The 124582-nt window shown below is 44.0% G+C and overlaps 3 protein-coding genes and 1 pseudogene across 3 annotated transcripts; 3 read left to right on the top strand and 1 right to left on the bottom strand.

Annotated features, from left to right (window-relative positions):
* The first annotated feature begins 15648 nt into the window (after positions 1-15648).
* On the top strand, positions 15649-30999 carry LOC133090336 (zinc finger protein 14-like). Its single transcript, XM_061188711.1, is given in 7 exon segments — positions 15649-15701; positions 26381-26507; positions 26704-26764; positions 27172-28817; positions 28820-29133; positions 30110-30177; positions 30843-30999. Coding segments are annotated over 4 exon segments (1932 nt in total). The 5' UTR covers positions 15649-15701; positions 26381-26473; the 3' UTR covers positions 29011-29133; positions 30110-30177; positions 30843-30999.
* A 33018-nt stretch (positions 31000-64017) lies between these two features.
* Positions 64018-65612, top strand: LOC133090677 (protein LRATD2-like; annotated as a pseudogene).
* A 2237-nt stretch (positions 65613-67849) lies between these two features.
* MBD3L1 (methyl-CpG binding domain protein 3 like 1) lies at positions 67850-68422 on the top strand. The gene is given in 4 exon segments (XM_061189046.1): positions 67850-67884; positions 67886-67936; positions 67938-68312; positions 68314-68422. Coding segments are annotated over 4 exon segments (570 nt in total).
* Positions 68423-70148: 1726 nt separating this feature from the next.
* Positions 70149-117313, bottom strand: LOC133090675 (mucin-16-like). Its single transcript, XM_061189045.1, has 23 exons — positions 117242-117313; positions 116863-116924; positions 100936-101110; positions 100775-100842; positions 97441-97613; positions 95285-95320; positions 94998-95063; positions 92963-93093; positions 92800-92867; positions 90061-90233; positions 87328-87363; positions 85112-85233; positions 84943-85010; positions 84609-84781; positions 82650-82780; positions 82224-82291; positions 81250-81398; positions 79555-79715; positions 78577-78644; positions 74124-74290; positions 71893-71934; positions 71611-71690; positions 70149-70247 (listed from the first exon to the last, which is right to left on the bottom strand). The coding sequence occupies exons 1-23, from the start codon at positions 117311-117313 to the stop codon at positions 70149-70151; spliced, it is 2388 nt and encodes a 795-aa protein (XP_061045028.1).
* Between the last annotated feature and the right edge of the window lie 7269 nt (positions 117314-124582).

Here is a 124582-nt window from a genome sequence, read left to right as displayed (position 1 = left end):
CTTCTCCTTAGGGAGGACCTCACACCCTTTCTCTCTGGGTGTGCATCTCTGCCTTGCTTCTATCTTAACAAACTGTTTCTCTGTGTGCTCTCCCACTTGTTGTTGCACTGTGTCTCTAATAATAAACTTTGCACCTGTTTTTACAGTTTTTGCCTCTGTGAGAAATGCATTTTTCACTGGGGGCAAGAGCCAGGGGCTGTGGTGGCTAGGATTCCTGGTTTTCATCCAGGCTACCCAGGTTCCATTCCTGGGTAGGGAATTAAGATCTTGCTTCACGCCACCACTCACTGCTGCCTCTCACGAGAAGATGGCAGACTAGTGTCTCAAAATAACCATCTTATTGGGGTCTGGATGCCAGTTTCTTTTATAGAATCAAAGAGGGAAGTAAAATGAAAAGGCAGAATAGAGAGGGAGAGGCAGAGAGGAAGTAAAGTAAAAAGGGCAAACATCTCCTGGGATGGCCAGCCTTGGGGCAGGGGATGTGTTAATTTCTTCTTTCTTGAAGCCATTCACAGGTGGGTAGGGTTCCCTGAGGCAGGCCATTATGTATGATTATAATAACAAAAGCAACAAAAAGTAAAGGCTAAAGTCAAAGAAACAGATCCAACGCATAGTCAAAATTGGCTCTTCCCTGATACAGTTTCAGTATCAGGGTAAAGCTGGCCTTGTAAAATGAGTTTGGAAAAGTTCCCTCCTCTTCTATTTTTTGGAAGAGTTGGAGAAGAATTGGCATTCATTCTTCTTTAAATGTTTGGTAGAATTCACCAGTGAAGCCATCTGGTCCTGGACTTTTGTTCGTTGGGAGGTTTTGGTTACAGATTCAATCTTTTTACTAGTAATCAGTCTATTCAGATTTTCTATTTCTTCATGATTCAGTCATATTAGGTTGTATGTTTCTAGGAATTTATCCATTTCTTCTGGATTGTCCAGTTAGTTTGTGTATAACTGTTTATAGTATGCTCTTATGATGCTTTGTATTTTTGTGGTATCAGTTATAACATCTCCTCTTTCATTTCCCATTTTAGTTTTTTGAGTCCTCTTTTTTTCTCGGTGAGTCTAGCTAAAATTTGTCAATTTTGTTTATCGTTTCAAAGAACCAGCTCTTAGTTTCACTGATGTTTTCTGTTGTCTTTTTAGTCTCTATTTCATTTATTTCTGCTCTAATATTTGTTATTTTTTTCTACTAACTGTGTTTTATTTGATTTCTAGTTCCTTGAAGTGTAGAAATGTATAAACCCACATTACAAACAACTATCATTAAGAATAAGTAAAAAAAAAAAAAAATAAGAATAAGTATACTAAATATTTTATACACACTTTTTCCAAAGTAAGAAAACAACTGTTGTTAAGATTTTTAATTGACGAGTTAAAACATTTTATTTGTTTTCTCTGAGCCCAGATGATCACAAGTTATCTGCTTTAGAATCTGTAGCATAAAGTTTAATTCATCTATTATAGAATTCTTGAATTGAAAGGAGACTTAGCTAGTTAGTAACCAACTCTCTTTTGATTATATTTAAACAAGATGGTTTAAAAAATAACTAAATGAAAGTCTAGAACACTCATTGACTAGCTGTGAGATCACTTAAATGATTTAAATCAGAAATTGCCTTTATTGAGGTCTTTAGTGACCACAATTAAATAACGTGTGTTGAGTCCACTTTTGTACATCTATTCCTGGATTTTGGAGTTCTGATATTCCAGAAGAGGATTAACCAGTCCCTGTAACTATACTTAATGCTTTTTTTTTTTTTTTTTTTTGGCTGCTTGGCATATGGGATCTTAGTTCCCTGACCAGGGATCAAACCCACATCCCCTGCATTGGAAGTGTGGAGTCTTAACCACTGGACTGCCAGGAAGTCCCTGTATACTTAATGCTTAATGGCAACAAAATATTTTTCACAAGAAGAAAAAATAAATACAGAGTTCCCATGTGATCAAGCAATACTAATTCTGGGTATATAACCAAAAAAATTGAATTCAGGAACTCAAAGAGATATTCCTACATCCGTGTTCATCAGTGCATTATTCATTAGAGCCAAAAGACGGAAGCAATCTACTTGATCATCAATGAATGAATGAATCAACAAAATTTAGTAAATACATGCAATGGAATATTATTGAGATTTAGAAAAAAAGGAAATTCTGACATATGCTGTAACATGGATGAACCCTGAGGACATTTGCTAAATGAAATAAGTCTGTCAAAAAAAAGGACAACTACTAAATGAATCCACTTGTATGGGGTACCTAGAATAGTGAAATTCACAGGGACAGAAATAAAATGGTAGGACTTCCCTGGTTGTTAACTGGTTAAGAATCTGCCTTCCAATGAAGGGGACACGGGTTCGATGCCTGGTCGGGGAACTAAGATCCCACATGCTGCAGGGCAACTAAGCCTGCCTGCCACCACTAGAGAGAAGCCCGCGTGCCACAAGGAAAGATCCCGTGTGCCGCAACTAAGACCTGATGCAGCCAAAAATAAATAAATAATTTTTTTTTTAAAGAAAGACAAGAAAATGGTGGTTGGCAGGGCCTGGGGGGAGGGGGAACTGGGGGATGTTGTTTAATGTGTACAGATTTTCAGTTCTGAAAGATGAAAGCAGTTCTGAGATTCCCAGTGTCAGTGTACTTCTCACTACTGAATGGTACACTTAAAATGCAAATTTTATAGTATGTGTGTATTACCACAATTAAAAGTAAAAATTTTAAAGCAAGAGAGTGAAAACACAACCCACAGAATGGAAGAAAAATTTTCAAATCATGTATCTGATAAGGGATTTGTATCAAAAATATGTAAATAATAGTTACAACTCAATAATAAAAGTCAAATAACCCAGTTTTAAAATGTCAAAGGGTGTAAATGGACATTTTTCTGGGAAGATGTATCAGTGGGCAAGAGAACATGAAAAGATGCTGGACACCAGTAGTCCTCAAGGAAACTCAAAACCCCAATGAAATACTTTACAACCACTAGGATGGTTAGAATCAAAAAGTAAGATAATAACGAGTTTTGTGGAGGATATGCAGAAATTGGAACCTTTATCCACTGCTGGTGGGAATATAAAATGGTGCAGCCACTTTGGAAGACAGTCTGGCAGTTCCTCAAAAATGAAACTTAGAATTAACATAGGACCCATCAATTCACTTCTAGGTATATGCCCAAGAGAAATGAAAATATATGTCCACTCAAAAACTTATACATGAAAGTTTATTGCAACATTATTCATAATAGCCAAAAGGTGGAAATAAACCAAATATACATTAACAGGTGAATAAATAAAATGTGTTTTATCCATGCAATGAAATATTATTCAGCCATAAAAGCAAATGAAGTATTCATACATGCTACAACATGAGTGATGTTCCTTGAAAAAATTATGCTAAATGGCTGAAGTCAGTTACAAAGACAACATGTATGATTCCATTCATATGTAAATCTAGAGTAGGAAAATCTATAGAGACAGAAAATAGATTAGAGGTTGCTTAGGACTGTGGCTTGGAGGAGGAAGATGGAAAGATAGCTAAAGGGTACAGAGGTTTCTTTTCAAGGCAACAAAAATGTTCAAAAATTGTAGTAATGACTGCATGTATCTGTGAATATACTGAAGACCCTTGAATTGTACACATTAAAAGGATGCATTGTGTAGTATATGTATTATATCTCAACAAAACTTCAAATAAATAAATGCATTAGAAGTTTTGAAATGTGTTAAGTATATTAAGAGTTCAGGTACATCTCACATTTACATAACCTTTTATTTATTTTTCTTATATTGGTGAAATTTGCAATTTAGTTGCCTTAGTGATATCATAGCTTTTACCTTTCATAATCTCTAAGGACACACTCAAAAACTATCGAAAATAAATTTTCCTCTAGTATAAAATGTACACCTGAGAGTTTTATTGAACACATATCATAGCCTGTGGTTGGAGGGAGAAGAGTCCCTGCACCCAGGGAAGTGCTGAGGGTATTTACTCCCTACTGGAGCCAAGTGCTTGGGAGACCATGGGATTCTTTAGCTAAAGCACCACATGTATGGAGGTGGAGAAGGGATGGGCTCTACATGTTAACAAAGATCAAAACGGAGCCAGTTTCTTTATTCCACATGGTGAGGTCATTTTAAGGTGTTTGTAAACAAGGGTCACAGTACTGATCTCAGAGAGGCAGCAGTGAGTGGTGGCGTGAAGCAAGATCTTAATTCCCTGCCCAGGAATGGAACCTGGGTAGCCTGGATGAAAACCAGGAATCCTAGCCACCACACCCCCCTGGCTCTTGCCCCCAGAGAAAAATGCGTTTCTCACACAGGCAAAAACTGTAAAAACAGGTGCAAAGTTTATTATTAGAGACACAGCGCAACAACAAGTGGGAGAGCACACAGAGAAACAGTTTGTTTAGTTAAGACAGAAGCGAGGCAGAGATGCACACCGGAGAGAAAGGGTGTGGGCATCCTTACTAGTGAGGAGGGGTGCAGTAAAGAGGCGATTAAGTCATTCATGTAGGGCAGTTCTTCCGGGTCTTTGTTTACCTTTGGCCAATTACCTGGTTTCTTTTTCCATACCTGACCTGCCCTAGGACCCTCCCTAACATGTGTGCGCAACTTTTTCCCAAGATGGGTTTCAGCCCAGAGGCCTATGGGACCGTCTTAGCATCACATATTATGGGGTGGTGCCCCCTCCTTTTGGACCCCCAAGGAGCCTTTCTGCGCATGTGCAATGTCTCCCTTGCCCCAGCGATGGGAAATGTATGACCTCTTGATCTTTTAACAGGTTTTAGCCCCTCTCTGTCCCTGCCATATAAGTGTCCAATGTCCGGTTATCTACCCTATTCCTGTTGTTGTTTCTTACATCGAAGTGCAGATCTCAAAATATAGACAGGAGTCCGGTCATAAATATGTAGTCCAGGGCCCGTTTGTCTTTTACCTCAGGAAATGTAATCAGGGGGCTGGTAATGAATGAATGGCCTGGAGCCCATCTTCTTCTCACCCCAGGAAGTGTGAACAGGAGGCCAGTTATAAATGTCTAGCCTGGAGCCCATCTATCTCCTGCCTCAGTACCATGAGTGGCCTTGCAGCCTATGCCAACCCCTGACCTGGGGAGGACCTCAGGCTCTCTTGGTCCAGTTGGCCTGACTTAGGGGCCCCTCTTGCTTTGGTCAATGGTGTCTCTCTATCTGGAAAATGACACTGGAATTCCCTGCGCACACCTGGGTCTCTAAGCTCAGGGCCAGGAGGGAGTTTTGTTTTAAACCAAAAGTCCCTGGAGGGGAATGGTTCCCGCCCACCAGGGTTCTGCTCAGCCACCCGAGCTTCCTGCCTCATTGTCACTCAGGGAAAAGGAGGGCGGTTCCTTGCGAACTGTCCAATCAGGGGCGCAGCAGGGGCAGATGCGTGGGGCGAAGCTCCGCAAACCTCAAGGAAGCTCCACTCAGGATCGTGTGTCACCTGCGCTTACCCGGCCCAGGTGTCTCTGCTGCAGCCTCAGTAACGCTGTGACCCGCACCTGCCTCGGGAGTCGAAGGGACGACTCCTGGGATTCCGGAAACTGGGAGTGTGCGGGTCTGGATGTCCAGAGATGCGGAAAAGTGTTGGTCGGAACCGGCCGTGGAGGGACCCCGGCTTCACTGCGCGGTCACCTCCGAAGTCTGCAGACCGAGTCCGCGGGGGACGGTGCTCAGACCTCATTCCCCCCGGTTCGCAGCGTGGGGGCGGGGCCGGCAGCCGGGACTCCGGGCATCCTGACCCGTCACTGCTCGTTGGGACTTTGGCCCTGGCTCCTCCCTGGACAGCCCTACGCCCGCAGCCCCGCGTCTCCCCCGATTGTGTGGTGAAGGTCGTATGAGGACAATCGTGACTCGATCTCCGGGGTGCGGGCGCTGGAGGAGCTGTGTGGGGTCCCCAGTCCCTCCTTTCTCCCCAGGGGGCACCCGTTTTCTCCTGAGTTTTCCAAATGTTTGTTGAACAGTGTCTCAAATCCACACCCCTGGCCTCCCAGCCCTAGCTCTTCCTAGGGCTGGGAATAAATGCCTAAAATTTCAGATCCTTTCCGCATTCCTAAACGCCAGCATCCCCTCTCAGATTCACAGGATCATAATGAACAATTCGTCCTCCATGGTGCTTTTCAAACAGACCCAATATATTGTTTATCCTTTTTCCACAGCGTCATGGATGTCTCTTTTTACAAGATTTATTGTTTTGTCTATGGAAAGAGGAAAAGCAGAGAGTAACCGGCTGGAACCAGGTTGCATGAAATCCTTGTGCCTCTCCCCCCAGGGTCTTTCCTGGGCACAGACATCCTATGGGAAGTCCTTTGGGTGGAGGTTCCTCATAGGAAAATTTTCTGGGTGATCTGTCCTGTCAGCACTGCCCCTCCCTGGGTTTGTCACTTTGAAAAGATTTAATCACTTATTTGAATCTCAGTTTTTCAAAAATTTATAATTTAAGTGATCAATAGAGTTTGAAAGTATAAAATATTTCCAAAGAGGCAGGAAATAGGTGAATAGCAGAAAAAAAGAAAATAGGACTTACCTGGTGGCGCAGTGGTTAAGAATCCGCCTGCCAATGCAGGGGACACAGATTCCAGCCCTGGTCCGGGAAGATTCCCACATGCCGCAGAACAACTAAGCCCGTGCGCCACAACTACTGAGCCCGCACTCTAGAGCCTGTGAGCCACAACTACTGAAGCCCACGCGCCTAGAGCCCGTGCTCCGCGACAAGAGAAGCCACCGCGATGAGAAGCCCACGCACCACAACGAAGACCCAATGCAGCCAAAAATAAGTAAATAAAATAAATTTATTAAAAAGAAAAAAAGAAAAAGAAAATAATCTAGGGACTTCCCTGGTGGTCCAGTGGTTAAGACTCCATGCTCACAATGCAGGGGGCCCAGATTCGATCTCTGGTCAGGGAACTAGATCCCGCATGTCTCAACTAAAGATCCCGCATGCCACAACGAAGACCCGGTGCAGCCAAATAAATAAATAAATATTAAAAGAAAACAGTCTAGAATTACTTAAATTCTTGTTTCCCTTTTTTCCTCTCCTGAGTGTGTAGTAATAGGATGTTTTTCTTTCTTGGGGAGGAGGGTGGTATTTTCAAATGGAATTCCAGAGCCTACACTTGAACAGCAGAAGTGTTCCTGCATGATTAATTCTTTATAAAACAATTTCTTGCCTTGGAAATAATAATATTTTCCAAAAGTAATGAATACTGTGAATTTTCTTGTTGAACTAAGAAAATGCCTTATAGTTTTCTACTCTCCTTTTCACATAAACATTGGGTTTGTGTGATTTTGCTGGATCCTTCAAATACTGAGTTTGTGTCATTTCAAATGTCAATGGTGGTCCAAAGCAATGTGACTGGGAGCAGAGACCTGAGGTCAGTGTCTCCAAGCAAAGCCCCCCCCACGACTCGCCTCCGCACCCCAAACCCCACCCCACAGCCCCGCCAAGAGCCTGCAAAGGAAGTATTTGTAGGCCCGGTTGTTTTTCCTGGGGAGTCTCCCTGAACAGGTGTCCTTGCTCACACCCACCGCAGAAGGAGTCTTTATTTTGAGAAAAGCTACAGAGCCCTCGAAAGCTGGGGATATACATGCTCATGGTGGGGGGTGGGGTTGATGCCCTTTTTGAGCTTTCAGTTGTGGTTCTCCTGGGACATAGGTTGGAGTTCTGCATCCACAGTGTAGCTGCCTTCAGAGTGTATTTGTTTACGTTGAGAAAGTCTGTGAAATTCAAGAGTTCTGTGTCCTGGGTTAGGGCTCATGAATTTGGAAGCTCATTTTAGTCACAGCCTGAAACTGAGTCCTGCTGAGAGTTTTCTCACTGTGGGAATGGAAGCCTGAGAAAGTGGTTCCATTATTCCCCAGGGAGAGGAGGGCGTGTGGCACTCCCAGAGTCCATCCCTGTGGCTGCTCAGGTGCCCCCACCCTCCTTCACCAGGGACTGACCTGGTCCAGCGGTTCTGTCTCAACCAGGAGAGCCTAGTGTGTGTTAAACTTTCATACAGGCTCCTTCTGTCCTGTGGGACGCTGGCTGCTTATCTGTGCTGATTCCAATATTTGTGTTTCTTTCCTTCGGATTCTTTTATCGTTGAATAGTGCAGCCCTTTGGCTCTTGTTTCCTTTAGCACTTTGTAATTAATTCCCTATGTGAGAAATAACATTGTTTGTTTTTTGAGCTTAAAAATGTAAGTTGATTGAGAGAAATGATGTCATCAAGGCAAGAAAATTATGGATCTGCTGACTTTAAAAAAAACGCACAACGTGAAAGTTACAAGTTATGTTTTATTTGGGGCAAAATGAAGAGTATACCACAGGAGACAGTGTCTCAGATAGCTCTGAGAAACTGCTCCAAAGAGGTAGGGGGGAAGGTCAGTATATATGTGATTTTGGTGAAGCAGGAATATATACGATCAAGCACATATTTTTTACAGAAGGTTTCTGCTAGTCTCGTGAAGGTTACTGCTAGTCACGAGGAGCAGACGTCACCATGAAGGATTTTAGTACTTTTCTAGATATGAGGAGATACAGAATTGGGCTCATAAAATCATCTCCTGAAAATATCTAACTATCTGAAGACTTGTTCTGCCAGTTTTTGCCGGAGCACAGAGTTCCTCATGTCTGCTCTCCACCCTGGACTCCTTTCAGGGGGTGTTGAAAGTCAGCAGCTGCAGAGGAGCATGATTTAATCCCCGTAGAGGCAGATGGCAAGTGCCAATGGCAAGTGCCAATTTGTAGTTGACAGAACTAAGGAGAATTTCTGTTCCTTTTAGGCAAGATAACTTCAACTTGTGAGATGAATATATTTAAGTTCTCAGATGCATTTTTCATTTTTAGATCAGTGTTTGTATATGCATGTCCCTAGAGAACATTTAAATTTCAAAGACTAAAGTAATTGAATTTCTATTTTAATTGATGTGAGGAAAACTACTCAAAGCTTATGTAAATCTTTGAAAATACTACTACACATAAGGGGCTAAACTAAAACCACTACTGCATTATAATATTCTACTTATTCCTGAAAATACCCCCGTGTGAGAAATAGGGAAAGGACAAACTAGGATGCCGCACATCCTTTAAGTTGGAAAGAGTTTGAAAATTTTCTTTTCTTTTTGTATGGTTTATAATTTTGTAACCATTAGTGTTAAAAGGAATTAAATCTTAGAATGATTTCCTATGTAAAAAAAAGTTAAAAACAGGCTGTCAGATAATAAATCTAGCATACATAAATTTCTCTGTTAATTTTAAATAAATCTGTAAAAAAGGAAAGTCTAACTTAAGAAAATTCACTGCCCACATATCCTGGTCCCGTCTAGCACTGTTACTCGTCAGCCACCCCAGTATACAGTTTTGCTCTTTTTTTTCTATGGCCGCGTGGCTTGCGGGATCTGAATTCTCTGACCAGGGATCTAACCCAGGCTTCCTGCACTAGAAACGCAGCGTCCTAATCACTGGACCACCAGGGAATTTCCAGTTTAGCCCATTTTTTGAGCTTCCTGGGGGTGTTTGTTTAAATAAGGTTCCTGGGTCGGTGGTTTGCTTCACTTATTTCTTCTGTTTCTTTGTATCTTTCTTCTCTTTCATATATTCTTGCTAAGTGTTTGTTATACCTTTTGTGATTTTCCCAAAGTTCTTGGACTTCTGTTCTGCCTTTGTTGTCCTTCTCACCTCTTTGGAAAAATGCAGTGTAATTACTGACAGTTGGGTTTTCTCTTTTTGTAATGCAAGTGCTTGACTTAAGCTTTGATTGCCAAGGCATCCACTTCAAAGAGGCATCCACTTCAAAGACAGCTCTTGCCAGCCACAAAGAGCCAGGCCACCTCCCCCCACTTAGACTCCTTTGTTTTAGAGATCTTGGTTGATTTCAATAACTGACCATTTGAGCCACTTGTTTTCCTCTTACTGCACTTTAAATTCCTGCTCTTATATTTTAAATTCACCAATAAAGAGTGAGCTTCTGAACCCTAGGCCCGTACCCTCTACCCCAATAAAAATAGAACCCCAGGCCCCCCACCTCTGTCATTCCCCACCATACCCCACAATCTCGCTGCGTGGCCCCCGGTGTGCTGTGTGATTTGCAGGTCCTATAAATAATAAACCTTTATTTTTTCAAAGTTTCCTGATGGTTATTGCTGAAGGGCAACCGGCAATCATAATAAGAACCACAAAGGCTGGTCCGACCACAACACTGGTTATTCATAGGCTGAGACCTGAACAAAATAAAAGGTTCTATTGACATTTTCTCAAGCTTACTGGTTCTTTCCTTACACATTTCCACTGTGATGAGCATCCCCCCTTTACCCAGGAATACTTCATTTCTGTTCTGTTTTTTTTTGTTTTACATTTCTTGCATTTCTCTTTTTTTTCTTAGTGTTTCCATCTCTGCAAACATTACCTATCTATTCTTGCATGCATCCACTATTTCTATTAGAGCCTTCAGCATAATCATGGTTGCTTGATTCAAATATCTGGTAATTGCAAGATATCTGCTACATCTGAATCAGGTTCTTTTTTTTTTTTTTTTTTAAGTTGAAATGCAGATGCACATCTGCATGCTTTTTATTTGTATAAAAGCTGGGAAAAGGCAGTAAACAATGCTTTAAATGAGGGGCAGTATAATGCAGTGGTTGAGAACAGACTTTAGCTCCGGTTTCAAATCCCAGGTCTGCTGCCGACTAGTTGTATGAACTTCAGTTTTTCAACTGATCTGTGCCTCAGTTTCCCCATCAGCAAAATAGATATAGTGATTGTTGTGAGAGTTAAAGGAGTTCATATACATAAATTTCCAGGCATATGCAAAATGCTGTTTAAACATTGGCTATAATTTAAATAAACATAAGTTTTAAAGTAGTTCTATGAGTGTGAGATGGAGAGAGGAAGCAAGCTCTCTAAGTTTATGAGAGACTTAAAAGACATAAAATGAGTCTCCGTGAGCCGCCACCTTCAAACTGCTCTGGACCAGTGGTCACCTTGTCTCCGCGTTCTGAAGCAGGGAGCCTTCTAAGTTCCAAAGCCTGTCCTGACCCTGAGCAAACATTCCTAGTTCTCATGAATCAGGTTCTTTTGTTTGTCCTATTTCCTGAAAAAAATTTTCTTAATTCTTTTTTTAAAATTTATTTTTAATTGAAGTATAGTTGAATTACAATATTGTGTTAATTACTGCTGTACAGCAAAGTGACTCAGTTATACACACACACACATATATATATATATATATATATATATATATATATATATATATATATATATACATTCTTTTTTATATTCTTTTCCATTATGGTTTATCACAGGATATTGAATATAGTTCCCTGTGTCATAGAGTAGGACCTTGTTGTTTATCCATTCTATATACATCGGTTTGCATCTGCTAATCCCAAACTCCCAATCCAACCCTCTCCCACCCCCCTCCTCCTTGCCAACCACCAGTTTCATAGATAGGTTGATTTGTGTCATATTTTAGATTCCACATATAAGTGATATCATATGGTATTTGTCTTTCTCTTTCTGACTTACTTCACTTAGTATAATAATCTCTAATTTCATCCATGCTGCTGCAAATGGCATTATTTTGTTCTTTTTTATGGCTGAGTAGTATTCCACTGTTTATATGTACCACATTGTCTTTATCCACTGGAAAAAAAATTTTAAGCTTTCTCTTGTGCCTTTTAATTTTTTCTTGAACACTGGACATGATGTACTGTAAAAAGGAACTGAGGTAACTAGGTCTTTAGTGTAAGGTTTTATGTTTATCCAAGGATTTAGGCTATGTTTACTATTTCTTGTAACTGTCAGTGGCTAAAGTATCCTCAGGTTCCTTGCTTTTGTTTCCCATGACATCTTTGAGGATACTATAGAGACTTCTTAAATAAGTTTGGAAACATACAGTTCTTTCAGTATTTCCAACTGTTATTAAACAGGACTTTTCGTGATGTAGTGGCATGTTGTGGGTGGAGAGGAAATGTTCTATCGTCCTATGATTTGGTCTCAGTATTTTAATGAGCCTGTATCCCTGGGCTGTGTGACCTTCTGTGGTATGATAAGAAAAATGTTTGGTCTTTGCCCATGGTTCTTAGCAAAGACCTCCTAAAGCCCTTGGACTTTCTGAGTGATAAGTGTGATAAGAGCATCTTATGTCCTAATGAGGCAATTGTTTCCAGGCCCCTAGATGGCTTCAGGATGGGGCTTGGTTGCTAGGAAGACCAAGCTTTGATTAGAGGCTTAGAACATTCAGCCCAGTTCCCAGCCTCTGGGGAGGAGAGAAGGGCTGGAGATAGAGTTATTCACCAATGGTCGACATAAGGAAACTCCATGGAAACGTCTAAACCTCGGGATTCAGAGAGATCTGAGTTGGTGAACGCATCACCATGCTGGGAAGCTGTCATGCCAGGAGAGGGCATGGAAGCTCCCTACCCCCGACCACCACTTTGCCCTGTGCACCCTTTCCATTTGGCTGTTCCTGACTTGTATCTTTTACAATAAACTGGTAATAATAAGTAAAGTGCTCTTCTTCACTCTGATGGTCGTTCTAGACAATCAACAAGTGTGAGGTGTTCAAGGAGCCTCTGAATTTGTAGTGGGCTATGCAGAAATGTGTGTAGGCTGCCCTCCCCCCCCCATTTGCGGCTAGCATGTAACATGGGGGCAGTCTCATGGGACTGAGGAGTCCTTATACTGTGGAGTCTGAGCTTAACTCTGATTAGTTATTAGTAGAATTGAATTGAATTGTAGGCCATCCAGTTGGTTTTGGAGAGTTGGATAAATGCTTTCAGAAAACACACTGCATGTTTGAAGTCAGGAGGGAAAAATAACCTATCAACCTCACAAGTTTTTGTTTGTTTTGTTTTGTTTTGATTTTGGCCGCGCCACATGGCTCATGGAATATCTTAGTTTCCAGACCAGGGATTGAACCCAAGCCCTCGGCAGTGAAAGTGCAGATTCCTAACCACTGGACCGCCAGGGAATTCTCCAACCTCCCAAGTGTTTCTGAGTCCCCACTGCTACCCTCAACTTAGGTGAGGCAGAGAGGGTAGAGGAAGCTCAAACTGACAATTTCCCTCCCACCGTGTCAGTTTGGCTAGTAAAATCCCAGGAGTTAGACTCTGGTGAAATAGAATCTTTTGAGTACAGGCCTTGTTAAGCAAAATAGAATATTTTGGGCATATTTCAGAATAGCTATTTTTCTCTCTTTCAAATTTTGGAGGCAGCGGTTTGCCCTGCAACCTCAATTCTTTGATAGATCTAAGAAGAGCAGTTGCTTTTAAGTTCGTTTGCTTTTTTTAATAGTGAAGATGGGAATGTCACCTTCTAAGCTTCTTATCTGGAAAAACAAAACCCCAAGGTCTCTGACTCCATTTTTTTAATATTTGACTGCTGGTGTGTTAGAAAAACCAAGTAGTCTTCCTCAGTGGGCAAAATCCCAGTTCTTTCCTCCTGTGTGTCTCCTTTATACTCATCCAGAACAATCACTTCTGACATTTCTGATACCAAATGTGTGAGGGTTTTTCTCCACAATAAACAATTCTCTGTGACACCCGCCAGGTATCCTGCAACTTAATCCTAGCAGTATCAAGGCAGAGATAGCATCCTGTCCCACTGGTTAAGGGCTCAGTCCCACAAGACTGCTTCCTCCCCACTTCTGATGCCAGTTGCAAGTGTAGGTTCTTAGGTTACTCACAACTTCTGTCTGACTTGCCTATAAATCCGAGGTTCCCACAACCCCTCCTTGGGTCTGATTAATTTGCTAGAGCAGCTCACAGTACTCACAGAAACATTCACTTAATTTACCAGTTTATTAAAGGACATGATGAAGGATACAGAAGAACAGCCAGATGTAGTGATACATAGGGTGATGTCTGAGAGTGTCTCTGTGGAGTTAGGGTGCATCACCCTCCCTGTATGTAGATGTGCTCACCAACCTAGAAGCTCTCTAAACCCCATACCACTGGGATTTTACGGAGGCTTCTTCACATAGGCATGATCAATTATTAACTCCATTTCCAGCCCCTCTCCCCTCTCCGGAGGATGGGGTGTTGGGCTGAAAATGCCAAGCTCCTAATCATGGCTTGCTCTTTCTGGTGACCAGCCCCCAACTGGGAGCCCAAGCAGAGTTGCTTCAATAGAACAAAAGATGGTCCTAGCGCTCTTATCAATTATGAATTTACAAGCGTTTCAGGAGCCCTGTGTCAGGGACAGGGTCAAACACCAAATATTAGAACTAGAGGTGTTCCTAGTGTTCTTATCGCTTAGGAATTTACAAAGGTTTTAGGAGCTCTGTGCCAGGAACTGGGGGGAAGAAACCAATACATGTATTTTTATTATCTGACAGCTGACAACATTATGGTCTATCCGTCCTTCTTCCCCTTGTGCCCCACATCTGTACAAAGTGATAAAAAAAAGTGACAACTTGCTGTGTTGGTGCTGGCAAGAGATTCACCAGAAAGCCCCCACTGTGTGTGTGAATTCCCATCCTAGCTCACCTCTTAACCTCAATAAAAAACCCAGGCCAGGCTCCTTTCCTTGCTCTCTGAAGGCATTTCCCACCTGCTTGAGAGGCCTGCCCCGCTCTCCCCAGAGCCCTCAGTTATCAAGTCATTAACCCTTTCATATATTTCTGGTAGGTCTCCACTACTCAACCAAACCTTGGGTGGTGGTCAGAGGTCTACCTGTCTCAGCAGTTATAGAAAAGGTAACATGGTATATATATTGTAATATACTTTGCTTATTTGTTCTATTGATAAATCCTCCAGATCTTTTCATATCAATACCCTTTGTCTTTTGAAAGTACATATGATAATGAATTTATGTAAAACATCCTTTCTAAATACACACTGGCCTGTTACCAGTTTTTGCTGCCCAAACCATGAATTGCTACATTATAGGACAAACAAATATACACAAGGTATGTTCTTTTCCAACCAATTAAAATTTTTATCATCAGATATATTTGAGGAAAAACGTACAAGACGTTTTGTGGTAAGATTTAGTAATAATATAAACATCCTTGGAATCATCATGAAGATTCATAAATGGCCTGTGGGCAGTGGTGAAAGTCTATTGATATTCTTTATCCTTCATACCTTCACCATCTGTTAGTTTTTACCCAGCAGTGTTCTTTCAGTTTTGCCTCCTTTGATCTTTCAAAACATGAGTATTAAAGGAATTTCATTGAAAAGGTTTTCCGGTGGTTTCTCTTTTTCAGTGTTTCACACATGCTAGTGTCTGAGGCTTCAGGGCTGGTCTAGGACTGCGGGGTTCATCCTCCCACCAGAGCCAAGTGCCCCTGAGGCCGGCGGGCTTTATAAAGCACCGAACGAGTCCGGGTGGGGAGGGATGGACGGAAGTCGCCCACAGGAAATGGTCAAAGATCAAAGTGGAGTCACACTCATTATTACGTATGGTGAGGCCACTTTTAAGTGACCGTGTTTATTAAGCAGTGTCACAGTTCCGTGAGGATTCACGGCCTTTTGTGTCAGTGCGGCGGCGTGTCTAGAAGGGAACGCTCCCGCCTACTGTCAATACGAGCTCTGCTCAAAGACCCGACCGCCGGCCTGCTGTCACTCAGGCACGGGTGGGCGGGGCCTTGAGAACTGTCCAATCAGAGGAGTCGCCGGGTACGTACGTGTGGGCGGTGCTCCGCTGACGGCGTGGGTGGCGTGGACCGCGAGCTGGAGCCAAGGTGTTCCCGCGGTCAGATTGCGTCTCGGTACCCGTAAGTACCGCTGGATCTGCTGCATCTTCTGTTGCTGTGACCTGCACTTGCCGCTCGGGAATCTTGGGGTGGACGACCCGGAACCCGAGAAACCGAAACATGATGAGTTGCGGGGCTCGGGGACCTGAGTACGCAGGTGGCGCGGCGCAGCGTGGGGCCTCGGCAGGCGGCCGTTTCTCCTCTAGATTGTGCGCTGATCACGGCGAAGGTCATTGGGACAGTCGTGACTCGGTCTCCGGGGTTCGTGCGTGGGAGGAACTGTGGTCTGTGGGGTCTCTCCTATCTCCCCAGGAGACCGTTTCCCCCTCACTTTTCTAAGTTTGAAGAGCATGACCCTGTCCCCCCAGATTGGTTTTCCTAGGGCTGGCAATAAATGCCTAAATATCCAGATCTTGTCCCTCCAGTTCGTAGCATCATTATTACATCTTATCCTCCGTGGTGCGTTTTAAACTACGCAGTATTTTAATTGTTTATCATTTCTCCACTGAGCCATGGATGGCTCTTTTTAAAGATTTGGTTTTTTTTGCCTGTGGATATTTTCCATGAGAGGAAATCAGAGATTAACCAGCTGGAACTACGTTTTATAAAAGCCTTATGCCTTTCTTCCCCAGGACCTATCCTGGGCACAGACATCCTGTTTGAGTCCTTTGGATAGAGAGTCCTCTTTGGAGACTCCTGGGTGATCTGTCCTTTCATCACAGTTCCACTTCAGCAGTGCACCTCCCTGAGTTTGTGACTTTATTCACTTTTTTTTAAAGTTTCCATTTTCCAAATAAATATAAAATGTACTTAATCAATAGATTGGAAGAGTGTATAAAATATTTCCAAAGAGGCAAGAAAGAGGTAGATTTCAGAAAAAATAAAGTATTCCATTATTCCACTTTCGTTTGTTAAAATTTTGGTTTCATTTTTTTCTTCCCATGACAGAGTGTAGTAACATTCGAGATCTGGTTTTTTCTTTTTTTAAAAAATATTTATTTATTTGGTTGCACCGGGTCTTAGTTGTGGCAGGCGGGCTCCTTAGTTGTGGCAGGCGGGCTCCTTAGTTGTGGCCTGTGAACTCTTAGTTGTGGCATGCATGTGGGATCTAGTTCCCCGACCAGGGATCCAACCTGGGCCCCCTGCATTGGGAGCTCAGAGTCTTATCCACTTCGCCACCAGGGAAGTCCCTGAGATCTGGTTTTTTCTTTTGGGTGATTTCAAATGCAATATCAGGGCTTACGCTTCCAACATCTAGTAGTGTGTTCAATTATGATTGTTTTCCACGCAATTTCTTCCCATGGAAATAATAATCAACTGACATTTATTTTCTGAAATGAATGGATGTTTGTGGGGGGTTTTTGTTGTTGAATTAGAAAAATGCCTTACAATTTTCTTTCATCCTTTATACATAAACACTGGGTTTAAGTGATTTTACCGGATTGTTCAAATACTGTGTTTCTGTGTTTAAAGTATCGATGCTGGCCCAGAGCAACTAGCTGGGAAGCAGAGACCTGAAATCAGTGTCTCTTAGCTAAGCTAGCCCCCTCCCCACCCCATGCAAAGGGAAGTACTTGAAGGCCTAGTTGATTCTTCTAGGGAGCCTCGCCTGTGGGTGTCCTATCTGCTCACACTTACTGTGGAAGAAGCCTTTATGCTGAGAGAAGCTACAGAGACCTGAAAAGCTGGGGATGTACATGCACATGGCAGGAGGCATTTGTCGGGGTCTAGGGAGTGATGCTGTTTCTGAGATTGTAATTGTCTTCTCCTAGGGCCTGTTTCTAGACGTAGGCTTGAGCTTTGCATCCACAGTGTAAATGCACTGGGAGTAATTTGTGTACATAGAGGAAGTCTGTGAAGTCAGGAGATCTGTCTTCTGGACAGAGTGTTTATGAATTGGAGAGTTCATTTGGGTCACAATCTGAAATACTTTCTGGCCAAGAGTTCCTCACTTGTGAGAACAGAAGCTTGAGAGAGGGAGTATTTCCATTATGTCTTGAGAAGAGAGTGTGCAGAGCTCCCAGAGTTTGTTCCTGACACTGCTCAGGTGTCCCTACCCTCCATCACCAGGGACTGACCCACTCTAGGGGTTGTGTCCCAACAAGGGGAGTCTGGACCTCAAACTTGGGAAGCAAGGCTGCTTCTGAAATATGGGGCAGCAGGCTGCTTCTCTCACCTGATTCGAATATTTGCGTTTCTTTCCTTGTATGTGTTTACATCTTGGATATTGCAACTCTTAATTCTGTTTCCCTTGGTAGTTTGTGATATTATTTCCTGTGTGAGTGTGTAAGATTTCTCATTCTTGGTCTTTGAAGATGTAAATTGATAGAAAGAAACAATGGGAGGAAGGCAAGGAATTCTGGAACCAAGCAGAATATTTGTTCCTTTTAGGCAAGAGACCCTCAAGATAAGAGATGAGTGTATTTGAGTTTTCAGGTGGATTTTACATTTTGTAGGTCATTTGAGTATGTGTGACCCTAGAGAGCTTTGAAAATTTAAATACTGTGATATTAGTAAGGCAATGAGTTCCTATTTTAATTGATACGAGAAAAACTACTCAAAACTTACTTAACCCCCCCCCCCACCCTTTTTTGTGGCCTTGCTGTGCGGCATGTGGGATCTTAGTTGCCTGACCAGGGATCGAACCTGTGTCTCCTGCATTGGAAGTGTGGGGTCTTAACCACTGGACCACCAGGGAAGTCCCATAAAACCATTGAAAATCCTAAAACATTTAATGGATTAGGACCAAATCCTGAGTGTATGATAAAATGTTGCTTATTCTTGAGATAACCCCCTAGAGTGAGATACAAGGAGGAAGTATGATGCCTCTTCTTATTTTAGTTAGAAAGAGATTTGAAACTTTTCATTTTTTACGGTTTAAATTTTATAAACATTAGTGTTCAAAGGAGTAAATCTTAGAATGGTTTCCTCTGTAGGAAAGTGAAAGTTAAATAAATTTTAAAATAAAAATTTTAAAGCAAAAGTAAGTTAATTAAAAATAAAGGCTATTAAATAGAAAAATATGGTTTATATAAATTACTCAGTTTATTTTAAATAATAATTCATGTGAAGGTTAGCAAAAATCTGTAAGAGGAGAAGGTCTAAAGTAGACTCACTCCGGAACATCCTGATCCCCTCCAGGATTTCTTTGTCGGGATTTATCTGTATTATAGTGAAGCTGTGACAGAGGCTGTGTTGGACACAACGTATGGGGCACGGGTTGAAGAGGGGGATTATATCCTGTGCAAGAGGTAGGTCCAGTGGGTGGTCAGTCCCGAAAGAGCAGTTATATAAAAATAGAAAGAGAAGAGGGGGGAAAGGCTGTATTAGATGGCAGGCTTGAGTCCACACTCTTAATTCAAGAGAGCTCCTTAGGACACTTAAGTGCCTCTACTGCTGCTGCTGCTGCCTCTGTTGAAACAAATGTCCTGTCCTTCCAGGTTATAGAGGACAGCACCATGGCAACCCTGTGGAACAGCCAAGGGATTAGTTCAAACCTGACTTGAGCCCAGGTTCCTTATACTTTGTAAAACAACCACTTGTCTTGGAGGCAGCCTCTCACTCTGATGGCACTGATTTGAGGCTCTATGGAGGAAAAAATTTATAAATACCAGGGTACAGAGGACACCCCTCTCCTGAAGCATATCCAGGGACTAAAAAAACAAAACAGAAGGACAAGAGGGAGAGGACAAAAGAAAAAAATTCTGAAACAAAGGTCCACAATTTGACTCAATTGGAAATCCAAAATATACTGAAAGAATTTACACAACAAAAAAGATGAAAGGGCACTACTTGGCTTTGGGGTCAACATAGTTGGTGAAGTAATTTTGCCATCTGCTATACTATAGTAATTCTCAGACCTTCATGCAAATAATCAATACCATGGCTCAAATTATAGTTATACGTGGGATGCCTTAAATTTAAGTCAGATACCTATGATAATCTTAGGGGAGTTAATAACTATCATGTAGAATACAAATAGCTATGTTTCACCTTAACTATGAGAACTGTGGTTTTACCTGAATTCCCCATGATTGTTTTAAAATATCCCACACCCAGCGGGGAAGGTCTGAACCAATGAGTTATAAATTAAATTTTAATTTAGTCTTTGACACTTTCAAATTACATTATGAAAATGGGACCCTAAGACCGTACCCCAGTTAAATTACTTACTGTGGCCCAAGGTAAATTAAACAGGGTCTTGAAGGATTGCAAACCAATGTACAACACCTGTTTACTGAAGAAGTCATTATCCCCTCTCTTCTCCTTTTAACAGCTTTATTTGGCATGTTCTTTAAGCTGAAAAAAACAAATGGCACCTCAGGGTGGATTATGGCAACCTTGAGGCCATGATCACACCAAAAAACCCCTACTCCCAGTCCCCAACATTGTGGAAATTTTTGACTCCATTGATTCAGTATCTGGTAAACATTCTGCTCTCACAGATTTGGCTAAGTCTGTTCTGTTCAGTATCTATTTTAACAGTCTCTCTACTGCAGTTGCCTTCACTTCTAAAAGGACATGATATTCTTTTACCTGGTTACCCTCAGGGAACCTCAACACCATTGCCACCACACACAGCCCCTGAAGGCAGGGTCTGAACTGTAGCCACCTTCCTCCAGAAGCACAGGTATGACATTACATCAATGGCATCCTCTTCTGAGGATATTCAGGATATTAAAATATTGAGAATAGAGCTCATAAAAAGCGCATAGTCTATTGCCATGTATAGCACGTGAGACACTGGCACCTTGTTCAAATTCCTAAAAATTATTTGGTAATTTGGGGCCTGCTCCCTCCCTGACATGGTAGAAATAAGTCGTTCATAGGCTTCTAATGCAAGAGCCTGCCCTAGGCCCCAGAGTGTATGGCATTCGAGCTGCAATTATCCCTTCTTTTTTTTAAAAAAAAAATTAATTTATTTATTTATTGGCTGCATTCGGTCTTCGTTGCTGCGCGGGCTTTTCTCTATTTGCGGTGAGCGGGAGCTACTCTTTGTTGCAGTGTACGGGCTTCTCATTGTGGTGGCTTCTCTTGTTGCGGAGCACGGGCTCTAGGTACGTGGGCTTCGGTAGTTGTGGCACACGGGCTTAGTTTATCTTCCCGGACCAGGGCTCGAACCGGTGTCCCTTGCATTGGCAGGCAGATTCTTAACCACTGTGCCACCAGGGAAGTCCCTGCAATTATCCCTTCTGACAGAGCTGTGCTAAAAATAGATAACCCTGAGCATGTGACCCCTCATCCAGATTCCCATTATGATTTGGGACCTGTAAACAGCACCCCAAGAGCTCAGCTACAGAGACACCCTTGAGACAAGATATAGCTAAACCTGGGCCCCCTGCCATAACCTACCTGCAAGAGGGGTGGCCTCCCTTCTCCTCAGTTCCTTGCCAGGTGCTCAAGGAGGTCACCCCTTTCCCAGACCCCTAGGCTCCCTGTGAGCTCCTTAGGAGTCCCCGAGTGAAAAGCAATGAGAGTTTTAGACATTGGAGACAACATCACCGCAATCATACATGATCCATCTCAGGCAGTTGTTGCTTTTCATCCCCCATTTAGGACAGCCTGATGAAGGATGGGACTCAAGGGTCCACAACTGACCAAACATCAGGCTGTCGTCTTAGCCCTGACCAGCAGTTGCCTTCGTCAGCATGTGTTTACAGACCCCTGAATGATTGTCTAAGAGTTGCCCCTTTGTGGTCAAAGAATTCTGGAAATCTCTTGCCTAACAGATACCCACAATAGAAATCAAGATAACACTTGTCTGTATGTATACTGAGGCCACAACACAGGGCCTCGCCAGAACACTCCTATCCGTGTCAGAGTCCCAGGCACTACTGATAGTAACCAAGGCACTCATTTCACTTTTCAGAATATACAGTGCTGGGCCGTGGAACACGGCATTCAGTGTAGTTTTACCCTCTCTTTTCCAGGTCTCAGGCTCCGGGCCTCATTAAGAGCGCCAAAATGGCTCATTGAAATAACTTCAAATCAATTGACTGAAGATGGCCTTTTTCAGTCATCAGTCATCAGGGATGAGTATTAATGCAGCTGTCTTTATCTTTTTTTTTTTTTCCTAAAAGACTTTACTTTTTTTTACAGCAAGCAATTTTAGGTTTACAGAAAACTTGATCAGAAAGTACAGAGAGTTCCCACATAACCCTTCTACCTCCACATAGTTTGCCTTATTTTTTATATTTTGTTATACTGTCTTCAGGCTTTGGCAGTGTATCCACGGACGGTTACATGTGTCCATGATTTCTGTGTCCTGTAGAATACTTTCACTGCCCTAAAAATCCCTCATGTTCCACCTACTCATTCATTCCTTCTTCTCACTCCCAAATCTCTGGCAACCAAAAATCTTTCACTGTCTCTGTTTTGTCTTTTCCAGAACTGTGCCTGGAATCATACAGTGGGTGGACTCATCATATTGGTTGCTTTCACTTAGCAATATGATTTTTAACATTTATCCACATCTTTTTGGCTTGATACCTCATTTCCTTTTATTACTTGTTGATATATTTTATCATATGGATGTTCCCATGATTAATTTTCCATTTGCAATTGGGGGATATCTTTTTACCTGTAAGTCCTGACAATCATGAATAAAGCTCTTATAAAAATTCACGTGCAAGTGTTTTTTTGTTTCTGTGGTATTTTTTTTTTTTGAGAGAGTTCTTTTGGGTTTTTTGTTTGTTTTGTTTTGTTTTTCGGCTTCCCATCTGGCATGCAGGATCTTAGTTCCCCCACCCGGGATTGAACCCCACGCCCCGTGCAATGGAAGCGCTGAGTCTTAACCACTGGACCGCCAGGGAAGTCCCCCAAGTTTTTTTTATGAGCATAATTTTTCAACTCTTTTTGGGGAAATATGAAGGAGCCCGATTGCTAGCTTGTCTGGCAAGAATAGGATTAGTTTTTTAAGAAACCTCCCATCTTCCAAAGTAGGCATATCGTTTTCCATTCCCACCGGCAATGAATGAGGGTTCCTGTTGCCCCACATCTTCTTCGTCATTTGGTCATGGTTCTCAATGTTTTGAATTTCAACCATTGCAGTGTCTAGTAATATCTCCTCCTTTTATTTGCAATTCCTAATGACATATGATGTTGAGCATCTTTTCTTATGCTTATTTACAATCCGTATACCTTCTTTGGTGAGGTGTGTGTTCAGATCTTTTGCCTGTCTTCTAATTGTTGAGTTTTTTTTTTTTAATTAATTAATTAATTTATTTTTTGGCTGTGTTGGGTCTTCGTTTCTGTGCGAGGGCTTTCTCTAGTTGCGGCGAGCGGGGGCCACTCTTCATCGCGGTGCGCGGGCCTCTCACTGTCGCGGCCTCTCTTGCTGCGGAGCACAGGCTCCAGACGCGCAGGCTCAGTAGCTGTGGCTCACGGGCCCAGTTGCTCCGCGGCATGTGGGATCTTCCCAGACCAGGGCTCGAACCCGTGTCCCCTGCATTGGCAGGCGGACCCTCAACCACTGCGCCACCAGGGAAGCCCCTAATTGTTAAGTTTTAAGAGTTCTTTGGACATTTTGGATACTAGTCCTTTATCAGATAAATGTTTTTTTTTTTCCATGCTAACTCTCTTTTTCTTTTTTTTGGCTGTGCTGGATCTTAGTTGCTGCACATGGGCTTGCTGTAGTTGCGGCGAGGGGGGGCTGTTCTTCCCTGTGCTGCACGGCCTTCTCATTGCAGTGGCTTCTCTTGTGGAGCACTGGCTCTAGGCGCGCGGGCTTCAGTAGTTGCAGCACGCGGGCGCCAGAGCACGCAGGCTCAGTAGTTGTGGCCCACGGGCTTAGTTGCCCCGCGGCATGTGGGATCTTCCGGGACCAGGGATCAAGTCCCCTGCATTGGCAGGCGTTTTCTTAACCACTATATCACCAGGGAAGTCCCCAGATAAATGTTTTGCAAAGGTTTTTCTCCCAGACTGTGGCTTGTGTATTCAGTCTCTTAATGCTGTCTTTCACAGAGCAGGTTTTCATTTAATGAGGTCAGACTTACTATTTTTTTTTTCTCTCATTGATCTTGCTTTTGGTGTTTTATCTAAAAATTCATCACCAAATCTAAGGTTGCCTACATTTTCTCCTATGTTTTCTTCTAGTAATTTTGCGTTTTACGTTAGATCTGTGATCCATTTTGAGTTAATTTTTGTGAAAAGTATAAGATCCATATGTAGAGTTGTGGGGTTGTTTTGTATATGCATGTTGAGTTTTCCTGGCACTATTTGTTGAATATACTATGTTTTCTCCATTGATTGCATTTGATCATTTGTCAAAGATCAGTTGAGTATACTTGTTTGGATCTATAAGAAAATATTGACTTTAGTGTATTAACCATTTATCCTTAAACCTTAATCTACTCATGTGTTAGTTCATGGGGTTTCTTTATTATTGTTGATTTTTTGAGATTTTCTCCTTAGATGATCATGTCGTATGCAACAAAGACAGTTTTATTTTTTACTTCCCATTCTGCATACCTTTCTCTTTCTTTGTTCTGATCAATACAGTTTCAGTACAGTTTTGATCAATACTGGTGAGAATGAACATCATTGCCTTCTTCCTGATCTTACCAGGAAAGCATCTTATTTCTCACCAGGAGGTATCATGTTAACTGCAGGTTTCTTGTAGATGATCTTTCTCAGGATGAGGAAATTTCCCGCTATTTCTAGTTTGCTGTCATAAATGGATTTTGAATTTTGTCAGATTTCCTCTCCTTTCATTCTTGATATTAGTATTTTTTTTTCTCAGCTTGTATAGATGTATGTCAATTTTATTAATCTTTTAAAAGAAGCAGCTTTTGGTTTTACTGATTTTTCTCAATTGATTTCTCATATTGTTGATTTCTTTTCTAATTTTTATTACTTCTCTTTTTGTACTTTATTTTTTAAAAATAGGTTATTTATTTATTATTATTTTAAAAAATTATTTTTATTTATTTATTTTTGGCTGCATTGGGTCTTTGTTGCTGCGTGTGGGCTTTCTCTAGTTGTGGTGAGCAGGGGCCACTCTTCGCTGCGGTGCGTGGGCTTCTCATTGCGGTGGCTTCTCTTGTTGTGGAGCACGGGCTCTAGGTGTGCAGGCTTCAGTAGGTGTAGCACGCGGGCTCTAGAGCTCAGGCTGAGTAGTTGTGGCGCACGGGCTTAGTTGCTCTGCGGCATGTGGGATCTTCCTGGATCAGGGCTCAAACCCGTGTCCCCTGCATTGGCAGGCGGATTCTTAACCACTGCGCCACCAGGGAAGGCCCTCTTGCATATTCTTTTTTTTTTTTTTTTTAAACATCTTTATTGAAGTATAATTGCTTTATAATGGTGTGTTAGCTTCTGCTTTATAACAAAGTGAATCAGTTATACATATACATATGTTCCCATATCTCTTCCCTCTTGCATCTCCCTCCCTCCCACCCTCCCTATCCCACCCCTCTAGGTGGTCACAAAGCACCGAGCTGATCTCCCTGTGCTATGCGGCTGCTTCCCACTAGCTATCTATTTTACATTTGGTAGTGTATATATGTCCATGACACTCTCTCACTTTTTTTTTTTAAATATATTTATTTATTTGTTATTTATTTATTTTTGGCTGTATTGGGTCTTCGTTGCTGCGCATAGGCTTTCTCTAGTTGCGGTGAGCAGGAGCTACTCTTCATTGCGGGGTGCGGGCTTCTCATTGTGGTGGCTTCTTTTGTTGCAGAGCAGGGTCTCTAGGCGCGCAGGCTTCAGTAGTTGTGGCACGTGGGCTCAGTAGTTGTGGCTTGTGGGCTGTAGAGCGCAGGCTCAGTAGTTGTGGCGCACGGGCTTAGTTGCTCCGTGGCATGTGGGATCTTCCCGGACCAGGGCTCGAACCTGTGTCCCCTGCATTGGTAGGCGGATTCTTAATCACTGCGCCACCAGGGAAGTGCCCCTCTTGCATATTCTTGATTGAGTGTCTGTGTCTATGTTTGCCAAGAGTTGGGTAGAAGCTGCCCTGAGGCACATGAGTATACGGATTTTGTAATCTAAGTTGTCATGTCTTCTTCCTCATGTCTGAGCTCTAAGATCCAAATTACTTTCTAGCCCATCAAATAGAATAGAGAGAGAGGAAGAATTGCATCTGTGGTGAATATTATACAAGTTAAAAGTAATATTCTCCACAGAATGTTTGCATTCAACCAGCTGCATCTGATTACTTCTAATGGCCTGGAGTATCTAGAACTATATGGCCAGCTAGGCTTTGTTAAAAGTTTGCTTTCCACAGGCCTCCTGGAATCTCATGTTTGGTGATGAAAATAGAAGAGAAACCCTCTAGTTCTTTACCATGTTTTTATTCATTGAAACCTCATGTAGATCTGACCTTCTGCTTCATGGAGTGCTGTGAACAGTAGGTAATAAAGAAGGAGATGAAAGGTTTTCTCACAAGGAATGAATGGTCTTAAAATGATAACATTTGTTTCATTTATATAGCATTGTGTCATTTCCCAGCGTACTCTGGACCCTGCCATTAGAGAGCAATAAGGTGTAATATGATCACTATAAAAGTGTGTAATATCCATGTGTTCATGATGCTGTTAAACTTATGAGGAAGTAAGTGTGGACAGAGAGTTTCTGATGATCAAGTCATAGAATAAAGGTTTGGAAATAGCAGAATCATACATAACCTGCCTATAAATGGAGTATAGGTGTCCAATGCTGTCAGTCTTACTCATCCTACCATACACATATTTGGTATGTTTTAGGACTCGGTGATTTTTGAGGATGTGGCTGTGAACTTCACCCTCGAGGAATGGGCTTTACTGAATTTTTCACAGAAGAAACTCTATAGAGATGTGATGCGGGAAACCTTGAGGAACCTGGCCTCAATAGGTAAGGATGACAACTTTCCTTTACTTTGTCAGAGAACAAGTTTTCTTGCCCATGAACATTGTTCATGTAGAATGTGGAAAGGGAGCACATTGGTAAATAAGCTAGGCATGGTCACAGCTCATTATACAACTAGAATCTAATAATTTTTATATAATTCCTAATATTTTGGAGTCATTTTTCTGGGTTTGCATTTTAGGGAAGAAGTGGGAAGATCATGACATTGAAGATCAGTACAAAAATCAGAGGAGAAAACCAAGGTGAGTCTCTCTCACAATAGAAAGTACTCTCTCATGTCAGAGTCCTGGTATATTATGAAATTTTAAAAACAAGCAAACAAAAGAAATAAGCCTGACTTCAAATGTATTTATTCTTAGAAGATTTTCACCAAAATATCCTCTTATATATGACATAGATTTTCAGTGTTTGCAAAATAGTTCACTTGGAAACAGTATTAATAAACCCTATGTATGAATATCACTGTTTTGATGATAGCAAGGGTGAAGTCCCCTTGCAGGGTATTCAGTATATTCAATTCCAGATAATTTAGGCAAGGCAGGAAATGTACACTTCGGAGATAAATCATAAAAATGTAGTTCAAGTATTCTAATAAATATAAAATCATTAATAAAGAAATCATTGATAACGTGCTTCTCCTGTTTTACAGAAATCATGTGGTAGGAAGACTCTGTGAAAATAAAGAGGGTAGTCAATGTGGAGAAAACTTCAGCTTTATTTCAAATCTCAGTCTGAACAAGAAAACTGCTGGAGTGAAACCACATGAATGCAGTGCATGTGGAAAAGTCTTCATGCGTCATTCATCCCTTAATAGACACATGAGATGTCACACTGGACATAAACCATATGAATATCAGAAATACGGAGAGAAGCCATATAAATGTAAGGAACATGGGGAAGTCTTCCATTATCCCCAGTATTTTGAAAAACATGAAGGAAATCACAATGGAAAGAAAACCTATAAATGTGTGGAATGTGGGAAAACCTTCATGTGGCTCAGAAGTTTTCAGAGACACAAGGTAACGCACACTGGAAATTCTCCTCATAAATGTAAGGAATGTGGCAAAACCTTTATTTCTTCAAATTCTCTTCAAATACATGAAAGAACCCACACTGGAGAAAAATCCTATCAATGTATACAATGTGGAAAAGCCTATAGATATCATCAGAATTTTCAAACACATTTAAGGACTCACACAGAAGAGAAACCGTTTGAATGTAAAAAATGTAGTAACGTTTTCATTTGTCCTGGTTCTCTTCGGAAACATGAAAGAACTCATACTGAGGTGAAACCCTGTGAATGTAAGCAATGTGGTAAAGCTTTCCGTTCTCACGTAGACTTCCAGTTACATGAAAGAAATCATACTGGAGAAAAACCCTATGAATGTAAAAAATGTAGTAAAGCGTTCAGCTTTCTCAGTTACTTTTGACAACATGAAAGAACTCACACTGACGAGAAACACTATGATTGTAAACATTGTGGTAAAGCTTACAGAGATTACAGATTCTTACAAATACATGAAAGAACTCATACTGGAGAGAAACCCTATGAATGTAAACAATGTGGTAAAGCCTTCAGTTATTATAGTTCCTTGAAAATACACAGAAGGACTCATACTGGAGAGAGACCCTATGAATGTAAGGAATGTGGGAAAACTTACAGATATTACAATTCCTTTCAAACACATGAAAGGACTCACACAGGAGAAAAACCCTATGAATGTAAACAATGTGGTAAAGCTTTCAGTTCTCAAAGAGGTTTCCAAGTACATGTAAGAAATCACACTGGAGAAAAACCGTATGAATGTAAAAAATGTAGTAAAGCATTCAGTTGTCTCAGTTCTCTTCGAAAACATGAAAGAACTCACAGTGGAGAGAAACCTTATGAATGTAAGGAATGTGGGAAAGCCTTCATTTGTCACACAAACTATCGAAGGCACATGAAAATGCACACTGGAGAGAAACCCTATGAATGTAAGCAATGTAATAAAGCATTCGTGTGTCCCAGTTATCTTCGCAAACATGAAAAAACTCATACTGGAGAGAAACCCTATGAATGTCAACAATGTGGTAAAGCCTTCAGTTATTACTATTCTTTACAAACACATGAAAAAACTCATACTGGAGAGAAACCCTATGAATGTAAACATTGTGGTAAAGCCTTTAGTTATTACCATTCCTTTCACACACATGAAAAAACTCACACTGGAGAGAAACCCTATAAATGTAGTGAATGTGGAAAAGCCTTCATTTGTCACTCAAACTGTCTAAGACATGTGAGACTGCACAGTGGAGAGAACCATATAAATGTGAAGAATGTGGGAAAGCCTACAGTCATCTTAATTCCTTCAGAAGGCACAAAAAGACTCACTGGATAATCTTCCTGAATGTAAACAGCATGGTAAGGGACTTCCCTGGCAGTCCATTGGTTAAGACTCCGTGCTTCCAATGCAGGGGCTGCAGGTTCGATCCCTGGTTGGGGAACTAAGATCCCACATGCTGCATGGCGTGGCCAAAAAAACCACAAAACAAAAGAAGTTAAACAACATAGTAAGTCTTCATGGGCCCACATTCTTACATATGAAGTCTCCTACAGAAAAGAAGAAAAAATGTAAGTAACATGACAAAGTTTGATGGAAATTGATTTATGTATAATGTTCCAGAAAACTTTCAGCATAAAAGACTTGTTATTAATGTTGTAAATATATTATGTTTATCAAACCTCTTCCTTGAAGTGGATCACTGGACTGTGGATTTTTACTGGTTAATTTTTAGAAATGAATATTGAAGTGAGATAATTCTGCAAGTTGTTTTCAATAGTAGTACATATGAGTAATAGGTAGTCATTTTTTCTTAAATTAGTTAATATTTTCTCTCAGTTTTGAGCCTGTTGGATCCATGCATGAATTAAAGTGTGTTTCTAATAAGCAATTAGGTTAATTTTTAAATAATGTTTTATTTGTTCTGTGTTAAAGGACCACTGAAAAATGATAGTTTGGATTTTCCTACTGGCTTTGTGGTGGTTTCTAGATATCCCTAGTCCAGTATATATATTCCACCTTTGTTACTGACAAAGCTCCTCTTTAGGGGTGATGGGTATCTGAGCCTTTTTCCACTTTCCATATGAATAAACAGTTGGAATAAATTTTTTGTGTGTGTCAAGTTTATGAAAGAATATAGTTTCATGTGAATTATTATTTTCATATTTGGGCCTTTGCTTTTTGTCCTTTATTCTGACTGGTATTTGGTGAATAGAGTTTGATTTAAGCAGAGAGATACGATAAGACCAAAAAAATATAAAATTGGAGATATCCTCCCTGTGGATAATGTTAGGAACTAGAGTTTACAGAATCCATCCCCCTTATGGCTCCATGTTAGAATTCACCAATAGCCTCACTTGCATAGGATTTGCAAGGCAGAAACGAACATGGCATTAGTCAGAGTTTGGAGCCACCATACAGGGAGAGAGACTGATACATATAGGAACTTCAAGGATACCATCTTCCAGCCTATTTTCTGGACTGTTGACCTTCTAATCAAGAGTATCCTCAAAACCACCACCAACTGTTTGATTTCCATTTTTGTAGAGCTGTGGGTTTCCACTGATGTCTTTCCAAGATCCGCATCAAAGATCCATTAAAGTTTGGATTTTTTGGTAAGTTCTTTTGTGTCTATCAGGAAACTAATTCAGACTTTCACGCTTGGAAGTATTATCTGATTCCCCTCTTCTCTACTTATATCCGTATAAGGTCTAATTTGCACAGGAAACGCATTATGCTTTTAGCAGTGCTAGTGAGAATGTTTGCATTTACTAAGGTGCAGTCAGTAAAGAACAACATGGGAGTTTGTTTCTCTGCTGCATTGCACACTGGCTGCCTTCACCTGGTCCTTCCATGTGAGAATAAGCACCTTCCTCATGTCAGCAAGACCGTGGGTGTCTCCTATTCCTTGTAGCTGAATGTATGTCTCAATGTTTTCAAATATGTGTGTGCATTTTTTTGTCAAAGGGAACCTTCTGTATTTCTTTCTTTGAAATATATTATTAACTCTTTTCTAAGCTGTCACATGATAAGAAATACTGTGTTTTTTATTTCCTGAGAGAATATATTAAAAAGTCCCATTATAATTGTAGATTTTCAAATAAACTTTGTGGTTTTCTTCATTTCGTCTTTATAAATTATGAGTCAGTGTTATCATTTCCATAAAAGTTCAGGTAATTTTTCCTCAGGCGTATTTTATTTTTTAATATCTACAGTTTTTGACATGAAACTAATTTCTCACTCATAATTAATACCCCAAACTTAAATTATGTTTTTTCAGTGCCCACTTGCCAGTGACCTGCATGATTACACCTGTAGTCAAAGAGAGGAGGGTAATGAATTCTGATAATAAGAATGACCGCAAGGTACATGTGACCATGAAGTGTATCATAAAAGGTACTTTGGACTATTACAGGATTTTGAGGAAGTCAGGATGGCAGAGCAGTCTAAGACGTTGTGTTCAGGATTTTGGCTTATGTTATACAATTTGATTTCTATTGAAGGCATCAAGAATTTTTTGTGTATTGAATGCTGTGAGGGCTAATCTTTCTCCTATCATTGGTAATTGTAAACTTTGTTTTCTCCAAGGCCAAAACAATTTGATGGAATTAAATTTAATTCACGAGAAGCCCCAGTCAGTCATATTAGTAAGAAGAGGGAAATATTGGTCACTGTTACAATTTGAAATTTTATCTTTTATCATTGTTAGATATATGTTTATAAAATCCCCTTATAAATGTCTTGGCCCATCGTAGTCACTGATTACCTTTAATGAAGGAGGTATGTGACATTTTCTCTTTAAAGGATAAGAGTAGGCCTTGCCCTGAATGTAGGCCAGCTCCTGGTCCTTTGGAACAGCTTTTGCCTTTCCTACGTATTACTAAAAACTGTTGTATTAGACACTTTTTACCATAAAGTGTGTCAGTTAAAATATATAAATTAACTCCTTAGTATGCTATGTAATATTTTCAGTAACTCCCTTATGATTCCACTGAGTTGAATAAGTTTCGATAAACACAAATGTAGCAAGGGAGAAAGACAAGACCGCTGTTCCAGTCAAGCCTTCCTTGCTCAGACACTATATTCTTGAAGCTAATGATTCAACATCCCTCATTGCCATGCACTTAAGAGTCAGTGTACCCCATTTAGCACAAATAAACAAGGCACTGTAGGATTTGGTTATAGCAGAGTGAGACAAACAAGTTCTTGCAGTCATGGTGCTTATAATTTTGTGGGAACAAGAGAGATGGTTAACAAATGGTAAAGCTTTGGTTTATAGGATGGAAATAAGGGCTTTGATGAAATGTAAAAAATGACATGCGATATAGGAAGGTAGGGTGAATGTGCGGGGCCTTGTGTCCAGGATGGGGAGGAGCGACTGCCTGTGGCCTCCCCATGGTCAACTCTGGAGTCTGCAGACCTGAGTCCATTGCGGGGACCGCTTGGACCTCAGTTGCCTCCGCGCACAGTGCGGGGGCTGGGCTGGCAGCTGGGACCCTGGATCTTCTGTCCAGTTACTGCGCCTGGCGACTTTGGCCCAGGGCTTCTCTCAGCAGCTCTGTACCTACAGTCTCTCATCTGCCCTTACTTGTATGATGAGACGGGGTGTGTCAGCAGTGGATAATCCTGACTCTGTCTTTTGGGTTCATATGTGGGAGGAGCTGTGGTCTGTGGAGTCCTCAGTCCCTCCTTTCTTTCTAGAGGGGATCAGTTTTCTCCTGAGTTTTCCAAATGTTTGGGAGTTTTCCAAATGTTTGGGGAGCAGGAGCTCAAATCCACGACCCTAACCCCCCAGCCTACTCTTCCTAGGGCTGGCAATAATGTCCCTAAATTTCCAGATCCCTCCTGAATTCCCAAAGCCAACTTTCCCTCTCTGGTCACAGCATCATTATCAACTCTTTGTCCTCCATGGTGCATTTCAGACTCAATATTTTAACTGTATTAATTTTTCCCAGGGCCCTGGATAGGATATTTTTTAAAATTCATATTTGTCTGTGTATTTTTACATGAGAAGAAAGTGAAGAATAATTACCTGGAACTAGGTTGCATGAAATCCTGTGCCTCTTCTCCCAGAATATTTCCTGGGCAACAGACATCTCGTTTGAGTCGTTTGGGTGAAGGGTCTACTTTGGAGACATTCCTAGGTGATCTGTCCTTTTCATGGCATTGCTCCTCCCTGAGTTTGCAAGTTCATTCGCTATTTTAATTATCTGTTTTTCAATAAGTGTAAATATGTTTAATCAGTAGATCTTGAAAGAGACTATATAGTATTTCCAAAGAGTCAAGAAACAGGTGAATTTCAGAAAAAAATAAAAGATTCTATTATTACATTCCATTTGTTAAAATTTTTGTTTCCTTTTTTCTTTCCACGAATGGATGTAGCATTCTGAGATCTGTTCTTTTGGGTGATTTCAAATGCAGTATCAGGGCTTATGCTTCCAACATAAAGAAGTGCATTCAATTATGATTGTTTTCCAAGCCATTTCTTGCCATGGAAATAATAATTAACTGACATTTGTTTTCTGAAAATAGTGGATATTTGTGCACTTTCTTCTTGAACTAGAGAAATGCCTTACGATTTTCTTCTATTCTTTACACGTAAACACTGGGTTTGAGTGCTTTTGCTGGATTGTTCCAACACTGGGTTTGTATATTTAGAGTATAAATGGTGGTCCAGCACCTCCAGGGGGAAGCAGAGCCTGTCAGCGTCTCCAGTCTTTGAGGATGCAAAGGGAAGTTCTTGAAGGGCCAGCTGGTTCTCTTTGGGAGTCTCCTCCTGCAGGTGTCCTACCTGCTCACATCCACCGTGGAAGGAGCCTTTATACTGAGAGAAGCTACGGAGCCCTGGAAAGGGGGATGCACATGTGATAGTTGGTGGGGGGATGGGGGTAATCCCCTTTCTGAGGTTGTAACTGGTTTACTTGGGCCTGTTTCTAGATATAGGCTTGAGCTTTGCATCCGCAGCGTAGGTGCACTCAGAGTAATTTGAGTACGTTGAGAAAGTCTGTGAAGGTCAGGAGTTCTGTCTTCTAAACAAAGGGCTTATGAATTTGGGAGCTCGTTTGGGTCACAACCTTAAATTCAGTCTGTCCAGGAGTTTCCCCACTTGTGAGAATGGAAGCCTGGGGGAGGAAGGCTTATATGCTCATGGGTTAGGATGGTATGTGAAGCCACCAGGTATCATTCCTGTGGCTGCTCAGGTGTCCCTATCCTCCATCACCAACCAGAAACTGACCAACTCCAGGGGTTGTATCCCCACAGGGGAGTCTGGCCCTCAAGCTTGAGAATGTGGGTTTTCTTCTGAACTGTGGGGAAGCAGGCTGTCTGTCTCACCTGATTCATGTATTTGCATTTCTTTCTTTGTATACAGTTATATATTGAACGTTGCAGCTCTTAATTCTAGTTTATCTTAGCAGTTGTGATATTATTTCCTGTGTGAGTATATAAAATCTTTCATTCTGGGTTTTGAAAATGTAAATTGATTGAGAGATACAAGGGGAGGAAGGCAAGAAATTCTGGAACCAAATAGAATATTTGTTCATTTTAGGCAAAAGGTCCTCAATCATTTGGGTATGTGCATATCCCAAGAGGACTTTGAAAATTTAAGTTCTATAATATTGGTGAGGCAAATGAATCCCTATTTTAATTGATAAGAGGTAAACTACTATATAAATCATTGAAAATCCTAATACATTTAATGAATTAGGACCAGATCCCTTATGCATTATAAAATGTTACTTATTCCTGAGATAACCTCCTAGAGTGAGATATAAAGAGACACTCTGCCTCTTGTTATTTTACTTAGTTTTGAAACTTTTCATTTTTTATGGTTTAAACTTTTATAAGTTAGTGTTTAAAGGAGTAAATCTTAGAATGCTTTCCTCTGTAGAAAAGTAAAAATTAAATAAATTTTAAATTAAAAATTTTATTGAAGTATAGTTGATTTACAATGTTGTGTTTATTTCTGCTGTACAGCAAAGTGACTCAGTTTATATATATATATATATATATATATATATATATATATATATATATATATATATATATATATATACGTTCTTTTTCATAATCTTTTCTGTTATGGTTTATCTCAGGATACTGAATATAGTCCCCTGTGCTATAGAGTACGACCTTGTTATTTATCCATTCTCTATATTGATATAGTAGTTTGCATCTGCTAATCCCAAACTTCCAATCCATCCCTTCCCCCCACAACCACAAGTCTGTTCTCTATGTCTGTGAGTCTGTTTCTGTTTTGTAGATAGGTTCATTTGTGTCATATATTAGATTACATATATAAGTGATATCGTGTGGTATTTGTCTTTCTCTTTCTGACTTAACTTCACTTAGTATGATAATCTCTAGGTCCACCCATGTTGCTGCAAATGGCCTTAGTTCATTTTTTATGGCTGAGTAGTATTCCATTGTATATATATACACCACATCTTCTTGATCCATCCATCTTGGCTATTGTGAATAGTGCTGCTGTGAACATAGGCTATTGTGAATAGTGCTGCTGCTTGATCCATTCATCTGTGGATGGACATTTAGGTTGTTTCCGTGTCTTGGCTATTGTGAATAGTGCTGCTGTGAACATTTTTCTGGATATATGCTCAGGAGTGGGATTGCTGGATCATATGGCAACTCTATTTTTAGTTTTTTTGAGGAACCTCCATACTGTTTTCCATAGTGGCTGCACCAGTTTACATTCCCACCAACAGTGTAGGAGGGTTCCCTTTTCTCCACACCCTCCAGCATTTGTTATTTGTAGACTTTTTAATGATGGCCATTCTGACTGGTGTGAGGGGTACCTCACTGTAGTTTTGATTTGCATTTCTCTAATAAATAGGGATGTTGAACATCGTTTCATGTGCCTCTTGGCCATCTGTATGTCTTCTTTGGAGAAATGTCTATTTAGATCTTCTGCCCATTTTTCAATTGGGTTGTTTGTTTTTTGATATTGAGTTGTATATTTTGGAAATGAAGCCCTTATGGGTCGCATCATTTGCAGATATTTTTTTCCCAGTCTGTAGGTTGTCTTTTCACTTTGTTTATGGTTTCCTTTGCTGTACAAAAGCTTGTAAGTTTGATTAGGTCCCATTTGTTTATTTTTGCTTTTATTTCTATTGCTTTGGGAGACTGACCTAAGAAAATGTTGGTACGATTTATGTCAGAGAATGTTTTGCCTGTGTTCTCTCCTAGGAGTTTTATGGTGTCATGTCTTATATTTAAATCTTTAAGTCATTTTGAGTTTATTTTTGTGTATGGTATGAGGGTGTGTTCTAACTCATTGATTTACATGTGGCCGTCCAACTTTCCCAACACCATTTGCTGAAGAGACTGTCTTTTTTCCATTGTATATTATTGCCTCCTTTGTCGAAGATTAATTGTCCATGGGTGTGTGAGTTTATTTCTGGGCTCTCTATTCTGTTCCATTGATCCATATATCTGTTTTTGTTCCAGTACCATGCTGTTTTGATCACTGTAGCTTTGTAGTATTGACTGAAGTCTGGGAGGGTTATGCCTCCTGCTTTGTTCTTTTTCCTCAGGATTGCTTTGGTAATTCTGGGTCTTTTATGGTTCCATATAAATTTTAGGATTATTTGTTCTAGTTCTGTGAAAAATGTCATGGGAAATTTGATAGAGATCACATTAAATCTGTAGATTGCTTTGGGTAGTATGGTCATTTTAATAATATTAATTCTTCCAGTCCAAGAGCATGGGATATCTTTCCATTTCTTTGAATCATTGGAAGTACTTTAAAAACTTTAATTCACTTCATTCTCTTGTTGCCTGAATAATTTTGAGAAGTCACATTTAATTATAATCTTTTTTCTCTGTAAGGAAAGCTTTTCCCCCCTGGTTTCTTTCAGTATATTCTCTTTGTCTTTGGTTTTGCTCTAGTTTGAATATGAGATACTTGGGTGTGCATTTTTGTTGTTTATCATGTTTAGTGTTCTCTGAGCTTCCTGGATGTATAGTTCTTAAAAATTAATTTATGAATATCTCAGTAATTGTTTTTTTTAAAAATTTATTTATTTTATTTATTTTTATTTTTGGCTGCGTTGGGTCTTCGTTGCTGCACACAGGCTTCCTCTGGTTGCAGTGAGCGGGGTCTACTCTTCATTGAGGTGCGCGGTCTTCTCATTGCAGTGGCTTCTCTTATTGCAGAGCATGGGCTCTAGGCGCGCAGGCTTCAGTAGTTGTGGCACGTGGGCGCAGTAGCTGTGGCATGCGGGCTCTAGAGCGCAGGCTCAGTAGTTGCGGTGCATGGGCTTAGTTGCTCCACGGCATGTGAGATCTTCCTGGGCCAGGGCTCAAACCCGTGTCCCCTGCATTGGCAGGCAGATTCTTAACCACTGCGCCACCAGGGAAGCCCAGTAATTGTTATTTCTCTGGTTTCTTTTGTTCCTTTCTGTCTTTCTGTTCCTTCAGGTATTCCCATGATGTGTATTTAAACCTTCTATTTAAAGAAGGTGGTCCTAGAGTTCTGCCAAAACAGATTTTCTCAAGTACAGGCCATGTTAAGAACAGAATGTTTGGGGCATATTTCAAAATGCTATGTTTATTTTCTCTTTCCCAGTTTTGGAGACACTGGGTCGCCCTGACCCAAATGCTCTGATGGGTCAATGACGAGCAGTTAATTTCAAGGTTTTTTGCTTTTTTCTTGTGAATTCGAGGATGATGGCTTCTAAGCTATTAAATGCCAGACCAGGAAGTGGAAGTCTCTGACTCAGATTTTTCACAATTGACTTTGGACAGCTTTAGAGCCCCATCCCTCCTTCCCCTTCTGACCCACATGTGTCCAAGGCAGGAAGAAAGTCTTAGTGCTCCTTCCTTTGGGGGCAGCAAGAGATTGAATCCACTCATGCTCAGGTCCTTGTATGTGAACTCCCCCTAACCTCAGTATAAAACCAAGTCCATGCACCTTTCCTTGCTCTCGTAAGCTATTTCAAGCTGGCTCGAGAGGCCTGACTTACTCTCCTCAGAGACCTCAATTATGAAGGAATAAACCTTTTCATAGGCTATTTGGAGTGTGTGGTATCATCAGCTGAGGGGTTCATTCTTATGCTCAGAGGTTGAGCTGTCATGCCCTTTACTTCACAGGGGAGCTTGGAAATTACAGAAATGGTCTGGGCAGCTTCTAGAGTACATGGTCAGAAAACATTTCTACCTGATTGGAGAATGGAGATTTTATGTTCTTTTGGAAGAAAGTGCTGCTGACACCGTTATGTATTTCATAATCATGGGGAAAATTCACCATCAACCCATTGTGGATTTCACTGAACGCTCTGCAATCTACAGCTCTTTTAAAAAAAATTTTTATTTTATATTGGAGTATAGTTGATTAACAATGTTGTGTTAGTTTTGGGTGTACAGCAAAGTGATTCAGTTATACATATACATCTATCTATTCCTTTTCAAATTCTTTTCCCATTTAGGTTATTACAGGATATTGAGCAGAGTTCCCTGTGCTATACAGTAGGTCCTTGTTATCTATTTTAAATATAGCAATGTGTACTTGTCAATCCCAAACTCCCAATCTATCCCTCCCTCTACCCTTCCCCCCCAGTAATGATGTTTGTTTTCTAAGTCTGTGAGTCTGTTTCTGTTTTGTAAATAAGTTCATTTGTATCTTTTTTTTTTTTAGATTCTGCATATAAGCGACATCATATGATATTTGTCTTTCTCTGTCTGACTTAATTCACTTAGTATGATAATCTCCAGGTCCATCCATGTTGCTGCAGATGGCATTATTTCATTCTTTTTAGCGGCTGAGTAATATTCCATTGTATATATATATCGCATCTTCTTTATCCATTCATCTGTTGCTGGACATTTAGGTTGCTTCCATGTCTTGGCTATTGTAAACAGTGCTACAATGAACACTGTGGTGCATGTATCCTTTCGAACCATGTTTTTCTCCAGATATATGCCCAGGAGTGGGATTGCTGTGTCATAGGGTAGCTCTATTTTTAGTTTTTTAAGGAACCTCCATACTGTTCTCCACAGTGGCTGTACCAATTTACATTCCCACCAACAGTGTAGGAGGGTTTCCTTTTCTCCACACCCTCTCCAGCATTTGTTGTTTGTAGTTTTCTTGAAAATGGCCATTCTGACCGGCGTGAGGTGATACCTCATTGTAGTTTTGATTTGCATTTCTCTAATAATTAGTGATGTTGAGCATCTTTTCATGTGCCTCTTGGCCATCTGTATGTCTTCCTCGGAGAAATGTCTCTTTAGGTCTTCTGCCCATTTTTTTGATTGAGTTGTTTGTTTTTATGATATTGAGCTGCATGAGCTGTTTGTAAATTTTGGAGACTAATCCTTTGTCAGTCACATTGTTTGCAAATATTTTCTCCCATTCTGTGGGTTGTCTTTTCGTTTGGTTTATGGTTTCCTTTGTTGTGCAAAAGATTTTGAGTTTAATTAGGTCCCATTTGTTTGTTTTTGTTTTTATGTCCATTACTCTGGGAGACGGATCGAAAAAGATATGGCTGTGATTTATGTCTGAGAGTATTCTGCCTATGTTCTGCCTAAGAGTTTTATAGTATCTGGTATTATGTTTAGGTCTTTAATCCATTTAGAGTTTATTTTCGTGTGTGGTGTTAAAGAGTGTTCTAATTTCATTATTTTATATGTAGCTGTTCAGTTTTCCCAGCACCATTTACTGAGGAGACTGTCTTTCCTCCATTTTATAGTTTTGCCTCTTTTGTTGTAGATTAATTGACCATAGGTGTGTGGGTTTACTTCTGGGCTTTCTATCCTGTTCCACTAATCTATATTTCTGTTATGTACCAGTACCATACTGTTTTGATGACTATAGCTTTGTAGTATAGTCTGAAGCCAGGCAGCCTGATTCCTCCAGCTCCATTTTTCTTTCTCAAGATTGCTTTGGCTATTTGGGGTCTTTTGTGTCTCCATACAAATTTTAAGATTTTTTGTTCTAGTTCTGTGAAAAGTGCTATTGGTAATTTGATGGGGATTGCACTGAATCCGTAGATTGCCTTGGGTAGTATAGTCATTTTGACAGTATTGATTCTTCCAATCCAAGAACACGGTGTACCTTTCCATCTGTTTGTGTTGTCTTCAATTTCTTTCATCAGCATCTTACAGTTTTCAGAGTACAGGTCTTTTGTCTCCTTAGGTAGGTTTATTCCTAGGTATTTTATTCTTTTTGATGCAATGATAAATGGGATTGTTTCTTTAATTTTTCTTTCTGATCTTTCGTTATTAATGTGTAGAAATGCAACAGATTTCTGTGTGTTAATTTTGTATCCTGCAACTTTATTGAATTCATTGATAAGCTCTAGTAGTTTTCCAGTAGCATCTGTAGCATCTATAGTATCATGTCATCTGCAAACAGTGACAGTTTTACTTCTTTTCCAAGTTGGATTCCTTTTATTTCTCTTTCTTCTCTGATTGCCATGGCTAGGACTTCCAAAACTATGTTGAATAAAAGTGACAAGAGTGGACATTCTTGTCATGTTCCTGATCTTAGAGGAAATGCTTTCAAGTTTTTGCAATCTACAGCTCTTAACCTGTTCCTCAAGGACAGCAAGGCCCAGGATAGACTGTAATGGTTCTGCCAGAAAGAGCTCTTCTGGCATATTATTGATTTGGTGTGTGTGCCAAGATTGGCTGTAAACAGCCCTGAGGCCCGTGGGTATAGGGATTTTGAGGTCTAAGTTGTCATGTCTTCTTTGTTTCTGTGCTCTAAGTTCCAAATAACTCCTAACGCATCTGTATGGCTGTTAGCATAACTGACACCATCTTGGACCTGTACAGTTCCTCCTGCCCTTCCACTGACCCTACCCAGGACTGTACTGTATGGAAAATCACTTCTCTGTCATCAGGGGCTGTGTAGTTAATAGATGCAGTTTAATGATCATTAGGTCTATGCTCTGTTAGCCTCCAAACAATGATGAAGACCTTCGCTGATGTTTTCCTGGTACCCACGAGACTGGATGCCCATTCATAAATCTTGACTTGGGAGTGCAGTTCCTCTCTTCAACCATGTACTCCCATACCCTAGGTGAATGATAAGTTTGTCCCAGTTGCCCCATGGCAGAGTGGAGTGCAGCTTCAAATGCTTCTGGATCATTGTCTGCCCACCTACCCTGTGAGTAAATTACTCTCTAGTAAACAGATCCGTTGATTTATGTGGAGCTGCCTGCCTCGTTTTTTAGTCTCAAGATACCTTCTCGTCTCTGGGCACTTTTTGTTTCCTCTGTCCTTCAATACCATCAAATTGGTCAGAGAGAGAAAGGAAGAACTGCTCTGTGATGAATATTACACAAATTAAAAGCAATGGTTCTTTTTAAGAATATTTACATTTGGGCAGCTGCATGTCCTTCTAATGGGCTGGAATACAATTGACCCTTGTATAATGCAGGGGTTAGGTATTCCGACTCTCTGCCCAGTGGAACATGCATATAACTTAAATAGGCCCTCTGCATCTGCAGTTTCTCATCCTGGGTTCAACCAACCCTGGATCCTGTGGCACTGTAGTATTTACTATTGAAAAACCTCCATGTATACGTGGATCCAGGCAGTTCAAACCCATGTTGTTTCAAAGATCAACTATACTTTAGGACAATACAGCCAGCTGGGCTTTGTTAAAAGTTTGCTTAGGACTTCCGTAGTGGCGCAGTGGTTAAGAATCCACCTGCCAATGCAGGGGACACGGATTCGAGCCCTGCTCTGGGAAGATCCCACATGCTGTGGAGCAACTAAGCACGTGCGACACAACTACTGAGTCCGTGCTGTAGAGCCCACGTGCCACACCTACTGAAGCCTGAGCGCCCAGAGCCTGTGCTCTGCAACGAGAGAAGCCACCGCAATGAGAATCCCGCGCACCGCAACGAAGAGTAGCCCCCGCTCACCACAACTAGAGAAAGCCCGCGTGCAGCAACAAAGACCCAATGCAGCCAAAAATAAATAAATAAATAAATTTATTAAAAAAAAAAAGTTTGCTTAATACAGGCCTCCTGGACTGTCATGTTTGGTGATGGAAATAGAAGAGAAGCTTTCTCCTTCTTCACTGTTTTTATTAATGGAAACTTCATGCAGGTTGGACCCTCTGCCTCATGGAGTGCTGTAAATGGTGGGTAACAAGGAAGGAGTTTTTCTCACAAGGAATTAATTGTCTTAAAATGATAATATTTATTTCATTTGTATGGCATTTCTGTCATTTCCCAACAGGCTCTGCACTCTGCTGTTGGAGAGAAATAAGATACATCATGATCATAGTAAAATGTATAAATATTTTTCATGTGTTCATGATACTGTTAAATTTATGAGGAAGTATGAGAGTAAGTTTCTGATGATTGAGCCATAGAATAAATGTTCGGAGATGACAGAATCATACGTAACCTTCCTGTAAATGGAGTATAGATGTCCAATCCTGTCAGTCTCATACATCCCACTATACACATAATTGGGATGTTTTTAGAACTCAGTGGTTTTTGAGGATGTGGCTGTGAACTTCACCCTGGAGGAGTGGGCTTTACTGGATCCTTCACAGAAGAAACTACAGAGATGTGATTTGGGAAACCTTCAGGAACCTTCCATTAATAGGTAAGGATGATGACTTTTCTTCACTTTGTCAATCAGAGGACAAGTGTTTTTTGCCCATCAACATTGTTTCAAGATGTAGAATGTGGGAGGGGAGGATGTTGGTAAACAAAAAAGGCATGCATACAGCTCATCCTGGGCCTAGACATATCATAATTAAACCTCTTTGCTGGGACTAGGAACATGTGAGATTTTGTGTTTGCCCTTTAAGAGTGGACTCTGTTTCCTACAGCCCTCTAGCTGTTTGTTTTTTTTTTTAATAGATTTATTTTATTTATTTATTTATTTACTGGCTGCGTTGGGCACGCGGGCTTTCTCTAGTTGCAGCGAGTTGGGGCTACTCTTCATTGTGGTGTGCGGGCTTCTCATTGCAGTGGCTTCTCTTGTTGTGGAGCACGGGCTCTAGGCGCACGGGCTTCAGTAGTTGTGGCTCGTGGGCTCTAGAACACAGACTCAGTAGTGTGGCGCATGGGCTTAGTTGCTCCGCGGCATGTGGGATCTTCCCGGACCAGGGCTCCAACCCGTGTCCCCTGCATTGGCAGGCAGATTCGTAGCCACTGCGCCACCAGGGAAGTCCCAAAATTTACATCTTAAGTGTCAATTCAGTAGTGAGAACTTAAGTACAGTGGAGAGAAGTACATTGACATTTGGAAACCAACCACAGAACTGTTGTCATCTTTGTCCATCAACAGAGGGATGGATAAAGAAGATGTAGTACATATATACAATGGAATATTACTCAGCCAGAAAAAGGAACAAAATTGTGCCATTTGCAGAGATGTGGATAGACCTAGAGACTGTCATACAGAGTGAAGTCAGAAAGAGAAAAACAAATATCATATAATATCACTTATATGGGGAATCTAGAAAAACAGTATAGATGAACTTATTTGCAAAACAAAAATAGAGACACAGATGTAGAGAACAAACCTATGGATACCAAGATGAGATGAACTGGGAGATTAGGATTGACATATATACACTACTATGCATAAAATAGATAACTAATGAGAACCTACTGTATAGCACAGGGAACTCTACTCAATGATCTGTAGTGACCTAAATGGGAAGGAAATCCAAAAAAGAGGCGATATATGTATATGTATAGCTGATTCACTTTACTGTACAGCAGAAACTAGCACAACATTGTAAAGCAACTATACTCCAATAAGATATATTTATATATATATATATATATATATATATATATGGACTTCCCTGGTGCCACAGTAGTTAAGCATCCGCCTGCCAATGCAGGGGACACGGGTTCGAGCCCTGGTCCGGGAAGATCCCACATGCCACGGAGCAACTAAGCCCATGCACCACAACTACTGAGCCTGCACTCTAGAGCCCATGTGCTACAACTACTGAAGCCCGTGCGCCTAGAACCCATGCTCTGCAACAAGAGAAGCCACCGCAATGGGAAGCCCATGCACCGCAACGAAGAGGTAGCCCCAGCTCGCCACAACTAGAGAAAGCCCGCGTGCAGCAACGAAGACCCAACGCAGCCAAAAATAAAAAAAATAAGTTAATTAATTTAAAAAAAGATGTAAAATTTATAGTATGTGTATATTGCCACAATGAAAAGTAAAAATTTTAAAGCAAGAGAGTGAAAATGCCACCCACAGAATGGATGAAAATTTAGCAAATCACTTACCTGATAATGGATTTTTATTGAAAATATTTAAAGAACACTTACAGTTCAATAATAAGTCAAATAACCCAATTTTAAAATGGTAGAGAATGTAACTAGACATTTTTCCAAGGAAGATGTCCAAATGGCCAAGAGCACATGACAAGATGATGGACATCATTAGTCATCAAGGAAATGCAAATCAAACCCCATGAGATACCACTTCACAACCACTAGGATGGTTAGAATAAAAAAGTGAAGCAATAATAAATTTTGTCAAGTATATGTAAAAATTGAAACCCTCATCCACTGCTGGTGGGAATATAAAATCATGCAGCCAATTTGGAAAATGATCTGGCAGTTCCTTAAAAATTAAACCTAGAATAACCTTAGGACCCATCAATTCATTTCTAGGTGTATGTACAAGAGAAATTTAAATATATCCAGAAAGAGCTCCTCCTTATCATCCAGAAAACTCAACTGATTTTTCTCTTTCTCTGAAATCTGTGAGTTCAGAAACAAAAACATAATAGCATATAGTAGTCTAGAATTATGATCTGGTCACATAATCATTTATCTCTCTAAATATACCTGAGAGTTTTATATACACATCTCATAGGTTATGGTTAGTCGGAGAAGGGTCCCTTCACCGAGGCAAGGGCTGAGGGAATTCATTTTGCCACCAGAGCCAAGTGCTTGGAAGGCCATGGGCTTCTTTAGCTCAAGTCCAAATAAATGGAGGTGCAGAAGGGGTGGGTGGAAGCCTCATTCTGTCAACAAAGATCAGAATGGAGAGAGACTCTAATACACGTGCTGAGGTCATTTTCAAGTGTGTTTGTAAACAAGGGTCACAGTAGAATGACCTCAGTGGTCATGATACACCTTTACCTGGTTACCTTCAGGGAACCTGAACACCATTGCCACTGCACAGTGTCTGCAAGGCAAGGTGTGAACTACATTTCCAGTTCCAGGAGCACAGGTATGATGTTACCTTAATGACATTCTCCTTTATGGACATTCGTTTGACATTCAGGACATACATTATTTTTAAAAAGTGGCTGCTAAAAAGTGTGTGGGTGATTGCCCCACACATATGAGACCCTGACCTTTCGGTTACATTAAAAAAAATTATTTAAAAACACAAGGCTACCGCCTTCCTGACACCATGAAGAAATAGCTATCATCCCTCTTAGCACTCACAACGGTGTGAGATTCTTGTGGTGTTGGGAGGCAGTGTGTGCCTTGTTTACAAACTTACTTGAGTCCTTTTATGCTGTTAACTTGCAAATTGGCCTACCTTGAATGGGCACCCCTATCATAGAAGGCTCTCAGACTGTTTAAATTGCTGTAAAACAGGCATACCTGGTAGTGTCCTCAGATAGTCTTTCACTATAGAGGCTTCGGCAACCAAGTGTCATACCTCCTGGAGTTACCCATGATGGCTTTACATTGTAATTTCTGCCTCTCTCTTTCCTTAGATTTGTTCACTAGATGTTTATCAATTTTATTAATCTTGTCAAATAATCAGCTTTTTTTGGTTTTAATATTCTCCATTGGTTTCCCACAATTACATTGATTTTCCTCCTAATTTTTATTATTTTTTTGTTCTGCCTCCTTTACGTTTTATTTGCTCTTCTTTTTATAGTTTCCTAAGGTAGATGCTTACGTTATTGACTATCGATTTTTCTTTGATGGAATTTGTTTGATAGAGTAAATTTTCCTCTAGACATTGCTTTTCCTGCATCCCACAACCTTATATAAGTTGCATAATCATTTCATTTAATTCAAAATAATTTTTCATTTCCCTTGAGACTTCTTCTTTGATCCCATGTATTATTTAGAAGTGAGTTGTTGGGACTTCCCTGGTGGCGCAGTGGTTAAGAATCCACCTGCCAATGCAGGGAACACGGGTTCAAGCCCTGGTCTGGGAAGATCCCACATGCCGCAGAGCAACTAGGCCCGGGCGCCACAACTGCTGAGCCTGTGCTCTAGAGCCCGCGAGCCGCAGCTACTGAGCCCGCGTGCCACAACTACTGAAGCCCGCGCACCTAGAGCCCGTGCTCCACAATGAGAAGCCCACGCACCACGACGAAGACTAGCCCCCACTCGCCGCAACTAGAGGAAGCCTGCGCATAGCAATGAAGACCCAACGCAGCCATAAATAAATAAATAAATAAATAAATAATTAAAAACCTCAGAGTGAAATAATTTTTTAAAAAAGTGAGTTGTTGAATGTCCATATATTTGGGGTTTTTTTAACCATCTGTTATTGATTCCAAGAACAATGCTTGTGTGCTGTGAGAGCATATTTTTTATGATTTCTGTTCTTCCAAATTTGTTAAGGTCTTTTACTGTCACAGAATGTGTTTTGTCGTAGTGAAATTTCGATGGGAATTTGAGAATGCGTATTCTGCTGTGGTTGCATGAAGTATTCCATAGATTACATTAACTCCAGTTGTTACATGGCATTGTTGAGTTTAATTTTGTCTTTCGTGATTTTCTGCCTGCTGGACTTTATAATTCATTATAAGGGAGTGTTGACATCTACAGCTGTATTAGTGAATTGATTTATTTTCATGCATTCTATCAGTTTTGGCCTCATGTATTTTGTCCCTGTTATGGGTGGGTACTCAGGGTGAGCTCAGAGCAGTGTCTTTTTACCACCCAGATTGACTGCATTTCAGCATTTTACTCATTTTTATTTTATTTATTTTTGGCTGCGTTGGGTCTTCATTGCTGCACGCGGGCTTTCTCTAGTTGTGGTGAGCGGGGGCTACTCTTCGTTGCGATGCACAAACTTCTCATTGTGGTGCCTTCTCTTGTTGCGGAGCACGGGCTGTAGGCGCTCAGGCTTCAGTAGTTGCAGCACATGGGCTCAGTAGTTGTGGCTCGTGGGCTCTAGAGCGCAGGCTCAGTAGTTGTGGCACACCGGCTTAGTTGCTCCGTGGCATGTGGGATCTTCCCGGACCAGGGCTCGAACCCGTGTCCCCTGCATTGGCAGGCAGATTCTTAACCACTGCGCCACCAGCGAAGTCCTCAGCATTTTAATTGGTAAGGCTGTATCCATGCATGTCCACACATCATCATTTTGATGGCATTCCCCTGCTGGAACCCCAGCTCCCACCCTTTTATGCCTCATCTTTCAAATCTTCCAACAGAAAAATTCCACGCCCCTTAAAATCATCACAGCACAACAGTGGAAAAGAATATAGCTGTCCCAGAGGCAACAAGGTCTACGGGTTTAGGCCCTGCTGAACCTTTACTACAAGTTGGTAAGGACACAACTGAGTGTGTAAACTGGAGATTGTCTGAGACCGTGGACCTCAGAACCACACAGGCCCAGAAGTTACCCTGGACAGCAAAGGGGAGTGTGGATCATTCACAAGTTGACTAGATAATAACAAGTTCTAGTATTTGGTGAAAAGAAACTTGAACAAGAGAGACAGAAATGTTCCCTCCGCCTCAAGAGCTGTAGAAAAACATCCATGGTCCTTGGGAAGGATATGGTCCTACCACAGACTATTTGTAAGATACCCTTATTTCAGGGGTTATTGCTCTGCCTATGAAAGAACCTCCAACCTGTAAATCCCAGGAGTTCTGAGAGCCTGTCCCTGCTCCTGGCCCTGGTGAACAACACTGAGATAAATGATTCTGTCATCTGAGGAAGGGGGCATGGGGTGTCCTTCAGTAGCCAGGGACGGGGATGGGGGCTGGCCCTTCTCCGTTCTCCCACATACAAGAAGCTGATGACCCAGCCGAATTACTTATTTCAAGGAGAAATGTGAAATTCTGTATGTCATTTCTATGAGCACAGGAAGTGAAAGAACCACAACATGACTCCCAGGCTCTAGTGAAAACAGAATAGAATGTTATATTAAAATCCTAACTATTTACAAGAATTAAATATTGCACTTTGCCTAGGTAAATAGGCCCTGGTGTACAGATGTCAGGTAGATGGGAGGGGGGTCACTCCCTATTTTTGGGCTTCATGCGACCCCAGGAAAAGGCTTACAAAATTCTCTTTCCCTTAAGAGCTGGCCCTGTGCACCATGAATGTCCCAGTTGTGTCCCCACCATAGAGGTAGTGGCTGTACTTGAGCTGGCTTCAGGAGTCAGATCGGCCACTGGTTCTGGTCGATGTGTCAGGGACTTCGTGACTGAATAGAAGAGACAGATCATCTGTGAGGCCTCCCCCAGAATCACAACCCACCTCCCTGCCCCCACTACAGTCTGCTCCAAGTCCTGAGCTGAATGCTTAAGTCAGTCAACAGCACCCCATCTGTCATTGTCATGGGACTTTAGCATCACCCATTTTATAGAGGATGAATATGAGTCCCATAAAAGTAGCCAAAGTCTCTCCATGACAGGAATGGTCAGTGGTGGAATCGGGATCCAGTATCAACTGTTCTTCTCCCCAGGCCCATGCTTAACCCAAAGCTTCACTGAACCCAAGGATTCAGCCTCTGCCTGCCCAGACACTCACTCAGACCTGAACTTGTTGACAGACAGACCTTGTTGGCCTTCAAGAATAATTCGTTCTTTCCTGGACATACACAGCGGTAGCAGAAGATGCCGTTGGCCAGACCTTATTGGAGTTGAAGGCCACTCTCATCATGTTGGCCTTTTGGTGCTGGGGCTCTAGGTGGCAGGACAGGCTGTAGCTACCGGACAGAGGAGCACCTGTGAGGCTACCAAGAGGGCCACCTCCCAGCAGCTGGAGTCCGGCTGTCCCAGGGGTCACCAAGCAACAAGGTCTGGGGCTGACCAGGGAGCCATGGCTGCAGACTCTCTGGAGCAGCCATCAGAGAGAGTTTACCCTATCCTCAACCATTTTCTGTCCCGCCTCACCTCACTTCCTTGACAAAGGGCTCCATAGCCTGGAACCAGGCCCCAAATTGTTCCTGGGCTCCAGCTTGTAATGGTTTGCAGCCACCTGGAGCAGCCGGATCTCCCTAATTGCTTGAGTTCCTGGGACAGAGGGAAGGACAGGATGCAGACAGGGCCCTTCAGGGGCCTTGTGGGGGTGAGGAGTGGGGCATGGGGCAGGTAATAAGTCCTAGCTCACATGGGGACCTTCCTTCCCTCCACTTCCATCCGGGCCCTGCCTCTTCTCACAGTTGGTGTTAAATAGCTCCTCCTCCAGGAAGTTGTCCATGATGCCATCCTCCTATGCCCACCCACCAGTGGGATGGCTCTCCTCAACTCTGTGTATCAGTTGCCCAATAAATGTAAGAAAGATGGGGCCAGAGAGGGTCCTGCCTGGAGGGTCTCTGGTTTCCACACCCACACCGTCCCCCAGTGAGGCCACAGCTGCTCACCTCTATACTTTTCACAAATTAGATTGCATTGCTCTGGAAGGCAGATGGCCAAAGTCCATTAGAAACAGCCCCCTTAGCCTGTAACTAGCCCCCTTCCACACCCCATCTCACGTTGTTTTACTGTCAGGGCCCACCAGAGGGCAGGCATGCTCAGAGGAGGACTTGGACCTGAGCCAGGCTCTGGGGTCCTGAGAAGCGGGGACAGGGGAGCTCAGGCCAGAGACCTTCTAGCCCAACACGCTCTGATAACTGATGGGGAGACTGAGCCTCTGGTAGGATGTGTTTTTTGACTTGGAAGGATAGACTTCACTCCCCATCACGGGCAGGGTCTGAGGGAGTGGATGAGTCCAGCTCAGACTCAACCTCCTGTAGCGTTGCAGTCAGGCGGCTCTGAGCTTCATCTGCCCAGGGAACTGGGAGGGCGGCTTATTCGGAGGCTCCTTTCATTCATAACTAGGACGGGCCTAAGTCCCTGCTCCCAAGGGCGGCTGTTAGGCTCCCATGAGAGGAGGTTTGCCACGTGCTGAGAGCTAAGGGCTCAGGGTGGGGCTGCCTCCTTCCCAACCTCGGGATCCTGCCCAGCCCCCCACTCCAGGCGCCCTTTCTCGTGATCGTCCGTTATGTAGTCCAGCAGCAGCAGGTGACTGAGGACGGGGACGCCACTCTGTGCCATCGGGATAGGAATGGTGATGAGCCCCCTCTCTCAGGGGCCATCTGAAGGTCCCCTGAAGCCCCTCACTCTCAGCTTCCTCTCCCGCCCCCAGACCCCACACGGAGTAACCCAGGACTCTCAGCAGCCTCCTCCGAACCCCCTCCCTTCCCCTTACTTCCTCCAGTCACCTCCCGAGGCTTGTATTTGGCAGATCGCAGGTTATGCGGTCCCTGGCCCATCTCTCCCCACATCCCTCCTCCTGGTCACTTCCAATGCAGTCAGCTCAGGTCCCGTGGTACCAGGGGCAGGTCTGCAGAGGGAAGGCGCCCCTCTCCTGGGGGATGCCTCCAGCTGGGAGGGAGGAGCACCCTCTGCTCTGACCCCTGGGCCTCTCCCCTGCTGGCACTCTCAGCTGCTGTTGCTGTGTCTCCTGAGCTCCCTGGAGCTCCACCTCCACGGTGGCCAACAAGGAGGTTGCCTCCTGCAGGGTCGAGGACAGTGTCATCGTGGCCATACTACCCTCCCACATTTCCCCCCAAGGCACCTGATCTCAACCCCTGGACATGTAGCCTGAATGACCTGGTACTTCTGCTGCCCCAACCTCCAGTGAGCTCTGATTCTAGAACAACCCCAGCTCCAGCACTCACTTGTGTGTGACCTTGGCTCTGTGACCTGGCCTCCCTGAGCCTCTATCCTCATCTGGACCGTGTGAGAAGAACTCCGTCTGCGTCCCTGGGTCTCCTGAGCGCTCAGTGTCCTGTGACTGTCATCACTGCCCTCACCCCTCCAGGTGGAGCCATCACAAAGCTCCACACATTCTTTTCCTCCCTTGAACCTACTCATTGAACCTCCTTGTACAACCTGAGTACAGAATCATCTCTCTCCAGATCTTCCCGGTTTAGGGGACTGAGGCCCTCAGAGGTGAGTGACTTACAGAGGGGTCCACAGAGGAGAGGCCACTACCCCTCCCAGCCGTAGGCCCTGTCCTGGGTGCCTTCACCCCACCCCCAGCTCCGCCACTGACCACAGTCCTAACCTCTGGACTAATGAGTGTCCAAGCTCCCAGCAAGGAGCTGAGCCATGGAGGGAAATTAACAGGGTATGTTGGGGGGCCTGGTTGAGAGGCTCCTGACTGCCCTAGCCTCCTGTCCTCTGACCCTAGGCTGACCCGAGGCCATGCTAAAGCCTCACTTCCCTAAGAACCCCTCATGACATTCCCTTGCACAGAAATCCTTTTCCATGTAATCAGAAAGGGGACCCCTGAGGTGCTCTGACTGACAGGGCAGCGGGCGATCAGAGCACTAACTTCCACTTTTTTTGTGGCAACTTTTGAAGTCCAGTCAGGAAGGATCCATTAGCAATCCATCAGTTCCTCAGATACTTCTCATCACCATCTGGGGCAACTATCATTGCTAAAAAGGCATCAGGTGAGAATCCCTCCGGGATCGATGAGCAGTGACTCTGTAGGACAGAGTGGGGAGTTTCAGAAAGCACACATAATCTGTCTCAGGCTGGGCAGTGCCCCACCATCCCCCTGGTCCATGGGATTGTCGCTGTGTCCATCCCTGTTGCAGCCAGGGTCCCCTTCTCCTGCGAGGTACAGTGAAGACAGGAGGAGCAGCAGGGGCCTGGCTGAGTGAGGACAGTCTGGGCTGGTTTAGGAAGAAAGGACCCCCACCTGCACCGTCCGCCCAACAGCCTGCAGGAAGATGAGTGGCAGCTGATGGGCCAGCAAGGAAGCCAGAGAACTACTAATTCTACCAGCTTCTCACCCTCCTGAAACAGTCCAGCCAACACTGCTACATCCCATGACCAAGGCCTCCTGCCCCAGACTGCCCCCACCTGCCTGCAGAGCTCACACATCCCTCTTCCTGTCAACCTGGACAAGACAGACTGAATTTCTCAGAGAACTTTTTGTGATAAGCTACCCACACCACATCCTGCCTGGTCCCCCCTCCTTCCAGATCTACAGCCTCCACGTCACCTCAGTGATCGTCCTCCTGCTCAGCAGTTCGTTTTTCCGGCATAACTTTTCAAATTGTCGGGAGCTCTTCCTGAGGGGAGGGGAAAGAAGGAAGAAAACAGGGGAATAATGTGCAGGGATTTGAGAGCAAATCCTTTTTATTTGAGTACCTGGAAAATTAACGGGCCTCATGAGGGTATCCCCTGCGTCGTCTGGGCCCAGAGGTCTCTGTGGGACGGGGGAGGAGGCTCTCATGTTGTCTCCTGGGGCCTTTGTTCCCTTCGCTCCTGAGCAGATCTGTTTTGACCGGTGTTGGTTTCAGTTGGATAGAGTGTTCTGTCGCTGGAAAGTAAACACTTGAAAATCTCCCATTTCGTTCAATGCAGGATCTGACATTTAAAGATCCTGATTTTTTAAGCAGAACCACAGGCCTCAAGTCCTAGAGAGACTCAAGAGACCCGCCAACCAGGTGGCTTCCCATCCCCAGGGTCCACTGTCTCCCAGGACCTCCCAGCTGACGGAGGGGACACAGCCAGCAACATGGCGGGTGGTGTCTTGTCTACTCTGGTGCTCAGATGGAAAGCAGCCTACTCACCTGGAAACTTGTCCCCATGTCTTTCTGAGGCGCTTTAACGGAGGGCTCTGTAGAGCCAAAATGATGGCTTGTAGAGAGGAGTAATTCCTTAGGCCTCTGCACACTTGGGGAAGGTAGGGAATGGTCAGTGAGGAGAGAGCTGGAACCCCGCTCCTCTGGCTTCTGTCCCCTCATTAACGTCTCTCCTGGATGAGAAAGATGCCCAGCGGCCCTGGGGAGGGTGCACCTGGGACCCCATGACTAATACTCCTGGGCAGGAGGGTTTTAGCTCAACCCAAGGAGGAAGTGAGCAGCCCATCACTGGCATCTGAATGTCAAGGTCAGTGTGCCCCTGGCAGGAGGGGCCTAGGGACTGTGTAGGAACTCAGACCCCAGACTTCAATCCTGAGAGCTGAGAAAGGAGAAGGGGCAGTGCCCATGGCTCCGGAGAGCGCTCCCTGGGCCCTCCCACAGCATACCTTGGCCACCTGGATCCAGAATTCCACCACCTCGGCCCTGTTCTGGGCTGTCATGACTGGGTTCCCGAGGTAGGTGGTGGTGATAAAGTTGACCACCTTTTGGAAGTGGGCGACGGTGTTGTGGACAGTGGGCACCAGGTGCTCATGGCCCCTTTTGGTCCCCTGGGACCAGATGGAGCCCAGGCAGTGATGGGGCACCACCTTCTTGAACAGCTCCTGGGGAGGATGCAGAGTGTCACTCAGCCTCCACACCACAGCTAGCGTCTGCAGTTCCCCACGGTTCTACACCGGGGTCTCTGGTCAGAGCTGGAGCTCAGGAAGCTGAGGATGTGGCCTGAAGCTTCTTGGAGTTCCTGGGTTTGTTTATGTCCAATGAAGATGCCCGGCACAGGATGACACAGGACACAGTACTGGGGAGGGGGGGGGAGTGGCATTTGCATCCAGCCCAGCTTCACTTCTTCCAAGCACCAGAAACGTGACTCACACCTGCCCATCTCAAGGGGCACCTTCCATTCATTCTGATCACCCCTCGGGTCTGACTCCCCATTCAGATGCACATTCTCCCATGGCTGCTACAACCAGGGTCTTTGTCTCCCATTAGACAAGTACACACCAGGTGCCTAATAAATGCGGAGGCTGTTGAGGCCTCCTGGGCAAATGGATGATTGATCCCAGGACCTGGAAGCACTTCAGTGAGCTCACTTCCCACCCTCAAAGGACCAGCCCCACCCAACGTACTATCTGTTCTTCCTCATTAATCTGCAAAGTCACCGTGTGCAGCAGGCCCTCTCAGGGTCCACCTCTACTGTCCATATTGGACAACGAAGATCTGGGGATTAAGAAAGTTGCTCAGGTCACGCAGTGGGAAGTGGGGGGAATAGGGCTTCGCACCCAGATCATCAGGTTCTTGATCAGGGAATGGCAGGTGTGGGGCAGCTGATGAGAAAGCTGGGTCCACCCAGCCTTCCCTGACAGCCAGCTGCTCACCGCACCCATCAAAGTCAACTGTTCAGCCACCAGCTGGGGAGGGAATATTCTAGAATATTAGGCCTCTAACATTGACTACATTGTGCTGTCTTATTAAGCCCTGAAAAGGGGATGCGAAAAGGAAGGAAATCAGAAAACAAAAATTCCCATCTCCCACTTTGAAGGAAACAGTGAAGTGGGTAGAAAGAGACAAAATAATTATGGACAGTTGTGGGGAAGTCGGGGTGCAGGGGAAAGGACAGGACAGGTGATGCAGAGAGCCTTGGTTCATCCATCCACAGGTCCCCTAGGCATCATTCATCATAATAATCAAGCAGAAGATGAATAAATAGAAAGGCACTTCCTGCTGGAAAATGACATCCTTGCTAGGCTCACTGATCCCACTCTATGGGAGAAATATAAAAAAGGGGAAGAAAACACCAATAACCAACCTCCATCTTTGTATACACTGGGTTTATTCTCAGAAAGCTGCTGGGATCAGCCAAAGTGCAGACAAAGACAGGAAAATGCAGGAACAGGAAGATGAAAATCAAAGGGAATATCTTAGAAGTATCTGCAAAGCCCTAAGTCTGTGTGAGGTGTGGATGGAGCAGAGGTGGGACCTGCAGCCTCAAGCAGGCATATATATACATGTATCTGTACATATACATACATACATATTCATATACATGTAATTGTATGTGTATATATAAACACACGGACACACACATTTATATGTTTATATATATCTATTGGTGTGTGTGTGTTATTCTATGCATGGGACAAGCAACTGTAATGTCTCCAGACCCCTTTCAGCAAAGTCTCTTCCTCTCCCCCGGAGTATCCGTACCTCTTTCTGCCCCCGCTACATAACCTTAGCACAAGCATCCAAATCAGAACATAGATATGTAAAACTTTGAGTTCACACCAATTTCTCCAGTCCAACCTCACAGAGTTCTTTTTAAGCTTCTCACTTTCCATATTTGTAACTCCCTCCTATGACAGAGAGAAACCTACTCTCACCATCCTCCGTGTATTTCCTTATTTTTCCCAATACCCCTGTGGATAACAGATCTCCCCGCCATGCTGGCTGTCCCCTCTGCCCCACCCCTGTGGCTGGCTGCTGCTTGGTCCAGCTCTGCCAATCCCACTCCCCGTTAGCCTCCGCGGTGCTGGCTGTTGCCTCTTCAGGCCTTGGCCCTGACCATGCCAGTTGCTGGGAAGGGAAAGTTAATTAATTTATTTTTGAATGGTGTGATGTAGATATAGCTGTTTGTTTTTTTTTTTTTAATGGATAACCAATTGTCCCAACACCTATTCTCAATTATTTGAAATGCTATCCACAATTTTGTGTCAGTAGCTGATGATCTTTTCTCTTCTGTTAATCTTTTTTTTTCTGTTTGTGACCCAATATCATCCTTTAATGACTGTGATTGTATATTTTGATACCTGGTAGTTAGAGGCCCCTCAGTATGCTTAAAAAATGTCTAGCTCTTCTTAAGTATGTATTCTTCCAGATGAGTTTTAGCATTAGCATATCAATTCAGTTAAAAATCCTATTGTAATTTTGATTGGAATTACATTGAATTTGTAAATTATTTGGGTAAAATGGCACCTTTACCAGATCAAGTCTTCCCGTTAGGGAAGGTGGTACGCCTTTTCGTTTATGCAGTTTTTAAAATTTCCTTCAGTGAATATTTATAGTTTTTTTGTGTGTGTATTGCACATAGGGTCTGTTCCGAGGTTTAAAAAATTTTTTCTGTGGCTGTTATTCATGAGATCAAAAGATCTTCTTTCTACGTATTTTATACATTATTAAGATTATGCTGCATATACAATTCTGTATCCTGTTTTTTTAACTTAATGTGTCATACAAATTTCTTCACTAATAGTTTTTATGATTTCATAATTGCCCATCAAATTTTCATGTCATAATTTATTTCACCATTAACATACACTTGACTTCTTTGTATTTCTCAGTGTCATATAAAAATCATCTTCAAAATTTCAAAAATTTATTGTGTGCCTTATAGAGCTATTTCCATAAAGTTGAGTGCTGCATAATTCAGAGGATGTCTGTATACTGAATATAATTTAATTTTCTTGATTACTCAAGGTTAATATAGAATCAGATTTTAATATTTCTTCCACAAGGCTTATAGAGGTGTAGGACTCTTTCCCCCTAGGCTAAAGACACTAAATTGCAGTGCTTTTTGATCATTAAGTCAATTTTTATGCCTTTTTTAAATCTCTGTCCCGCTTATAGACTTCCAGTCTTCTTACTGCTATCTGCATGCCCACAATGGGATAGTTTCTCCTCCCACTTCTAGTTTACAGATTTTAATTTTTTATGAGTTTGGAAACCGGACTGCCAGGTCCTTTAAAATCGAATCCAAGTAAACATTAATAACCTATGAGAAAGGGCTTTGATGAATCTCTAGGAGTAATGGGCTTGATCTTTAGGGCATGGACTTTGGTGATCTCTGTCTTATTTCTGAAGAGGTCTTTTTCCATCTCTTTTATTTCCTTGGTTCTTTGCTGTACTTTAGATAGATGAGATTCTCAGATAGCCAAGTTACACCTGAATGAAGTTTCATTACAATTATTAGGTTGGCGACATAACATGAAAATGCCCCGCTCCCTTTCTTGCGCTGAATTCTGACTCTCGACTTCCTTTTTTGTTCCTTTCACACTGTGCATCAGGCTTGGTTCACTCAACCTAGAGAAACTGTGACATGGGCTTCAGATATGTGGGATAAAGTCCAATTGAAACCTTTATTTCCCCTCACTTTTCTTCCTCTCACCTCTTTTTTTTTTTTATAATTGAAAACTCTTTACATTTCACATCAACAAAGCTATAATTCCATTATATTTTTAAAAAATTCATCTCTTGTCTGAAGCCATTTTGGATTCAAAGAAATTAGGGGTATTCCATTATATGAAAGAAAATAAAGACAGTTTACACAACTCTACTGTATTCTTCCCTTTACTCATTGCTACTTGATAAGGGCTATGGTACCAAACCATGACTGTGTGGTCATTCTCTGTAAAGGCCAATCATGCTCCCTTTGCTGCCAATGGCTCCTCCTAATATTTAACTCCCTTGTTAGTACTTAGGTGCTTTGAGTAAGGGGATCTGCAGGTTCAATAAAACCCATACAATACTGGAGAATCGACTCAAACTTCTTGTCTTATTAGTGGTGGGTCAGTGGTGTCATGTTTGTATTTGGGTACAATAAATACCTTTGATGATGACAGAATTGTAATTTCTTTAGTATACTGTCTTTGAAAAAAATGTGTCAACAATGAGTGCAAAATAGGTGGTCATAAATGTTTGTGGTTTCAACTTTAGATCAACTTAGAGTTTCTTTTACAATGCCATTCCTTAGTCATCTTTTAATACATGGAATTGTGACATACTTGCATTTGCCGGTGAATGAACGTTTTAAGCTCTTACACAATGGCACAGCCTACCAGTCAAGAGTTTATTTTTGGCAGCACCTTCATTTACGGGTATTTGTTTATATGACTGTTTGAACATTTCATTACATTTTTATCACCATTTATAAATATGAATAGAAAATGGAAATGCTGATACTAGTAATAAGAAACAGTTTTCTTAAACTTAATACAACTGAGCAAAGATGGAGTCATTAACTATATACAAAGCAGTGACTCTAATTAGGACAAAATCAGAAAATATAATACAAGCTGGAAGTACTTTTTCAAAGATCAGATCTTAAAGGTGAGTTGCAATTAGGAATTGAATAGTGATTTTCAGCTCTCTTGGGGAAAAATGCTCTTGTAATATAGTGTGCATTTAATTTTTTTCATAATCAACTTTTGTATGTGTGTTCAGGAGTATATGAATAAACTAGGAGGGAATGGGTTGGAAATAAACTAGGGTTCCACCTGTAGAAAGTTCCAAATGGAACTTAATTTTCCCCCCTTTCCCAGTCGAAATGTCTTTTACAGAATTTACATTGTCAATACCAAGTACCTTCAAACTCTGTAGAGAACTAAGAGGTCTGTGCCTAAAAGTGTCTGTGCCAGACAAACAGATGTGCTTTTTGCCTGTTGCTTTTGCCCACTAAAGAGCTCTGCTGCTAAAACTGAACAATTACAGTGGTTTCTTAACTTTCAGGAAGAATGGATTTAAAGGTTTGCATTTTGTGAATTGTTCTTAAATGTTTGATACTTTCTATCTTGTGAAGAGTTGCCAACAAATTTTAAAGGAAAAAAGCAAAATCAACTATACTTCAATAAAGTTTAAAAAAAAGGGAAAAGGCAGACATATTATTTCTTAAAATACATTTTTTAATATGTGGGAGATCTGCATAAACAAAATATAGCCAAATTTAGTGTTAGTAAATTGGTGTCAAGTCCATGTGGAAGAATTAAATCCATCAACATTTCATAGGGTTCCACAATGACTACCCTAATTTCTAAGTCCTGCCACCTGAACTAGTTTGAAAACCAACACTTGACACCTCTGACTGCCTTTTGTTATTTTGGGGGAAAGGAATGTTATTAGTTCAGTGGTACAAAGTAATGTTTAAAAAGACCAGAGGAGTAGAGTACATGTGAGTGTAAGAAAAATAATGTAACAATGGCTACTGTTTCCCAAGCACTTATTATTTAACAGGCTTAGTGCTAAGTATTTTGCAAACATAATTTGATTTGATCCTTACAACCATCCTGTGAGGTAACATCACCCATATTAGATAGATGAAAAAAAGAAGGCTCAGAGACTTGCTCAAGTTCACATAGCTGGTAATTGGTGAGTGACACTGAGATTCAAACCCAAGTTTCCAGATTCCAATCATGATCATGTTGTAATGCCTCTTTGTGTGTATAAAATTAAAAAAAAAAAAGTTTTAGAATTGATATGCAGTAAAGCACACAAATCTTTTTACACATATGTTAACCTTTGTAATCATTAACCAAATCAAGATATTGACCATTTCCAGTAACCCAGAAGGCTCCCTCCTGCCCCCTCTCAAGTCAATTCCCCCAAGGTAATCACTACTCTCCATCACCATAGACAGATCCGTCTTAGAGTAATCTAACTTTTTGGAGTTATCACCAAAAAATTCCATCTACCAATCCTTCACCCTGCCATTTTAGCCGTAGTATTCAAAGCTGCTCTAGTTCTAACTTTTCAAGCACTCACTGTAGAGACTAGCTTTTGGAAATGGTTTCATATTCAATCTCCTGTATTATTCTGAAATTCATACTAACTTCGGGGGAAAAAAAAAAAAAAAGAAAGTCCTGAAGTAGATTCAAAGGACTTACCAAACCAACCTCTCTTAGAAACACCAGGGACACAGGTTGCTTGACTGAAGTAATTTGGCTTATCTATTTCCAATCACGGCTTCTCATTAGGGACCGGATGACCCCAAAAGGTCGTCTCAGTTGATGGAAGGAAAGACTAACCAGGAAGAGTATGTGACAGTGATTGCTTTGCGTCATCTTACAGCCCATGAGGAAAACGTATGTCCAGGTATCTTCCACAGTTGGCTTGCTCTTCTATGATGCAAGGGAAAGAACAGTCAAAGGGAAGAGGATCTAGGTGGAGGCAAATGGGGGAAATAGGACCTTCAAGGAGGCTTTAATATGGGGGCTTGCTGTGCCTTGCCCACTATCTCTCAAAACAGCATTACTTCTTGTCCAACCTGGCAGTGACAGGAGGGTCACAGCTGCACCTCAGGCTCTCAGGCTGGCGTTGGTGAATTTCAGCGGTGATTCTAGACAACACAGTCGGCCTTCTCTCTCTTCCCTCCCCACCCCCACCCCCAGGGCTGCTTTTTGCACCTCATCCCCGATTCCCACCTCAGCCAACTGTGGCGTTTCAAGCAGTCTACAGATTACAGCTCAGCATCAAGGAAAGAATAACTGACATTTATAAGGACCAATGACTCACCTGTGCGTGTGAGGTGACTGAAGTGGGGGAGGGGGGCATCTAAAGGAACGTTCCGGCCCTCAAAGCAGGAGGACTGGCCCAGAAATGGGCGCACGTGACAACAGCATCACCCAGCGCGCCCTCACCCCTGGGGGCAGAGCTGAACTATCTAGGGCCTGGAGATCTATTGAATTCCCCTTCCTCTTCCTCACAAAATACCAAGGACCCCGCCAGTCAGAGGCCCCTGAGGAGAAGAGGAATGCCCAAACTTCACAGGGCGGCAGAGCCACGGTTCCCCTTCTCCGCGCAGAGAAGGGTTTGGTCTCCGTTCTCTCTCGAAGCTGCTCATCACCCACAAACTGTGGAGAGGCCAGGGTTGCCCGTTCTTTGGAGGGTGCGACGGCCCCGTCGCGAAGGCGGCGCCACCGGGAGGCCGGGAGCTGCGAGTTCCCGGGTGCCGCTCAATTGGGCGCTGGCAACGCGGGCAGTGATACCCAACCGCCCCCCAGGGGAAGCTGGGAGCTCTCTGAGCGCAGGGCAGGGGTCGCCCTTACGGCCTCCGGCCTCGCCCTCCGCGCATGCTCCGCGCGGCCCCGCCCCCAGCCGCGTTCGCATCCCAGCTGAGCGCTCACTTCAGGGCTGAGAGCTGACGAAGAGCTGAGGCGGAGAACCGGCGTCTGTGAGGCGGCCGCTGACAGGAGAGGGCCGCCGCGCTTTGCCGGGCGCAGTTTCACCGCAGGCAGCGAAGCGCGGCTAGATGCTCGGGGAATCGCGGGCGGCGCCGGCCTCACAGGAGACCCCGAGGCCTGGGACTTGACCCCCACGTGCCAAGAGCACCTCGGAGCGGCAGGTAAGAGACTGGCGAGCCGGGCGGGAAAGGTGGCTTCGGGAAGGGCGGGCGTTCGTCTCCAGCGCCTGAGCTCCAGAGAGAGGGACGGGCCGAGCGGGAGACGGCGAAGTGGGCAGCCGACGGAGCCCATGGCGATTCGGCTACTGATTTATTTTGTGTCCTGAAGTTTTCTTTTATGAAGGATTTGATAAGAGCTGAGAGAAAGAGTACTTGAATAACCGTAAACGTAGTCAAAAACTTTTCGGAGAAAAATTCTGTTGGGCAGACTCCTAGTACGCATTTCTTTCTGTACTATTCTCCTTTAACCACCACAGAGTTGACAAAAATTAAATTTTAATCTCCTCGGTGAAATAGCAAACCACAGCTTTTCTAGAGACAATGAGCCCTTTGGCAAATTTTAAAAATTCGATTATGTAAATATTTTCAAGTTTTACAAACACTTCTCACTTTTGTGAGTAACTGCAACTTTCTGAGTGTGAGAACTTTATCGCTCCCCCCCCCACCCGGCCCCATGCTCCATGTTGATAGCTTTTTGTAAGTTTTCATTTGAAATTTTTTCATATGTGGCGATCGGTCAAGGTGGTTGGTTTTCCTTTGCGATCTATTTAGTAAAAAGGACTTGTCTATTTACGGTGTAAAATATAAAATAACACACTAGGAAAAAATTTGCCCCTCTTTCTTTAGTGTAGATGACAAGCTGACTATTCAGAATGTCATTTTTCCCCCCAAGCTTCAATGATTTCTGTAATATTTTGCCTTTTTCAGCTAATCTGTGATGATGGGTACAATTATTCCTTAAATATTTTCCTTTAAATGGACTTGACTCATTTTCTCTTTGTTTTATCCTTGGTTGTCCTCATATCCATGAACTGATAATTTTGTGCTAGTTGTAAATGAAAAACTAGTTCTTCCTGAAGATGTCTTGCTTAATGCACTTGGGAAAGACCACGTCTGTGTAACTTTGGTTCCAGATTGATTGCTTTGTATTTTCAGGTAAATGAACTTCATAATGATTCTTCTTTTTGCTTTTGATAATTTTATTCTATTTTTGTTTTTGGATGTATTAATTGTAGCTATTTATTAGTTCTCAACAGATGTTAATTGACATCACTTTTAATAGATAACTGGGGTTTCCTACCCCCACCACCATCCTACCTTTGTTAAAAAAAAAATTACAAAAGAAATACTCTGCTTGCAATCACTAAACAAACCAGGGGTGAATAAAGAAAAAGTTAATATATTCCTCCCCTCTCAGGTCTCTCCCTTCTCCACTGTACTCCTTGGGGTAGCCAACATTAACCAACACTTGGAGTATTTTTCGACATCTTTCTCTTTGCTCAAAAATATATAAGCATATATACACACATATATAGACTTTTTGTAACTTGCTATATTCATTTAAGAGTATATCATGGCTGTCTCTTTGGGTTAGTCAATGGACCTCTCAAAATTAAGAAAAAGCTGAGTAACATTCCATAGTATACTACACCATAATTTATTCTGTTGTTCTCCATCTGATGGATGTTGTTTGTTTTCTTTGTTTTTTGCTATTGTAAACATTAGCCCACTGTAACACATTTCAGAAGCAAACATTCTGAATAAAATATTAGCAAAATAAATCTAGCTGTGTATTTAAAAGACATACATCATAATCCAGTAGAGTTTATTCCATAATGGCAAGGACAGTTAAATATTAACATAATTTATTGTATTAACATATTTCAGGGTAAAAACTATATGATTATCTCTCTTTTGTGGTAAGTGGCAGGTGGGGGATGGAATTTATATTGTATTTCTATAAATTGCATAGGGAGGTAACTGCCCAGGCGGGCAGTAGTCCAAGTTTTGTACCATTTTTGATCCTCAAAGTTGATAGACAAAAGCTTTTTTCCTGGAGTCTGGGGGGGAACTTTTTGGGACCTTGGCCTTGGCTTTGACCTCACTCATGGTCTGTGATTGCCAAAGTGTAGTACTCTTGACTATATGGGAAAAGAAAAACAACATACTTCCAGAGACTGGGGTGGATGATATGGGTGAGACTGTCTAATTTAGGGCTGGCACTTTTTAACATCTTGTATTTGACTACTTTGGGCTTAATGAGCACCTTATTGGCCTCTGTACAGATTAATTTTCATTGTCTTGGAAACATTGGCCTGAATCTTTTGAGGCCTTTCTTGTTGTGCTTGTTGACCAAATATGCATTCCCACCTCAGTCCTCCATGCATCTGGGAGTCAGGACTGAGGATTGAGGCAGACCCGTGAGCACATTTCTCCCACGTCTCCCGTACTGGGCCTGATGGTGGGTGTCAGGAGTGGTGGATGTGGAGGGGCCAGGTAGATGAAGATGGGACTGTGGTGGGGATGGTTATTTCAGGGGATGCTCAACCCATCCTCCCCTTTGATTTTCAAGGGACCTGGGACCCCAGATACAGTTGTCTTTCCTCCTGTTCCGAAGCAGAAGCTTCCAGACCTCAGCCCTCCCAGGGAAATCAAAAGATTGTGTGAGATCCAAGATTCTGCCAGTCACTCCCTACACACAGCCCCTATACTCTCCCCATCTGTTTTGTGGGGACAGGAGGCCCTTCTTCTGGGCCCAAACACCACTCAGGTTTTTAGTTGGTCCTGTGGTTCATCATCCCAGTTAGAATACGGGAGGGTGCTTGCAGATCTAGATGAGGGCATCACATGTGATGTACAGTGGGCAGGACCTGCAAATGATGTCTAGTATGACTGTGACTCTTCTGCTATATTGAGGCCCAGGTATTGTGTCTGCTTCATTCACTGAGTTATGTTAAGTGTCTCAGAAAGTGCCTGCATGTAGTAGATGCTTAATATATACTGTGGAATGAAGGAACTTCAACCAGAACCATCCCAGGTATCTGAGTGGGCCTGGGGCCTCTCATCCTGCCCACAGAGATCCCTACTCTGGCCACACCAAGGACAAGGACCAGGATCAGCAAGATGGAATCTCAAACCTCCTTTGCATTGGAATAGCTGGTTGCTTTCCATGTGCTTTTCTAAACTCAGGAAGGCCACAGACCAGTGCGGTGTGGCAGATGGCCTTTCATGGGGGAGGGGAAAATAATAACCAGGAACAACCCCGGCACATCCAGCAGCCCTTTCTGCAGGGCCAGGCACCAGACAGGCACCTGCCGTAGCTGATCCAGTAGTCCCTACAAGGAGGACTCTATGAGGTTTATCCTCTACCACCCGACTTCTTGGAGCAAACTGAGGCTCAGAGAGATTTGGTCACATTCTCAAACACACACAGCTAGCAGTGGGCAGAGTCACCACTGTGCTGAGGAGGGGGCCACGCTCACCTAGTGAACCACTGGTCCAGTACCTGTTGGGCGGTGTCACAAGTGGGGTAGGTGGACAGCAATGTGGCCACGCAGGAGACATTTCTCCCTGGTAGGTACCATGGATTTCACAGGCTTCTACACTGTCTCTTCCTGGAGGGTACCCATCCTGCAGGCCTCATTTAGTTTAAGAGTTGATTCATCTTTGCCTGCAACAACAGGGGACAGTCAGTGGCATCACCATGAACTACCAGGAGGATGGAGGTCTGGAGCTCACCCAAGAACTCCCAGCCCCTCAGGCACATGTGCAAGAGGAGGGCCAGGAGTGCCCGCAGTGAAAAAGGCTTTGGCCTTTGAAAGTACATTTTGAGTCTGGTTGAGGGGGAAAGTTATACAATTGTTACCTTCTAGGCAGTTTGTTAGCTGAGGAACAACAGACCTCCCTGTATTAACAGTCTGTATTACTTCCCCTGGGGAAGCCGGGAGCAGGATCTACGTACAATCCCAGCTCTCCCGATCTGGTGCTTGTTGCACACAGGGCTGAGCAGGAGCTGCCGATGGTAGGCAGCAAGGCTGCTGCTTCCTTCTCCTTCTGGAGCCCCACCTCCCCGAGAGCAGGTTGAGGGGGGGCAGCAGCCCCAGCAGGAGGGAGGGGATGGGTGTGAACAGGCGTTGCCCTCCTACCTTCAAGCCTTGAGGCGCGATGTAGCTGTAAGGGCAAGACGTGTGTCCCTTCCCCTTGCCCAGCCTCGCTGCCACCGCGCCAGGAGAGGAACTGCGGAGCCCACACTTGGAAACTCCCCTAGAAGTCTCAGGGTGCAGCGCCCCCCTCCCCAAAATTCCCCACGGCCTCCACCTCTCGCGGGTGGTCTCAGTCCCTGTCCGGAGACCTGTGCCAATGACCCTAGTGGCGGTTCCGGTTTCTCCTCCCTCGGCGGTGTGAACTTGCGTCCGCAGTGTGGTGGGAAACCATGCGGAGAAAATGACCTGCCTAAGTTATTAGGAAGTTCCCACAGCCGACCCGACGGGCCCCACATCGGAATCTCCTACATCTTCTCCAGTGGTGATGAGGCCGTGGAGCCGCAGCCGCTGCCCCAGAAGCCGGATGGCGGCGGCGGCGGCCGTTTGCCCAACTGCAGGGACGCGCAGCCGCTGCCCCCGCCGTGGACCTCTGACCCAGGGCTGCGCGAGGTGGGGCGCTCCGAGTTCTACCGCCACGAGTGCATCTACCAGAAAAGCTTTGCGCGGGCTCCGTGGCGCTGAGCACCTACAAGCCCAGAACCTGCTCAACAATGCCGACCTGGCGACCTGGGGGAGTTAGTGTGGCAGGCGCAGTACCCGCACTGGACTGTATACGTGGGCAATTTCCAGGTGGTGCATTTGCATCGGCTGGAGGTGAGCAACAGCCTCCCACCCGACACGAGCCGCGTGGTGAACCATCTACAGCTACGAGACGCGGAGCCCCAGCGCCACGGTGCGCAGCGCGAGCTGAGCAGACGCCACTCCCAGAGCTTCACCCGACTGATGCCGCCTAGGCCAGCGCGGGTTCAAGATCGGCGATGTGCCGCGCTTCGGCCAGCAGCCCTATGGGGTGCAGATCCAGCTCTTTGCCCAGCGCAACCACGAGCTCGAGTTCCAGAGCCTGGAGGACCTGATTATGGAGAAGCGGCACAACGACCACTTCGGGCGTGCAGCGGCGCTGCGGGAGCTCGCCAAGCACCTGCACCCCGCGGAGCTGGAGGAGGGTGAACGCAACGCCACGCAGACTGCGCCGCCTCCCTGGCGCCCCCCTGCGCCAGGCCGGGAGGAGGAGGACCGAAAGGCGGTGGTGCACTGATGCTCGAGCTGAGTGCGGAGCTGTGAGGCGAAGCTGTTTGCAGCACCTGCTGCCCCCTCCCTTCCCTCACTCCCTCCTCCACAACCTTGTGGTCCCTGTCTGGGCTCCTGGGCCATTTGGAAAACGGAGAGTTGGCGAAATGCGCAGACTTTGGCTTGAGCTTGTTATCTTAGACGGAGGAGGAAGAGGGAGCAGGTAGGAGCCCTTTGGCAGGGGGAGATTCCTGTCCGCCCGCTCAATCTTTCGTCCTTTCTGAAGTGGGGTCAACTGTTGACTTGCCTGACAATTAATCTCTGCTAGACCTGGATCCAAAAATCGACGCTTCTAACGCGCGCGGGGGTGGAGAAAAGTCGGAGTACCGTCGCCTGCCATTGCCTCCTACCCGCTTCCGCTCCCACCCTGGGCTTGGAGGGTGCCCTGTACTAAGGCTAGAGCCGGTTTGTGGTGGCGTTACCCCCGCCGAGCTGTCTGTGGGATCCGGGAGTAGGCGGTGATTTAATTTATGGGATTCCTAGGGTGCAAAGCTGGTGAAATCAGGACCAGGTCTGGGAGCAGCAGGCTAAAACCTAGCAGCCTTCTATGATGTGTAACAAATAGTTGAGTAAATTTGGGCTACAAAACAGAGACTTTGCTACCTCCCTCCTCCCCATCCCCAAGCAATTCATCTTCTGGAGCTGGCTTCTAGCTGAGTCTCCTGCTCCCTCCTGCTCCAGCTGCCACCTCCCAGGTTACAAGTAAATCACAGGCCAGCTAGGAGAAGGATCAATTATGGTTCTGTTTTGCTGCCTTTGTTTCTCGCCTGCTATTGTAGGCGCTTACAGCTGCTTTATTTGTTATCAAAGGAGGGAATAGCCCTTTGTGTCTCTGATCTAATTAAACCTGTTTGGCTGCATTCATCCGCTGGTCACACGTTAGCTGGTGTCACCCCATAAAGTATCCACTACAGAAGCAGCCAAACAGGGTCAAATATATATATTTGACTATCATCATTGACTGTTAATGATGTACCACACTCAGCCCTGGTCTGGGACTTTGAAGAAATATCAGTCTCCTTTTGGAAATGTAGATCTAGTTCCTGTGTTTAATAATCTTTAAAGTTTAGTAATAAGCTCTGTGTTTATATTCTCCTGGTTGTGGAAAAACGGAGCAAGATAAATGTGGGTAAAGACATGTAACAGAGAGCCTGCAATACCTAACAGATTTGGATTTTCTTTTATGCTTAACACAGTAGCGAAAGTTGAAAGAAACGACCAATGTGCAGGCAGCAGTAGGGAAGAACAGAGCAGCACTGCCTAGCAGCTCTGGGGGCTGGGGAAGCCAGCTGTCTTTTTCACTCCCTCATTTCTGTCTCCCTCCTCTGCACTCAAATGGAAAGTGAACGTCATTGATCACACTGGGGCATAGCAGTGACCAGCTGTTGTTACAAACGTCTTTGTGAGAAATCTGAATTTGAGGGAAGAACGCCTGTAAAATCCATACCAAGAGTAGCATTCTCCATCTAGAGAAGAGATTTTTGATAATAGGGCTTGAAAATGAACTAGAAGAGGAAATAGATCTACTCCAGATGCTGCTTTCCAGTGCAATGCAAACGTTTTTACAGGGTACCAGAAGTGTGAAATATGTTATGCTTCAGAATGGTGATTCTTTGGAAGTTTTCTTAGGGTTATCATGCTTAAAGTAAAGCAACAAACCACCAGTGAAGGTTCCAAAAAAGGGAAACACATCAACTGTTGGATCTTTCCTGAAAATGGCAGTGTTGTGGATAAGAGTTTTTAATGCCCGGGCAATGGCTACATTGGCACTTAAAAATATATATATGAGGACACGGGGAGGGAGAAGGGTAAGCTGGGATGAAGTGAGAGACTAGCATTGACTTATACATACTACCAAATGTAAAATAGATAGCTAGTGGGAAGCAGCCGCATAGCACAGGGAGATCAGCTCAGTGCTTTGTGACCAACTAGAGGGGTGGGATAGGGAGGGTGGGAGGGAGACCCAAGAGGGAGGAGATGTGGGGATATATGTATATGTATAGCTGATTCACTTTGTTATAAAGCAGAAACTAACACACTATTGTAAAGCAATTATACTCCAATAAAGATGTTAAAATATATATATATATATATATATATATATATTTAATAATATTTGTTTCTCCTTAGGAATAAGACGTTAGAACTATTTTGTCCTGTACAATTTCATGATTAATTTTATAGGATAAGAAGAAAAGAAGCATGATGGTCAAGACTTCACAGAGGAAGCAACGTGATTGTAGAAACCAATCCAAAGCGTGGCTTAAGCACCTCCATCCCTTTGAGAATGTCTGTACATATTCAAGAGGCTGGTTACTAGAATCACATCTTATCCTGGCAACGAGATCAGATGCCATCAATGGGAGGAAACCTTGGACAAGCCCCAGCAAGTGCTCTGGCACAAGAGACTGCATGGATTCCAGGCCTTCAGTGGAACCAGAGAACCCTTAAGTACTTTGGATCTTGCCAAAGCCTTGCAAAAACTTGCAACTAGTTGCACAGGTGAATCTCTGCCAGGAGTTCTCACAGGTGGTCTGAACTCCAGCCCCAGGCCCACCCCTGCCCAGTCTTCAGATTTGGCAGAGATGATTCCAGGAGCTAGTCTGGGTATCTCATAGCTCCTCTGCAAACAATTTCCGGTGACTGAGGAAGATATCAGGAAACAGGAAAGTGAAGATGGCAAGAGAGAGACTGAGGATAACATTGATTGCAGACAGGCTAGCTATCAAGGCAGAAAAAGTGAGGGGCTAAGAAGGATGTCCTGACAAACACTGTTGAAAAAAAAGAGAAAATGGTGCAGATGAAATGGTACACCACAGCACTTTATTACTGACTCTCTGCAGTGCCTGTAAGTTTTTCTTGCTTTGAGCTCTTGAAACTTTAAAATAAACCAATACTTTTCTTTCATTAAATTCTTTTGCGTGGCATAGAAAATATAGACAGTGATCTATTTATATTTGTTTGTTTGTTTTTTGCTGGCCCCTCAGCTTGCGGGATCTTAGTTCCCCGACGAGGGATCAAACCCGGGCAGTGAAAGCGCCGAGTCCTAACCACTGGACTGCCAGGGAATTCCCTAGACAGTGATCTTTCTGAGGGGAGTGATTTGGTTTCTGGTGAGAAGAGGAGATCTTTCCTCTTCATGTTGTTATCTCATTTTCCTCTCTATGTATGTTATTTATTTGTATTTTAAAGTCAATAGAGAGTTATCAAAGTTATGGGATTATTCAGTTATTTTGCCCTTAAAATCACAGAATAAAACCTACCTTTTCACAATAGATTATCCTTTTTTGTATAATACCCAGTAGATTCCAAAATAATATTTCATTAAAGAGCTGTTATAATTATGTTCTCAAATAAGATATCTACTACTAGGTCTCTATTTTTGTGTTGTTGCATGCTAATTCAGAGTTGCATATAATGAGATACCAAACTTTTCCTCATTTTTTTTTTTTTTTCCTCATTTTTAAAGATTTTTATGTGTTGAAAATTTGATTCATGAAAATTGACATGCCATTTGGGGTATCATGATATCAAAAGAGACTGTTTTCAGCATCATTAATCTAACAATAAGTCACTGCTTGTTGGGATTTATTTGCCTGTTTGCCTCATCAAGCATGTTGTATTATTCAAATCCTCTTTATCATGACTTACTTTTGTCTGAGGGATTTATAGTTTCTGAGAGCGAGGTGTTAAACAATAGTAGAGCATCTGTAGTATTTGTTTCATGCCTGGGATGCTTCGCACTGCCTGTTAGGGAGTTTCTGCTTTAACTGTTTGGTTAGATTCAGTGCAAAAAAAAATGAAAAAAAGACTAGCTTTTTTTTCTCTCAGACCTTTCCCCTGAGTTTTATTCATCTTTAAATCCAAAGCAGACCCTCTCTCTCTAGAGTTTGGTATTACTCAGGGATTCAGTCTTCCCAGATACCTAGTCATTTCAGCTCCCAAGTCCCAAGGCTGATTGCAGAGTCATGTCAGACCCACTCATTCCTTCTTGGTCTGTTTCCCACCTTGGAGGACCTGTGATGAGGGAAAGGAGTCACCCAGGCAGATTTTCTGGACGTCCTGGTGAATCTGAACATCAGAGAATGAAGTAGTTCAAGGAGAACTTGAGACTCTCAGGACTTCGGGGAAGGGGGTGCAGAATATAGAAGAATAGAGATGGGGTGATGGCTGCGCAGGAGTCGAGGAGAGACGTGTGTAGTGGGTGACTAGGTAGGCAGACCTCACACTTAAGTGGGATGTTGATTTTGTTCATTGACAATGTCTGTGCCTGTTTCACCAATCCTGGTGTCCCTGAGGGATGATATGGTGTGGAACCATAAGACAGAAGTTGCAGTTGTCTTTAGGACATAATGAAGGGGAAAACTTTTATCTCAGTACAGTGTGAACCAGGTAGGGGCCAAGTCAAGAAAGGCCCAGAGGTTGTGTCTGACCAATGTGGTTTCTTTCTGTTTCGGCCAAGCTCCTCTGGAACCTGACTGGGAAAAGGGGACTCAAGCAGATGTCACTGCAGCTTCCTCAGGTCCAGGCGTGGCAGGTAATAGCCCAGGCGTTGTTGCTGAGCCTCGCAGTCTTCCTCCTCCTTCCGCCTGGAGACAGTGACCTGTGAGGGTGAGCAGAGGGCATCAGAATGGACCAGTCATTGCCAAGTATCGGGGGCTACAGGGGAGGGACATGGCCATAGCCACAGAGACCTGATGTTCCTGTGTGTCTCTCTTCCTTTTTTCTCTTTTTCTCTTAATTTTCTCTCCCAGCCCTTTTCCTCTCTTTTCTCCCTCTTTCACCTCTTTCTCTTCTTCTCTCTTCCTTTTAACTTTTTTTTTCTACCATTTTCTCTCTGATATCCCCTTCATATCTTCTGTTTTCCTCCCCCCACCCCAGCTTAACTGATGTATAAGTGACATACAGTAAACTGCATACATTTAAAGTGAATGATTTGATAAGTTTGGATTATAAACTCATTGAACCATCCCCACAATCGAAATAAGGAATGCTCATTATCCCCCCAATTGTCCTCATGTTCTTTTGCAATTCCTCCTCCCCTGCTATTTACAAACACATTCTTATTCCCAGACAACCACTGATCTGATTTCTGGCCTCAGAGATTAGCTAGTATTTTCAAGAGTTTGTTTATAAATGGAATCATACAGTAAGTACTCTTTTTCATCTGACTTCTTTCATTCAGCATAATTATTTTGAGATTAATCATTGCATGTGTTAATAATCCTATTATTGCTCAATAGTATTGAGTTGTGTGGATATACCACAGTTTGTTTATCCCTTCCCCTGTTGATGGACTTCTGGGTTGTTTTTAGTCTTTGGCTAGTACAAATATTATTATGAACATCTGTGTACAAGTCTTTGTATAGACATATGTTTTCATTTCTCTTGGGTAAATTCCTAGGACTGGATTGTTGCATAGATGTAAGTAACTTCTTTTAAAATTTATTTTTTAATTGAACTATAGTTGGTTTACAATGTTGTGTTAATTTCTGCTGTACCGCAAAGTGACTCAGTTATACACATATATACATTCTTTTATATTCTTTTCTATTATGGTTTAATCTCAGGATATTAGATATAGTTCCCTGTGCTATACAGTAGGACCTTGTTTAGCCATTCTATATGTAATAGTTTGCATCTACTAACCCCAATGTAACTTTTAAAGATGTGTCCATGTTATTTTTTACCAGCACTATATGCGAGTTCCAGTTGCTTCATATCTTCACCAACACTTGTTATCATCTTTTTAATTTTAGCCATTCTCATGTGTAGTGGTATCTCATTATGACTTTCATTTACATTTCCCTAATGACTAATGTTGTTAAGAAAAGGAAAAGGCAAACTACACGCAGACTAGGAGAAAATATTTGCAAAACATATCCCCGGCAGAAGACAGGTATTTGTAATATATAAAGGGCTCTTACAACCTGATAGTAAGAAGACAACAACACTTCCTTGCTTACCAGGAAACAGCAGATCAGGCACAGGATGAGCCCCAGGAGTCCTGCCAGGCAGATGAGGATGATGGCCCAGAAGGGGAGGTCTGGGGAGACAAGTGCTTGTGTGAGCCACCTCCTATCATTCCCCTAGGGCTCCTGATTCCCCCTACTGTGCCTCAAAGTCCTTAGCATGGGTTGGCCAACATTCATCATCATCCAATACCCTGGGTACATGGTTCCCTTTAGTGAGGCAGAGAATCAAAATATTCCCTCCCCATCCTGGCCTGGAGCGTCTTTGAGGCTTACCCGAATTCTCAGTCAAGACATTGTTTCTGTTGGGAGAATACCCTGAAAGTGAATGAAATGGAGAATGCATGTGAGTGTGTTTTACTTTTTTAAATAAAACTTTTCAAATACACAGAAAAATAGAACCACATTATAAACGTCCATCACCTAGAAATAACAATATATAACTTATCCAGTTAAAACAGTATCATACCCAATGTATAAATTATTAATACTTGCTACCCTTGCATCATCCCATAATTCCATTTAAATATTAAAGTCATGTAGCCATAATGATGTTTCACTCCATTTTAGTTTGTATCACTGGAAAATGAGGATATTTTGCTACATAATAACAAAGCCATTATCACACTACAAGAGTGATATTTCAAATCATACCTCTGGGAATGGATGACTGATGATGGGCTGGACCATCTTATGCTAGTGGAGGGGAGAATGGATCATCACAGTTGACAAGACCATGGGATCTCTTTAAATTTATAAATTCCCACTCAAAACTCTCTTCTCTGTCTATGAATACATTCACTCCCTTCTCCTTTACTGAGTTTTTAATGCTTATTTTCCAGGATTCACCTATACTGTAACTTCCTCCAGGAAGCCTTCTGATTACTACTCCCAAGTATGGATTGGTTCACATCAAATAATTTATAATTTTAAATTTCCTATTCTTGTTATTTCCAACTGCAACACAAACTCTGTGAGGGTAGGGACACATAGCACCCATTGGGCAACGGGAGAGGGTTTCAGGTCCCCCTGCTCGTACAACCCCAGGCAAATTCTTAAGATGTGCTGCCTGATACGAGCAGGAACAAGTGCCTTTTTTATTTATTTATTTTATTTTATTTAATTTTTCATTTTTTTTCTACATCCACTTGGAGGTTTATTCTTACTTCCATTCAAACCAGGTTTACAAAATATATGCTGTGATTAATTAATTAATTAATTAATTTTTTACTTTTAAAAATTTTTTTAAAAATTTTTTAACATCTTTATTGGAGTAAAATTGCTTTACAATGTTGTGTTAGTTTCTGCTGTATAACAAAGTGAATTAGCTATATGTATACATATATCTCCATATCCCCTCCCTCTTGTGTCTCCCTCCCACCCTCCCTATCCCACCCCTCTAGGTGGTCATAAAGCATCGAGCTGATCTCCCTGTGCTATGCAGCTGCTTCCCACCAGCTATCTATTTCACATTTGGTAGTGTATATATGTCAATGCTACTCTCTCACTTTGTCCCAGCTTACCCTTCCCCCTCCCTGTGTCCTCAAGTCCATTCTCTACATCTGCGTCTTTTTTTTTTTTTTTTTTTTTAAATACTTTTTTCCCCACCATCTTCTCCACTTTATCTTAACAGTCCTGCTCAATCGTTCATCATTCAAGCTCTGGACTATCCAAGATTTAGCATCCCTTAAACTCTTATTTATTTATTTATTTATTTATTTTTGGCTGTGTTGGGTCTTCGTTTCTGTGCGAGGGCTTTCTCTAGCTGTGGCAAGCGGGGGCCACTCTTCATCGCGGTGCACGGGCCTCTCACTATCGCGGCCTCTCTTGTTGCGGAGCACAGGCTCCAGACGCGCAGGCTCAGTAGTTGTGGCGCACGGGCTTAGTTGCTCCGCGGCATGTGGGATCTTCCCAGACTAGAGCTCGAACCCGTGTCCCCTGCATTAGTAGGCAGATTCTCAACCACTGCGCCACCAGGGAAGCCCTACGTCTGCGTCTTTATTCCGGTCCTACCCCTGGGTTCATTAGAACCATTTTTCTTTTAGATTCTATATGTATGTGTTAGCATATGGTATTTGTTTTTCTCTTTCTGACTTACTTCAACAAGTGCCTTTTTAAATTAAAATTAATTTAATTAAGTGAAATTTAAAAAATCTGGTAGTCAGTACTATTAAAAATCATTAACCATAAAAGCCAGTTACAATGGCCATGCTTAAATAAGAGCTTCATGTAGCTTATGCACTGGATAGCACAGATATATAACATTTCCTTCACTAAGAAAGTTCTATTGCATGGTGCAGTCTAGGAGAAGGCGAGTGTCTCCTATATCCCACTGAATGTCCTTTCCTCTCCCTCAGTAGTGGGTAAAATCTGTGGGAGTATGCACCTCCTGCCAGCCTGGGAAAGTTCAGTGCTGACTCATCCCCAAGTCTCCAGATTCCCAGGAGAGTCCCCATGTGAGGAAATTAGAAGCCCCCATTTCTGCCCCAATGATCAGGGAGCCTTACCATCCACAAGGACACTATTCCTGTCCAGGATAAAATTCTGCAGCTGGGTACCATTCTTGGTCAGCTGCAGGAATTCCTCATAGATGGCAACTCTGTCCAGTCTCTGAGCCAATGGTGAGAAGTTACACTGAGCATCTACCCCAGTGTGGTTGCTGGGGGGCTCAGACCTGGAAGGACACAAGGGATGAACAAGGGTATCTGGAATTCTACCCCGATTCCTGGTTCCCTGGTTCTAGTCCTGTCTAGGAGAACTTTCTGCAATGATGTAAACATTTGTGTCTGTACTATCCAGTCATTATTTGCCCCATGTTGTTATCGAACACTTAATATGGCTAGTGTGAGTGAGAAACTGAACGTCTCATTTTATTTAATTGAATTAATTTATAAATAAGAAGCTGCAGGGAGAACATTTTGAAATGTTGGAGTAAGGACTTCTGAAAATCCGTGAAAAGAATGAGAACACTGGCAAACATGGTCAAAATCAACTTTTTCAGAAGTCTAGAAATTAACCGAAGGCTTGCAACAATTCAAGCAGCATTTAGTTAAGAAAAAATGTTTGAATCTTGGTAAATGGAGTAAACGTTACGGTGTTATAACTTGCACAGTTCTCATCCTGCTCTCACAAGGGGCTCAGTAACTTTGAAAACCATAATGGGTTTAGAGCTCCCCAAAAGACCCATCCCCATTGAACTGTCACTATTTGACCTATCTGGCAGCTCCTTGAAAAAGCCTCATTTTCAGAGCTTGTCTTTATTTGACTCAGAGTTTGTTTATTGGAGTATAATTGCTTTACAATGTTGTGTTAGTTTCTGCTGTATAACAAAGTGAATCAGCTATATGTATACGTATATCCCCATATCCCCTCCCTCTTGCGTCTCCTTCCCACCCTCCCTATCACACCCCTCTAGGTGGTCACAAAGCACCGAGCTGATCTCCCCATGCGATGCAGCTGCTTCCCACTAGCTAGCTATTTTACATTTGGGAGTGTATATATGTCAGTGCAACTCTCTCACTTCGTCCCAGCTTACCCTTCCCCCTCCCTGTATCCTCAAGTCCATTCTCTACGTCTGCGTCTTTATTCCTGTTCTGCCCCTAGGTTCTTTAGAACCATTTTTTTTTTTTTTTTTGGATTCCATATATATGTTAGCATACGGTATTTGTTTTTCTCTTTCTGACTTACTTCACTCTGTATGACAGACTCTAGGTCCATCCACCTCACTACAAATAACTCAGTTTCATTTCTTTTTATGGCTGAATAATATTCCATTGTATATATGTGCCACATCTTCTTTATCCATTCATCTGTCAGTGGGCACTCAGGTTGCTTCCATGTCCTGGCTATTGTAAATAGTGCTGCAATGAACATTGTGGTACATGTCTCTTTTTGAATTATGGTTTTCTCAGGGTATATGCCCAGTAGTGGAATTGCTGGGTCATATGGTAGTTCAGAGCTTGTTTAGTGAGGAAAGCCTAACCCCATGGCACTTGCCACAGTCAGTGGTAATTGTTTTCCACTATATCTGCCCAAGGGAGCAATACCAGTTGAGGCAAGCAAGAGGTGAGCTAATAACTTAAAAGAAAAAATTGGGGAATGAGATGTCTACAGGGGGCTTTGAAAAGCTCCAATGTATTCCTGGGGATCTAGAAGACCACAAGAGTGCTGTGCAAGACTTGAGAAGGCCTTAAACTCTTACCTCTAGCTGAAAGGTTGGCTTAATATCTAAAAAAATTGATCAATGTAACATACCAAATTAATAGAATAAAGGACAAATACCACATTTTCTTTTTTTTCCACATATTTTCAATAGACACAAGACAGAATTTGACAAAATATAATTTCATGATTTAAAAAACCTCAACAAACTAGGTATAGAAAGAAACTTTACAAACCTGATAAAGAACATTCATGCAAAGACGACCCCTAACATCATACTTAATGGTGGAAGAGTGAAAACTTTTCCCTTAAGACCAAGGGCAAGACAAGTATGTCTGCCCTCATCTTATATGTTATTCACATCATACTGAAGGTTCTTATGGGGCCAATTAGGAAAGAAAAAGAAATAAAAGGCATTTAGGTTGGAAAAGAAGATGTTAAACTCTCTATTTGCAGATGACATGATATTGTATATAGAAAAATCCCAAGAAAGATACACACACACACTACTAAATCCTATTAGCTCAGCATGATCGTAGGATATAAGAGCAATATGCAAAAATCTATATTGTATTTCTATACACTAGTTATTAACATTCTGAAAATAAAGTTAAAGCAGTTCCATTTACAATAGCATCAAACAATGTACAAAACACTTTGGAATAAATTTAAAAAAAGAAATGTAAGATTTGTATATTCAAAACTATAAAACTGTGTTCAAAGACTTTTAAAAAGACCTAAATAAATGAAAAGGCATCCTATATTCATGAATTGGGGGATTTAATGTTATTAAGATGCTAGCACTCCCCAAATTGACCTAAAGATTAAATTCAATCCCTATCAAAATCCCAGCTGGCTCTTTTGCAGAAATTGATAGCTGATACTAAAATTAATATGGAATTTCAAGGGACTCGAATAACCAAACCAATATGGAAAAAGAACAACGCTGGACAGCGCCACTTCCCAATTGCAAAACTTAGTACTAAACTACAGTAATCAAAACACTGCCACTGGCAAAAAGAGAGACATACAGATCAATGAAGTAAAATTTACTGTCTATAAACAAAGTCATGCAATTATGGACAACTGATTTTCAACAAAGTTTCCAAAACAACAGGGAAAGGATAGGCTGCTTAACAAATAGAGCTGGGACAACTAGATATTCACATGCAAAAGAAGGAAGTTGGACCCCTATCTCAGCATATACAAAAATTAACTGAAAATAAATTAAAGATCTAAATGTAAGAGATAAAATTATATAACCTTTGGAAGAAAACATAAGAGTAAATCTTCATTACCTTGGATTAGTCATTGCTTACTTAGATATGGTACTAAAAGCACAAGAATCCAAAGGAAAAAGATAAATTGGATTTCACCAAAATGAAAAACTGTTGTGCTTTAAAAGATACTATCATGAACATGAAAATCCAGCCTTTCAAATGGGAGAAAATATTTGCAAATCATGTATCTTGTAAGGGTCTAGTATCCTGACTATATTAAGAACTATTATACCCCAACATTAAAAAGACAAATCAATTTTAAAAATGGGTAAAGGGCTTGAATAAACAATTCTCCAAAGAAGATATAAAAATGGCCAATAAATATATGAAAAAATGCTCAACATCGCTAATCATTAGGGAAATGCAAATCAAAACTACAATGAGCTACCACTTCACACCCACTAGGATGGCTATAGTGGGGGAAAAAAAAGGACAATAATAATCGTTGGTGAGGATGTGAAGAATTTGGAACATTCATACATTGCTGAAGGGAATATAAAATGGTGGAACCTCTGTAGAAAATAATTCAGTAGTTCCTCAAAAATTAAACATAGTTGCCCTATGACCCTACAATACCCATTCCTATTTATATGCCCAAAAGCATTGAAAACATAAGTTCACGTAAAAACTTGGATATTAATGATCATAACAGCATTATCATGATAGCCAAAAAGTGGAGACAATCCAATGACTATCAGTGGATGTACAGACAAACAAAAGTGGTACAGCCATCCGACAGAATATTATTCAGTCCTAAAAAGGAATGAAGGACTGATATATGTTACAGCGTGGATGATCCTGAGAACATTATGCTAAGTGAAAGAAATCAGTCACAAAAGACCACATAGTGTATGATTCCATTTATATACATTTCATATAAATGGAATGCCTATTGTCCAGAATAGGCAAATCTACAGAGGGAGAAAGTAAATTGTTTGCTAGGGGGTGGGGGTGAGGGAAGAATGAGTGACTGCTAATGGGTGGGTACAAGATTTCTTTTTGGTGTGATGAAAATGTTCCTCCCTCCATCAGGTAGTGGGATAGTTGTACCACTATATAAATATACCACTAAATTATGTACATCAAAAAGGTAAATTTTATGGTATGTTAAACATATCCCAAGAGGCGTATAAAAGTTTTTAATTGCCTCTTATGGCTAGTGGCTACAGTGTTGGACAGCACGGTTAGACTGCTGGATTCTAAGTCATCTGGTTCTAACCCCCCAGCTCCCACGGATTCTGCCTTCAGTGGCCGATTTCTTAAGACATGAATGCTACACTCTATATTCCATGGCCCCCAGCACCAGACACCTTCATGTCTACCTAGGTTGACACAAGCTCTCCTGAGTTTCTAGCCAGTTGTACTCACTGGTTCAGGAGCAAGCTGATGTTTGGGTAACAGCTCTATATTCCTAGGGCTCTCCTCCATAACAGCTAGGAACTGAGAGACTATGGCAGTGGGACACTCTCAAAGGACAGAACAAACCTCCATAGTGATAGTGTCCTGAGTTGGAACTCACCTGAACGCTGAAACTTGACAGTCAGAAAAATAACTCTTGATGCTGCTGTTTCGGAAGAGCTGGTTGAGCTGAAAGACAGGGCAACATTTCGTTGGTCAGCATCCATGGCCCATTGGCATCGGAGAATGCCAATTAACCAAAGAGCACATTTCCCCATCAATTTTTTTTTTTTTTGTCGGTCCAGTGGTTAAGAATCTGTGCTTCCACTGTAGGGGGCACGGGTTTGATCCCTGGTCGGGGAACTAAGATCCCTCATGCTGAGTGGTGCGGCCAAAAAAAAAAAACAAACACGAAAACGAAAAAGAAAACACTAGTCCAGGTCCTATTCCAGGGTATGACTTGGGCTAGCAAGTGAACCCCTCTATGGCTGTCTCTTAGTTTGTAAAATGGGAATAAGAACCTGTCTTCATGAATTGTTAAAAAAAAAAGTCACCCTCCAGATAACCAACAAGGATCTACTGTATAGCACAGGGAACTATACTCAATATTTTGTATTAACCTTAAAGAGAAGAGAATCTGAAGAAGGATATATATATATATTTGAGTCACTGTGCTGTACACCCAAAGCTAACATGATGTTGTAAATCAACTATACTTCAATTTTAAAAAATGTCCAGCATATATACACTACCAAATGTAAAATAGATAGCTAGTGAGAAGCAGCTGCATAGCACAGGGAGATCAGCTCAATGCTTTGTGACCACCTAGAGGGGTGGGATAGGGAGGGTGGAAGGGAGTCGCAAGAGGGAGGAGATACGGGGATATATGTATAGCTGATTCACTTTGTTATAAAGCAGAAACTAACACACCGTTGTAAAGCAATTATACTCCAATAAAGATGTTAAAAAAAAAATGTCCAGATTGCCAAACTGAAAAAAAAATAAATGCACACCAAAAAAAAAGTCACCCTCTGACTACCCAGTGTCCATAGGTCAGTCTCTACATGGGAACAGGGTGGACAAACAACCCCATTCTCACCGCATCCTCAATATTTCTCTTGTTCCGCTGGTGTTTGGGGGTGCCTGGGGCTATGTCCTGGGAATAGATTAAGTTGGTGACAGTGAAATTCAGCTGGAAGTTCTGGAAGCTGGGACTGATTGTTGGTTGGTCTGTTGGTAGATGAATTGATGGCTCCACTTCTAGAATAAAAAGAAAGTATGAAGTTTTTAACAAAGAAGTCATTACAGCCAGTCTACTTATTCCTGGCAATGTGGACTGAGCTGGGTTTTTAGAAGTGGGCTACACTCAAAAAGAATGAAATAATGCCATTTGCAGCAACATGGATGGACCTAGAGATGATCACACTAAGCAAAGCAAGTCAGAAAGAGAAAGACAAATACCATATGATATCACTTATATGTGGAATCTAAAATTCGATACAAATCAACATATCTATGAAGCAAAACCAGACTCACAGACATAGAGAACAGATTTGTGGTTGCCAAGGGGGAGGGGGATGTGGGAGGGAGGGAATGGGAGTTTGGGATTAGCAAAGGCAAGCTATTATATATAGGATGGATAAACAACAAGGTCCTACTGTATAGCACAAGGAACTATATTCAATATCCTGTGACAAACCATAATGGAAAAGAATATGAAAAAGAATATATATATGTATAACTGGGTCATTTTGCTGTACAGAAGAGGTTAACACAACATTGTAAATCAATTGTACTTCAATAAAATTAAAAAAAAAGTGGCCTACAGAGGACCGTTCATCGGCCTGTCCACCTTGAATCCACTCATCTGTCGGCCTGTCCAACTCTCCACCAAGCATTATGAGAGTTCACTAGGATGTGGGGAAGAGGAGCTTGGGCTTCTCTGCGGCAGAGTTGGCAGGTGCAGGTGCTGACCATCTCAGTGGGCATCTATCACACACCTTTGCTGACCTAGGTTCCTAATGTGTCTTCCTACCTCTGTTCTTCCTCCCCGTCCCCAATCATTGTCCTTGTAACACCGAGAGGATGCGCTTTCTAAAGTAGAATTCTGAGTGTGTCCTGTTCCTCCACAAACCATTCCAGTGCCCAGGAAAGTCCCTGCCCACATCTTCAGCTACAGCTTTCCCATGTCTCATGTCAAGGTGTATGCTCCAGCCACAGCAAACTTCTTAAAGCCTCCTCCAATGACATGTTCTTTCTATATTCTCGGTTATAGACACATGTAGCACAGCTGCCCATCTCTTTCCCCCAACTAGGTCCTGTTCTCCTTCAGATCTCAGTTTCTTCATCACTTCCTCTAGAAAATTTTCCAAGAGAGAATTGTGTATCCCTTTTGGGGGTTCCCACAGACTTTTGAAATTCCCCTGTTATAGCGGTTATCACAATGTATCATCAGTGCCTATTTATTTTCATGGCATATACATTGAATGAATGAATGAATCAACCAATGCATGACTCACAACTGCAGCCTAAGAAGGAAACACAGGATCCTTTACATTCTGGGTTAGAAAAACTGACATGTAAAATAACCATTTCCTTGGTTGCAATCGCTGCATTTTCTCTTCCTGCATCCTGTTGGATGACACATTGCCATGAATCATCAACATGGGCTTCCAGAAAGCCCCCCTTTTTCCTCTGCAGCCTCTATCCATTTCACTGCTACCCAGAAGCCCTATCCTTCTTCATAAAACCATCTTTTCCAGCCATGAACCTATTCCCCCCCCTTATCTCATACCTGTCACATGCATGTCTGTCAACTGGTAGGTGGCACCCAGCCAGTGGGATGAGGCATTAAGGGTCTTGTCTAGAAACACTTGCTTCACCATGCTGGAGTCCAGATTGGAGGAGAACAATGCCTTGATGCTGACCGACATGGGATCCAGCCTAGGAACAGAGACCATGGGAACTCAGCCAGCACCCAACACCAGCAGTGTCTCCTGAGTTACTGTTTTATAGAGCCAAAGACCTAAGGACAAGCACTGTGGGTATCTGACTGCCTCTTCCCCCAGGCAAGAGAAGAGACCCTGACCAAAAAGGGAAAGACTTCTAGGGGTTGGGAATAGAAGCAATAACAGTAACAATAATGAATGTCTACTGTGCACCTCTAAGAAGTGAATTCCACATTCCCTCCCCATCACTCTGGTGGAAGCTATTATTATAATTATCCCCATTTTAAAGACAAAGGAACTGAAGTTTGGTAACATTCAAAGTCAGCATCGTGTCCCATGATCCTTCCTCTCTCTAGTATAGATGTCCTAGTTCCTCTACCCATCCCTCAGAGACCTGGGTTCAAACCCAACTTTGACAGCTCTTGGGCTGTTCACTTCTCTGAGCCTCAGTCTTCCCATGTGAACACTGGGGATGAGCATTGCATTCACTTCCTGGGGGATGTTATGAGAATTAAATGAGATGATCTTGCATGAAAGGACTCAGCAGGGAGCCTGGCCACGGTAAATGTTATTATTGGACTATTATTAGCTGAAAGTTGTATTTCCCAAGAAGGAGGTGGGTGCAAGGGGTTGGTGGCTCCATGAGGTTAATCCTTTTCCTGCACCCCGAAGACGTACAGAAGGAGAGGGTAAGATTAGCTGTCAGGGACATGGGGAAGAATGGGCACCATGTCAATGAACCTTCCAGTTCAAGGGTGTGCCAACAGGGGGTCAGAGCCTCAAGCCGCCAGCTCAGCCAATGCTTCCAATCTCAACTTACATCAAGTTGGTGACCAGGCAGGAGTGGAATATGTCTTGTAGCTGGCTGCCTCTGTAGAGTTTTGTGACCTGGAATAAAGGGTAGGGAGAGTGAGTGAGATGGAGGTCTCTTGGGGCTGGAGGGGGCCACTGGAGCCAGTGGAGGAACAAACATAGGTCTTGAAGGAAGGGAGACCTGAGTTCCAATCCTGGCTCTGCCCTTAACTCACTGTGTGACCTTAGGCACAGTGCTCCCCTTTCTGAGCCTCAGTTTGCCCATCTGAGAAGTGGGGAGGCAGCTAGGGTACCATCCCTGGAATCTGAAAGAACCCAGAACATGTAGGTAAAGTGAAGAGCTGAAGCAATCACTTAACAGATGTAAGTCAGACTGAGGAATGAGAGGGGCACCCAGGGCAAGGAGAGATGGGAGAGGGGAGAGAGACCCTACCTTGTCCTGGATGTCCTTCAGCAGGGCAATGTAGTCTAAGGACGTGGGGTCTGGGTTGCTGAGGTTCCAGTTGATGATGTGGAAATTTATCTGGTACTCGCTCTGGATAGATAAACTCGGGGGTGCATAGCCTGGAGCCACCAAGAGGAAGAAAAGACAGATGGAGACTCTCAGCTTTTAGGACAGAGGCCTGGTGGCCTGGGGGCCCCTACCTACTGTCATAATCAACCAAAACCAGGTCCACATGTTGGGGACTATAGGGCTCCCAAATGGAAAGTCACCCTGTAGAGGGGGAAAACTGGAATTTTATAAGGAATCTCCTAAGCTGAGCTTTTCTGCTTGTGCTTATGCAGTTCCCGCTTTCTGGAATGCTCTTCCACTCTTTTCTTTTCCAGGAAAACTCCTATTCCTGCTTCAGGAGCCCATTGAGGTGGAGCTCCATGAGAGCAGGCATTCTTCTATCTTGCTCTTGTCATGTCCAGTGCCTAGTACAGTTTCAGGAGGCACTCCTTGACTTGCCCCGTCTCTGCACTCCCATGGCACCCTGTTAATAATAGTGTCTCTGCCTTTTTTGTGTCCTTAAGTAATATATATATTTTTTGGCCATGCCATGCCGCATGTGGGATCTTAGTTCCCCAACCGGGGATCGAACCCATGCCCCCTGCAGTGGAAGCGCAGAGTCTTAAACACTGGACCGCCAGGGAAGTCCCCGTAAGTAATATTAAAAAAAATTTTTTATTTTATTGAAGTATAGTTAATTTACAATGTTGTGTTAATTTCTACTGTATAGCAAAGTGATTCAGTTATACATATATATATATTCTTTTTCATATTCTTTTCCATTATGGTTTATCACAGGATATTGAATACAGTTCCCTGTGCTATACAGTAGGACCTTGTTTATCCATTCTATATATGATAGTTTGCATCTGCTAACCCCAAATTCCCAACTCACCCCTCCCCCATGGCAACCACAAGTCTGTTCTCTGTGAGTCTGTTTGTTTCATAGATAGGTTCATTTGTGTTATATTTTAGATTCTACATATAAGTGATATCATATGGTGTTTGTCTTTCTCCTTCTGACTTACTTCACTTGTGTCCCTAAGTAATCTTTTTTTTTTTTTTTTCCTAAGTAATCTTTAGTTCACTTGATTATGACTTTTTCAGAGACAGAACCTGTGTATTCTATCTCCATGGCCAGAACATGGCTTGGGACAGAATGGTCACACATATGAGTCTGTTGAATGAATAAATGTGAACTGCAGTGGATCCCCAGATATTAGGGCTGAGATTCTCATCTTTCATTTGTTCACTCTTTCATTGGGTACTATGATGTGCCAACATATTAAGAACTGAGGATACAGTGCCACATTAAACAAACACTAATTTTATAGAGTTGGATAATTAAACAAATAATTGCTGTGAAGTGATAAGTGTTGGTCTGGTGCTCAGCTAGGAACTATGGGACCGTGTTCAGCAGGGTTTCTCATCCTCAGAACTACTGAAATTTGAGGCTGTATAATTCTCGGTGGTGAGGTTCTCCTGTGCACTGGAGGATATTAGCTACATATCTGGCCTTTATCCACTAGAAGCCAGTAGCACCCTCCCCCCTTATGACAATCAAAAATGTCTCCAGACATTGCTGAGTATCTCCTGGGGGGGGCGCGCAGAATCACCCCCAGGTAAGAACCACTGGCATGGATGAACCTCGCATAGAAGGACCTCTATCCCAAGAGATCCCATGGGTCAGACATTTTGGTTTTGAATGAAAATTCATTACATTCATTTGGTCAAAGAATTTTGTGCTGTTTTCCTGAACTGACAGGAGAGACCCTCCCCATGGAGGTTTGGGGAGGGTGCCCCTCAAACAAAACTTTGACTGACTTGTTCAAGAGGAAATAAAATAGAACAGCGACAAGTAATGATCACTATAGGTCCAAGTTCAGCATGAACACTCACCATTGACGAAGAAGCTGTCCTTGGCCAGGGTGTAGAAGCCCATCTGGGTGGCACCACTGGTCAGCTGGTTCAGCTCCCAATAAAGGTGCTCTCTGTCCAGCCTGTGGCCCGTGGGGTCAGGGTGGTAGGTGCAGACGGCATCCACGCTGGTGGCTGCACCATCCTTCTCAGGTCTGGGGAGAGAGGGAGGTGGGGACTCAAGAGAGAGGTCTTGAAACCTCTGGGTGTGGGTCCAGAAAGAGGGAGAAGCAAATGGGAGGTCAGTGGGAAGACTGAGAAAGGGGTGGTCACCCAAAGTGGTCCTTACTGGCAAATGCTCAGGAAAAGGTCTTACTTGAGGGAGATTGGTCTGCAACCCGAGTAGAAGGGGCCCAGGCTGCTCTTCCGGAACAAGGATCCGAGCTGGGGAGGTAGGAGAAGGATGAGGAACAGAAAGGACAGGGATTGGGAGAGGGGCTGGGTGGGAATCATCCCACCAGGGGTTGCTAGGACCAGCATCTCACCAGGCGCTGCAGGACCGTCTCGGTGGAGTTGAACATGACTGAGCCATTGCTCATGTCTGATGAATATGGAAGGTTGGAGATGGTGAAGTTGAGTGTGAGGGTCTTCAGGTTGTGTCCCATAGCTGCAATAAGGTAGGGGGATAGATGGTTATCACTGAGACCTGACCTGGGACTACATCAGAGTCCTGCATTCATTATAATCTGTTGTCTTCTCTTCCAATAGCACTACCTCCCACCAATGATGCCACCCAAGTCAAAACCAGCATATTTGCTCGGCCTCTCCTCTCTCACGTCCAATTAACCACAATTCTACTTGCAGAATGGTTCCTACATACATTCCCTCTCTCCATTCCTGTCCCAGCTTAGGTCTTATCTTCTCTGACCTGAACCAACACCCCAGCAGACTCACTGGATGCCCTGTCTAAAGGATGTTTTCCACACTGAACACTAGAAGAAATTTTCTTAAATAAAAATCTCACTACCGTCACCACTGCTCTAGTATCACCCATGGCTACCTATGGCCTTCAGCACTAAGTTCAACTTTTTAATTAATTAATGTTTTCGCCACGCGGCATGTGAGATCTTAGTTCCCCGACCAGGGATCGAACCCATGCCCCTTGCAGTGGAAGTGTGGAGTCTTAACCACTGGACCGCCAGGGAAGTCCCTAAGTTCAACTTTTTTTGATCTGGCACTTGAAGTCTTTCTTAATCTGGTTCTTGCCAACCTTTCAGCTTAATTTATCCATCTACTCCAGGTTAAGCTTTAAGCTTCATGCAAACCAAATTCTTCTCAATTTTCCCCATACACTGTGCTGCTTTTGACCACTGACATTTTGCTCATGGAATCCCATCTGCTAGGAAAACTTTTCATCCCCTATTTGCCTGGATGAGTCCTACTTTTTCTTAAAGACTCAGGTCATGTGAAACTTTCTCCAGAAAGCCTTTCCCTTCCAAATTGTGCTAGGTGCCTCATCCCAAGACCATACCACATTATGCTATAATAGTCTGTTAGTCTCACAAGACTGGGGGCTCCATGAGGGCCAGCATCAGATTGAATTATTGGTATAATCTTTGTGATCAGCACGATTGCCCTAAAATCAGAATTGCACCCCCTGGCTTCCCAGCTCCTGTGTTACAATTGGCCGGTGGATGTGTGGGGCTGGAGAGCTTCTCTTGGGAAGGAAAAGGGGCCCCCAATACCTGTGGTGGATTCTGGTTGCACAGGTGATGATGAAGTAGACAGGAACGTGGTAGCTGGTTCGGGAGCTATGGAAAGGGCAGTCATTAGGGAGGAACAGATCCCCCCACAGAGTGGGAGAAGCCTCCAGGCTTACCTGGGCTCCAGAAGCCCCCAGGCTCACCTGGGCTCTAGAAACCATTCATAGGTTTACCATTAATGAGAGTGAGCGAAGGAGTGATTGTGTGAGTAGAGGGACGAGCAAGCCTGTGAATGAAATGAACCCAAGAGAGTGTGAGTGGGTAAACAAGAGAGAGACTGAACACAGAGGACAGACAGATGGAGGGGCAGAAATACAGGCAGACAGATGGGATACTTGGACGGACAGAGGAAGAATGGACAGAAAGAGGGTCAAAGAGAAGGAAAGAAGAATAAACACAAGGAAGAAAAGTTGAGAGATGAATGGAAGTGCAGAAGGAAAGAAAGACAAACAGGTGAATAGGCAGAAGGATGGTTGGTTGGATGGATGGATGGATAGATGGATGGAAGGGAGGGAGGGAAGGAGGGAGGGAGGAAGGAAGAGGTCTGAGAGAAGGGATAACTAGGAGAATGGAAGAATGGATGGGTGAAAAGATAGGTGAAGTGATCATTGGATGAGTGAATGGACAAATTTGGCCAAACCACTGAGTAGCCACCAGAGTTTGCAACTTGACACCGAGGCCCATTCTGCAGCCCCTATTAAAAGGTTTTGTTATCAGGAGGCATGGACTACATGGACCTGAACCCTTATTTCTATAGCGAACGCTCGTTCAAATTTCTTCCTCCAACCCAGAAGGGTGTGGAAAATTCGGAAAGCCAATACCATGGCTGCAGGTCTAAAAAGAGACAAAGGACTCAGCATCCTTCCTCCCACTGATACCCTGCCCCCACTCAGGAGACCTAGCCTGAGTTTGGGGCAAGCTCCCTTTGTCAGTGAGAAGAAAAGTTTGGCTCAAGACCATTGGAGGCTGAAATGGACAGTGGATGAAAAGATACATACTTGTAAGAGGCTCATCTGGACCATGTTCATTATAACCTGGAAACAAAAAAGTCACACATTAAGGGGAGGCCGAGGAATAAGCCCAGATATCCCTGCCTTTGTCCATGTGGGGCTCCTTTCTGGATGTCATTCCCTCTGTACCAGGTGAGCATCTATGCATCTTCTAGGATCAGACTCAAATGTCATCTCCACTATAAAGGCTTTCCTGACCTTTGGATTAGAAATGACCCTTCCTTACCCACCTCACCAGCAAGCCCCCAACAAGAGACTCTCATAATATTTATGTTCACACATTTTGGCCCCAAATATCCATCCACCCTGCCATCTGCCCTTCCAACCTCCCTCCAATCTATCGCTACATCCAGTGAATATTTATGGAGAGCTTACAATGTGCCAGGTTCCATTTACATTTGGGGAATATACTGCCGAATCAAACAGTCTTTGCCCCACTGGAGCTTACATTAGGATAGGTTGTACATGTAGCCTGTCTGTCTCTGGTGTCGGGCACAAGACCTGGCTTATGGTAGATGCTTGGTAAATGCTGAATGAGTGAACACAGTGAAGCATATAAGTTGTGCAGCTTACAAGGGGTTGGGGGGAGTCTTAAACTGGCCCCTGCAGTGGCCAAGGTGAAGGGAAAAAATGTGAACTCAGAAGAACCTCAGGACCTAGATTGGTGAAAAACCTACTGTGGGTGTGGACAGTTCCCTTCCCTTCTCTGTAATTCTGTTTTCCTCTTTGCTAAAATGGGAGTCATAAAGGACCAGGATGTCTCCTGCCCGCCTGATGGGGCAACGGTGATAAGAAAGTGTGAATTGCCAAACTCTATTCCTAGGTTGGGGACAGAGAGGAGGGAAGCTGAGTAATTCCAGTCAACCTCACCACAGCTGTGCATTGGCCCTCAGAGCCCCTGTTAAGGGTCACCCTTCCAAATGCTCTTTCTTCCTGGATTCTAGGCTGAAGCCCAGTGTGTCCGAAGCTTGGATCTCCTAGGTGTTCAGAGTGCCTTCCTGGCATCGGGGCCCCAACCAAGAGAGAAACCCATCCTGGTCAAAAGTGAAAAGTGGGGCTGTAGAGCACAGGAAACTCTACTTAATACTCTGTAATGGCCTATATGGGAAAAGAATCTAAAAAAAAAAAAGTGGAAATATGTGTATGTAAAAAAAAAAAAAGCAAAATTATTAGTCATTACAGTTGCAGATTTAAATAAAATGATAATGTCTTAAATTATTAAATAGAAGGAAGAAATAGAAGAGGTCAGTGATTTTTAAAAAATTACCCCAAACGGATGTAGAATTTAGAATTAGATGTTATGTCATTTGCGGGTAGTGATGGTTTTTCTTCTTCTTTTCTGGTTTGTGTGTCTTTTGTTTCTTTTTCTTGTCTGTTTGCTGTGGCTGGGACTTCCAATGCTATGTTGGGTATAGGTAGTGAGGGTGGGCATCCTTGTCTTGTTTCTGGTATTGGGGGAAGGGCTTTCAGCTTTTCACCATTGAGTGTGATGTTGCCTGTGGGTTAGTCATAGATGGGCTTGATGTGTTCCCTCTGTACCATCTTCGATGGGGGTTTTTGTTATGAATGGGTGTTGAATTTTATCAGGTGCTTTTTCTTCATCTATTGAGATGATCATGTGATTTTTATCCTTCCTTTGTTGGTGTGTTGTATTACATTGATTGATTTGTAGATGTTGGACTATCCTTGTATTCCTGGAATGGATCCCACTTAAGCATGATGTATTAAAAAAAAAAGTGAGGGCTTCCCTGGTGGCACAGTGGTTAAGAATCTGCCTGCCAATGCCCTGGTCTGGGAAGATCCCACATGCCGCGGAGCAACTGGGCCCGGGCACCACAGCTACTGAGCCTGCGCTCTGGAGCCCGCGAGCCACAATTACTGAAGCCCGCGTGCCTAGAGCCCGTGTTCCGCAACAGGAGAAGCCACTGCAATGAGAGGCCCGCGCACCGCAACGAAGAGTAGCCCCCACTTGCCGCACTAGAGAAAGCCCGTGCGCAGCAACGAAGACCCAACGCAGCCAAAAAAAAAAAAAAAAAAAAAATGCTGAGTTTGAGAAATTGCTATACACAGATTCATAGGTCTGGTACAAACCTAGCATTACCTTGGGGCTCATTATTTTTTTTAATAAATTAATTTTATTTATTTATTTTTGGGTGCATTGGGTCTTTGTTGCTGTGCATGGGCTTTCTCTAGTTGCAGCGGGGGCTACTCTTCGTTGCAGTGCGTGGGCTTCTCATTGCGATGGCTTCTCTTGTTGAGGAGCATGGGCTCTAGGCGCACGGGCTTCAGTAGCTGTGGCATGCGGGCTCAGTAGTTGTGGCTGGCAGGCTCTAGAGCGCAGGCTCAGCAGCTGTGGCCCACGGGCTTAAGCTGCTCCGCGGCACGTGGGATCTTCCCGGACCAGAGCTCGAACCCATGTCACCTGCACTGGCAGGCAGATTCTTAACCACTGCGCCACCAGGGAAGTCCAAACTCAGCATTTTTGACATTTTTGTCTAGAGAGTTCATTTTGGTGAGGAGCTGCCTTGCGCATTGTGAGATGTTTAGTAGCACTTCCTGACTCTACCCGCTAAATGTCATTAGCACCCCACCAGTCATGACTTGAAAATGTCTCCAGATGTTGCCAAGTATCCCCTGGGGTGCAGAATCTTCCCCAGTTGAGAAATACTGGTATAGAGAGACGTGGACTGTAGGAGACCCCGGCCCCACATGGACACTCACCATTGACATAGAGCCTATTACTGTCCAGGGTGTAGGTGCCCAGCTGGGTGACTCCATGAGTCAGCTGACTCAGCTCCTGGTGCAACTTTTCTCTGTCCAGCCCGGGATGCATGGGGTCAGGATGGTAGGTGCAGATGGCCTCCACTCCAGTTGCTGCCCCATCCTTTTCAGTCCTAGGGTGGCAGGGACAGAGGAATAGGGGCATTCAGAGGTGTGGGAGAGTTATATAATTTGTTCATCTTGAGACCGGCTGGGACCCTTTGCTGCCGTGCTTGCACCTGGACAAATGTCTCCTCAGACAACAAAATACAAAGAAACTATAAGGGACTAAAAATAACTGCATGCATGCACAGTTGGGGCAAATTATGGACAACAAGATACAAAGAGACCAAAAAACCCAACTGCCACTTCTGAAGAGCCAGGAGCAAAAGCAGGGGGTTGGGAGCAAAAGCAGGGTACTGCACGTGCCCCCTGCACACAACACCACCAAAGGGGTGGGCAAAACACCTAAGCCACCCCTCCAGCCCCATCCCTGGACACACCCCTACCCTCGCCCCATATAAGCCACCCTCGTGCATCTGCTTATTCAACTCGCCCCCTATCTTGGGGAGTGAGCAAGCAAGGGGACCTATTGCTTGTTCTTGCTACCCCCTGCCACAGCAGGGGCCCCAATAAAGCCTTGCCTGAATTTCTTGTCTGTCCTCTCATCAATTTCTATTGATTAAGGAGGCCAAGAACCCTTGTCGGTAACAATCTCCCTCCTTCAGACTGATCCCCCCCCCCACTTTGGTTTATGACATTTCTCTTTACTGGGTCTTGTCTGGTTTCTCAGCCATGGTCTTTTCTGGGTCCTCTTCATCTAGGTACCTTCCTACTCCATAAAGTGATTGATCTTCACGTCTTCACCCTCAGCCAACTTCTCTTCTTTTTCCCCTCATTCTTCTTGGATTATTTGGTTCATACTCACTTTTTTCAGCTACCAGCTTTATTATCATGAAATCCAGTTTCTCTCTCTCTAGCCAAGACCTCCCTCTTGAGCTCTGTGCCACGTAACCAACAGCCTCAAGGATGTCTTCCAGACCCATTAGATTCCAATGGGAAGATAATTAAGCTTATTATCTTCCCCCCTAAAAATGCAGAACCTGCTCCTTCTCCCACGTTTCTATATCAGTGCCAGAGCCAGAGATGTAGGAGGCTTTCTGGACATTCCCCCTCCTTTGTCCCCCCCATCCAAGCAATATCAGGTCCAGTCTGACATCTCACTGGTCTCCCCACCTGCTGTTCCCTCATCACAGCAAATTTTTCCACCCCCATACCTACCAGTGTTCTACTTAAAATAAACTACACCATTTCAGACTCTGCTTACGATGGTTGCATGGTTTCCTACAGCTTTGAGTAAGTATAACTAATATTTATGGAACACCTACTAGTTGATAATATTTATGGAACACCTACTGGGTGATCTATTTTTACATTTGCCATCTCTTTTTATCTTTTCGGCAACTCTGTGAGCTAGATGCTGATATGATTCCCACTTTATAGTTGAGAAAACAAAGTTTTCTCATGCAGATGAGAAACATGCAGATGTTAAAGAACTTCCCAAACATCACACAGCTAGTGACAGAAGCAGGATGTGATGTCATGTATTTGGATACTGAGACCATTAATGCTTGACCTTGGGAATTCCCTGGTGGTCCAGTGGTTAGGACTCCGCACTTCCACTGTAGGGGGCACGGGTTCAACCCCTGGTCGGGGAACTAAGATCTCACAAATCCTGCAAGCCGCGCTTTTGCTGTGCAAAATACTGTGAAAATTCCTTATTATGACCTTTGGCCCCAGCTCCAATCTGAACTTTTGATGATATTTACTAGTCCAAACTCATCCCACAATTCATCCACCATTCATGCAACTACACTTAATTTATCTATCCACTCAGCAACCTCTTTCCCTAGCTCTTTCTTTTCCCCTTCCTTCCTTCCTTCCTTCCTCTCTCTCTCTTCCTCCCTCCCTCCCTCCCTCCCCGCTTCCCTTCCTCCCTTCTTCCCTCCTCCCTCATTCATTCAGTTTGCCCCACACTCTACTCTCACAGACCTTTTCTCATGTACCATGATATTTCTCACATCTATCCCGTTACTTAAGGTATGCCAGTCCTTGAAATATCCATGCCAATGTTTCTTCTGGCAAATGCACACTCGACTGTCAACACTTGGCTCAGGCATCACCTTCTCCAGCCAGCCTCCACTCAGCCCCCTAGATGGAGCTAAGAGTCCATTCTCTGGGCTCCTATGGCCACTGCGAAGTGCTTTATCATTGTACTAACCACATTCATATTATAGTTTTAAGTCCATATGGCTGTTGTCCTCTCTACACTGTGGGCACCTTGAGGGAAGAGCCCATGACTGATTCTCTCAGTGCCCTTAGCACCTGTCACAGGGCGTGTCCTGAGGTACCTCACTTCATGTGTGTTTAATGAGTCAGTGTTGCCCTGTCTGACTGCTGAGTGTGAATGCTCCATGCATCTGCTTATCCAAATAATTTAAGACCTTTGACAGCCACCTCTTTCAGGAAGCCCTCTCTGATACACTCAGCCAGGGTGTATGTCTTCTCCGCTGAATTCCTGGAAGGCCCCAGTCATTTATGGTTCTCACCTTGTAGTTGTCACGTTCAGGTCTTCACCTCCAGGTGAGCTTGCCTGTGACAGTGCAGCCCTTCAGGTTGTAAGGAGGGGCGGAGTCTTACCTGAGCAGGGTCAGTCTGCAGCCAGAGTACAGTGGGCCGATACTGGTGTTCTTGAACAGAGGACCAAGCTGGGGAGAAGGGGGAGGGACATGAGCAAGAGGGGCTGAGGGACTGGGTGGGGTGAGGACAAGGCAGGCCAGCGAAGGCATTGAAGGCCTCTTACCAGGCGATTCAGAGGCTTCTCAGTGAAGTTGAACTTTGCGGAGCCTCTGTGCCCCATGTCTGGGGTATAGAACAGGTTGGTGATGGTGAAATTAAGGGTGAACGGCACCAGGGCTGGGCCCATGCCTGCAACTGGAGGGAGAAAGAGAGAGAGGAGACCCATCAGTCTTAGGCCTGAGCTGTTTAAGGGCGAAGGGACTAGTGCCATCTCTCTGCCCATAGTGTCTAGTAGGTGAAGACTGAGATATCCCATTGGGATACCCCCCTCCCCCACTCCTCAGCCATCCAGGGGAGGAGAAGGGACCTTTGTCCTAGAAGTACAACATCAACTTGAAAGGAAACCTCAACCCTCTTTTCCTGGAGTGTCCAAAGGCTGACATGTCATGGACATTTTTGTAGGAACAGGAGGGACCAAGACCTTTGTGCTCAGGCCTTAAGCCACAAATACTTGAGCAGTCAAGAAAATAAAAATAACAGTAATTTTTAAAGATGTGCATCTTATATATTTTATTAACCCTAACTTATGGTTACCATGGGGGAAAGGGGGGAGGGATAAATTGGGAGATTGGGATTGACATATACACACTACTATATATAAAATAGCTAACTATTAAGAACCTACTGTATAGCACAGGGAACTCCACTCAATACTCTGTAATGGCCTATATGGGAAAAGAATCTAAAAAAGAGTAGCTATATGTATACGTATAACTGATTCACTTTGCTGTACACCTGAAACTGACACAACATTGTAGATCAACTATACCCCAAGAAAAATTTTTTTAAAATGTGCATCTCATGTATTTTATTAACAAGCTTACATTTATTAAAAATATTCTTAAATTTTTTATACAATTTTATTTATTTTTATTTATTTTATTTTTTTGGCTGCGCTGCACGGCATGTGGGATCTTATTCCCTGACCAGGGAGCGAACCCATGCCCCCTGTATTGGGAGCTCGGAGTCTTAACCACTGGACCATCAGGGAAGTCCCTTTTATACAATTTTAAAGGTTACTTTCCATTTACAGTTATTACAAAATATTGGCTATTTTCCCCATGTTGTACAATACATCCTTGAGCCTATCTTACACCCAGTAGCTTATGCCTCCCACTTCCCAACCCCTGTGTTGCCCCTCTCCCCGTCCCCACTGGTAACCACTACTTTGTTCTTTACATCTGTGAGTCTGCTTCTTTTTTGTTATATTCACTAGTTTGTTGTATTTTTTTAGATTCCACATATAAGTGAGATCATACAGTATTTGTCTTTCTCTGTCTGACTTATTTCGCTTAACATCATATCCTCCAAGTCCATCTGTATAGCTGCAAATGGCAAAATTTTGTCCTTTTTTATGACTGAGTAGTATTCCATTGTGTATATACACACACACACACACACACACACACACACACACATACACATCTTCTTTTATTCATTCATCTGTTGATGAACGCTTAGGTTGCTTCCATATCTTGGCAATTGTAAATAATGCTGCTATGAACGCTGGGGTGCAGGTATATTTTCAAATTAGTTTTTGTTTTTTTCAAGAGTGGAATTGCTGGGTCATATAGTAGTTCTATTTCTAGTTTTTTGAGAAACCTCCATACTGTTTTCTGCAATGACTATACCAATTTACATTCCTACCAACAGTGTACAAGGGTTCCCTTTTATCCACATCCTTGCCCACAGAATAGCAGTAATTTCCAGGAAGAAAATGTTCATATCAATAGGAATAGAATAGAGATTAGCTATGGGGAAAAGCTATTTTCTAGGAGATGGTCTGAGCAAGAACATGCTGAGATGAGATTTGGAGGACAAGGAGGAACCAAGCACAGCTGAGTTCCAAAAACAGTAAGTGCATGAGGATGGAAGGATGTCTGGGCCCTGCAGGAACAGAAGTGAGGCTGGATTAGGGAGCAAGGTAGACAGTGGGACAGGCTGAGGCTGCGTGGGCATCAGGGTCCAGACCATGCAAGAATCCATCAGCCACTAGATGGGACTTGAAATTTCATGAGACCCAGAGATTAGATTCCTACCTGTAGAGCTAGGGGTGGACGTCAGAGATGTTGGAGGTCCTGGAGAGAATGTAGAGGTCACCGGAGCTGAAAGAATAAAATTGTTGGATCCCATCATAAAGCAATGAGAGGCTAGAGTTATTAATGGAAACTTGCATCTCTACCTTGGCTTAACCTGAGACTTTTGCTGGTCTGAGGCTATTGTGGGGCTGAGGATCTGGGGGATGGGGCATACTTTCCTCCCAGGGAGCAGGCTGAGGGAGGAAGGGTCCCAGGGTCATGGGAATATCTGAGGCCTCATTACTCACTGCTGGTGGTGGGGATCCAGTACTGATGGTTATAACCTGCAGAGAGAGGCAGAAAGAAAGAGTAAGATGATGAGAGAAGGTTAAGAAAGGAGTGAAGGGGGACTTCCCTGGCAGTCCAGTGGTTAAGACTTCACCTTCCAATGCAGGGGGTACGGGTTCAATCCCTGTTCAGGGAGCTAAGATCCCACATGCCTCGCGGCCAAAAAAACCAAAACATAAAACAGAAGCAATACTGTAACAAATTCAGTAACGACTTAAAAAAAAAAAAGAAAGAAAGGAGTGAAGTGTAGAACTGGAAACACAAGCTCACAGACCTTCCTGAGTGCTTTCTTTGAGATTCATCAATAAATAATGATGGTTATTCTTTATGAGTTAACTGCCTCATACTCTGATGCTCCTGATAATTTCATCCTCATAACCATTAACCTCAAAGAAAATAATGATCAAATCACCCTCAATATTGTGGAGATTTACTAGGTGCCTGGAATAATATCAACCTCACCAAATGAATAATAAGGACAGCAATTTTATGTGTGTTTCCAGCCTTATTTGTGTTCTCTTCATCCATGACATATAATTTTGTCCTTGCTCGTTGAGTTTCTCCCAATACCCAGCTCTCCAAAGACAAAGTTTGACCTTTGACAGCATAGTTCTTGGACTTCTGTAATGTTGGACTGAGAATAGTGAGGGAGATGGAGAGAGAGAGAGACTTGAGGGTCAGCCGGAGAGTATAAAGTTGGAGAATAAGAGAAAATGGAGGAAAGCGGATTTGAATAAGTATGGTTCTGGATAATGGATTGGATCCTCTTTGATGCTCTGTAAGAAATGCAAGTAAAACTTAGACTTATTTTATATTTAATAGTCTCATTGGGTTTATTGAAATGAAACTGTTCTCTGAGACTTGACCAAGTGGAGCCTGTGGTTTACTCAGGTTATTCAGGTTTCATCTCATTTGACTCACACTTAGGTGACTTTTTTTTTTTTTTAATAAGGAATTGGCTTATGTAATTATGGAGGCTGAAAAGTCCCAAGATCTGCCCTCTGTAAGCCGGCGACCCAGGAGGGTCAATGGTGTAGTCCCAGTCCAAGTTCGTAGGTGACTTTTAAAAAAATTCCATTCTAAAAATGGACAAAAGTCTGGAGAGGTCATGACTTGCCCAGGGCCACATAGTAAGCAACAGGCAGGACCAGGGCTTAATTAAAACAGGACCTATAATTCACCAAAACCCATAATGGTTAACTACTGCTTTTAGGTAATTCCCAAGGACTGCTGAAATACAAAACAGATTTTAATCCAGGTAGAAAGAAATTGTCCAAGGTGATAGTGACATAATTACTTAGTTTAAATTGTTGTATTAGGGGCCCCTTAATATACTTTTCCATCCTGAGATTTGAGGCTTGTTATAGCCGGGTTAGTCTGAGCTGTAGCCTCGTAATTAGGTGGGCTTAGATTTTCGAGTCAGTTTAGGTTTGAGTCTCGATTCTACCACATGTATTAGCTGTCTGATCTTGGGAAAATGGATTTCTGTCCCTGAACTTTGTTTGATCCTCTGTAAAATATACATAATACCCCATAGAGTGCTGGGCAGGATTACTAAGACATAATACATATAATGCTTTAGAACATAGGAATCCTTCAATAAATATTAGCCTTTAGTACAGGTGGTATTACGGGTGCTGTTGCTAAGAGCATTGTGGCAAAGGAATTTGTTGCCAAAAGCATTACTAACAGCTTTGTTGTGTGTTTCTTAGGTGGGGTGTAGTTCCAGCTGGCCCTTGGAGAGTGAGTAAAGGGTCACAAGCTGCCATAAGGAAGAGAAAGAAGTGCAGTCACTGCATTGGGAACCCATTGCCTCTTGGGGAAGAGTTAACCCCAATGGCCACCATGGGCTTGCTTTACCCTTTTTCTTCTTTGATGTCTGCACATTCCATTTGGGCTTCTGTGAAAGGTCATTTAAATGAAGTAAACTTTGGAGGAAACCTTTATTTCCAGACCTGGAAAGTTCCTTTTTAGTTGTTCTCAGGGGAGAGAACTGAGCCTCCATGGAAATTCTAGGTTGGTCCAGAACTATGAAGGTGGGTACAGAGAAATTACACTGCAAGGAGACCCCATCTGGGGAGCAAGAGGAGACCCCAGCTACAGCAGAACTGCTCACCATTGACGTAGAGACTGTTCCTGTCCAGGGTGTAGGGGCCCAACTGAGTGATACCATGGGTCTGTTGGCTTAGTTCCCAATACAGCCGTTCTCTGTCCAGCCTGAAGCCTGTGGGATCTGGGCGGTAGGTGCAGACCGCATCCATTCTGGTGCTTGTTCCATCCTTGTCAGCCCTGGGGAAGGAGGGACATGGGAGTAGGAACATGAAAGACACTTGAGGGTTAGATACTCTTGACAACACCTTCCTTCAATTGCACTCCTTGGTTTTTATTTTTTAAAATTAAAAAATTTTTTTTATTGGAGTATAGTTGATTTACAATGTTGTGTTAGTTTCAGGTGTACAGCAAAATGAATCAGTTATACGTATGCGTATATCCACTCTTTCTTAGATTCTTTTCCCATGTAGGCCATTGTGGAGTATTGAGCAGAGTTCCCTGTGCTATACAGTAGGTCCCTATTAGTTATCTGTTTTATACATAGTAGTGTGTATATGCCAATCCTAATCTCCCAATTTATCTCTCCCCCTCTCTTACTCCCTGGTTTGAGAGGTGTTTGTTTTCTACATTTGTAACTCTATTTCTGTTTTGTAGATAAGTTCATTTGTACCCTTTTTTTTTTGAGATCGGCACTCTTGCCTAGGTTTTATCTGCTTTCTTGAACACGTCTTTTTCTGTCTCATGTGGGGATCCAGATCCCCCCACCTCCTTAAGTGCAGTACTCTCTAGGGCTACTCCTTAGCTCAGTTTCTTCTTTTTCTCCCTGTTCTTTTTACTAATTGCTTCAAGCTCATTGTTTCACTACCAGCCCCTAGTACCTTCCCTGTCCACTCATGAAGGTAAATACAGATAGTGTCCACTCCAGCAACAGTTGAGTCCTGCTTGGGCCCTGGGGTTGGGGATGTAAAGCTCCCAGGGAGGAAACTCCTGAGAATCCTGGGGCCAGGTAGCACGTGGAAGGGAAAAGCAAGAGGATCAGAGACCTTGGAGAATGAGTGAATCACCCCAATGGCTGGCTGTGACGTTGTGTGACAACTATTATGGAGCCTGAAAGGGGGGACTTTATTTCAAGTTGGAAAGTCCAAAGGCTGAGGTCAACTCTTTGGGAACACAAGTTGGTTAGGCAACCAAGTTTGGGGAGAAACAGAGAAAATGAGTTAAGAAGTAATAAAGGGAAAGATGGTTCAAAAATATCTTTGTCCTGAATTTAAGCTGACCCTACAGTGATTCACCCGGCTTTGCAGGTAGGAAGAAAGATCCCATCCCTCCCCTGTCTGGGAATTCTACTTGCTATTATCCATGCTATTCAAAGCATTCCCATGATATGTCTATACAGCATAGTGCAGTGGTTCTCAAAGTGTGGCCCAAAGACCCCTGGAGTTCCCAAAACTCACAGGGCATCCACCAAGTGAAAAATATTTCTTAGTAATACTAAGACATTATTTTCACTCTCACTCTTTCAGGAGTATACAGTGAGATTTTTTCCAGAGGCCACAGGTGAAATATTGTAAAATATGGAATGCAGAAGCAGATATCCTTCTGTGTTTTCTACTAAGCCAGACATTTAAAAAATTTGGAAAAATATAAACAATAACCCTCTTCTCATTACACTTTTTGGGGGGGTGGTAGGAGAAATATGGCTATTATTCATAAAAATATGTTATTTATGCTAACCTGTAATGGGATTATCATTTTTAGTGAATTAATGAATAAATCTTTATAAAATTTATCCATTTTTTGGTAAGCACATAAAGTTCTTTAATATGGTTTTAGATTCTAGATTGCAACCAACTTTTAATAATTACCATTTACTGAGTTTGATGCAGTTTGGCGTAGTATCAAATAAGTATATATACAATTTTCAGAAAAGACAAAATCTTTGCTTACAACTTACTGAGTTTTCTCTCTCTCTCTCTTTTGGTTGAAGTAAATGAAAATTTCTCCATTTTAATTTCTAATACAGTAAATATGGACAGATATAACCCTTAAGTCCAAAGGCTCTTTGGAGTTCTGGGTACTTTTTTTTTTTTTGGCTGCGTTGGGTCTTTGTTGCTGTGCGCGGGCTTTCTCTAGTTGCAGCGAGCAGGGGCTACTCTTTGTAGCGATGTGCAGGCTTCTCATTGCAGTGGCTTCTCTTGTTGCAGAGCATGGGCTCTAGGCGTGCGGGCTTCAGTAGTTGTGGCACGTGGGCTCAGTAGTTGTGGCTTGCTGGTTCTAGAGCGCAGGCTCAGTAGTTGTGGCGCACGGGCTTCGTTGCTCCGTGGCATGTGGGATCTTCCTGGACCAGGACTTGAACCCGTGTTCCCTGCATTGGCAGGTGGATTCTTAACCACTGCGCCACCAGGGAAGTTCCTGGGTACTTTTTAAGAATGTAAAATGCTACTGAGCCCAGCAAGCTTGAGCACTGCTGGTATTGTGGTTGAAAGGAGCGACTCAAGAACCAGAACACCTGGGCTGAAACCCTGACTCCTCTCAAGCAAGTGACTTGACCACTCTGAGCCTTAGTGTTCTGTCTGCAAGGTAGGATAATAATCGTGTTCTTGTGAGGATGAAATGAATGAAAACATGCAAACCACTTGGATTATTGTGTGGTATGTAGTATGGGCAATATTATTATTATTATTATTATTATTATTATTATTATTATTATTAATTCTCCCATCTTATGGAGAGATGAGGGCAGAGAACCCACCTCTTCAGCAGGATGACTTGAATTGGCTGCATGAAGGACCTCATGGAAAGGCCATAGCGTCATGAAGTGTAAGAAATGGGTCCTGAGCACACTGACCTCAGAGGACAGAGGAGAAGAGAGGCCATTTCTGCAGAGTTCGGGTCCATTTGAGAGTTTTAAAATTGCAATATATCCTACTGGTAATCTATATTTGTTTTGTGTCCCCCTTTGGTTCAGAACCTCTTTTCAGGGAATAAACTGCAGAGCTGCAGTGTCTAGAGTTTGTCCCCAGCAGGATAGAGATGAGCTGGGGGCAGGGAGAGTGTCAGGGATTCTGGCAACACAGTTGGCAAAGATGTTACACCAGCTGGCACTACGAGATCCCATTAATAGAATGCTCACAATGGGTCAGGCATTGTACTGAACAATTAACAACCCCAAGAGTAAGGTACTGTTATTATCACCATTTTATAGATAATGTGATTGAAGAACAGAGAGGTTTTGTGACTTGCCCAAGGTCACACAGCTAGCAGGTGGGAGAGGAGGGCTTTAAACCCAGGCACTTTTGATCCTCTATGATACACAAGTAGCTGTGGTTGACCAGGGTGTGGGGAACCAAGAAAGGAGAGAATTGGCGTTTCTGGAGGTGATCTGGAGGAAGTCTCACCTGAGCAAGGTCAGTCTACAGCTGGTATACAGGGAACCAACGCTGCTCTTTTTGAACAGAGGACTGAGCTGGAAAGAATGAGAGGGAGATTAGCAGCAGGGACCAAGATAGCAGGGTGTGGTAGGGTTGGGGCAAGGTGGGCATTGGTGGGGGTCTCTTACCAGGTGCTGCAGGTCTCTCTCAGTGGCACTGAATATCTCAGAGTCCGAGTTTCCCATGTCCTCCGTGTAGTGCAGGTTGGTGATGGTGACGTTGACAGTAAAAGGCATCAATAAAGGAATTGCAGCTGCAGTGGTGGGGAGAGTAAAATGAGGCCAGTCCTGAGTCAAGCCTGGGCTGGGGGCAGGAGGTAAGGCTCTGAGGACATACCTTAACTCCATTGCCCGGTTGGGGGTCTGGCCTAGGCTGTCCTACCTGAGACACCTCATGTAGCAATCCCTGTCCAGGGCCCTCTCACATAAGGTGACCAACCATCCCAGTTTGCTGGGACTATGTGGATTCCTGGGATGCAGAGTTGGTCACCCTACTCCCATTTCCCCTTGGCTCTTACCATTTCAGCACACGCCAGCACCTGCATCTCTTTGTCTTAGGGGACTTAGGCCCAGGGAGCATCCGTCTAGCAATGACTGATGGGAGTTGGTGGATAAATACCCTAGCTCCCTCATCACCAAGATGGGATAACTCCAAAGTGCATGTTCTGTGCATTCTCTCAGGGTCCCCCTCCAGCCTCCAGAGCTGTGAGATGATAGATTTATGTTGTTTAAGCCACCCAGTATGTTGTACTTTGTTAAGGCAGCCCTAAAAAACTAATACACCAAATGACCTAACAATTTCTATTCTAGGTGTATACCCAAAGGAATGGAAACAGGGATTCAGACAGGTGTACACCCATGTTCATAGCAGCATTATGCACCATAGCCAAAAGGTGGAGACAGCCTGAGTGTCCATCAAGAGATGAATGGACAGATAAAATGAGCTACATCCATACAATGGAATATTATTCCTCCTAAACAGGAGTGAAGTTCTGATATTCACTACAACATGGATGACCCTTGAAGACATTATGCTAAGCAAAATAACCCAGACACAAAAGGAAAAATACTTTGGATGATTCTACTTATGTGAGATATCTATAATAGGCAAATTCATAGAGACAGTAAGTAGATTAGAGGTCACCAGGGGCTAGAGGGAGTGGGGAAGGGGGAATTCTTGCTTAATGGGTTCACAGACCCTGTTCAGGGTGATTGAAAACAGTAGAGATGGTTGCACAATAGTGTCAGTGTAATTAATGCTGCTGAATTGTACATTTTAAATGGTTACGATGGCAAATATTATTTCATATATATATATATAAATAAATTATATTTGACCACAATAAAAAAGTTATTCTTACTTGTTCCTGAAGTCACACTCACAGAGGCCAAGGTAGAGGCTCCAGGTGTGGTCACAGGGGCAAAAGGACCTCCAGACAGTGTATTGAAGGTGATTGTGTTCTCGGCCACAGTGGGACCTGAACCTGTGGCAGCTAAATGTGTGGTCTCAACAGTGGTGGTTTTCAGGATAGCGGTTGTACTTAATCCTTCCCCATGACTGGTTTTAGGTGGTGTTGGGGTCTCTGATGCTATTAAGGTCACAGTGTCCCCTGTCACAGTCTTGGGAAATTCTGGAAGTCCAACTGAGGTTGCGGGTGGTGAGGTTTCTGTGCTCCAGGAAGGTACAGGATAAAGCCCAACAGTTGTTGCAGAGGTCCTGGAAGGCCCAAGAACGCCACGGGAAACAGTCAGAGCTGGGGTACTTGTACTGGCCTCTGTTGCAGGCCTGGTGGCCAATAAGCCTGTGGTCTCTGGTAAACCACGGGAAAGAGCTGAAGTTGAGATAGTTGCGCTGATGTCTGTCCCAGGATGGGTGGAGAGTGAGGCTGTTTCTGCAGGAACACCAAATGAAGCCGTTGGAGTTAGATTAACTCTGGCTGTCTTGGTCACAGTTGTGGTGAAGAGAGAGGATGTTTCTGGTGGACTGAGAGAAACAGTCTGATTTGGAAGAGCTGTACTAGTCTCCAACCCAGGTGGGATGGATGGTGCGGCTGTGATCTCTGGTAAATGAGGAAAAATAGTTGAAGCAGGAAAACTTGTGCTTGTCTCTGCACTGGAATGGGTGACCAATAAGACTGTGGTTGCTGGTTCACCAGGAGAAAGAGTCAGAGGTACAATAGCCATAGTGGTGTCTGTCTCAGAGCTAGTGAGCTGTGAAGTCATGATATCTGGCACACCAGCTGAGACAGTAGGAGTTGGAACAACTGAACTGACTTCTGCCCCAAGACTGGTGACCACTGAGAATGTGGTGTCTGATTCACTATGGGAAACATTGGGGGTTGTCCTGGGAATAGTCAGGCTGGTCTCTTCAGGGTGGGTGACCAGTGAGACTGTTGTATTTGGCTTCCCAGGGGAAACAGCCATAGTTGGAATAGCTGAACTTGTTTCTGTATGGGTGACCCATGAGGCTGTTGTCTCTGGTTTGTGCATGGAATCAGTCAGAGTTGGAAAAGTTGTACTGGTCTCTGCCCCAGAGTTGGTAACCAGTGAGGTCACCATCCCTGGCATACCAGGTGAGACAGTTGTAGCTGGGACAGCTGAACTGGCTTTTGCCCCAGGACTTGTGGCCATTGAGAATGTGGTGTCTGATTCACGATGGGAAACATTGGGGGTTGTCCTGGGAATAGTTTGGCTGGTCTCTTCAGGATGGGTGACCAGTGAGACTGTTGTATCTGGCTTCCCATGGGAAACAGCCATAGTTTGAATAGCTGAACTTGTTTCTGTTCCAGAGTGGGTGATGTGAGAGGCTGTTGTCTCTGGTTTATGTGGGGAATCAGTTGGAATTGGAAAAGTTGTACTGGTCTCTGCCCCAGAACTTGTGACCAGTGAGGTTACCAGCCCTGGCGCAGTAGAGGAGACAGTTGGAGTTGGAGCAGCTGAACTGGTCTGCACCCCAGGTTGAGTGACCAGTGAGACTGTGGTCACTGGCTCAACAAGAGGAAGTGTCAGACTTGGAATAGCCATACTAGCATCGATCTCAAAACTAGTGGCCTGTGAGGTCACCATATCTGGTACACCAGAGAAGATAGGTGTAGTTGGAATAGCTGAACGGGCTTCTGTCCCAAGGCTGGTGGCCATTGAGGGTGTGCTATGGGAAACATCGGGGGTTGTTCTGGGAACAGTTGGGCTGGATTCTGCAGGTTGGGTGACCAAGGAGACTGATTCATGCAGGGACTCAGTCAGAGTTGAAAAGATTGTATTGGTGTCTGTCCCAGAACTAATGACCAGTGAGGTCACCATCGCTGGTATGCTAGGTGAGACAGTCATCATTGGAGTGGCTGAAATGGCTTCTGCCCCAGGAATGGTGGCTGCTGAAGATGTGGTGTCTAATTCACTAGGGGAAAAATTCAGAGTTGTTTTGGAAACAGGTGTGCTGGTTTCTGAGGCTGTTGCATCTGGCTGACCAGGGGAAACAGTCAGAGTTTGATCAACTGAGCTGGTCTCTGTCCCAGAACTAGTAACCAGTGAAGTCACCATCCCCAGTACATCAGGGGAGACAGTTGGAGTTGGAACAGCTGAACTGACTTCTTCCCCAGAACTTGTAGCTGTTGGGGGTGTGCTGTCTGATTCACTATGAGAAACATTCAGGATTGCCCTGGAAACAGTTGGGCCAGTCTCTGCAGGATGGGTGACCCATGAGGTTGTGGCCTCTGGCTCACCAAAGGAAACAGTCAGAGTTGGAACAGCTGCACTGGTCTCTGCCCCAGAACTAGGGACCAGTGAGGGTGTCGTCTCTGGTCCTCTATTGAAAATAGATGGGGTTGTCATGGGAACTACTGTGCTGGTCTTGTCTCCAGGTCTGGTGACAAATGAGGCTGTCATCTTCGGAATATCTGCGGTTGTGATGATCATTCCTGTTGTGCTTATGCTGGCTGTTTTATCTGATGTCCTAAGGAGAGACAGCATACCTGAAGTGGGAGTAGAGACTCTGGTAGTCAAAGTCACTGTGGAAGTGGTCTTCAGAACCATGGCAGTGGTCTCTGCCCTCTCTGTCCCTCCTGTTGATAGTCCTGTGAATTGTAGGAGGGACACATGATTACTACTTACTGGGTTGGCAATCGCTTATTTTTTCTCCACATGAGGAAAGGGAGAGAAATGTCTGCCTGGGGTGTGCCAGTGATGCTTCTGGAATGGGAAAAGGAATTGTGATTGGCATTCCCTCACCTTACCTGACTCATCTTGGGCTGCAACTCCTCCATGAATTCTTTTTTTGTTTGTTTGTTTAAAAGTATTTATTTAGAACAGGAACAGAATTTTAAAACATCAGTTTATAGGACTTCCCTGGTGGTCCTGTGGTTAAGACTCCACACTTCCAATGCAAGGGGCACCGGTTCGATCCCTGGTTGGGGAGCTAAGATCCCACATGCTGTGCGGCGGCCAAGAAAATATATTAAAAAATCAGTTTATGAGTTTATTATAAATATTAAGAGCGTGAAAATAAAAAGGACAGTGAAAAAACTGAAAATGGAAACCGACATAAGGTTTATCATTTTTTTCTCAGGTAGAAATCAGAATAATAACAACAGAAACAAAACTTAAAAACATAATGGAGTAAAACTTTCCTTAAAAAAGATCCATGCATGGGACTACCCTGGTGCTCCAGTGATAAAGAATCCACCTTCCAATGCAGGGGATGTGGGTTCAATCCCTGGTCAGGGAACTAAGATCCCACATGCCGTGGGGCAACTAAGCCCGCGTGCTGCAACTACTGAGCTCGCGGGCCTCAATAAGAGAGCCTGCCTGCAGCAAACTACAGAGCCCATGCGCTCTGGGCCCCACGCACCACAACTACAGAGCCCACACTCCCTGGAGCCTGCGCACCACAACTAGAGAGAGAAAATCTGCATGCCACAGCTAGAGAGAAGCCCGTGTGCTGCAAACAAAGACCCTGCATGCCTCAGGGAAGATCCTGCATGCCACAACTAAGACCCAACGCAGGCAAAAATAAATAAATAAATCTTAAAAAAAATAAGATCCATGCACATAAAATGAAAGAGCTCTCTGAAATCCGAATAAATCTAATTGCTCTTTTTATTAACTATAGACATAGGTGGCAGCTATATTGCCCAAGTTCAAGAGAGTATAAATACCTCAGGACCATATTGGAATAATCTCTAATCTAAAATGAGTGAAAGTAGGAGAAGGAAGAGAGAAAAAGTATGATCCAGAAAATTAGACCACTGCTCATTTTTTAACCAGAGCTGTGATGATAATTATTTGTTTAGCTTTGAAAAAAATACCTATCTATTCCGAACACACCCTCACAGAGATCCTAAGTCTGTCAATCAGGCTATCATCTGGGCACGTGTTCTATCACCACAGGCAATTTCTTCATACGCATCCCTGGTTGGGAACTTACAGTTGAGAATATGATACTGAAATGGAGCAGGACCCTATTGTCTATGCCCCCCATGTCCTCAGCCTGCCTTTAGTCTGTGGAAACACTTTAGTCAAAGAATAAGTTTAATCAGAGAAGTGAGAAAATGCAGAAGCAAAGAAAAGCAGTCAAACAAGACTAAATGATAGTTTAGTCATTAAGCAAAGTCAAGGACCTTTAGATCCTTCTCAAGGGCTATAGATAATATTCTGAGCCGTATCCTGTGAGCTGTCTTGTAGAGACTGAAACCCCTACCAGGTGGAAGAAGTTAACTACATGATGACCAGACCGTAGCCATGACATAAGCTGCCACAATTCCAAGAATTTGCCTCAAAGAAATGGAAACAAACCAACCCTAGAACTGAAGATTAACTGTACTTAAAACAATCAAGATGACGCTGGTCAGACCACCGATGACCAATTTCGAGATGACTGTGAGAGCTGACTGTGCTGTTTCTGCATGTAGCCCCCTCCCTCCGTCTATAAAAGCTCTTGCCCACTGGTTGTGGGGGTGGGAGTTGGCCTTTGGACAGGAGTCCGCTCTCCCCACTCCCCGCAGTGGCTGACATCCAAAATAAAGCAAACTTTCCTTTCCACCAACCTTGCCTCTTTATTGGCTTTTGAGCGGTAAGCAGCTGGGCCCCACTTTCGGTTACAAATAATAATATCATAACTGGAGACCTCTCATTTGTTAAGTATCCTATATTAATTATCATTTTAAACTTTTAAAATTATGATTACATAGTAATCACTTTTATTTTATGGATGAAAGAGCCGATCCTCAGGGAGGTTAAAATTTTTAGATAGTACCTCCAAAGACTTGACTGTATTTAATGCACCCAATACCTGTTTTGATGTAGATATTTCTCCCCACACTTTACAGATAAGAGGTTAAGCAATATATCCAAGATCATCGAGTAAGTAGCTACTGGAACCAGTACACAGAGATTTTTGATATTTAATTACATCTAGAGTGTCAAGACCAGGATTTAAACTGTAGTTCATGTAAGTCTAAGAACTTTACCTTTTTCGATAAACTATTCAGGAAGTGAGATGGAGATCCAGGGAAGTTTGGCCAAGCACGGATAACCCACAAGACTGTGGTTAACGTTGCCATTCACTAAGGAATGAGTTTACAAATGGACTAAAAAAATTTTTTTTGGCTGTGTTGGGTCTTCATTGCTGCGCTCGGGCTGTCTCTAGTTGCGGCGAGCGGGGGCTATTCTTCGTTGCGGTGTGTGGGCTTCTCGTTGCGGTGGCATCTCGTTGCAGAGCATGGGCCCTAGGGTGTGCAGGCTTCAGTAGTTGCGGCGTGTGGGCTCAGTAGTTGTGGCACACGAGCTTAGTTGCCCCGCGGCATGTGGGATCTTCCTGAACCAGGGCTTGAACCCGTGTCCCCTGCATTAGCAGGCGGATTCTTAACCACTGCGCCACCAGGGAAGTCCCATACAAATGGATTTTTAAAAATGGGTTTCAGGTTTTTTTTTTTTTTTTTTGTATTTATAAAAAAAAGTCCTCAAAGTGCTAGTCACTTTCTATAAATTTCTCTGATATATTTATTATCTCCTCAATGAATATCAGTCAGAGAAATAGATGTGGGAACTCCTCCATGAATTCTTGACCACCCCCTGTTCCCAGATGTTCTCTGTACTCTCCCTCTGAGCCTTTGTTCAAGCTGTTTTCTCTACCTGCCGTGCCCATCTCTCATCGGTTTTCTTATGTTCTGCCCTTCTTCAAACCCTAGCTCAAATCTACCTTTACAAATCCATGTTGGAATCCATCTCTCCCTTCTCAATGTTTCCTCATCATACTGTCTGAACCTGCACTGTACCACCCCTCCCAGTCTGCCTGGTAATATCTACTAATGTCTGACTGCTTGGCATATTGTAGGTGCTCAACAAATATTTGTTGAATGTATGAATGAACAAATACATGGATGAATATGTACATTAGCAGGTCTCCTCTGACTTGAGAGAGATCATGTATCTTTGTGCTTAAGAGCTTGGGCTCTTAAGCCACATCAGTGTTCTGGCTCCTCCACTAAACAGATGTGTGGCTCTTTAAGTTGTCAGATCTTGCTAGACCTCCATTTTCTTATCTATAAAGTAGGAATAAGTACAGTGGTTATCTCAGAGTCTTGATAAAAATGCACCAAGCACAATGCCTCCTGGTTTGTAATAAGATGTTACCACTACTATTTATCTACTATTACCACTGTTATTACTGCTCTTGCTACTACCTACTACTACTACTCTTACTACTATCACTGCCTCTACCTACCATTTCTGCTGTTATTACTACTGTTACTACTACCACTGCCACTACCTAACATTACTGCTGTTACTACTACTATTACCACCTATTACTACTGTTATTGCTACTGTTACTACTACCACTGCTACTACTACTGTCTACTATTACCTACTATTGCTAGAGTTATTACTATTGTTACTACTACCACTGCTGCTACCTTCCATTACTGCTGTTATTACTACTGTTACTACTGCTGTTACAACTGTTATTGCTACTATTACTACTACTGCTGCCTACTATTATCTACTATTGCTAGAGTTATTACTACTGTTACTACTATCACTGCCTCGACCTACCATTTCTGCTGTTATTAATGCTGTTAATGCTACCACTGCTGCTACCAACCATTACTGCTCTTACTACTACTATTACCACCTATCACTACTGTTATTGCTACTACTGCTGCTGCTGCCTGCTATTACCTACTATTGCTAGAGTTATTGCTACTGTTAGTAGCTACAACCACACATTATTACTACTCCTACTCTTTGGACTTCTAATATACAATAAATGTTTACCGAATTGAATTTGCCAGGAACCACGCTAGCTGGCCAAGGTGACTGGAATTCAGTCTCTGAGGAAGAGTAGAGTGACATTAGCTGAGACAGCAGCTACTGACCAGGCCTTCAGAAAAGGGTCCCCAGGAAGGAGGAAGAACTACAGGGAGGCTTCTCTATAAAGACCACAAAGCCTACTGGAGGTTGCTGCAGGGAGAGAGACAAAATGAGGAGGATTTGGACTCTGATGGTGGAACAATGTCCTTGTGTTGCTGGGTATACCCTAAAAAACATATCTCCAAGAGTAGACGTCCTAATGTGTTTAATATGTATTTGATGATGAAGATGATGATGTTGATGATGATGAGCAAATTACCTAACATGCCTTGTATTTTTGAGCCTCACAAGAACACTGAGTGTATATCCTATTATTCTTGTCATTTTACAGACCAGGGAAAAGACAGAAACTCAGAGATCATCATTTGCCAAGATCACACAGCTACTGACTGATAGTGTGGAAATTTGAACATAGTTCTCTCTGAATCCTAGACCTATGCTCTCAACCACTGCAGATTATTAATTCCCTAACCGAGTTTCAGGATCTTGTGGGGGCCAGGATGGAAAGGAAGGATGTAAGGAGAAAATGACCATGGGGGTGGGGTCCTCAAGGATTCTCTAATTTAGTGGTCTCAGCCTGGGGCAGTTTTGCTCCCAGGAGACACTTGGCAATGTCAGGAGACAGTTTTGGTTGTCACAGCTGTGTGTATATGGAGGGTGCTACTGGCATCTGGTGAGCAGATGCCAGGGATGCTGTTGAACATCCTACAGCCCCCTACAACAAGTAGTTATCTGCCCAAAATATCGATACTACTGAGGTTGAGAAATCCCACTCTATATTGAAAGAAGCCAATGAATATGGTTAGCTATCCCTCATAAACTTTGCCATCTGAATATTGGTTATCACCTGAAGCTCAGTGATCCATTTCCAAGTGATCTGATGTAGCCAACTGGCAATGCCTCACTCATATCCCGTAAGCACTCACTGCTGCAGTACGTAACCACAATGGGATCCTAATGCAGCCCCTGTAGCTCTGCACCTAAGGGCTTTCACTTAGCCTGTGTGTCCGGCAGGCTGGAAGTGCTGAGGGTTACCTCCAGGACCAAGCAGCCCATGGCCAACAATGGAAGGAAGTTGAATGATAAACACTCCAGCCACTTGGCTAAGTGAGGTGTTCTATGCTGTCTCCTAGAGGTCCCTAGTGGAACTGACACTCTTTTGCCCACAGCTGTGACCTGCTCAGGAAAGCACCTTGCATTGACTTCCTTTCCTTCTCTTCTCCAGCGCTTCCTGGGACCACCCCCAACCTAAAATAAACTACTTGCCCACATCCTTAACTCATGTCTGCTTCTGGGGGGAGCTAACCAAAGATACCTGGGTCACAGGATAAGACTAATAACCTGACTGGTGGTGACTCTGTCCAAAGCCTGGATCTGGCAAAAAGCTTCCAAAATGTACTGGTAAAATAGTCTGGTCTCTAAAAATGTTGGAAAATGGGACATCCCTGGTGGCGCAGTGGTTAAGAATCCGCCTGCCAATGCGGGGGACACGGGTTCGATCCCTGGTCCGTGAAGATCCCACATGCCGCGGAGCAAATAAGCCTGTGCACCACAACTACTGAGCCTGCACTCTAGAGCCCCCGAGCCACAACTACTGAGTCCATGTGCCACAACTACTGAAACCTGCATGCCTAGAGCCCATGCTCTGCAACAGGAGAAGCCACTGCAATGAGAAGCCCGCGCACCGCAATGAAGAGTAGCCCCTGCTGGATGCAACTAGAGAAAGCCCACACGCAGCAAGGAAGACCCAACGCAGCCAAAAATAAATAAATAAATAAACAAACAGATAAATAAATAAATAAAATTTGAAAAAATATTGGAAGAAACTTAATGGGTATGGGGAACTTTACCTTTTAGCCATGTGGTGAGGAGAACCCCTTGCTATATACACGTGCACCTCTTAGGCACTCATGCAGACCAATAATACTGTAACATGTTAGAAGGTGCCTTTCAGTGGAAAAAATTATACAGCCAAATAATTATGTAAAACCCTGTGTTGAATAAGGCTAAACAAGTTTCTTTACACCAGGATATCTCAGAGCCTTTAATATGCTTATGCATGTTATTACCCTCTAGGAAGGAGCAAAAAATTTTTTTTTTTTTTGCCACACCACGCAGCTTGTGGAATCTTAGTTCCCTGACCAGGGGTTGAACCCCTGCCCCCTGCGATGGAAGCACAGAGTCCTAACCATTGGACCGCCAGGGAATTTCCAGGAGCAACATGTTTGTCAGACTTTTTGGCCACAAACTTTTTGTCCTTTTGTTAAAGGGCATCCAAGCATTACAAGGACTTAAAACGTTTTCTGAATGTTGTTTTCTGCCCGTCTACAGTCGCATCTCCCACCATCTCAGCTGTATATTTCATAGTTTAGCAAAGGTGAATTATTTGTACCTCCCAAATATGTCCAGATTTTACCCTTCCCTGTGCCTTTGCATGCAGCTCTCCCTTCTGTCCAGAATGTCTTCATCAATTCTCCTTGTCTTCCTGCTAAATTCCTCTTCATCCTTTCAAACCCAGCTCAAATGTTACCTCCTCCATGAAGCCTTCCTTCTACCATTCAGATACTTTAAAGTTGCATCATATAACTAATAAGGACCTACTGTATAGCACAGGGAACTCTACTCAATACTCTGTAATGGCCTATATGGGAAAAGAATCTAAAAAAGAGTGGATATATGTATATGTGTAACTGATTCACTTTTCTGTACACCTGAAACTAACACAACATTGTAAATCAACTATACTCCAATAAAAGTTTTTTTAAAACTTGCATCACAATTATTTTGTTCCTTTGCTGTCTCCTCTGCTGGACTGAGAGCTCCATGGATGCAATGCTGATCTATTTTCATCTGTGCATCCTTAGTTTATATCATAGTTTCTAACAGACAGTAAATTATTAATCACTTTCAGAATTAAGTTAAACTGGGTCGGATTTGTGAAGTTGACATATCCAACCTTGAACTAAACTCACTCAGCATGTTATGAGGGAATGAAAAGTAACATCTACCTGGTAACCACTTGACAAAGATCCAGTTGAGACAGGGAAGCCCATGGCAACTCCACATAGTTCTTTCTCTAAAGAAACAAACATTTCATCCCTCTGCAACAGGAAATAAAGGCATAAGTCGGATTACTGGGAAATAAGCAAAGTTGAACCTACCTCTAAGACTAGCAGACATGGATGCCAGGGGGACATGGATGGTGGTGTCTCCATGTGCTGCTTCATTGGGTATCTTTGTGATACGCTCCACAATGCCATCAGTCCCTGCAGGAGAGGGTAGGGAAGAGACCTAGAGTAACTCATCTCATCCAGAAACAGAACATGGTCTAAATAGATCCACTTAATTTGACTATACAACGCATTTCTTCTCAACCATCTGTATGGATTGGAACCAGGGCTGTGTCCATCCATTCACCCAGAGATTCATCCATCTTTCTGTCCATCTATCCCTATATCTACCCATTTATTCTTCCATCCATCCTTCCTTTTATCCTTTCTTCCTACCATGCATCTTTCCTTTCATATTTCCTCTCTCCTTTCTTTGCAATTTTCATTCCTACAGTATTTCCTTCAATCTTTATTTCCTTCAATCCTTTCTTCCATCCATCTTCCTTATTTTCATTGTTCCCTCTATACATTCATCCTTCCTTCTATACATCCATCTTTTCTTCTTTCATTTATCTATCACTCCATTCTTCCTTTCTTCTCTCCTCCCATCCAACCACAGTCCTACCTTCTTTCCATTCCACTCATCACTTGCTTACTGAACACCCATCACTCAACTATTGAGCCACGTTTTAAGACATGGGTCAATAGCCATCAATGTGTCTAACCTGATTGTGAATTGTTAAAACTAGTTTGGGAAATAATCAAATCACCCTTCTGTACATATTGTCTAGTGAACAGGTGCTGGAGTAGTTGGAGGGCCTTGTTGGATTTGTGTCCAGAACAAAATCTGGCGTCAAATTCAACTTATCCAAGGAATGGAATCCTCCCAAGAAGTTCCCTACCTCATCTACTGTTCTTTTGGAGGTGGTGTTTCTCCTCCTAGGTCCTAAGTACCTCCCACATCCATAGGTACTTTGTTCCCTCGGTTTTCATTCACTCACCTTTTTCTTTCCCTTTTCCCTTGATGACTCTCTTCTCAGTATAGAAACATGCTCAGTTTAAAGGAGGAATCTCTCCTTTTATCCATGTATTATTTTATCTGTTGTTTCAGTCCTCTAAAACTCACTGATGCTCCCTTCATTAGAATCCCTGAGGACCCACATGTTGTCAGAGAACTTCTCACCTCATTTCAATTTGGCTATTCTGTAGCATTTGACGGAACTGACCATCCCTCCTTCCTAAAACTCTCTCTTCCTCTGGCTTCTATGAGGCCAGAATCTCTTGCTTTTTCTCCTATCTCTCGGACCACTCCTGCCTAGCCTAATGGCTAAGAACATAGGTTCCTAGTGCCATATAGTCTGAGTTCTTACCACTTCCCAGCTTTAATGATCTTGAACAAATTACTCAACCTCTCTCTGTATCAGTTGACTCATTTGTATAATGAGCTTATAATAGTCCCTTCTCAAACTGTGTTCCAATGAGGAACTTAATAGAACAGCATTTGACACAGAATAAGTGTTCTATAAACATTTGTTGTTATCATTATTGTCATCATCAACATTAGCTGTAATGTCACAACATCCATCATGGTACTATAATTATTCAACTACTTGCTTATTTAGCTTTGTTTCCCCAGTGCTTATTTCAATGCCTGGACATGAAAATAGATCAACATATATGTTTGCTAAAGGAATTTCTGGTGCAGTAATAAACTCCTAAGTAACTCCTTTTTACCTGTTGGAAAAGAAGCCATTTTCTATGAGCCCCAAATAATGAGAGTGTAGGAGCAGTGGGTCCTTACTTGTCAACTGGGTTGAGTGTGGAAGAACTTGAGAAGAACTTGTCACTGTTCCCAAACCAACACTCTCTGTCATTCTGGTATCCATAATGGGTGGTAAAGATGTCCTGACTGGCTGTGTCCAAGTCTGCAAAGTACTGGCTGTAACCAAGGGTAATGCCTCAAGGTTGGTGTCTACTGTTCTTGGGGTAGCTAGTGAGGAAGTAATCCAATGGGGGAGTGGGCTGTTTGAAGAATCAGTGGTACGGAAGGTCAAAGAGGGGAATGGTATTGAAGATGAAGAAGGTAGACTCTCTGCAGTGGTGGGCATAGTAGCATCCCCAGGGCCTGATTCTGTCCTAGAAAATGGATTGACTGAGATGGCACCTGGAACTCCAGATGTAGCAAAGGAAGCCATGGCCTCTGACAAAGAAGGCATTAGTGTGTTATTAGCAAAAATGGTCTCAGCTGAAGACAGCATATCTGTGCTTAGGTGACGTGTATTTTCTGATACAGGCACAGAAAGATTGGATCCTGGGACAGTTATGCCAGCAGACCCTGTAATGGAGGGAGAAGTGTAAAAGCGTGTGACTGTCTCCACTGGAATGTCAGGATACTGTGTAGACAGAGGCTGATCTGGGGATGACACTTTAACAGAAGACGTAATATCAGTCTTGGGACCCTTCAAACCATGAGTGGACAGAGGCGATGAAGGTGTGTTTGTGAGTGTGCTTGAGCTGGAATCCAAGGCTATTCTTGTATCCTTCAGTCCAGGAGTCAGATGGGAAAGTGTCTTGGTCTCAAAGGAGGAAGGCATTGATGTGGAAAGAGTGGTCTCATCCACGGAGGAAGCAGTACCCATAGGATATATGGTGCTGGAGGACTCAGGGAAAATTGGGACAGAGGAACTTTGTTCATGTCCAGAACTGGTGGAACCCACAGTACTCATGACTGTGTATATGGAAGGAAGAATTTTCGCTGTATCTATGGAGAATTCAGAGGTGGAAATTGTCTCAACTGTGGGACTACTCAAACTTGGAGGTAACATGGTCATTGCTCCCAAGGGTGTACCCAATGCATCGTTCGTCTTCCCCAGACCACGGGTGAGAACTGAGTTCACAGGTGTAGGAGAGGAGGGGCTCCTCCCTGGTAATGCTGATGGCTCAGGGGAGGGTGCTGTCATGGCAGGTACAATCACTGGGGAAGATGGAGAGCCAGTTTCCTTCACAGAGGCAGGGTTTGTCCAAGACACATCCTCAGGACGTCTGCCCCTTAGAGCGGTCATCTCTGAGTGCGTGGAACTCTGAGTCACAGTCGAGTGAATCTCTGCCCCTAAGGTGTTGGTTGTAGTGCCCAAGGTAAGTGGGTCCTGTGGTGTAGACTCAGTGGGACCTGGTTGGGTGGTCACGGTCACTTCTGCAGATTCTGTCGTCACAGGAGAGGCAGTGGGCCTGGTGATGATGCCTGCAGGGATGCCTGGTGACATCGTGGACTGAACAGGGCCAGGGATGGACGTGTGGCCTGAGGAGATGGGTTCTGTCCTAGAGAGCTCAGTAGTCGTATCAGTGGGAACTCTGGAAAGGACGGCGATTTTCCCTGGGGCTGAGCTGTTCTGCTGGACGGTGCTGGTCTTCCTCAGTTCAGGAGTCAGGGAGGATGAGGAGTCTATCTCAGACAATGTAGCTTCTAAAGAGTGAGGCATTGATGTGGAAACACGGGTGTCCCTAGAGGTGGAAGGAGTAACCGTTGGAGACGTGACATTGGATGGCTCTGAGTGAGGTGGGGCAGAGGAATGTGCTTCATGTCCAGAACTTGTGTTGGCCCCATGGGTCGCAGCTGTGTTTTTGGAGGGCTGAATTGCAGCTGTTCCTGTGGAGGCTTCAGAGGTGGACAGTATGTCAATGGTGGTGCTGATCTCAGTTGAAGGTGAACTGGACCCAGGTTCCACACTTGTACCCGATGCGTCTTTGGTCTTCCCCAGACCACGTGTGAGAAGTGAGGTCACAGAGGTAGGAGAGGAGGGGCTCTTCAGTGGTAATGTGGATGGCTCAGGGGAGGGTGTTGTTATGGTAGATACAATCGCTGGGGAAGATGGAGAGCCAGTTTCTTTCACAGAGGCAGGGCTTGTCCAAGACACATCCTCGGGACCTCTGCTCCTTAGAGTGGTCATCTCTGTGTGCGTAAATCTCTGAGTCACAGTCGAGTGAATCTCTGCCCCTGAGGTGTTGGTTGTAATGCCGAAGGTAAGTGGGTTCTGTGATGTAGCCTCAGTGGGACCTCTTTGGGTGGTCATGGTTACTTCTGCAGATTCTGTTGTCACAGGAGGGGCAGAGGTCCTGGTGACGATGCCTGCAGGGATGTCTGGTGACATTGTGGACTGAACAGGGCCAGGGACGGACGTGCTGTAAGAGGAGATGGGTTCTGTCCTAGAGAGCTCAGTAGTCATATCAGTGGGAACTCTGGAAAGGATGGCAATTTTCCCTGGGGCTGAGCTGTTCTGCTGGACGGTGCGGGTCTTCCTCAGTTCAGGAGTCAGAGAGGATGTGGAGTCTATCTCAGACAATGTAGCTTCTAAAGAGTGAGGCATTGATGTGGAAACACGGGTGTCCCTAGAGGTGGAAGGAGTAACCGTTGGAGACGTGACATTGGATGGCTCTGAGTGAGCTGGGGCAGAGGAATGTGCTTCATGTCCAGAACTTGTGTTGGCCACATGGGTCACAGCTGTGTTTCTGGAGGGCTGAATTGCAGCTGTTCCTGTGGAGGCTTCAGAAGTGTACAGTATGTCAATGGTGGTGCTGATCTCACTTGAAGGTGAACTGGACACAGGTTCCACACTTGAACCCAATGCGTCTTTGGTCTTCCCCAGACTACGGGTGAGAAGGGAGGTCACAGAGGTAGGAGAGGAGGGGATCTTCGCTGGTAATGTGGATGGCTCAGGGGAGGGTGTTGTTATGGTAGATACAATCACTGGGGAAGATGGAGAGCCAGTTTCTTTCACAGAGGCAGGGCTTGTCCAAGACACATCCTCAGGACCTCTGCTCCTTAGAGTGGTCATCTCTGTGTGCGTAAATCTCCGAGTCACAGTCGAGTGAATCTCTGCCCCTGAGGTGTTGGTTGTAGTGCCCAAGGTAAGTGGGTTCTGTGATGTAGCCTCAGTGGGACCTCTTTGGGTGGTCATGGTCACTTGTGCAGATTCTGTTGTCACTGGAGAGGCAGAGGGCCTGGTGATGATGCCTGTAGGGATGTCTGGCGACATCGTGGACTGAACAGGGCCAGGGAAGGACGTGTGGCCTGAGGAGATGGGTTCTGTCCTAGAGAGCTCAGTAGTCGTATCAGTGGGAACTCTGGAAAGGACGGCGATTTTCCCTGGGGCTGAGCTGTTCTGCTGGACGGTGCTGGTCTTCCTCAGTTCAGGAGTCAGAGAGGATGTGGAGTCTATCTCAGACAATGTAGCTTCTAAAGAGTGAGGCATTGATGTGGAAACACGGGTGTCCCTAGAGGTGGAAGGAGTAACCGTTGGAGACGTGACATTGGATGGCTCTGAGTGAGCTGGGGCAGAGGAATGTGCTTCATGTCCAGAACTTGTGTTGGCCCCATGGGTCGCAGCTGTGTTTTTGGAGGGCTGAATTGCAGCTGTTCCTGTGGAGGCTTCAGAGGTGGACAGTATGTCAATGGTGGTGCTGATCTCAGTTGAAGGTGAACTGGACCCAGGTTCCACACTTGTACCCAATGCGTCTTTGGTCTTCCCCAGACCACGTGTGAGAAGTGAGGTCACAGAGGTAGGAGAGGAGGGGCTCTTCAGTGGTAATGTGGATGGCTCAGGGGAGGGTGTTGTTATGGTAGATACAATCGCTGGGGAAGATGGAGAGCCAGTTTCTTTCACAGAAGCAAGGCTTGTCCAAGACACATCCTCGGGACCTCTGCTCCTTAGAGTGGTCATCTCTGTGTGCGTAAATCTCTGAGTCACAGTCGAGTGAATCTCTGCCCCTGAGGTGTTGGTTGTAGTGCCGAAGGTAAGTGGGTTCTGTGATGTAGCCTCAGTGGGACCTCTTTGGGTGGTCATGGTCACTTGTGCAGATTCTGTTGTCACTGGAGAGGCAGAGGGCCTGGTGATGATGCCTGTAGGGATGTCTGGCGACATCGTGGACTGAACAGGGCCAGGGAAGGACGTGTGGATAGAGGATATGGGTTCTGTCCTAGAGAGCTCAGTAGTCGTATCAGTGGGAACTCTGGAAAGGACGGCGATTTTCCCTGGGGCTGAGCTGTTCTGCTGGACGGTGCTGGTCTTCCTCAGTTCAGGAGTCAGAGAGGATGTGGAGTCTATCTCAGACAATGTAGCTTCTAAAGAGTGAGGCATTGATGTGGAAACACGGGTGTCCCTAGAGGTGGAAGGAGTAACCGTTGGAGACGTGACATTGGATGGCTCTGAGTCAGCTGGTACAGAGGAATGTGCTTCATGTCCAGAACTTGTGTTGGCCCCATGGGTCGCAGCTGTGTTTTTGGAGGGCTGAATTGCAGCTGTTCCTGTGGAGGCTTCAGAGGTGGACAGTATGTCAATGGTGGTGCTGATCTCAGTTGAAGGTGAACTGGACCCAGGTTCCACACTTGTACCCAATGCGTCTTTGGTCTTCCCCAGACCACGTGTGAGAAGTGAGGTCACAGAGGTAGGAGAGGAGGGGCTCTTCACTGGTAATGTGGATGGCTCAGGGGAGGTTGTTGTTATGGTAGATACAATCGCTGGGGAAGATGGAGAGCCAGTTTCTTTCACAGAGGCAGGGCTTGTCCAAGACACATCCTCGGGACCTCTGCTCCTTAGAGTGGTCATCTCTGTGTGCGTAAATCTCTGAGTCACAGTCGAGTGAATCTCTGCCCCTGAGGTGTTGGTTGTAGTGCCGAAGGTAAGTGGGTTCTGTGATGTAGCCTCAGTGGGACCTCTTTGGGTGGTCATGGTCACTTGTGCAGATTCTGTTGTCACTGGAGAGGCAGAGGGCCTGGTGATGATGCCTGTAGGGATGTCTGGCGACATCGTGGACTGAACAGGGCCAGGGAAGGACGTGTGGCCTGAGGAGATGGGTTCTGTCCTAGAGAGCTCAGTAGTCGTATCAGTGGGAACTCTGGAAAGGACGGCGATTTTCCCTGGGGCTGAGCTGTTCTGCTGGACGGTGCTGGTCTTCCTCAGTTCAGGAGTCAGAGAGGATGTGGAGTCTATCTCAGACAATGTAGCTTCTAAAGAGTGAGGCATTGATGTGGAAACACGGGTGTCCCTAGAGGTGGAAGGAGTAACCGTTGGAGACGTGACATTGGATGGCTCTGAGTGAGCTGGGGCAGAGGAATGTGCTTCATGTCCAGAACTAGTGTTGGCCCCATGGGTCGCAGCTGTGTTTTTGGAGGGCTGAATTGCAGCTGTTCCTGTGGAGGCTTCAGAGGTGGACAGTATGTCAATGGTGGTGCTGATCTCAGTTGAAGGTGAACTGGACCCAGGTTCCACACTTGTACCCAATGCGTCTTTGGTCTTCCCCAGACCACGTGTGAGAAGTGAGGTCACAGAGGTAGGAGAGGAGGGGCTCTTCAGTGGTAATGTGGATGGCTCAGGGGAGGGTGTTGTTATGGTAGATACAATCGCTGGGGAAGATGGAGAGCCAGTTTCTTTCACAGAAGCAAGGCTTGTCCAAGACACATCCTCGGGACCTCTGCTCCTTAGAGTGGTCATCTCTGTGTGCGTAAATCTCTGAGTCACAGTCGAGTGAATCTCTGCCCCTGAGGTGTTGGTTGTAGTGCCGAAGGTAAGTGGGTTCTGTGATGTAGCCTCAGTGGGACCTCTTTGGGTGGTCATGGTCACTTGTGCAGATTCTGTTGTCACTGGAGAGGCAGAGGGCCTGGTGATGATGCCTGTAGGGATGTCTGGCGACATCGTGGACTGAACAGGGCCAGGGAAGGACGTGTGGATAGAGGATATGGGTTCTGTCCTAGAGAGCTCAGTAGTCGTATCAGTGGGAACTCTGGAAAGGACGGCGATTTTCCCTGGGGCTGAGCTGTTCTGCTGGACGGTGCTGGTTTTCCTCAGTTCAGGAGTCAGAGAGGATGTGGAGTCTATCTCAGACAATGTAGCTTCTAAAGAGTGAGGCATTGATGTGGAAACACGGGTGTCCCTAGAGGTGGAAGGAGTAACCGTTGGAGACGTGACATTGGATGGCTCTGAGTCAGCTGGTACAGAGGAATGTGCTTCATGTCCAGAACTTGTGTTGGCCCCATGGGTCGCAGCTGTGTTTTTGGAGGGCTGAATTGCAGCTGTTCCTGTGGAGGCTTCAGAGGTGGACAGTATGTCAATGGTGGTGCTGATCTCACTTGAAGGTGAACTGGACCCAGGTTCCACACTTGTACCCAATGCGTCTTTGGTCTTCCCCAGACCACGTGTGAGAAGTGAGGTCACAGAGGTAGGAGAGGAGGGGCTCTTCACTGGTAATGTGGATGGCTCAGGGGAGGTTGTTGTTATGGTAGATACAATCGCTGGGGAAGATGGAGAGCCAGTTTCTTTCACAGAGGCAGGGCTTGTCCAAGACACATCCTCGGGACCTCTGCTCCTTAGAGTGGTCATCTCTGTGTGCGTAAATCTCTGAGTCACAGTCGAGTGAATCTCTGCCCCTGAGGTGTTGGTTGTAGTGCCGAAGGTAAGTGGGTTCTGTGATGTAGCCTCAGTGGGACCTCTTTGGGTGGTCATGGTCACTTGTGCAGATTCTGTTGTCACTGGAGAGGCAGAGGGCCTGGTGATGATGCCTGTAGGGATGTCTGGCGACATCGTGGACTGAACAGGGCCAGGGAAGGACGTGTGGCCTGAGGAGATGGGTTCTGTCCTAGAGAGCTCAGTAGTCGTATCAGTGGGAACTCTGGAAAGGACGGCGATTTTCCCTGGGGCTGAGCTGTTCTGCTGGACGGTGCTGGTCTTCCTCAGTTCAGGAGTCAGAGAGGATGAGGAGTCTATCTCAGACAATGTAGCTTCTAAAGAGTGAGGCATTGATGTGGAAACACGGGTGTCCCTAGAGGTGGAAGGAGTAACCGTTGGAGACGTGACATTGGATGGCTCTGAGTCAGCTGGTACAGAGGAATGTGCTTCATGTCCAGAACTAGTGTTGGCCCCATGGGTCGCAGCTGTGTTTTTGGAGGGCTGAATTGCAGCTGTTCCTGTGGAGGCTTCAGAGGTGGACAGTATGTCAATGGTGGTGCTGATCTCACTTGAAGGCGAACTGGACACAAGTTCCACACTTGTACCCAATACGTCTTTGGTCTTCCCCAGAGCACGGGTGAGAAGTGAGGTCACAGAGGTAGGAGAGGAGGGGCTCTTCACTGGTAATGTGGATGGCTCAAGGGAGGGTGTTGTCATGGTAGATACAATCGCTGGGGAAGATGGAGAGCCAGTTTCTTTCACAGAGGCAGGGCTTGTCCAAGACACATCCTCGGGACCTCTGCTCCTTAGAGTGGTCATCTCTGTGTGCATAAATCTCTGAGTCACAGTCGAGTGAATCTCTGCCCCTGAGGTGTTGGTTGTAGTGCCCAAGGTAAGTGGGTTCTGTGATGTAGCCTCAGTGGGACCTCTTTGGGTGGTCATGGTCACTTGTGCAGATTCTGTTGTCACTGGAGAGGCAGAGGGCCTGGTGATGATGCCTGTAGGGATGTCTGGCGACATCGTGGACTGAACAGGGCCAGGGAAGGACGTGTGGCTAGAGGAGATGGGTTCTGTCCTAGAGAGCTCAGTAGTCGTATCAGTGGGAACTCTGGAAAGGACGGCGATTTTCCCTGGGGCTGAGCTGTTCTGCTGGACGGTGCTGGTCTTCCTCAGTTCAGGAGTCAGAGAGGATGTGGAGTCTATCTCAGACAATGTAGCTTCTAAAGAGTGAGGCATTGATGTGGAAACACGGGTGTCCCTAGAGGTGGAAGGAGTAACTGTTGGAGACGTGACATCGGATGGCTCTGAGTGAGGTGGGGCAGAGGAATGTGCTTCATGTCCAGAACTTGTGTTGGCCCCATGGGTCGCAGCTGTGTTTTTGGAGGGCTGAATTGCAGCTGTTCCTGTGGAGGCTTCAGAGGTGGACAGTATGTCAATGGTGGTGCTGATCTCAGTTGAAGGTGAACTGGACCCAGGTTCCACACTTGTACCCGATGTGTCTTTGGTCTTCCCCAGACCACGTGTGAGAAGTGAGGTCACAGAGGTAGGAGAGGAGGGGCTCTTCACTGGTAATGTGGGTGGCTCAGGGGAGGGTGTTGTTATGGTAGATACAATCGCTGGGGAAGATGGAGAGCCAGTTTCTTTCACAGAGGCAGGGCTTGTCCAAGACACATCCTCGGGACCTCTGCTCCTTAGAGTGGTCATCTCTGTGTGCGTAAATCTCTGAGTCACAGTCGAGTGAATCTCTGCCCCTGAGGTGTTGGTTGTAATGCCGAAGGTAAGTGGGTTCTGTGATGTAGCCTCAGTGGGACCTCTTTGGGTGGTCATGGTTACTTCTGCAGATTCTGTTGTCACAGGAGGGGCAGAGGTCCTGGTGACGATGCCTGCAGGGATGTCTGGTGACATTGTGGACTGAACAGGGCCAGGGACGGACGTGCTGTAAGAGGAGATGGGTTCTGTCCTAGAGAGCTCAGTAGTCATATCAGTGGGAACTCTGGAAAGGATGGCAATTTTCCCTGGGGCTGAGCTGTTCTGCTGGACGGTGCGGGTCTTCCTCAGTTCAGGAGTCAGAGAGGATGTGGAGTCTATCTCAGACAATGTAGCTTCTAAAGAGTGAGGCATTGATGTGGAAACACGGGTGTCCCTAGAGGTGGAAGGAGTAACCGTTGGAGACGTGACATTGGATGGCTCTGAGTGAGCTGGGGCAGAGGAATGTGCTTCATGTCCAGAACTTGTGTTGGCCCCATGGGTCGCAGCTGTGTTTTTGGAGGGCTGAATTGCAGCTGTTCCTGTGGAGGCTTCAGAGGTGGACAGTATGTCAATGGTGGTGCTGATCTCAGTTGAAGGTGAACTGGACCCAGGTTCCACACTTGTACCCAATGCGTCTTTGGTCTTCCCCAGACCACGTGTGAGAAGTGAGGTCACAGAGGTAGGAGAGGAGGGGCTCTTCACTGGTAATGTGGATGGCTCAGGGGAGGGTGTTGTTATGGTAGATACAATCGCTGGGGAAGATGGAGAGCCAGTTTCTTTCACAGAAGCAAGGCTTGTCCAAGACACATCCTCGGGACCTCTGCTCCTTAGAGTGGTCATCTCTGTGTGCGTAAATCTCTGAGTCACAGTCGAGTGAATCTCTGCCCCTGAGGTGTTGGTTGTAGTGCCCAAGGTAAGTGGGTTCTGTGATGTAGCCTCAGTGGGACCTCTTTGGGTGGTCATGGTCACTTGTGCAGATTCTGTTGTCACTGGAGAGGCAGAGGGCCTGGTGATGATGCCTGTAGGGATGTCTGGCGACATCGTGGACTGAACAGGGCCAGGGAAGGACGTGTGGATAGAGGATATGGGTTCTGTCCTAGAGAGCTCAGAAGTCGTATCAGTGGGAACTCTGGAAAGGACGGCGATTTTCCCTGGGGCTGAGCTGTTCTGCTGGACGGTGCTGGTCTTCCTCAGTTCAGGAGTCAGAGAGGATGTGGAGTCTATCTCAGACAATGTAGCTTCTAAAGAGTGAGGCATTGATGTGGAAACACGGGTGTCCCTAGAGGTGGAAGGAGTAACCGTTGGAGACGTGACATTGGATGGCTCTGAGTCAGCTGGTACAGAGGAATGTGCTTCATGTCCAGAACTTGTGTTGGCCCCATGGGTCGCAGCTGTGTTTTTGGAGGGCTGAATTGCAGCTGTTCCTGTGGAGGCTTCAGAGGTGGACAGTATGTCAATGGTGGTGCTGATCTCACTTGAAGGCGAACTGGACACAAGTTCCACACTTGTACCCAATACGTCTTTGGTCTTCCCCAGACCACGGGTGAGAAGTGAGGTCACAGAGGTAGGAGAGGAGGGGCTCTTCACTGGTAATGTGGATGGCTCAAGGGAGGGTGTTGTCATGGTAGATACAATCGCTGGGGAAGATGGAGAGCCAGTTTCTTTCACAGAGGCAGGGCTTGTCCAAGACACATCCTCGGGACCTCTGCTCCTTAGAGTGGTCATCTCTGTGTGCATAAATCTCTGAGTCACAGTCGAGTGAATCTCTGCCCCTGAGGTGTTGGTTGTCGTGCCCAAGGTAAGTGGGTTCTGTGATGTAGCCTCAGTGGGACCTCTTTGGGTGGTCATGGTCACTTGTGCAGATTCTGTTGTCACTGGAGAGGCAGAGGGCCTGGTGATGATGCCTGTAGGGATGTCTGGCGACATCGTGGACTGAACAGGGCCAGGGAAGGACGTGTGGCTAGAGGAGATGGGTTCTGTCCTAGAGAGCTCAGTAGTCGTATCAGTGGGAACTCTGGAAAGGACGGCGATTTTCCCTGGGGCTGAGCTGTTCTGCTGGACGGTGCTGGTCTTCCTCAGTTCAGGAGTCAGAGAGGATGTGGAGTCTATCTCAGA

Source organism: Eubalaena glacialis, chromosome 4 (assembly GCF_028564815.1).
Source record: "Eubalaena glacialis isolate mEubGla1 chromosome 4, mEubGla1.1.hap2.+ XY, whole genome shotgun sequence".
In the NCBI taxonomy this organism is placed as follows: Eukaryota; Metazoa; Chordata; class Mammalia; order Artiodactyla; family Balaenidae; genus Eubalaena; species Eubalaena glacialis.
The sequence above is the reverse complement of the archived record's forward strand: the minus strand, read 5'-3'. Positions and strand labels throughout refer to the sequence as shown.

What these genes read in the sequence shown, in the direction of transcription:
- LOC133090675 (XM_061189045.1), bottom strand. Translation starts at nt 117,313, where the DNA reads ATGTCGCCAGACATCCCTACAGGCATCATCACCAGGCCCTCTGCCTCT. An exon ending in TGTGTCCAGTTCACCTTCAA is followed by an intron (nt 101,111 to 116,862) that starts GTGAGATCAGCA and finishes TCCTGCCCCCAG; the next exon opens with CCCAGGCTTGACTCAGGACT. An exon ending in TGAAGGACATCCAGGACAAG is followed by an intron (nt 82,292 to 82,649) that starts GTAGGGTCTCTC and finishes CCTTTATTCCAG; the next exon opens with GTCACAAAACTCTACAGAGG.